Source organism: Diadema antillarum, unplaced genomic scaffold (assembly GCF_040938485.1).
Source record: "Diadema antillarum isolate AM-2024a unplaced genomic scaffold, OU_Dant_1.0 seq00000463_RagTag, whole genome shotgun sequence".
NCBI classification, from domain to species: Eukaryota; Metazoa; Echinodermata; class Echinoidea; order Diadematoida; family Diadematidae; genus Diadema; species Diadema antillarum.
Genome location: NW_027271434.1, coordinates 1337168 through 1457280, shown reverse-complemented (window position 1 = coordinate 1457280; position 120113 = coordinate 1337168). Strand labels below are relative to the sequence as shown.

Genomic DNA, 120113 nt, shown 5'->3' with positions numbered 1-120113 from the left:
CGTAGTTGAATCTGATTGAAACATAGCTAAAAAGATATTGATATACATTTACAAGACGAAATACAGATACACAAGAGACTAAAGCTAGGGATGCAGGAGGGAAAACAGATAGGAAGAAGGAAAAAGAGAAAGAAAAGAAAAGAGAAGAAAGAAAGAAAATATACATTAAGGAGAGGTAAAGAGAACCTAAAAATATATACACTTGTAATACTAAAACAAGCAAGGCAACATTGTACATACATGTACATGTATAATGCATTTTAGTAAATCAAGAGACATTTAGCAGCCCTCATTATAAACTACCTTATATGGATGAATACAACTTTTTGTTGAGTCTTATCTTAAACAATTTTGAGATGGTGCATTTCATATGTCTTTAGATCATGACAGTAAAGTACCTAGCTTTTCCTTCTGCTTAAATCAAAGGTCACATCGTGCAATGCAAAGCATCTCGTAATTTCAGCTCTCTGCTGATAACTTCGTCATTCTAATTTTGTCCACAATAAGATTGACGAAAAACTTTAATCCCTTACAGTAAGTTCTGATTTGGTATAAAACCAAATGAATGAATCCTATTTGAAAAAGTGAAAAGGAAGATATAATCTATGACAGACTGTAAAGACAATATTTTATAGTTTGATATTGAGACAACATTTAGGCGATACAATGGATATGATAAAGCATGTGGCGTGTCGTATATCACTTTTTATTGCTATATGTGAACAAAAGGAGCAGAATATAACTTGTTGTTCTCATTGCTGATATGATTGTAGTTTGGAATGAACTACAGAAAGACTCCCTCAATCCTGAGCCATGTGAAAAACGAAATTTTCTGACACAGTAACCTAAATAAATTACAGAAAATGTTTTTATTTTTTTTCTCTTGCATAAGTCTCTGTTTTGCTAAAAGCGATAGAATTATATAATATTTCAAATGCAAATCAATCTTTTAAAACATATCATAATGGCAGGTGAGGTCGAGGTCAACAAGGGTCGATTGAGACGCCTACATTTCGGGTTACTTTCTAAGATATGATAATTATTTGAATATCATAACACTCTCACTAATTACTGCCTGGTGATCTAAAGGTTTGTTAATATTCATAATTCAATTGGGTAAATTCTCTTCAAAGTCAATCTAAAAAGTGAATATAACTTCTAAGGGTAAGGACATCCTTAATGAAATAAAATGAAACAAGTTACTTTCATGGTTCTCAATATATGCGGGTATTGGTCGATATGATAGAACCTCAGAGACTAAAAATGACATTCTCGCTACTTTTTTCTTTTTGTTTACAGTCACCATGCAAGTAATTTCCATAGATTCAATTGTATTCTGTTTTCTTTTCTCTTAATGACAAACATTTTTTATATGCTCTCCTATATCAGTAATAAAATCTTGACGTTGGACAGGGAAGTTGTCTGCGCGCGGAATTATTAGGAGTCATGGGTTTTCTCGTCATTTTTTCAATATTCTTTTTTACATTTTTTTTTTCTTATAGGGCTCCTTCCATCCCCCCCCCGCCATAAAAAATGGGGGCTGCAGCTCATCATAATTCAAAGAATAGTATATTTTGACAGATCTGATGACATATACAATCATAGTGTACGTTTTGTTTTATTTGAATCTGTATCCATAACAAACATGTGTTACTGGAAATAAAATGTCATTTGAATTGAATTGAACAATAGAGTAAAAGAAATTCCTCGTTTTCAAAAAGAGAGAGACAATTCTTAAGGTGAAAATTTAGGGGAAAAATAATAAGTATATAACCATACTATCATAATCAAATATCATATCGCTCTTTGCCTTAGTAAGCAACCACGAGCTACCACATGCACACTTTTGGTTTGCTTGCACCGATTTGGCACGAGTCTTGACTCTAGATGGCGCTGTTCCCTTATCTATCTACACCATCTATCTATCTATGAAATAAAATGAAATGAAATAGAATAAAGTAAAATGAATATATCTATCTTTATCTATCTATCTAGCTAGCTATCTATCTATCCATCTATCCATCTATCCATCTATCCATCTATCCATCTATCCATCTATCCATCTATCCATCTATTCATCTGTAACTAACTATCTATCTATCTATCTATCTATCTATCTATCTATCTATCTGTGAATGAACAGTTCAATTTGCTTTCAAGTAATACATGTAGTAAGATTAGGCAAATGGTTGAATTGTACGTCTTCACCGTGTTTGAATTGAATGCTAAGACAGGGGGAATGACAATACCATAAACACAAAAATGTCGGTATCAATTCGAAGGGATATTTGACATTTTTTAGAATGCTTTTCATTTATGTATCTATCCATTTATCTGTCTATCTGTCGGTCTATCTATCTATCTATTTATTTGTCTACACTATCTATCTATGAAATAAAATGAAATGAAATAGAATAAAGTAAAATGAATATATCTATCTTTATTTCTTTACCTATTTTCTACCTATCTATCCATCTATCCACCTTTCCATCTCTATCTATCTATCTATCTATCTATCTATATAATATACATATAATATATATATATACATGTACATATATATATATTTATCTATCTATCTATCCATGTATCTATCTATACTATCTATAATCTATGAAATGAAATGAAATGAAATAAAATAAAATAAAATAAAATAAAATAAATATCTTTATTCATTTATTTATTCATCTATTTATTTATTTGCCTCTATCTATCTACCTATCTATCTATCTATCTATTTATCTATTTCCCCTATCTGTCTATCTTTCTCTATCTATCCATCCATCTATGTATGTATGTATGTAGTATGTATTTATATGTATGCATGTATGTATGTATGTATTTATATGTATGCATGTATGTATGTATGTATATCATATATATATGTGTGTTTCTATCTATCATTCAGTTTTGATCCGAGTTTGACTCCCGATTGCTGGAGGGCCATTATCTCCCTCTTACAAGAACTGTTTTTACTATGATATCTCGCCTGATTTAGGGCGTCCAGCTCTTTAAAGCAAACCTTCCCAAGCTCATTTTCTTTGTATTGATGTCGTACTGTAGCATCATGAATTGTGTAAGTATTATTATTGTTTTCTTCACAACAATGAAGACTGTACATTCTGCATTTACTGAATCAGCATGTACATTTGAGGTAGTCTTTCTTATCTAATGAACTAGGACAAACCAAACTGTAGAAGTGTAGTTAAAATGTGACATAAATCAAGAAAGTTGAGAAATGTTAAAACGGATGGTATAGTTTTGATTGAGTTTGGGCTTCAGATTTTAAGCTTTTTGTGAGATAACGAGAAAACACCTATGAAATATGAAAGAGCATACAATTCTAAGAAGACTCTAAAGTTTATTTGAGGAAAATCCGTTTTGAAATGGTTGAGATGTCCATTTTTTTTTTTTTGGGGGGGGGGTATATCAGCCATTTCAAAACCGTTTTCATCAAATAAACTTGGAATTCTTCTTAGAATAATTTTATCGTATACTCTTTTTTCGCTGGTGGGTCCTCATGATCCCCCCCCCCCCCAAAAAAAAGAAAAGAAAATGAAAGGTAAGATATCTGAAGCCCCATCTCTACCAAAACTATACAATCCCTTTACGCCTGTGAATAGAGGTGTTTCCAATTATCCAAACTGATAATGATATTGCTCAACAGCATTTATATTTTGTGTATGAAAAAAATATTGAAAAATCATAATTTTGGTCAACGATTTGGCAAATAAAATTTTCACCCTGCTAACTCATCATTAGCATGTTTAGTCATTGCAGCACACACACACACACACACACACAATCTTGGGCAAATTATTTTTTTTCTAGTTTATAATTTGAAAAAAGTAATGATAAACACTGATAAAGGAAAGTCGGTGAAAATGTGTACTTATTTCAATTTGAGACTTGTGAGGCCATGATCATCACCTCATCTAATTTCCATCTCACAGTGGATGTTACTATATATCACTATTTTTAATGAAAAAAAAACCCAATAAACAACTAAATGGTTTTACAACATTCTAATTTCTTGTCCATTTTATGTGTGTGTGTGTGTGTGTGAGTGTGAAATTAATCCATTCTGTTATTGTAAGTTTAGTCTGATTTATTCAAGCCAAAATTAAACATGGCCTCCAGCTGCACCAACAAATTCTTGACTTTACAACCACTCACCTTTGGTCTCTGAAACCAAGGAGCTTCAAAGCTCCTTGCTGAAACATATGACTTTTCCCAACCTTTCTCTGATCATGTTTCTTGTCATTCCAATTTTTTGTTTTGCTTTTGTTTTTTGTTTTTTTTTACAAATTCTCTATCTTAAAAGGAAATATATATATATATATATATATATATATATATATATATATATATATGATATAAATACCTAAATATATAAATAAATAAATAAATAAATAAATATATATATATATATATATATACATATATATATATATATATATATATATATATATATATATATATATATACATATATATGAAGGGTTTGTTTGCGAAAACCGATAAGTCCATTTTGTAAGATTTCCAAGTACGGTCTCTGTCATAAAGTACAAAATAATACCTTTTAAATGATATATTGGTCACTACATATACATGTATATTTTAAAAGTTATGGTCAAAAGAAGCAAAAAATTTCTTATTAATCTCTTTATTTTTCTTGACCTTTCATCGCAAATATCTCCATTTGGCAAATATGGACTTATCGGTTTTTGCAAACAAACTCTTCATATATATACTGTTATTTTTATTGTTATGCCATTTGTGTGTTAGGATGCGTGTGTGTGTTGGGGGCATGTATGAGATTGTACTACAAGTATTTTGTTGGATATGAGATGTTTTGGTAATATCAAACAACATTTTGATAGCATGATTCATGACAGGTAATGATGTAACTGTTTTATTTGGACAAAGCTTTGATAAAAGCCTTTGCTTTCCTGTCTCCTTATGCTTTCCAATTACCTTGTTTCTGTGTTTTGTGTAAACATTATTGTTATCATGCTTTTATATGTCTTACTGTTTGCAATGCTGTCTTTGTTGTTGTTGTTGTTGTCTGATTTACGGAAGTGTTAACAGAAGTGTTCAAATACAAATGCTTGGTTCATGCTTCACAGTGCTCTTCCAAAGGCTACACAGTGCATTCTTTGATGGAAGCGGTTAATCTCCCATAATCATTGGAGATGGTGAGAAGAATGGAGGGCAATACAGCTGTATGGAACCTTGTTATATCAAGCTGCTTGGAACTAATTATATTTGCCTTGGTATATTGTGTATCTCCTTAATTAAGAGATAAAAGCCAAAGAATATATAAAAAGAATCAGACCTTCAAAATAACCTAGTTACATACATGTAAGGTATTTCCCTATTATAAGTATGTCCGGACTCATTATCATAAGTTTCCATCCCAAATCAGGCATAGAAATACAACATATACCCATGTTTGCACACCCACATCCCCCACACTTACATACACAAACAAACACAAACACACACAAACACACACACACACACACACACACACACACACACACACACACACACACACAAGAGAATAGCTATAAGATAGCTCAGGTGTGAAAGGACTATATGAAGTTATTTTACATGAAACACATGCACACACATACAAAAACATGTTCATCAGTGAACATTAATTTGTTCAATTTTAATAAGCTGTACAAACTGAACATGCAAAATATACACAGAGCTAGACCGTGTGCCTTCCAAACATTGTGGGCATGATGCCTGCATGTTAAGAAGTCATTTTTGATGACTTTTGAATACTTGCAATGTCAGGAAACTCTAACATCAGCTTCTGCAATACAGCATTTACATGGGCTGACAGAATTTGAGGACACTGGCTTAGACATTGTTGGAGGGGAAAAAAATGATTCGAGCCAGACCTCATTCGAAAGATAACAACCTTCTTACAAGTTTTACAACTGTGAGGAAAATGGTCCTTTGCAAAGGGGTATCATAAATCAACTGAACTCCAAGAAACTGTGCACCAAAAAGACAGGTCTCATTCAAGCATATACAGTGGACACCTGTTCTAAGAACGCTGTTATAATAAACTCTCTTCATAACAAAGTAAGCTTCCTTGCTCGAAAGAGTTCAAAGTTTCTTTGTATTTCATTATTTCTTAAACCAGAATATAACAAAATGTCAATATACATGTACACCGTATAACAAAGTGATTTTACAGAAGCAAATTGAGTTTGTTACCACGAAAGTATACATGTACTGGTAAATTTGTGTACATTGTACTGTAATGCTGTACATATGCTGCTTTACTCAACTGGATATTTTTACACCAACATGTACCATATTGTCAGGCCGCTGTTCATAATGATATTGCTCAATTGGAGCAATATCACTTTTAAAACTACCCAAGAAACTTGATATCGATGACTGATCCCATGCTATTACCACCTGCTTTTGTTGCTAAAGAAACACATCCGATTGGAGATTTGGTCACAGGCGCATAAAACTGCATCCCAAATCTGGGAAATTGCGGGTGTGCAGCTGTTAATTAACAATTACCTAAACATTTTTCAATTTTGGAACAAAAAATAAGCTCCAAAGGAAGAGCAAGCTCAATATACATTGTACATACTGTATCATACACAAATACTGTAGGTGTCATTTTCCTGCAGTGTTATGAAAGGTTGGCATACAATGTACAGTTGAACCTCTCTTATCCGGCCTCCCTTTATCCGGATCTCTCTATCATACGAACGCAATTTCGCCGTGATTTTTAACAAAAATAATTACGGGAGGAAAGGGGGATTCCCAACTCCTTGGGAACTCCTACACAAACACACATGAATTACATGTACGTACTTGATACATTTCTTAATAATTATTTAGGTAAATCATCCCAAGAATTTATAAAAGAAAATGATTTCATTCTTGCAAACACGAACCTCTATTTTGGGGTCTGTTACTGAGTGTAATAATGAAAAGGTTGCAGTATACACATTACTACATGTGGTACCGTACTACAATGGGCTACATCAGTACATGTGTATGTATATGTTCATGTATAAAGCATTGAGTCTCCCTTATCTCGCCAAATCCCTTATCCGGATGAGCCCCGGTCCCGACTTGTCCGGACACGAGAGGTTCAACTGTATGTTTAAATACTGTACACTGGAAACAATGTGACATAACAGCTTATATGGTATCATACAGGATTGACATACCAATGAACATACCCTTCCCCCTATCAAGTAATAAATAAACTAGAAAAGCACTCAGAGAGCGCAGACCTCTGCCCATTTTCGTCCATACACATGCTAAAAATCTGATATATCTCAATCATGTAAGGAAGCCTTTCTGTTGTGTTGCAGAGTCTACCTCATCAGCAGCTTACTGCATGCCGCACCTCGAGCGCAAGCTCAGTGTGCATATGCACACCTCAAATAGGCCCAGCTTGAAGTCCCTTGTTTGTTGACCCTATTTGCCAATGATAATCCTTAAAAAAAAATCCATAAAAGTATCTTGGATCCAGGTGGTGGTCTAGATCAATACAAAAACATAATTGTGTATTCCTTGTGTCACTACCATGTTTTCCTGTGAGTTTCATCTAAATCCATTTAGAACTTTTTGAGATAATTTTGCAAAAAGTTATTTACATAATTTTTAAACCAACCAGCACTGGCAAAAATGTAACCTCCTTGACAGAGGTAATGAATAAATACCTTACAAGGTAATAAAGACAAATAGTAACATCCCTGTTAATAGATAAGAGTCACAATTTAACATCAGACAGTGAAGAAATTTAAACTAATTTGGCAAATAAATTCATCAGGCAGCTAAATTTGAGATCGATGACAACAATAACAATAATGCTTCTAAATGTTTATTTCTTGTGTTAACTTTTCAAATACTAAAAGCTAAAAATGAAACAAACACAAAAATAACCTTAGACAGAAAGCTTCAATGAGTTACATGACAAGTTTTGAAACACCATAAGCAGCCTATGCATATCATCTTGACTGACTCGTACAGTGTCATTACACATACAGTGTATATGATTCCTTTGACATTTTATATGAATACTCTGTCTTTATTCTTTTTAACTGCAACTCATGAAAACCACCCTTATTAGTCACTCAATATTTGACTCAGCTTCTTCCGTTGAGTCTTAATCATTTTTGGTCTCCCTTGCAGCAGCGTAGGAGTGATTACAAAAAATGGGATTCTGCTCTACCACTGAAGGGCACACCGTATCAGTGAGTACACTAATATGGCTGCTGTACAGCGTACACATCTAGTGGTTTCTTAGGTCTGTGCTACTTTACACAGAACGATGAGCTCTTCTATGCTCCCCTTGACACAAGACATCATGTCGTGTTTTACCCCGTCATTCTCAAGAAGAGTCAACAGCTGCTTAACCATCACTTGCACATCAGCAGTTTTGGGCTGGCCATCTCCCTGGTCCACCCGCTGAGCAGCAGAGATGCGCTTTGTAACCTCATCAGGGAATATGATCTCCACAGGGGTTGTGGCCGATGTGGCAGCCACTTTCTGGGTAGAATTCAGCATCAGATCTTTGGAAATGCCCTGATCTGTAGTGACCTCTAAGTGCATTGCTGTGTCAGGTATGACCTGATGCTCTGCTCCACAAACCACCACAGAAGCATCCTCTACGTTCACCTTATCTGAGGTCTTGTCCGATATCACTCCGCTTCTCACCATGGAGCGCTGGATAGACCTTATTTGAGTTTTGTCCACTTTGCGCAACCTGTTGTACATGGCTATTGCCACGGCAAGTTGCGCCTGGTGGTCCCTTTTGAGCTGCAAGTGGACTTGGCTGACCGTCAGGCCTGCCTTCAGTTTCTTCTTGATGTAGTGGCGGAGGCACTCTGGAATTGGAAGATGTTGGGTACCCGAATATGTGAGTGGATGTGAATGTGTCTTGAAGTAAGTGGCGCTGACAGCACCAGTTACCCTTGACTGCTTAACAACAATGCGCGCCGGACAAAACAAGTCCATCTTTGCAAGTCTTTCTTTAGCGGATTTTCTGCGTGACAAGTAGCAGATGTAGTGCTGGTGAGTTGAGGCCAGCATTTCCGTGTCTCCCCGCCGCTTTGTGAAACACACAAAGTTCTGCACTTCCTCTTTCAGCTTCCAGGCATAGAACTCCTCAAGGTTTGGAAACTGCAGATCAACCTTTTCCACTCGGGGTGTGTGTTTGAGTTCGAGGTGTAGCAGCATCTTCCGTTTGTTGGAACACTGATACGTACATCCATCCACCAAGCAGTTTTCCTTTTTCTTATGAATGTTCTTCAAATGACGGTGCAGGTTTGATGCATAGGAAAACTCCATGGAGCAGATGGAGCAGATGAAATGTTTCCCCTGGAACAAAAGGCAAAACAAGTTTTGAATAAACACAATTTTCCATCGGAACAAATTAAGAGCTCTTCAATATCAATACATTTGCTAAAAGTGGTGCTGCATTTCATTAATTTCACATAATTCCAAATGTGTTATGGTACACGTATTGAGGGATTGAAGGAACAATCAATTTTATTCCCTTGCAGAACCCTGTAACTGAATGCTAGTTTTGAATGGTACATATCGTATAAAAAAAAGAAGGAAATCAGAGAAAAGTTGAGGCAATACTGACATAATGCAAAGAAGCCAGGTGACAAAATTTCAAGCCATTCATTTGTCATGCATGTTGTCTTACGGACATATGATCAATAGCGCAATCAAGGTATGCAAATTCTAATGTGTAACAGGAAAAATGAAAAAAAAAATGGTGAAAATGTGTTTTCTGCTGGTATGCACTGAAGGTGCAAGTATACAAATTTTCATTTTATGTAAAAAAAAGTCTAAACTTCACATTAAAATGTGCGTAAAAAAATCAGTATTTTTATTATGGGTGTCAAATTTTAAAAAAGGAAGAAATATTTATTTAAAAATATCTTTAAAAATGAGAAATGTTTCTTTTTTTAAATCTGAAACTGCTTTAAAATATTTTGTAATATTAAATACCTCTTTCATTCACCACTGGCACTAGAGACATATCTTATCTGGCATAACACTTAGGGCCTACTACTAGGTCCTACCCATAGATGAATTAGAAACTACTGCCATATTTTAACTACTCGAAATGGATGCTCAATTTTGTAGGCATTAAACTTCATGCTGATGCAATCTTTACCAAGTCAAAACTCAAAAGGACGCATAGAAGCCCTACTGTATATTAAAGCTGTTATTTTTGTAAGGGTTTAATTTTTGCGAATTTCACGAATCACACTCACAGTCACAGTTGGATCATGAATTTAACAACACGCAAAAATGTCTCCATGCACGCGTGTGCGACGTGCTCTGGAAATAGTGCATAAAATTTATGTTTATACTTAGCATCTAAATCAATTTGCGAAAACAACATTGTGCGAAAATGGTCCAGGAGTCATGACCTCCTCTTTCACAAAAATAACTGTAGAGCTAGGCCTAACGACTCCGTTATGTAAGAATTACAGCGTATGTATACACTTTAATACAGTAACATTAGATCCTCTTTAGAACTATCCATAATTATCAATTTAGGCAGTAGGCTGCCTTTTGCTTTTGCTTTTTTAATTTAAAGATGGATTTCTAAAGTTTCTAAACTTACCTGTTTCCCATTTTTCTTGCCAGTTGCAGATTTCTTCATCTTTTTGCAGGCATTTCCCGAAATGTCCGAAGACTCAACAGGACATACAGGAGCTTCCATGTTAGAATCTAGATCTCGAATCACGTTGGTACTTGGAGAGGCCAGAGGGCCTACAGACAGATAAGACACGGCCCACGGCCCGGTAAACGAAGCGGAATACCGTATTTAAAGTTAGTTGCTGTACAGGCTATTTGCCTATACAGTTGTACAGTAGTACAGCCGTATCTCTAGCCAAAAGGTTAGCTGATGGTATGATGGCCCCTCGAATGGTACCCGGTGCGGTCTCAAGTCATCAATGCCGTGGAATGGCTCACCGACAGTGACACTAGGCTCAGAACGCTCAGGGCTCAGCCTCCCTCTCACTCGGGCGAAGGTTCAGTTCTCAGCCCCGAGTTCAGTTGTAGCATCGGAATCAGGGCCAGGATCAGCCAAAATTCGTAAAAGCAAGTGATGATAACGTTATCCGAATTTTTCAATTTGTCCGAACTTGTCTTCGAAGTGTGGAAAATGTTTGATTTGCTAGCTTGCCAGCAAAGCTAAGCCCAGCGCTTCAGGGATCCTATCCTGATGGCGGAGGAGGCTAGTGGAGGCGCGGCGGCGCTGGGGCGGGCGGCCCGCCGCCGCCCGCGACCCGCCGGTCCATACAACTCTACTTCGTAGACATTGTGCTGCCCTCACCCGGCAGACAATGCAGCTACCATAGATTTCGCTGCTGCTTAACTTTCCCCCGAAAGGGACGAGAAATAGTTAGGGATTGGGTGATCGTAGGTAGATCAGCGAAGGTCCTGAGATAGAAATCATGATCAAGACAAGTACATAAACACGCGTGTGTAATCGTGAGAGTGTGTCATGTCACTGTCTTTTATAAAGTCGAAATTGAGTTAATACAACCTCACGAGCTTATCGTTTTATTTACGCTCGAGACGATTCAAGATGATGGTAGCTTAAGATCTTCAGTAATTCTTGGAAGAGCAGCAACTGCAAGTTTTAAAGTCGAAGTGGCGAGGATGTGGACATATCGCCGCGCCGAAAGCAAATGCCAAATGTAGCTGGTGTCCCTAGCTGTAGGTGCCTACGACTGTATTGCCATTGCATTGCCACCCACACCATGCACACGTTACACGTAAGTCGTAGAAACCTAGCGCAACAACTAACGAAACGTTTAGCAAGTTATGTAAGATTAAATTTTACTTAGAGAATTTAATGATACGCTACATTAATCTTACAGCACTTTTCACTTATCAGTCAATAATGCACTTGTCAATTGTAGTCCCGGTCCCTGGGTACCCGGGGATGGCCGGGACTTGCATCCCATTTCAGTTCGGGAAACCCACTCACAAGGGGGGCCCCTCCTTATAAGTAACCCGTCCCCCTTATAAGTAACCCCCGGGGCACCCCTTATAAGGAGTCTCCGCGCTTTTTTGCAATGCAACGCGAAAATGAAAGGACTGCGGCAATTCGTTTGATTATGTCCATAAAGCTTCACAAGTTTCCTAGTTACTCACAAAATTTGAGCAAAATCGGTTTGAGGCATCATATCTAAAATCATGGATTTAAATGCGATGTCAAACGACCCATGCGAATGCTGAAATGCGAGCGATTACTGGCGCGAGTGTCGCCAGGCGCGGCGGCGCGGCAATGCTTGAGTGCAGACGTGGCGACTGGAGACTCCTTATAAGGGGTGCCCCGGGGGTTACTTATAAGGGGGACGGGGTTACTTATAAGGGGGACGGGTTACTTATAAGGAGGGGCCCCCCTTGTGAGTGGGTTTCCCGAACTGATTTGCAATTTTGGGATGTCACACCACCCGGCCAAGTCCCGGCCAAGTCTCCGACAGGTCGGGCAAAATTTTCACGGAAATCCCCCGCTAAGTCCCCGGCAGGCCGGGCAAAATTGAAGTTGAAATCCGCGGCCAATTCCCTGACAGTCCGGGCAATATTTGTGCAGAAATCCCCGGCCAAGTCCCCGACAAGCTGGGCGTATTTGCATAGAAGGCCCGGTCACACTGCCCAAAAGTCGCATAAGTTTGCATGAATCACGCAAGAAATTTGGTTGTGCGTGCTTGTCCGTTGAGAATTTTCGCTGATTTACGCGATGAAAATCACCGATGAATTAGGCAAGATTACGGAAATATCACAAAAAAATCACTAAACCACGCACTTTCAGCGCATAGGCACGCAAAGGCCCCAAATAGGGCGAATTCGTGGTTGTGCGCGATGACTGAGGTCCACGTACGGAAAATCACGCATACTCTGTGCTTTATCACAATGAATTGCCTATGAATCGCGCATGATTCGCACATGAACGTGATAGCAGCAACATTTTCGCAAACGATCACCGATATTCCACGCATCTTTCGTGCGTTTTTTGCGTAAGAACAGAGTAGTTTTCCACGCATATTTCACGCGTTTTTCGCGTAAGAACAACGCAAACCACGCAAAAATTATGTGAAACAGTGCAATACTGCCTAAACTTTTACGCGAAGCCGAGTTTTGAGCTGGAGACCTGGCCTTTGAGGACCTGTCACACTGCCCAAAAGTCGCGTTAACGCATGAATCATGTGAGAAATTCGAGCCTTATTTACGGGATACATGCGCGATTTGCGCATTTCATGAGTTTGTCTACAACGTGGAACCTTCGTAGTTGTCAGCCGATGTGCGCCGGATCGGCGCTTTACGCAATTCCGGGTTTTGAGGAGCTCAAAACTCGGCTTCGCATAAAAGTTTACGCGTTATTGCGCTGTTTTACGTAAGTTTTGCGTAGTTTGCGTGGTTCTTACGCGAACAATGCGTGAAATATGCGTGGAATATCAGCGATTGTTCGCGAAAATGTTGCCGCTATCGCGTTCAACGACTCTCCACTGACTATAAGCAGACATAAATAATGACGCATGTTTCGCGCTTGTAACACAATCTATGTATCAGAACACGCAAATAAGCGCATGTAATACTTACGAAATACTGATCGATGAATCACTAATGTATCACTCTTAGTATTACCACTCACATATGATTGGCGCTATATTTTTGCGTGATCTTTCCGTAGTTCTTGCGCAATTCATCGGTGATTTTTCATTGCGTAAATCAGCGAAAATGGTCAAATTCTCGACGGACAAGCACGCAAAACCAAATTTCTTACGTGATTTATGCGATTACGCAACTTTTGGGCAGTGTGACCGAGCCTGCATGGAACTGCGTAAAACTCCGATCCGGCGCACATCGGCGGACAATACGATCGAAGGTTCCACGTCAGATTCGCGAACTCCAATGGCACTCCTTACAGCAAAGGAGAGAAGTCCTGCGTCTTGTCCTCTTCTTCAAAATGCACCACAACCTAGTCGAATTCAGCACTGCACCCTACATCACACCAGTCCACAAAGCAACAAGACATGTTCATAGTCAAGGCTACCATCTGCCAATCTCCAAAAATGAGCTTCATAAGCAGTCCTTCTTCCCACGCACTGTGCGGTCTTGGAACTCACTGCCTCCTGACATCTTATCAGCCCCATCAGTGGAAGCCTTCCGGCTTAAGCTGATGGCAAGCTACGCAGTGTAGACTGACACTGCTAAAAGATTTTTACTTGCACCATGAGATAATTTATACAACTGCACTTCCGCACAAGCACAGCACGCACAGCATGAATCACGCCTGTAATAATCTTCAAGTATGAAGGACGCAGGACTACCAGAAGAAGAAGAAGAAAAATTCATGAAATGCGCAAATCGCGCATGTTTCACGCAAGGCACTATTTTCTTACGTGATTCATGCGTTTAGGCGACTTTTGGGCAATGATACCGAGTCCTCAGCGGGGAATTGCTAGTCAAGCGAAATAATTTATGGTCACATTACCGCACTGGAAATGGTACAAGTCATGGTCAACTCTCAAGCAAAATCTGGCTCAATCCAGGCCAAAATTCCCACCCCAAATCCCTGCCGTTTGGTTGAAGCGAATTTCCCCCGACAAGCCCCGGTTTATTCCCCACCCACCGGGGCAAAATAAGTGAATCTCCCCCGACAAAGCCCGGTCCATTCCCGACCCACTGGGGCAAAATGATTGAATTTCCCCCGACAACACCCCGGTCCTTCCCCGGCCCACCGGGGCAAATTAAGTGAATTTCCCCTAACAAAGCCCGGTCTATTCCCGACCCACCCGGGCGAAAAAATTGCTGAAATCCCCGCCCAACTTGGTTGCAAGTCCCGGCCATCCCCGGGTACCCATGGGCCGGGACTACAATTGACAAGTGCATAACTCCTTGACACTTGACTGTAGTATGACGGCACTACCGCTAGTGTGAGACTGAATTTACCGGTAAAGTTTAACGTTAAATTTACACACGTTACACTTTTTTTTAATAGGCCAACGTTAGAGCATCTAAATTACTTTCATGACTTTCGATGAGTTTTGCATTTCACCTGCTTTTTAATTGACCTCCAAACATGCACAAAGTCACCCTTGATAATTTATAAGAGTCTAGAGTTAGAGTAAAAATATATCCCGTTTGCGGCAGTTTAAGCATTGTTAAGGGTTTTTCCGACTTGTAAACAAATCAGGTAAATTATTTTCAACCATTTCATAGACAAGATTATTCATTAACGCAATTGTTTTCATAAAAGAAATTTACCATTGACCGACGCAGTTTTCATGATTTACCAGGGCAAAACCCGGCACAATTTTCGCCGATAAGGGCGATATGCGACGTAGTATTTCTGCTTGCGGCACGATGTACAATCCCTATGCAATACGCGCGTGCTCCGCGATCTTTAGCTGAACGCCTTCACATGTCTCGCGAACATTGCGTAAGCCCCAATTCCCATTTCCTATGCATTGGCCGCAAACAAGATCGCAATTCTGGCGGTGTCGTTGATGTCTTTCTCGTGTTTTTCTCTTTTTTTTTCAATGGTAACATTCACTTTCCGAAAAAATGGCGGCCCACATCGGCTCGCAAAAGTTCTATTTTACGTGAGGATATGTTTTCAAAATCCATGAACATCGAGAAAACGACAAAAAATCCAGTTTCTTGGACCATTGTTTCTTAACTTTTATGTTAAGAAGTACCGGAAATTTCATTTTGGATGCGATATGTTGTCATTTAGGTGAAAAAATTTCACTTTCGTCAGAGATCATGCCTATTTTAGCGGTTGGTTTTTGTTGATTGCTAGTGTGTTAGTATATGTGTAGTGTGCATGTAACAGTGCAATGCTGTGTTTAGCGGTATATTACCGTGTATGTTGTACCGGCCGCTTACTGCCGCAGTTACTCTATTCAGTATTGCATCTGAGTCTCTAGTAGATGTATTTAAAAGACCTGGAAAGTCCAGATAGAAATTAAGTTTTCACACTTTTAATGTTAACAAGTGTCAGAAAATCTTTGGAAAATTGCGATCGCTGCTGGAATTGCTTCTCTGTACACAAGCACAGTACGAATGCGTTCAGTGCATGCACTTACAAAGGCCGAGTTGATTTTGGTCTGAATGTAGCCACAGTGTTCCGCATATTCTATGGTGTCATTGGAAAGCTAAATTTTGTTTTTTCCTTTTCCTCGGTCAAGTCTTGCGTTAGCGGTTGTAGCTGCATATAGCGCCAGCGGTCTGCATGAGTGTATACTGCCACATACATGATGTATATCTTTCTCTATTTTTTCTTCCATTTTCAGGTAGAACATAGAATCTAGACCTATTCCTAAGTTTCTATTATTATTCTATTATTCTACATTGTGTTTTTTTTTAATTGTCTTTCTATATTTTTATTATAGTACATGTAATTGCTTTCCTCCCTTCTTTTCAAACATATCCATCTCTCTCTTGCTTTCCTTTATAATGTAAGTTTCTCTTCTTTCTTTCCTTCTGTCATCTTTTAGTTTACCTGTCTACTCTCTATTTTGCGAACCTTTTGTTTCATTTTGTCTAATTTGAACTTTTTGTTACAGTGTAGGCCTGTCTTTTCTTTCATTATTTTTTCCCCTTTTCGTAGCCTTTCCCTTTACATTCTTTCACCCCTGTCTTATAACCACATTTTTTGCAATCTTCTTTCATTCACACACACACACAGGCATACACACATGCTTTTTTTGTTTTTGTTTACCTTATTTTTTTCTCTTTTTTATATGAGCAATAATGCGCAAATTATTTAATTGCAAAATAATACAAATTTGATTATGACAACATAAAGTTCCACATTGTTAATATTACGAATGAAAAAGGAAAAGAAATGTATATAAAACAGAACACACAAAACCCTCACATAACATGACCAACCCCAATCCTCAAATCAGTCGGTACCATGACTCGGTATAAGCTGAGAGAAAGGCTGAAAAAGTATTATCTTTTTATAGGCACCATAGAAGAACTTGCCCTGGTCACTATGAGATAGCTACATTCAGATCAATCGCAGAGCTCGCTGCCGTGCTGCCATGAACATGTTTTGTACACCGTGCTGCACTGTCTGCTCCTATGCAACGCAGTTATCGCAGAGTGAGTACATGTGTAGCTGCGATCAACATTATTCCGAGAAGTAGAAGAGTGTCAAAATGCGAAAATTCCTTTCCTACTGGACTTGAATCTCTCTCAGATGCAAATATTTGAGGCCGTTGGGTATTTAGAGCGAGTTTGTGCATGTTTGGAGGTCAATTGACAAACAGGTTCGAAAGTACACTAGCGCCAACATTGACATTGTGTTACCTTCCGGATTCTCCTTTTAGAGTCTCTGAATAGATTGAACGAGACACTTGAACTAAACTGGACCAGTGAACACTGGACACTGAAACTGGAAGAAAATGTACAACAACTGGGGAAGTGGGCCACCGAGAGGCCAAATGATGGGACATGGACCTCCCGGACCACCTCAGATGGGAATGCGTCCCCAATTTCACCCAAATGCTCCAATGCCTGTAATGCAGCGTGGACCTGGTCCAGGACCTGGTCCAGGACCTGGTGGGCCAATGTTTCATGGTGGAAATCCTCATCAAATGATGGGCCCAAGAATGATGGGCCCAGGTGGTGGGCCCATGCCTGGGCATGGACCTGGCATGCCTGGGCATGGACCTGGCATGCCTCGGCCTGGTGGTAATGGAAATCCAGGTTACTGGGGTGGACGTCCACCCTTCCAGCATGGCCGTCCTCCTGGTCCCAGACCTGACAGAGCTCCTGGACCACCACCATTAGTGATGGCTGGAGATCCTGGACCACGTCCTCTACAACAGATGCAGAGGGATCCACAGGTATTAATATAAATTGCACATGACTAAATTAAAGGGTATAATGTCCTCTGTTGGATCATCTCTTCAGTAGTCTCTGATCAGTGCCTGAGACATCAATTCAATTCTCGTATTTTATAAGCAGCTTAGCTTCATCAGGTAGAAAAAATAACAGTGCTAGATTTGGGCCTCTTGATCGTAGACTGGAGGTATTTAACTTTTTTTTTGCCTTCCTTCAAGGAAACCAATGCCAAATATAAATGTGGATTGAGTGAAAGCAGTAGTATGATGTAATGTATTGAAACTACATGACAATATTAAAAAAATATGAAAATTCAACATATTTTCTCTCGTAGTAAAATGAAAGAGCATTTAACTTGCTTCTTTCAGAACTGAAGAGCTGGGGGGATGATGTTACCCTGAACGTAGTTTACAATGTACAGTCAACCTCGCCTAAGTCGAATCTATTGGGACCGGCGAAAACACTTCGACTTACGCGAAATTCGACTTCCGCGGAAGTCGAATTTTTCTTCGACTTGTATTTCCAGACGAATTTTCATAATGCAGTGTCTTATCATGTTTTTAGTGGCCGTGAAATTACAGTAGACGGTAGTATTATGTTGTAATTAGTATTTTTGTTTTGTTTACGTTTTAAAAAAGAATCCTGGAGCTCAATTATTGGACTGTGATAATCGAAATGCGTTGCACGTAATTTCTGCAAAACGAATGCGGGAGGTGGGGACGCCGTTATTTGTTCGGGGATGTTTTTACTTCGGTAAGAATTTGAATTACATATATATATTTTTTTTTTTCAATGAACTTTTCCGCACAATGCGTCATGATCTCATGGTCGTGATTTGCTTTTGAAAATGTCTTTACTGTCTCGACATAGCGCTTGACCTTCGCCAGATGTGTGCGATGTTCGCAAAATCTTCGTGAAACATCGAACAGACCCCGAAGCTTCTTCGGAGAATGTCTCCTGCATGTTTCCCGATATTCTCCGATAAATGTTTATAATGCAGCGTCTTTTTATGTCTTTATTGGCAGTTGAAATACAGGAGACGGTATAGCAATACGTATAGTATTTAGTGTTTTTTGTTTTGTTTTGAGTTTAAAAAAATCGAGAAACTTAAGTTATTGGACTGTAATAATCGAAATGCGTTTCATGTACGTCAAAGGGATCATTAGCTCACCTGAGCCAAAGGCTCAAGTGAGCTATTGCGATCGCCCTTCGTCCGTCGTGCGTCGTGCGTCGTGCGTCGTCCGTCGTCCGTCGTCCGTCGTCCGTCGTCCGTCGTGCGTCGTGCGTAAACTTTTTACATTTTCATCTTCTTCTTGAAAACCCCAAGACCGATTTTCATCAAACTTGGCAGGTAGCATCCCTAGGGGGTTAGGAACTCAATTTGTTAAAATGGGCACCATGCCCCACCCAGGGGGCCCCCAGGGGGGCCCAAACCCCCCAAAATTAAGGAATCTGTAAAAATCTTCTTCTCTAGAACCAGAAGTGATAGAGCTAAGTTAATACTATGAGTTAGTACATTGATAACTGTAGTTTCAAGTTTGTTCATGGCAAAATTAGGGGTGCCCCCCTTGGGACCCAGGGGAGGGGGGTGGGGAGGGGTTCTAATGGGGCCTAAATTGTACATTTTCATCTTCTTCTTGAGAACCCCATTACCCATTTTCACCAAACTTGGCAGGTAGCATCCCTAGGGGGTTAGGAACTCAATTTGTTAAAATGGGCACCATGCCCCACCCAGGGGGCCCCCAGGGGGCCCAAACGCCCCAAACTTAAGGAATCTGTAAAAATCTTCTTCTCCAGAACCAGAAGTGATAGAGCTAAGTTAATACTATGAGTTTGTACATTGATAACTGTAGTTTCAAGTTTGTTCATGGCAGAATCAGGGGTGCCCCCCTTGGGACCCAGGGGAGGGGGGTGAGGAGGGGTCCTAATGGGGCCTAAATTGTACATTTTTATCTTCTTCTTGAGAACCCCATGACCCATTTTCACCAAACTTGGCAGGTAGCATCCCTAGGGAGTTAGGATTTCAATTTCTTAAAATGGGCACCATTCCCCACCCAGGGGGCCCCCAGGGGGGCCCCAAACCCCCAAAATGAAGGAATCTTTAAAAATCTTCTCTAGAATCAGAAGTTATAGAGGTAAGATAATACTATGAGTGAGTACATTAATGACTGTATTTTCAAGTTTGTTCATAGGAGATCAAGGGGTGCCCCTCTTGGGGGCAGGGGGGGGGGTTGGTTGGGAAGGTCCAAATGGGGACCTGAATTGTACATTTTCATCTTCTTCCTGAAAACCTCATGGTGTATTTTCATCAAACTTGGCAGGTAGCATCCCTAGGGGGTCAGGATCTCAATTTATAAAAATGGGCACCATGCCCCACCCAGAGGGCCCCAGGGGGCCCCAATCCCCCCCCCCCCCCAAATTAAGGAATCTTAAAAAATTTGGGCCCTTATTGTACAGTTTCATCTTCTACTTGAGAATGCCTGGTCAAATTTTGGTAGAGCTGTGAATAATTTAGATTAGTGACTGCGTGAAAGGTGAACTTGCGATACTCAGGTGAGCGCTAGACCCGCGGGTCTCTTGTTCAACATTTATTTTAGCATCTTCCGTAGCTGAATGCTATTGCTATTTATTTTCGAACGTAAAAGCAAACATCCGGCATTTATTTTATCATCGTACGGAGTTGAATACTATTGTTATTCATTTCCGAACGTCAAAGCAAACATCAAACGTTAATTTCACCATCGAATGCATCTAAATGTTTTGTTACTGTTATTCATTTCAAAATTTGAAAGCAAACATCCGACAGTTATTTTAGCATCGTATGGAGCAGAATATTACTGCTATATTCATTTCCGAACGTAAAAACAATCATCTGACATTTATTTCAGCGTCTTCCGGAGCCGAATGTTATTGCTATATTTACTTTCGAAATTAAAAACAAGCATCCGACATTTATTACATCATGGTACAAATACGGAGTTGAATATTATTGTTATTCATCTCCGAACGTCAAAGTGACCATTCGACATTTACTTTTATGGAATAGCATCTTCCTGAGCTGAATGATATTGTTATTTTCTTTCGAATGTAAAAGCAAACATCCGGCAGTCATTTTATCATCGTACGGACTTGAATATTATTATTATTCATTTCCGATTGTCAAAGCAAACATTCGACATTCCTTTCAGCATCTTCCGGAGCCGATTTTTATCCTTATTCATTTCCAAACGCAAAATCAAATATCTGACATTAATTTCAGCACCGTACTTAGCTTAATCTTACCGTTATTCATTTCCAAAAGTATGAGCAAAGATCCGACATTCATTTCAGTATCATACGGAGTCGAATATTACCGTTATTCATTTCCAAAATTAAAAGCAAACATCTGACATTTATTTTAGCTTCTTACGGAGCCGATTGTTACCGCTGTTCATTTCCAAAAGTAATGGCAAACATCCGACTTTTTTCGCGGGCCACCAAAATCTTAATTTCTGAAATTTTGGTTTTTATGTTCTTCTCAGCTGGACATCAAGGATACAAGGGATATTAGGGTTAACTTGTATTCGACCCTTGGGAGTATTTTATTACAAAAGTAATGGGTTTTTTTTTTCCTTCGCTTGTTTATTGAAGAATGAAAGAATGCTTCACTCAATGTTTGAATGACGTGCGGGAAAAAAAAAAGCTTCGACTTATGCGATGAAAATTACATGTATTTACACAAATCTGGACTCGAAATTATCTTCGACATAGGCGAAATTCGACTTGTAAAACTTCGACTTGTGCAAGATTATTTTAAAGAAATAAGTAAAGAGAAAATCTGGACTTTTCTGGAGCTTTGACTTGGCCGAGTTTTCGACTTAGGCGAGGTCGACTTAGGCGAGGTTGACTGTATGTCTAACAAATCTGTTAAATGTACCTTTCATGAATAATGACATTTTTTTTTCTTTTATTGGCCATACATGCACATGACTTTATGAACTGGTGTAAAATCTAGCCTTTTAAAGCTATGATGACATCGAAATTTTAAAAAATTCAATAACTTTTGAATTGTTTACCTGATTTTCCTAAAACTTATGATGTTGTGTTTTACTGCAGCTGCAATACTGCTACTTTACGATGTATCTCTCGATCTACATTCATATATTTTTTTTTGTTTTGTTTCTTTGGGGGAAATGGGGGAGAGGGGTGGGTGGGTAATGTACAGGTACTAGTGTAAATATTTATGAATACTGCATCAAGATACAAATGTATTGATCATAATTGCATGGCAGGGATATTATTGTACACCTGTACTCTCTTTCAATAAAGTTGTCCACTGCAAGCCTAGGTTGCCCCATGATGCTGAAGTTGCCACAGTTTTCTTGCAATGACAGATCGCGTTATTAAGTCAATTTGTGTGTGAGTTGTACAGGACAGTGCTGTTATGATGACACTGCTTGATTGACCATTTCTGTTTACGGATACCAACCACAGTTTAACTGCAACTAGTGGCAAATACCTTTAGAGCAAAACTGCTGGTAAATCAAATGGCACATTTTCTTGCACAGTTTGTATGCCATGTTTAATGTTGTGTCTCATCCATTCATAGGATGAGGCGTTAAAGTTCAGGAGCCTTCAAGATAAGGCCAAAGAGTGGCAGGCCACTGCATCCGACCGGCAGATGGCTGAGGTGGAGCAGCAACGCCAGGCCATGGAGGAGCAGTGGAAGAACTACCACAGTCAGATGCAAGTGTACCAGCAGCAGTACCAGCAGTGGTACCTGTCACAGGAGGCTGCTTTGGTCAATGTCAAGTTGGTGAGCCTGAAAAGCCTTGTCTGCCATTACAAAAGCACAAGTGTCTTCATTATGTGATATTCAAGTGTTGTTTTTTGGAAGAGTCATATTGATATTCTGCGGTATCAGCTGCATTGTTAACAGGTGACCCTTATAAAGAGAGAGGTGGGATATGTAAATATAGGTTTAAAGTAGAGTCCCGGGATACAGGCATTGTGCCCTGACAGAAAGATCCATTGAACTTGCCTTTGCCATACTGGGGTAGTTATTCAATAGTGCCATAACATCGAATTTCATTTTCCCTTTCTTCAAATGTTATCTGATTTTAGGATATTTCTAGGAATAACAGAATCAGACATACTATGTTTTTGAATAAGGGGGGAAATTTTAATATCAAAATATGCTTTGGAAGTTTTACTGAATAGACCAACTGACCAACATAGTAAAATTTTATGCTTACGTGTAAATGAAAAAAAAAAGAGCAAAATCAGAGAGCATACCCTATGGTTTAATATCTTTCATGGCAACTACGAATGCACAGAATTCACATTGTAGATTCCAAATGCTCAAAATATTTATTAGGAATTGGTGAATTCCAACAGCTTTGTAATTGGGCAATTCCGCAGTTAGGTGGACATGACATGGATAAAAGAAATGTGCCTCTTTATCTTACTCTTTAATTTAGGTACCAACTAATGCCATGGATGTTCACCAATCATTAAGGTCTTTCAAATTCAGTACATTTTATTTTTCGTATTTATTGATTTCGCGAGATCTAAAACCATCATTTAAAATGTACATGTGGGACTGGGGATGCTGAAATTCACTTAAATGCAAATTACAGTGGGTTCCTTTGAAATTTTTTCCTCAAAGTTTTGCTAATGGGTAAAAGATGAATACATTTAAATACTCCAGAAGTCATGTGACATTTTGTCAATTACAAAAGGGTGAAATGACCTGCAGAATTACTCCGGACAAATGTAACGTTACTAACCATAACGTTACTAACCATGCTTTTGGGGGTCTAGCTAAAAAATAATTGGTCGAACTGCTAAAGAAATTTGTGTGAACATTTGTCATGATGCAATAATTAAAATTAATGCAACACTCTTCTTGAAGTGACTTGAATTTTTGCACACTTTTTGTTACAAGACATTGATTTTTTTGTCATGTCCTTTTTTCGTAACGTTACTAACCTGCCCTTTAAGTTGCCATAGCAATTCTAATATTTCATGGATTGTATTCATTCTTTTCTGTATCATAAACCTGGGAAGGATGAACATGTTTTTGACATAATTTTGACTTGAAATGAATAAATGGTAATTTAGTAGTAAAAACAAATATCTGAATTTGTTCAAATGTAACGTTACTAACCGCGGAATTGCCCAATTAGTTCCCCTAGGGAATTATTACCATAATTTGAAGAAAAAAAAATTATTAGTGTGTTGTTAGAAATTTTTGCAATTGTCCTATTTTGCCTGTGTCTTTAACGTTACACTTGTAAAACTAGAGATTGAATGTGTACATTTCCATCATCCATGTATTGAAGGTGGAGAGAGGCTCACTGAAACCAGTCAGGATATGAAAAAGGTGTCCCTGTCAGTCTTATTAGTATATAAACATTTATGGTTCAGTAAATACCCAGCTTAGATGTCTAAATGGACTTTGCGGTTTCAGACAGGATATTGAGTGATGAGTAGCCATCTTATAACTATCAAGTGGATGTCAACACTATATACATCATCATTATTATTGAATCCCAAAAAGAAAATGCATTAACCTACCATCAGTAGACATGGAAGAGATTTGTCGAAAATTATTTTTACAATTCTGTCAGATTGTAAAGTTCATTTTAATATTGTGCATTATTTCAAGAGATGATGTCCCACTTTCGCTGTTTTGTTTTTTCGTATTCAGGAGGATTTGCATGAAAAGAAGAAAAATTGTGAGAAACAGCTGACAGATTGGAAAACTCAGTTTGACCAGTGGGTGGAACAGCACAAGCAGCATCCAAACAAACAGCAATTTGACCAGTATCAGAATCAATGGAAATCATGGCAAACTCAAATGGAGAGCATGCTTAATACCTTGGACATGCAAATAAAGATCAAGGAACACTCGCTTCAAAAGGCGAAATCTGACAGTGTTCCAGCAACGCTAGCACCGGCACAGTTGCAGCCAGGAAACACGCCCCAAGTGACAGGAACCAGCTCTGGAGCACCAAGTGTGACGCAGGATGTGAGAACTACTACTGCACCTGGAGGGAATGCGGCTCAAGCACAACAAGGCCCTGCACTGAGTGGGCCTGGGATTGGACCAGGGATGGACACGCGACCAGTGGGTCCTGGGATGGCGGACTTTGGTCCTGGACCAAGGGGTCCAACTGGAACAGGGTCCGACCAGGGCATGAAAGGTCCAGGCTCGAGAGGGCGAGATGAACGTGGCAAAGATACAACTGAAGCGGGTCCTAAGAAGAGCAAAAATTTCTCCTTTCCATTTCCAGGGGATTTTCCCTTTCCTGATGACATGGATAGTTTTCCTTTCCCCCCAGATATGAAGCTTGATGATATGTTTTCTGCTGGTATGAGTTCTGATGATTTTCCATTCCCATTTCCAGATTTTCCCATGCCTCCAGATTTCATTAAGTCTGATGACTTCCCCTTTCCTGGTGATATGAAAACAGACATGTTTCCTGATATGTCAACCAAGGAGATGTTTGCATTTATGAGCAAGATGGAATCTAATCTTGAGAAGTCAGTCCAAGAGGAAATGGCCCAAACCTTTGGTGAAAACAAACCATCTCCTAGTGCTGCAGAGCCTAAACAAGCTGGCCTACCTCCAGTGCGTCCTCAGGGCCACACTGACTCCAATCAGAGAATAGGAGTAGAAAGAGAGCCAGGATTTAGTGGTACAAATGATGGGTCACGTAGTAAAGATGAAATTCAATCTGGCATGGGTAGAAGACCCCTAGATAGTGAAAGAGTACAAGTAGGTATGAATAGAGGTCCGGGGAATGTAAGTGCTAGTCCATCAGGTGTCGATGGAAGTCTACCTGGAATGAATAGAGGCCCTCCTGTTGTGGATGAAGGACCTTCAGGTATGAATAGACCTCCTACCGGAATGAACCCAGTTCCACCTGCCATGAACCCAGTTCAACCTGCAATGGATGGAGGATACCCAGGCATGGGTGGGGGTCCGCCCATCAATAGAGCACCACTTGGTATGACTTCAGATCCTGGTATGAGTAGGGGTCCACCTAGTATGGATAGGGGTCCACCTGGTATTAATAGGGGTCCACCTGGTATGGATAGGGGTCCTCCTGCTATGGATAGGGGTCCTCCTGCTATGGATAGGGGTCCACCTGCTATGAATAGGGGTCCACCTGGTATGGATAGGGGTCCGCCTGTTATGGATAGGGGTCTGCCTGGTATGAATAGGGGTCCGCCTGGTATGGATAGGGGTCCACCTGGTATGGATAGAGGTCCTCCTGGTATGGACAGTGGTCAAGCTAGTATGCAAAGGGGTCCACCTGGTATGGATAGTGGTCCAGCTAGTATGCAAAGGGGTCCTCTTGGTATGGATAGGGGTCCACCTGGTATGGATAGGGGTCCACCTGGTATGGATAGTGGTCCACCTGGTATGAATAGGGGTCCAGCTAGTATGCAAAGGGGTCCAACTGGCATGGATAGAGGTCCTCCTGGTATGGATAGTGGTCCAGCTAATATGCAAAGGGGTCCACCTGGTATGGATAGTGGTCCAGCTAGTATGCAAAGGGGTCCACCTGGTATGGATAGAGGTCCACCTGGTATGGATAGAGGTCCACCTGGTATGGATAGTGGTCCAGCTAGTATGCAAAGGGGTCCACCTGGTATGGATAGGGGTCCGCCTGGTATGGAGAGGGGTCCACCTGGTATGAATAGGGGTCCACCTGGTATGGATAGTGGTCCGCCTGGTATGAATAGGGGTCCGCCTGGTATGGATAGGGGTCCAACTGGCATGGAGAGAGGTCCTCCTGGTGTGGATAGTGGTCCAGCTAATATGCAAAGGGGTCCACCTGGTATGAATAGGGGTCCACCTGGTATGGATAGTGGTCCAGCTAGTATGCAAAGGGGTCCACCTGGTATGGATAGAGGTCCACCTGGTATGGATAGTGGTCCAGCTAATATGCAAAGAGGTCCACCTGGTGTGGATAGGGGTCCACCTGGTATGGATAGGGGTCCGCCTGGTATGAATAGGGGTCCGCCTGGTATGGATAGTGGTCCATCTGGTATGAATAGGGGTCCACCTGGTATGGACAGAGGTCCACCTGGTATGGAGAGGGGCCTTCCAGGTATTGAAAGGGGTCCACCTGGTATTGATAGGGGTCTACCCAGCAGAGGTGCTGTGACAGGTCCTCCTGGAGTTGACAACTTTCCACCAGGTGCGGAAGGGGATAAACTCAAAGCAGCTATTGCTCCACCTGGCATGGATGATCATCCTCCTGGTGAAGAAGCTCCTTACAAACCTCCATACTGTAGCCCTCCTAGAGACCTCCCACCTCCCGGGGTTGATATCGCTCCTCTTGGAATCGATGGCCAACATATATGCACAGCAGGTGGACATGGCCCTGCTCAAGATGAGCCCCTTCCACCAGGGATGGAGCCTCCTCAGTACAGTGTAAGAAGTGCTGCCAAGCCTGATGTTGCCCCACCAGGATTGGATCCCCCCAGTCCCCCAGGGGCAGAGCAAAATGCTCCAGACAGTGACATTTCAAAAGCAGAGAATGAACCGGATGATGCAGGGCTTAGTGAGTTTGAGCGCAAACAAAACCTACCTCTGTTTCCTCCGAGGCAAACCAAGGGATTGACACAACACTGTATTCCAGTAACAGCGATGGTTCAGGATTCACTTGGTTCGAGCTCGTTTGTGTCATCACGACAAACACTGATTGGCAATCCTCTTGCTGGCTTTGATACCCTGGAATCAGAGAAGGCTCGAAAGAAGCAGTTAGAGCAAGCAGAAGAGCATGAAAAGACTAAAGGTAATACAGCGAAAAATAAGTTTGCTACCAGTAATGCTTCTGCTGCCAAAGATAGTAAAGACTCTGTAAAGAAGGGCTTAATACAGATTAAGAATGAGCCGAAGTCCGAACCAACTGCTAAAAGTAGTCGTGATCCAAACAAGAAAATAAATATTATAGTGAAGTCACTCAAACAGTCAGATGAGGAAACTCAAGAAAGCGATACCCATCGACGGACTTTGCCCCCACCTCCAAACTCTTCCAGCAAAGGCCCAGCTCCTGCATCAATAGGTGAACTCTTCAAACGGAACTCCTCAGGCACTGTTGGGTTCAACAAGGAAACAAAGGCAACGCTTCGGAGTTATCGCAAAGCTGCAGAGGAAGATGAGGAGGATGAGGAACATAAGCATGAACCAAAGAAGGTATGAAAATTGTAATCAACTCATTTTATACAGCATATCAAATACCAAAGGCGTTGTTAACTAGGCAAATATTTGATCTTTCATGGAAAACAATTCAAAAATGGTGAACATGATATGGGATTTTGTGTGAAAATGTATCATGGTCAAGATGAAACTTATTTACATTTTGTCATTATGATTTTGAAATCTTTGTTTTTGTGTGTCCAAGCAAATTGAAACTGGTAATGTAGAGGAAAAACTACAGGGTCTTCTGATCTTGGAGGTTTTTTTTTCTTTATTATTATTATCATTAAAAGACAATGTATTGCAGCTTGGCCTTTTCGTTAGATGAGTTGGGCTGTTCAAGTCTCTGCTTAACTGGGTAGTCATGATATACAAGACAATGCAATCACATGCAATTACAGCCATTTTGCACATGCATTAAGTTAATGTTTTCATTTTGTCATTATTTTGGACAAACAATGGTAAAATTTAAGCTCTAAAAACAGCTGATCCAGCTCTGCTTGTTCAGTCTTTACTCAGCCAGTTCTCCTGTTCAAACACTTCCCTAAGTCACTCTGTTGAAATATCTTCCAGGATCTCAAAGATTCCAAAGTCAAGAAAGACAGCAAAGGCCGGGATGATTCGCTGCGGGCCTCAGCTCCATCTCCACCGAAAGGATACAGGTCAACTGACAAGAAAAAGAGGGACTCGCCATCTCCAGACAGACGTAGGCGCAGATCTGCCTCAAAGTCTCCAGACAGAAAGAGGAAGAACTCGAGATCACCTTCCAGAAGGAGAAGGGACTCGCGATCACCTGGCAGGAAGGGGTCAAGGTCACCGAGCAGAAGGCGGCATTCCCGCTCCCCTCCTGGGAACAAGTCCAAGCATTCTCGTTCTCCTCCTGGGAGGTCCAAGCATTCCCGCTCACCATCTCGAGGCAGGAGTAACAGGTCACCAGACAGGCGCAGATTAGGTTCCAGCCAGAAGGACCGGCCAGAGAGGTACCGAGACAAGTACAGCAGAGAGTCGCGGGGACGTGATCACCGGCCACGAGAGTCCAGTCAGCCCAACACGGAGGCATTTGAGAAATTACGAGAACTACTCTACGACACTTTGGTCCGTCAGCCAGATGACAAGCAGCCGGAAGTTCCTCTAGGGGAGAGGCGCTACATAGACGAGCGTCAGCGTGGAGAACCCTCCAGGGCTCCATACGTTGTGAGGAGAGAAAACTATTACCCCCAGGCTGAGAGACCAAGGATGCGTGTGCCCCCACCACCACCACCAGCACGCCCAGCCCCGCAGAGTAGTGATGTCCCCAGAGGCCAACCGTACAGCCTACCACGGGATCCTCCAAGGGATTCAACTGCTGAGCGATCTCTTGAAAAGTAAGTGCATAACAGTGCTCATGAGAACTTGGCTTCAGTGTGACGATATTCTATGTGACAGATTTTACAACAAATTTTACTTGTTGCTCATCACTTCGTCTACCTAAATCCTAGTAGTTGGAATGTGTTTTGGTTGAAATGCTGCCACTTCCTCTCATTAACATTCTAAAATTATGACTTAATCCATTGAATATGTAATAAATTCCTTTTCCTGCCATATAGCGACTTTCATAATGCATCCATATCATAGACTGTTGAATGTACATCCTTAACGGTCACTGTTTGGAAAGTTTTTTTTGTTTTTTTTTTACCCACCAAAAAGTCTAGTTTACCCCATTGGAAATGCCATTTTGTCTTCAGGTGTTGGAGAATGTGTCCACCTAATGTAGTGGTCCACTGTTTCTGGCCAGTATATGAGCTGCACAGATTATCTTTTATGATCCCAAAATCATTGATTTCATGCAGCTTCTTGCAATGATGAATCGTATTTCTGCTTCTTCAGTTTATCTTTTTATATTGTATTGCATTGAAAAATTAATGCCACCGAAGAAGCAGTGTTACGATACATTATGCATGTTACTGGCCATTTACTCTGAAAGGGATGTGTCCCTAGGGCCTGTTGCATAAATCTTTTTGCCTGAGAAAAAGTCAAGTTCATTTTAACAAAAATATTTGTGTGTGAAATCAATGGGAGAATCATACTAACCTGATTTTTTTTTATGTTCTTACTTGAGTTTTTCTCAGATTAAACATTTTATGCAACAAACCCCTGCTGGTATGATCGTGGAGGAAATTCAGGATCCCGATACAGACTCAATATGATGCTATTTTTTCTTTTTTCAGGCCAGTCACAGGAGTTCATTAAAACCAAAGTTCATTAGCAACAACTGGAGTCTAAACAAGTTATGTTTGCATCATTTGTTTGTCTGTCTGTCTGTCTGTGATACAGACCAGTGGAGAAAGAGCCGTCACCCGACAGAGACAGACTACCTCCGCTGGTATTTGAGTACGAGCATGAAGACTCATCACGGCCTCCCTTTGACATAGATGTGAGAGGTATGATGTACTTGCACTTTGCTCACACACACACACACACACACACACACACACTCTCTCTCTCTCTCTCTCTGTTGTGCGATATATGAGCTTTTAATTTAAAGTACAAGTGTAATTTTCTTCAGCGTACAGTCTGACCTCTCCTATCCAGACATGTCAGGACCGGCGCTCATCCGAATAAGGGATTTGGCCGGATATACAAATTTGTAGGAGACTCAAAGTTTAAAGGGATGGTACAGTATTGGTGGAGTTGAGGATTTGGCTTTTAACTTTTTGCAAGATACCAAGAAACCACTTATGAAATGGTGCAGAGCATGCCATTCTAAGAGGAATTCAAAGTTTATTTGATGAAAATCGGTTTTGGAATGGCTGAGACATCCATAAACAAAGTAAAACAAAGCTATCGTGATAAAATGCGGGTCCCACATTTTATTAGTATTGCTCTGTTTTGGGTATCTCAGCCATTTCATAACCAATTTTCATCAAATAAATGTTGAATTCCTCTTGGAATTACATGCTCTTTCATATTTCATAAGAGGTTTCTCATTATCTCAACTAAAAATGTTAAAAATCTGAAGTTAGGTCTAAACCAAAACTATACAAGCTCTTTAATACACGCAGCTGCCTACCCAATGGTGGCTACAGCATGTATCAATTTGCATTAACATGTCACATCCTCGTCAGCTGGTCTGCGTTAATAATTTTCTGATGATGTGCTCAATGAACGATCATATCGCCTGTACCATGCCCTGATTTAATGATAAGTTTTCTGTCTTTGCTCTTGCTGTGGTTTTGGGGTAGTGAATGTCTGAATGCATTTTATGTAGATGACAATTTGATGTGCATCTATGTTAATTACGTTGGGAATAAATCTTATGTAATTTGTGGGAGTTTGTGCAGGAATTTTGTCTGAGTTTGGAATCCCCTTGTCACCCATAATAATTTATTAGACTGAAAAAAAAAAAACATAACGGTGAGATTCTGTCTGGATAATTGAGAAATCCATGTAATGGGAGGCTGGATAGGAGAGGTTGGACTGTGGGAATATTGACAGTAGCTTTCATGGTGGGTATGGATGAAGAGAAATAGGAGCAGATGTCCTAGGTGGATACTGAGATGTTGGTGAGAATTTGTGAAGGTAATACCACTTCAAAACTCAGCCAATCATGCTAAGTTGCATTCCACTGAGTATGTCAAATTCATCACAGCCATTTCGATTGTAATGTGGAGATTAGTAAGACATAATTTCTTGTGAATAGAGTGTGAATTCTAGTATTTGTCGCATTTTTAAAATTAGCCATTGAGTTTATACCAATTCTTGAAAGATAATGACTGCTTGAAGACATTTTGAAGACAGCATTGGCGGCTCCCAGAAAATCTAATGAATTTCTATCTTCTGTGCTTATGAAACAAACAACATCTTGCACAGGAAGCAACATCTTTTTCATTAGAATATTTATTTCCCTGTGTCAGGAACTCATTTTTTAATGATATGTTGGTATTCAAAAGTGCAATAGGAATCATGATAGATATTCTTAGCGAAGTACAGTACTGCAAAATAAAAAATGTTCCTTTCCATTTTAATTTTGCACATTTCTCGAGAGCCAAAAATTTGCGAAAATGCATGCAAGAGTTCTTGTCACGCTTAGATGCATTGAATGCCAGTAGCAATTCGTGAAAATTTCATGCAGGGGAAAAGGCTGTTGCCTCCAATTTGCACAAGTTTCATGATGTGAAAATATCTTGCTTTACAGTGGTCAGTTGACCAGTCTGCTTGGATGTCGTAACCCAATGAAGTTTGGGAGCAGCATTTACATTTTTCTGACTGCTCCAAAGTTGGTCCATTTGCCAAGTCAGTCAGATGGATTTCTTCAATAGCGTTTGCCCACTTGTCTCTACAATTGCTTACAGAGCCCATTGCGAGTTTGCTCAGCAGTGCGGTGGTGGTCGATGTAGTGGACTATGAGCACGGACAGATCCGGCAACCCTCGATCCGGATTATGAATGGCGAAGAGCTGATGGAGGAGGATCAGAAAATCATGCTGTCCTCTATGGCTGCTGTGGTGGAGAATCTACCACCATTAAATGGTGAGATAATGGGTAGTGACCCCCGCTAAAAAAGCCCACTTTGTAGCAGTGCACACAGCTGCAGCTTGCCAAACTGTGTTTGTTATTAGTATGGAATGAGGGTTTAAGGAATGCCCCAGTCACATAGACATCCCGGATCACCCCGAACCACCCAGGATCTGATCCGGGGAGAGATCCGTGTTGACGCCGGGAAGCCAACACGGCAACTTTTGGAGGTCAAAAACATCCGGCGTCATCCGGGGATTGCCGTGTTGGCAGAGCAATCCGGGGTGGTCCGTGTGGCTGCCGTGTAGATGCCGTGTTGATCCGTGTAGATGCCGCGTTTGTCCGTGTAGACGCCGCGCTCTTCCGGCCTTATCCGTGTAGCTGCCGTGTTGATACCATGTGTACAGTCATACCAAAATCCCGCATCTCCCCGGATCTCCCCGGACGTCCCCGGATTTCCCCGGATCACCGTGTAGATCCTTGAGCATCCGTGTTTATATGTGACTGGGGCATAAAGTTTACGTGAAATTTGTGAGGGTGTGACAGTACTACAGTCCCACCGGAAAGAGCATTGTAGTACATTGCAGGAGATGGCACTAAAGTTTGATTCTTATTAGCAGTACTGTGGATTAAAAAGCAAATATATGGTGATGTGCAGTTTAAGGAATGCTTTTCATTGCCTCCTCTCGGACATCACTGCATACTGTAAAAGTGGTTTCTTTCGCGGTGGTTTTATTTTCGCGCTTTGAGGTTGAACCGCGAATTTAACATCACGCGAAAATGTTTTGAACTCGCCGATTGTTACAACGCTATTGCGCACATGCACACACAAAGTTTCCGCGCATTGAGTGTATTGAAAGTCAATTCACAGCGATACCGTGCAATATAGGTACAAGCATGTTATAAAGTACTCAAGAGACGATATTTCAGGTAAGCCTGCATTTAATTTTAATTTCTATTTAATAAATCAAAGAATAATTGCATTATAGTTTGGGTTTTCATGTGCAAAGTAAAACAGTTTTTGCCGACTGTGAAGTCACAGATTTTGCCGACCGCGAATTTAAACACGCGAAAAAGTCAGCACCGATGGGAACCGCGAAAGTATCTGTGCGCAAAAGAAACCACTTTTACAGTATGTACTAAACACAGGGAAAATCCTGCAAGCATGAGCATTTCTTTCTGTAAGGGTCTGATTATTTTATTCCTAAATTATGTCTGTTTCCTGTATCCTCAGATGAAGAAGATAATGTGTCACAGTTGCACCAAGATGAAGCTCCAACTGATCCGGTCCTACCGCCCACATCCCAGATGCCACCTCCTGAGCAGTATTCCCAGCCATCCCAACCCCCTGACGTATCTCAGTACGAAGCCCCGCTGGAAGTGCCCCAAACCCAGGATGAGTATTTTCATGACGAGCAATACCAGGACAGTTACCATCACCAGGACAGCTACCACCACCAGCCGCATGATACCATGCACATGCACCAGGGGCAGCAGCAGCAGGGGCAGCAGCAGCAGGGGCAGCAGCAGCAGGGGCACCAGCAGCAGGGGCAGCAGCAGCAGGGGCACCAGCCAATGTTTGGTGGTGGGCAGCAGCAGCCGAGCCAGTTCCAACAGCAGTTTCCACATCCACCATTCCAGGGTGCGGACCAGTCACAGCAGGAGGGGTCCTATATGCAGCATATGATGGCCCACCAACAAGCCCCTCCCCCTCCTCCCCCGCAGGAGAAGGCACCGGAGTCCTACCAACCCAAGCCACCGCCCCCGCCGCCACCGTCATCGGAGACAACTGCCTTCCCCTTGTGGTCTGCTGTACCCCCACCGCCGCCCCAGGAGAGCTACCAGCCCAGTCCGGGTAGAAGAAGCCTAAGCCCTGTTAGAGATCAGACTGGGGAGAGAGGAAAACGTGGTCATGATGACATGTATGTTCCTTGGTTGTCTGCATTGTTATTCTTTCATGACATGATTCCAGCATTCTAGTGCAAAAAAAAAAAAAAAATATCTACTTGACTTTCTTCTGTGTTATTAGTATTATCTAGATATGACAGCTTTAAAGGGATGGTATAGTTTTGGTTGAAATGGGGATTCGGGTTGTAACTTTTTTACGAGATAATTAGAAACCACTTACATGAGTTTATTGGATTAAAATCGGTTTTGAAATGGCTGAGATTCCAAAGACAAAGAGGTCCTAAGAAAAGATGGGACCCACCTATTAGGACCAATTTGTTCTTCTTTGTTTTTGGATAATTCTACCTTTTCAAAACCAATTTTCATCAGATAAACTTTAAATTCCTCTTAGAATTGTATGTTTTTTAGTATTTCATGAACTGGTTTGTAATTATCTTGTAAAAGTTAAAATCTGAATCCACAACTATACCATCCTTTTAAGCCCTTCATCTTGTCCACTCCAAGACCATTTATCAGAAGGGCCAAGAATTATTTCATCTTACATAAGTTCTCATGAGATTGAATAAGTCATTCTTGGCCAGATCTATGCAGGAACTTTGGACTATTTCATCTCCTTGTTAGTAAGGGTCATATATTAGTGTTTGTTATGTAAACTGCCTCAGTGCATTGTGATAGACTGATGAAAGAATTCTTGCCATGGCATATTACTGTAAAAACTCAAACAATTGTGGCACTACTTACTTTCTGTAACAATATGTTCTATCTCCAAACTACCATAGATTTGTATAGTTTGTCAGCAATTGTTGCATATAGGAAAAGATTTGTCTAGTTGATAAACTCTGCAAATGCATATCTGTTGTAAAGTGACAATGTTTTTGTCATATAAAAAAAAGGGACAAAGTATACGCAATTACAGCACATGAACTCTGTCCATGCCTGCTGCACAGTAACCCGGCACTGCCAGAAGCGCACAAGTAAACATTGAAAGTGTGACCCTGCTCAACCTCCACTTGTTGCACATTGGTGCGTAAGATCATTTCAACCATTGGCGAGTATACGAACCTGACCACTAGTGACAAAATGTTCACATTTGTGTGCATTAGGGAGAATTGTTTGTGTACACCCCATTTGGAAAGGTATTTGCGCCCTTTGCAACTTTATATTTCTCCAAGTTTGTATGCCCCGGGAAGGGTTGTGCAAGTTCCCACATTGTATTTAGTTGTGTGACTTTTGCTTCGCTGTCTTTCTTAACCTGCTTTTGTACTTTCATGTCAAGGTTCCGTGACTCTCCTCACAAGGACTTGTACAGTGACATGCCCCAACAACCCCAGCCGCCGCCCACCAAGGTCAAGAAGCGTGAAGTGGTGGCGGTAACGGACATCCTTGATCCACCCAACCGGGAGAAACGTCCCCCTAAGATCTGCGTGATCCTCCGAGGTCCGCCAGGAAGTGGCAAGTCCTACATAGCTAAACTCATCAAGGTACTGTGCTCGCAAGATTGTTGCAGTTTCTAATTTCCTCATGATTTTGTGCATTTCGTACTACTGGCTGTAGACTTCACTGGTTCACAGCCACTGTTCAGGAATTAACTCAAACCGATGTCTTTTCCACGCATACACTTATGACACTGATCTATTCATGTGCACAATCTGACAGCTTATGTACTAACTGAAAGAATTCAAAAGGAGGATCACTTTTGTTTCAATTAGGTTTGAAGTCATTATAATCAGATTCTGCTGTGGAATGCTGTTTGAAATAATTGGACAAAGTTTGTAAAGAGTGAAAGTCAAGTAGTTGTTTTTCTGTTCCTGTCATGATGTAACTTTGGATGTTTTTCAAATTTGCTACTTACATGTCATTCAGCAAGGCATTTGAATATGTGTACAGATTTAAGCTATGAGTAAATAAGTTAATGTCTTGATGTTATATGTTGACACAGCATTTCCAAGTACAGCCGCAGTGGCTGCAGCAATTCTATTGATTTAGTAGAGACTTATGTTTCGACTGTGCATTGGTCAATGTTTCAACTTCGATAACATTTGGCAATCATTGTGTGCATGTGTGTGTGTGTATAAATTTTTCAAATAAAAGAAACCTTTACACAAGTATAAACCTTCAATAGATACTGGTCTCTTACATAGCTTTGTGTCAGCAAATGAGTTTCTCATAATATTTGTGCGTCAACAGCGGGTTCAAGAATTGGATGTGCACCGGTAATTCTTAAGAGTTTGTTTTGCCATTCTCCATGCAGGAGAGAGAGATAGGCAACGGTGGTCCAAGCCCACGCATGCTGTGTCTGGATGACTATTTCATGAGTGAGAAGGAAGGAATGGAGAGGGATCCCGAGTCGGGCAAGATGGTCAAGAAACGGGTAAGAAGCAGATTGAGACACCCCTTTGCAGACTGGGCATTTATTTAGCAGAATCCAGTCAGGTGGACATGTTTCATTTCTCATACAGTTGAACCTCTCTTATCCGGCCTCCCTTTATCCGGATCTCTCTATTATACGGACGCAATCTCGCCGTGATTTTTTTTTTTCATACAATGTAATTACGGGAGGAAAGGGGGATTCCCAACTCCTTGAGAACTCCTACACAAACACACATGAATTACATATACTTGATACATTTCTTAATAATTATTTAGGTAAATCATCCCAAGAATTTATAAAAGAAAATGATTTCATTCTTGCAAACACGAACCTCTATTTTGGGGTCTGTTACTGAGTGTAACAATGAAAAGGTTGCAGTATACACATTACTACGTGTGGTACTACAATGGGCTACATCAGTACATGTGTATGTATGTATAAGTGTACTGCATGCTCTGATACCAGACACGTATGTTTGATACGCGGGATCTACGGGTAAGTAGAAGCCCCATCCAGATTTCAAATTTGGGGCAGCCTGATGACTCCTATTGAGACACATAGCGTGTAGATGTATAAAGCATTGAGTCTCCCGTATCCGGCCAAATCCCTTATCCGGATGAGCCCCGGTCCCGAATTGTCCGGATACGAGAGGTTCAACTGTATATGTTTTGAGGTCTCTTTAAAGGTGGGCGGAAAAACAGTTATTACTTGTAGCTAGGCCAATTCTTCCCCATGGAAAAATTAAGTGATATCATGGGTAAGGGACAGATAATGTTGGTCTCCAAGGGGGATATGATGAAATGATTCCACCATAGTATCTGATGGTTAGAGCCTTGCTAGACTAAGACAGAACCATTGGAGCATGGACCGTGATTATGTCTTATCGAACTAGAATGACTATGAAGGTGATCGAACCAAAATTGTGCAGTCTCAAACATGGAAGGCTGCACTTATGTGAATTATGTGTTTATAAGCATATTTCTTCATACTGTTTCTTGGCTGTTGGTTGCTTTTTTTTATCTATCTATTTGTTTTGTTGTTGATTTTTTTTTTTTGGGGGGTGGGGGGAGGTGTCCAGATTGTCATTCTTGCATGCACCAGGTAATGGAACAGCAGACATAACATTTTAAATTTGTCTGTGACATTGTGAGAGTTGGCTTGTCTGTCTTTCTGTCAGTGTGAGATTATACACCAGCTAATTTGATATCTTGGATCAGATACGTAGGTAGGTCTGCCACGTCAAATAACTCAGTCGAAGAATCTTGAGGGAGAGGAAAATATGTCAGCATTATGATGACATTTTCAAAGTACGTTACGCACAATAATTTTAATCAGACACAATAAATCTCTCCCCTTTGATGCCATAAAATTGAAAAAGGCTCACCTCGTTGAGTTTGTTTTGTTTGTTGTGAACCGGATAGTAGCATGAGTCTCATTCTCTCCCCTCTCGGTGAAATAGTACCAGGAGTACGAGTATGAGGAGGGTATGGAGGCCATCTACCACGTCAGCCTGCTCAAGACCTTCAAGAAGACCATCGAGGACGGCTTCTTTGACTTCATCATCGTGGACGCCATCAACGACAAGACATCAAAGATTGAGCCCTTCTGGACCTACGCCAGAATGAAGGGTTTTGAGGTATGCCTGCATTGACATATCAGTGTATGAAAAATGACCTAATATTGATAATGATGATGATGATATGATAATAATAATAGTGAACTCTTTTAGAGTGCTCATCCTACCTAGAAAAGATACTTATGGTGCTGTGGAAAACAAAAAATGCACAGGATACCACAATTTTCAATATTGTATCATGGAACATGAGAACATACCTGAAACATAGTTATAAAATAATAATGTATGTAAATATTGATGTAGATTGAAGACATAGGCTTTAAGGTTCAATTTAAAAACCTGAGTAGATGGTGCTTGTCGTAGAGATACAGGGATGTTATTCCAGTCTTGGGGCTCATGTAGGAAAAAGCTTGATCTTGCTGATTATGTGTCATCAGAGGTATCTGTTGGATTTTGTGAGTTACCTAAACCTATCCACCTTTTCAATTTATGCATTTGTTTGTAAGGAATATCTAGCTCTTCATAGTTCTATCATAAGCTGCTACTGTGTTTTACTGTAAATGATGTCATGAGAAACAATTGACATAAACCTAAACAAAGCATTTACTGATTTAGCATGTACAATATAAAATTTGTAACTGTAAACATATGTGCATATACAGAATGGTTTCTGAATTATTGTTGAAATGCTTGTATGTGTATGCTTGAATGTACACTTACAGATTCGGCACACTTGTACCCACATCTGTGTCTGCTTTCTGCCCTAGGTATACATTGCAGAGTTGCTGGTGGAGCTGGGAGTTTGTGTGCAACGTGACATCCACGGGAGAGGAGAGATGGATATCAGAAGAGTAAGGAAATTATTTGATTTCTGTGCTACAGCAGTTCTTTATCTAACATACTTGTAATACAGTGCACTCCCATTATAACGAACATGGGTGTAACAAAATTTTGGTTACAACGAAGTAAAAAGTCAGGCCATAGCATTATCCACGCTATGTGTGTTTTTATTGTTTATTTGTTTGGATATAATGAAATTTAGATATAACGAAAGAAAAGTGCCGGTCCCGAGGACTTTGTTATAATGGGAGTCCACTGTACCAGCTTATAGATTAGGGTCTTGTGGTATAAAGAGTTTGATTTTGAAGGTATTATTTACTATAAGCAAAAACTAAGCTGTAGTGCTTCAAAATAGTTCTAAGATGTGAGTAAAGGATTGAAACAACCCATGTAAAAATGCTAATCTGTATAATCAATGTTAAGTATTGTTAAATTCACAAAATGTAAACAGTAGTTGTAATTAATTTTTTTTTATTCATGTTCCATATTCCACATTTCATACAAGTTTTATATTCCATTTGATTTTAAAAAAGAAATGTTTTAACACAATGGTCAGTTTGAAACAAAATTGCACAAATGTATAAGGACGTATAATTGACGTGTAATATGAGAAACCCACTAAAAAGCAAAGCTTGCAGGATGTAGGTTCCAAAACTATAATATAGGCTTTTAGTACAGTATGTCAATGTCAAAAATGACGTAACATGCAAAAATGCAAGATGTCTAGAATATTATAGAATTTATGGAATGCACAAAGTATTGTATAATGTTCATGATTAAACTTATGATATCAATACTAAGAAAAGTAGCAAGTTGATCAAACAAATGAAGCCATCCGAGCGAGGCATCGTTTTGAGTATGCATAATTTTTGTCAATTGATCACGGCAACGTAATCAAACGTAAAATTTTAGAAAATTGGCTTTCAGATTTTGCTTAAAGGAACTTAAAGGACAAGTTCACCTTCATAAACATAAGGATTGAGAGAATGTAGCAATATTAGTAGAACACATCATTGAAAGTTTGAGGAAAATCAGACAATCCGTTCAAAAGTTATGAATTTTTGAAGTTTTTGTGCAGTAACCGCTGGATGAGAAGACTACTCCAGTGTATGAATAACTTAGATGTCACATGCGTACAACAATATAAGGAAAATATAAAGAGAATTTCACAAAATACCATCTTTTGAAAAAAGTACACATTCCCCTGACTCGTTACCGACAAATGTTATGGGTAATATTATTCCCCCTGCCTTTAGAAAGAGGCAAGTCAAGAGCTCTTTTATTATGCGAAAAAAGTGAAAATATGTTGAATTTTCTTTTACATTTTCTTTATACTGTTGTACGCATATGACTCACAAGCTGTAGTAGTCTCCTCATCCAGCGGTTCCAACACAAAAATTTTAAAAATTCATAACTTTTGCATCGATTGTCCAATTTTCCTCAAACTTTCACTGATGTGTTCTACTAATATTGTTGCATTCTCTCAATCCTTATGTTTATGAAGGTGAACTTGTCCTTTAAAAGAACTTGATTACAACCGAACAGAAAATATAACTCATTCCAGAAAGAAGTAATTGTCGTAAGGGCTAAAACTGTACGAACGGGGCAAAAATGATAGGATTCACTTTGTCTTGTAAGGTAAGTATGTTTCTTGTAGGGTAAATTGTTTCTAGAATAAACCGTCTACAGTTTTGGTTTATTGAGAAATAATGATATCTCCTTATATTTTAGGCTTTATTGCGACATTTTTATATGGTACCATGTTTTGTGATACAACCGACCTACACATGTGCATCAAATGTGATAACTTGAACATTTTTTAAATCACTGCTCGCAATGGTGAACAATAGAGTAAGGAAGAGCTCAATATTGGGCATGCAGCTAAAACCTCCTCCAGACTGGTCAGTATCATAGAATATTGATTTGTATCAGGCACATATACAGGTGATGAGATATACCATATACTGGTTTATTGCCAGACCTGCTCTTTCTCATCACACTCAGTGTGACATCTTTGAGAGGAATGATGATACCCTTCACCTCTTTGCGTACCACAAAATGTTGCCTGTGTAGGGGCACATATTGCACTTTTCCTGTATCTCTGTCGTATTCTCCTTGATATATACTCCTTAAGCAGTGTTAATACAACGTAGGCTTTCACCTCATTTTTAACCTGTTGAGAACGGGCTGATTTTGCTACAACACACATTTCCCATAGAGGCCTGCCCAAGTATTCTTGGGACTAGTCTTCAACGGGTTAAAGAACCACTCATTCTCTCACAGACATCAACTGAAGCAGAAAATTGCCTACCCTTTAATAATCCATGTACCTCGCTAGTAGTTGTGTGATACCATACTCACAAACCCATGGTATCACCCCTCATGAGCTTCTCATTATTGACTTGGTGTACCTCTGTCTCTGTCAAATGTAGATCATCGAGCACTGGGAGTTCGCCCCAAGGAAATACACCAAGCTGGATGTGGTGGCGCTCTTGCAGGATGCGGCTATTCCGGAGGTCAGTGACCCTTCTCGATTGGTACTGCACAATCCATGTCAAGTCTAAGAATATGTCTGTTCTGTTGATATATTTCTATTTCAAAAGTTATTATTTCGACTTTGTTGTAGTTGGTCGGACAGAAAAAAAAAGAGGAAAATCTGTTAATGAGGCTAATGCTTCATTGAAATTATTCAAGACTGTATGGTCCTGTATGTACTCATAAAGGTACATTCGTGAAGCACATTGACTTGAAGTGATTTTGTTGATTTGTTTCTTGAAGAAAAGACGGGAATCCATTATTCTTTACTAAGTCTAAATTGTGTAAACTGTTACTCTTGAACTTTCTCGTTGCCTCATAAAAAGACACACTCATTTGAAATATTTATTTGGTAAATAAAGATTAATATCCTTTTGTTGGAAAGTATACTAATGTTTTTTTAAATATGTTTATGTTCTTGCGTAATAACAAAGGACTGCAGATAGGACAAATCATATTTAAGGTATGAAATTGAAACCAACCAATGCAATGGAAACAAAAATCACATTTTTGATAAGGAAAGCACAGTGACACCAGGCAGACACATAGCAAGAGTAGAAATCTACCCTTACTTGCATCTTTGAGATATCAAGGGCCAGAGTTTTAGCAGGATTGGAGAAATTTATGCAATATTTGATTTTCTGACGCAGCTCATCCACATCTTTCAAATGGTTACAATGTAACCGAAGTGACTAGATTTGGTCCTGTTCTTGCTCTGCTCCAATTCTTCATGACATGTTTAGATACACTAGCATGCTCAAGGTATTCTTTCATGAAGAAGGGGGGGGGGGGGGAATGGAGAACACACGCCCTTCCCTCTGTATAACTACCGGTATTTAATTGAAAAGACCAGGATACGATGCAATGAGGAATAACATGCAGTGTATTATTTTTTGGCAGGTTGAGATGGAGGATGAAACTGGTCCCAGCATGATGGAGCAGCTAATAAATCAGGAGCAAGAAGCAATGGAAGAACTGGAAGAGGATGAAGAGGTAAGTGAAGGTCAGGAGGTCAAAGGTCAGAGGGCCACCTTCTGAGTGTACTGCACATGTTCCTAGACATCCCCTGCCTCTGTTGAGAGCCCTCTTTTGAGCCGTTTGTGCCAAGGTTTCCAACAATGTGCAAAGCATAGAGGAGCGTAGAGTTTAGTAACATTGAGAGAAATCTGCTTTATGCATCATGTTTCATTTTGGAAGTTATGAGAGGTAAGAGAAAAAAATTGGCATTGGCGTTAGGAACAAATGATATTCCATGCTAGACCAAATCACTGTTATGACTACAGGTTTTGTTTCTAGAACTAGTGTGCTAGACTTCACAGTCTTCATAATTAGTATTTGGCGCCAACTGCAGAGCACGGTCGAGCTCTTTTCAGATGTCTTGGTGGGATGATCAACAGTGTCACATCCAAAAGAGTGATAGAAGTGTAAAAGTCTCTTGTGTAAGACAGTGGCCTGTATGCCAATCCTCGGAGGAACTCTATTTTACCTATGACTCCGCTGTCCTCCATAGATTTTGCTTCAGGCAAAAATTACGAATTGATGCAGTTTGATTTCATATGGAATGTGGTTCGTACCAAATTTGAAACTGTGTGATAGTGCTGTGATGAGGTTTGCGTTCCTTTGGGGATGACGTGAGTGACAGACTTCTGGTGAGGAAGCATTTTAGTGCAAACTTCATACTAAGAGTGAGATAGATTTAGAGATGTCTTCATCAGTACAGTGTCAGATAGCTACTCACAGAAGTACTAACATGAAGGGTAACTGTGCAAGCCTCTATGGCTGCTAGTATGGTTACTCTAGACCTAAGACACCTCTTTCTAATTCATATATATTTATATTTGTGGTAGATTTGATAGTGGTGGATGAGTTTTTTGTTCTTGTGTTCAGCTTCATATTTGATGACAATTGGGGGTTTTTTTTTTTGTAATGTAAAGTCTGGAAGCAAGCTGCAGTCTTTGAAAACTAAATCAATTTTTTTTTTAATGTTGTCATGCAGCCTTTGAGAATATGACATATCTTCTAGTAGTTGTGAGTTATGTATAAATTGTATGAATGTTTTGTATCTTAATGCATTGACATTTCAGTAGGCCTTCAAAAAGGTCCATAGTACAAAGCTACCATGCCTCTGATTGTACAGGAAATTCCTGCAAATTCAGATATATCTTTTCATGTTCTGAGAAAAGTAGTAGCATACATATAAAGGTTTGCCTGAGTTGGGAACTACCAGTGATTTTATTTGTTGAGATGCACGCAACACACAAGAATCTTTCTGCTTGCACTTAGCTGTTGCCAGCTGTGATATCAGAGAAGGGGAGAGGGGCATAGTAGCCTAGACTACAGTTTATTCCTGCGAGTTCTATTTCACCACAGTGATTGCTGATTCAGGTGTTGAAAAGCTTTGATTGTGGAGTTCAGATCTTGAGCACCTATACTTAGGCACCAAACCTCCTGAAGTAGGGCGGTATTCAGAAAAATAGAGCCATATCACAGGCCTTTTTTCATGCACATGAATCACTTCATAGCCATTGTTTAACGTAATTGAAATAATGTATTTTTGAGCCTCTCAAGTCAATGAACTGAACAGTTGATGGGTGCAAGATTTCTGCAGGATCTGCCTATCGTTAGCAAAATGTGTTTATTTGTTGTTTTTTTTACAAAATTGATTACAGGGCCTACCTTAAATATCCCATATTTGTTTTTGTTCTTATTGATAGTGAAGTCTTAGATAGGCACTTTCATGTGATTAGCACTAAAGAACATTGACTAATTTATTAAGGACTAGATTTGAAAGTAAAATTTATGCTTGTCAAAAGTGGCCTTGCTAAAAGATGGTCATGCGTTTAGGTAAACATTGCCTTGGTGAACACTGGACTGGCTTTTCTGCTACAGAGAGGATCACAAGAAATGGTTTGAATGTTCTTTTCTGAGAAATTTTCTGTCCTTTTTAAGCTTGCATAATTCTTGTTTCTATTACATTGTATGGGTCTTTAAATTACATTCTAAATATGTGGTTGATTGTATGTAGTATTTATAAAGTAAATTTGTAGACACTTGCTAAACTTTGTAGGAATTTAGCTTTAACGCAACCATTATGTAATGATATATGCCTAGCTATCCATTAATCCTAATGAATACTGTGTAGAGATAATTGTGTTGATGCTTGAAATTAATTGTGATGTACACACTGATAAACTCAATATCATTAGGCTATCTACTTTCTGTTGATGATGTATAATTTGTGTTTTAACCATAATATTACTTTTAGGATATTTAGGATCGGATGTTATGACTAGATTCTAGTTTTTGTAATAGTCAATTCTCTGCCATGAGATTAGCGGGTTAGTCCAGAGCAAGCTTTTTCAACAAGTTGCTAGAATTCTACTGGAAGATAATCTGATAAGTTTTACTGTGACATAGTGTATAAACCTAAAAGGAGAGTGAAACTAAGTCCTGATGTGTTTGTTCCACCATCAGTTTGCGTTAATCAGTGTCTGTTTTATCAATCTTCTGGGCTGTTTGCTCTTATTCAAAATGTATCATAGGCATATGACTATCTAACTGTTGTATCTAAGTCTAAATGTGTGAATTTAAACTCTGTATTACTGAATGTAAGGCTGTATATTGCCTTCGCAAACAATTAGGAGACATGACTGCAAAGGTCTATATTACTCAAACATTTAACTAGCATTGTATATAGCATGGTTACTAACAATGACTGATATCACTGGTAGATGCAAACAAAATTTAAAGTTTACTGTCTGATGCAATGGTACCTAGAATCATTGCTAGTTTGTGCTATGGAAGTTTTACAGAAAAACTGCTGTTTTTCATTCATCCTCTGCAAATTTTTTTATTTTTTTGTTTTGTTTTGTTTTGTTTTTGTATGTTTATTTTTAAAGCAAACTGAGGAAGAATTCCAGAATTATTTGCAGAGACTAAGTATCACTACAAACATGGAAAAGTTGTGCTATAGGACAGGAGGTGTATACTTTACCTATCAGTGATTGACTTCAATGATATATTTCCTCCTGGGGCTATGGAAACGATGCATTAGATTAGCAATTATACTTATTATTACCATTCTTATATAGTGCATCGTACCTTTGGCAAGGGTCTCTATGCACCTTAGATTACTATTTCATATCCCCTTTGTATTTCTCTTGCTTTTGTTGGTATTTTTATTGCAACTAATTTACAAATATCCCTTTATCAATGTAAATAAACCTGAATTGTTCAGTGTTTCAGTTGCAGCCAGTATAGAAATTGTGGGCATACATACTGGTTGATATGACTGACAGCTGTCTAGCAATCAGGAGGTTGTTGGTTTGAGTCAAACTGGAGTATGTATGCCTGTGATATTTTTATTTATTTTTTTTTTTTTATGGCTTCTACTAAAACACTGAATTATCTTTGTTTATTTACACTGATGAATGGCAGTTTGTCAATCAGTTGCAATAAAGACAACTCAATGCAAGAATCTTATTAATTTGAATAGTTGGTACTTTTATTGTATATTTTGTTTATGTTTAATTTTGTGGTATTAGTAATCAGGCCAGGTTAAAAAAATGAGATAGAGTTTCAACAAAGAGCTTTCCTATGATCTTTGAGGAAAGAAATTTCCCCCATGATCACTCAGGGCATTGATCGTACAAGCCAATAATTCGCTGTAGAATTGATTTGCTGAATGAGTGACGTGTTGTAAGATAGTGAAAGTTTATCTGGGTGTGGTCAAATATGAGCTTGTATCGAAAACTCATTGAAAGTAGAATTGCAAATACTTGTTGGGCATTTCAGCCTCTAAGGAATATTGTTTCAGGTATGAAACAAAAGCTGTAATTATGGTGTGTACAGGGTCATGTCAATAGCCTCTGGATGGACACATGAGGATGCTAATATTATATCCTGGCTGTATGGATTTCCTTTATAACGATATGAATGTACTGCATGCCGCTTGCTTGTTAGGTGTGGCAGATTATTTGGGCCAAGTGTCACAAGGAGTTGAGTGGGGCAGGTTCTTATTTCACCTATGAGAGAACAACCTCTCTTCCAGATGGAAGAAAACACTTGAAAGCTATTTATAGCACCTGTGTTTTGTTCAATCACGCTCGAGAGTGAGAGAGAAATATGGCCTTCTTAAAGGGACTTTGTGATATATACCCGGTATTAGAATAGAGCAGTGCGTGCAGTATATTTTACAAAATCCGAGCACCTTAAGATTGCGGTTATGCATGCACAGTGAGTCAGGTTACTCAACTTTGCAAGGCATCAAAAGGGTGACGCGACACAGACATGCCCTGAGCTAAAGTTAGCTCCCACGCTGCGCTGCGCTGTGCAGATAAATGGAACAGAGCGACACTATGACTTACATTGAGGGTGAATGTTTCTGAACAGGTAAAACAAATGAGGAAATGATGCGTATGAATACAAAGTTCACGTCCTCAATTACATTAATATTCTAAATCTTGAAAACCTAACCAGAATAACGTGTTGATGCATTCTCTACATGTAGATAAGTTATAGTTAGTCTTGTAAATGATTGCAGCATTCTTTTTTTGAAGCACCTGAAATATATACCTCTTTCTAGTCCCATTTGGCTTATTGTTACATCACTAAAAGGTAGATTTCAGGTGCTTCTGCATTGTATTCATGTTCATAATACCACAACCCTGCAATCAATCTCCTTTAATGCCATTTGCCTTCAAGAGATTTTGATATGATGTGTATTCACTGATTTTGAATGACTCCTAATCAAGATAATTTGTTAACATAATGATTACATGCGCTGACAATGTATTCTGTTATTGATGTTTGACTGTGCCTCTTACCTGTAATTGATATTTGTTGAAGATTGTGCATAGGGTTTAATGTAGTTTTAATTGTAATATATGATTGTTTTTATTAAATTCTTATTTCTAATTGTTTTTATAAACGTTTAGTGCTTTATTTGGCATCCCTGTTAGTTTTGCAAGCACTGTTTTCCTGTAGCCATCACATGCCCAGTCAGTTCAGAAAGGATTAGTGCAAGTATGCAACGGAAAAACAAAGTTCTGACACATTCATTAATCAGGGCTCTACAAATAGGATATCTTCCAGCTGCCCAAATGGCTGGAAGACAAGGGCCTTTTACCTTTAACAGCCAGGCTCCCATTCATGGTACTTGCCCAGTAACAAGTTTTCATTTCCATGGGCACAAAGGCAAATGGGTTTGAAGCTCCCTTCTTACTGCCTGCTCTTTATGCAGTACATATGGGTCCTTTAGAAAATACTTTGTATGAATATCATGGATAGATGTAACGCAGTGAATTAAACGAACTTCATTCGATGTTACCTTTTGTTAAGTGGTTGATTGAATCACTAGTAGTATCTCAAAAGCCCTGATAATGACATGTTTGGTATTAAGTATCATTCAAAACATAGTCTAACATTCCTCCAATCTGATGCCAGTGTGCTTCAGAGAATATATACATACATTTAGCCATAGCATGGAAATATAAATGGGCATAACTTTTCTGAGATTATTTTTGTGAGTTATTAAACGTAGGATTTTTCTGTGTGTTTGTTATGGGAGATATCAATTATTTTTCTTCTCCAATTTTTCATTTTTACAGCTACGCTTTACCAAGAGCAAATGGGACAGCGCGACTGAAGAAAAGCTTGGTGAGTCTCTTCGCTTCATTTCCTTTTCCTCTATACTGTAAAGTAAAAGTCAAAGTTTTTGCACATTTCGTGTGACCAGAAACTTGCACAAAAATAAAAGCATGCAAATATTTTTGTCTGTTATACATGTAACACTGATGTCTTGATTCTGTGGAATCAAAGTTATGTGAAATTCATCTTACCTGGCTGAGCACAAAAAAAAAAAGATAAATAAAAATTATCCGCGCATAAATTTCCACATAGCATGCAAGGAACTTTGCTTAAGTGCCACTATGTTCTGCTTTAAAAATTTGATGTGCTTCACCTGTCTGTCTGGCCGTAATAGATTTTGGGTTGAGGTAACTTCAGAACTGTTTGAGGTAGCCAAATGAAACTTGGCATATGTATGATAATCTTGGTACGGTGCTGTCACTTGAGGAAAGCTTGGGCCATATTGCTTCTAGGTACCAGTCACGGCTTTGCATGTACTGTTCTAGGGGTCTAGGGCAATTACCCCCTGGGCAATTATCCCAGACCCTTCACCTGACCCTAGCCCTAATCCTAATCCTGAACCTAATCCGAACCCTAACCCAAACTCTAACCCTAAACCTCACCCTAACCCTAATCTTGACTCTAACCTTATCACTAACTAGTATTTAGCCAGGGGGTAATTGCCCTGCTACGTGTACTAGGTACGATGACTGAGATTGGCCCTAACACAACAACATCTCACATTTTACAACATTCAGTTTGTGCTGCTAGTAGAACTTTTAGGGGATGAAAGATCCTCTGATCTCGATATGTCCTCTCTCTCAGTGCAACTAAAGAAACAAAAACAGCAACAATGTCCCGTGTATGCCCCTTGTATTCTAGTGATAAAGAAAGAAGGAAATGCTAGAGTTTATTAGTGCCGTATATTTCATATGAATAGTTTATATTACTAAAAAAAAAATCAAGTGGGTAATTACACAATTGAACAGAATTACATTAAAGGGTGTGTACAGTTCTGGTCAAGGTGAAGATTTTACTTTTAACGTTTTGCGAGATATTCAGAAACTACTCTATGAGATGTCAAAGAGCATACAGTTCTAAGGGGTATCAAAAGTTTATTCGATGAAAATTGGTTTTGAAATGGCTGAGATATCCAAAAACAAGGTGAAACAAAGCACTTTTTGGGATATCTCAGCCATTTGAAAACCAATTCTCATCAAATAAACGTTGAATCCTTCTTAAAATTACATGCTCTTTCATATTTCATAAGAGGCTTTTCATTATCTCACTTCAACCAGTACTGTACAGTCCCTTTAAATGCAAAAACGACAAAATTTGAGTTTTGCTCTTCTGTGAAGAATCAGTTTATTGGGGTGGAGTTGACTTAATCCTATATCTTGTGTGATTGATGATTATGAAAAAAAAAAGTGTAAGGTGCACTTCACGAAAGGGTATGAAATACAACTCAAGTAATTTGAAGTACCGTATCCTGAGGAGAAGTATAGGCTGTTGTTCCCTATGTGGGACATGTTCTGCATTTTGATATCAGGTCTAAGCATTAAAATACAGCTGATACAGCAATTACAACATTGACATTACTTACTTACCAGTTGAAATGGGACATTTTTCCTTTCTTGTTTTCCCTTGTGTTTCATTGATATTACACTGTAGTGTGAAAAACACATAGAACTTTGTGAGGCCAATTTTCGAGCCACTTTTTCCCCTCTATTTTGGAAGTGGAAGCTTATTTTGTTACATATCAGCCTCCTGTAACCAAGTGACTTCTCTCCAAAATTCACTGTCTGATTACTGCACAGCGTTATTCAATGAGCTGCGGGAGGGGGTAGGAGGTGGCCTCGGATAGCAACCATGCACGTACAGTGTAAACAAACTGAAATGTATATCACCAGTTGTGAGTGAGATGTATGACTTGAACTTTTGCCTGGGAGTAGGACTGCTTTGGACAGTTATTTATTGTTGGAAAAAGTAATTATTACAATTACACCTATTTTAGTCTTATGGGACTGCTGGCTATAGTTATCTGGGGTAGGCCTATCTCATAATCATTATGGGTGGTCCTTTTGAAAAAGGAACAAAACAGCCACCACTGGCAGACAGACAGACAGACACAAACACAGACGTCAGATTGATGAGGTTGATAATGTTGAGTGTTTGTCATATTCGGTGTACGCTTCCACAGTGGTATTCATGCGTGTATACATACCACCAACAAGATGTTTGGTCCCATAGGAGCGGGGTGTCATGCGATATTGTGATATGATAACCTTCTGGTGCCTTTGATCATGGTCACTGAGAGCTGATTCACACTTCAACAAGTTTTGCCTAGTGTCCTACCCAGTGATACCATTAATGGCACAGCAACGAAATTTAGGACTTGGTCAAGATTGGTGTACCTTTTTAAAACCTGTAAAGTCGCCCTATGAGGCAGTATACCTCTTGACTTATCCTTGAAATTCATTAAAACTACCCACATCCAAGTTTTGAAATTAGCCTGCTCTGCTAAGCGCTGCTGATGTCCATCATATCTCATTTGGAGATATGTGCATTTGATATAAACCAAAGATTAATTTAAAAATGGAACATGTATTTGATGACAAAGTGGGAGCTGTAACAAAATTAATTAATCCTCAGAAATTAACAACAGAGTCATAAATGGATCAGGATGTTACAGTTACTCTCACTGTGTTTTGCCCGTCATATATACAATCATGTTGGGAAATGGGACATGGTTTAAATGTGATGGGCCAGGTAGAAGGGTGGTCATGAATGCTGTTTTATTTGTGTTTATGCTTTGTTTCTGTGTGTACTGCTATTGTTGTTGTAGTTTGTGTTGTGCTGTATTGATTTGTTACGAAAGCAACACAAAAGACATGCATAAAATATGCATAATGGATAGATCCATTGAGAAGTGATGAAATCATTTTATCTTTATATTATGAAACAGCATCTCGCATACAAAGTGCTATAAATACACATTTTCTATGTGCTCAGAACTGGCAAAGGGTATTGCTGGGGCATATGAAAGTGTAAGACGCGAATGCATCTTTTATGTGTAACTGTATATTCGGTACTGTGTATATTTGTAACCCTTGTGCAGCTTGTAGTCTTGTATCATTTGTATATCAGCTTGTGCAGTGATTAATGAATTATTGAAATACGCATAGCTGCATGAAATGCATATCATTTGTTTTTTAGCTGTGATACTGTAAATGTGCATGTGTGTGTGCGAGTGTGTGTCTGTGCGTGCATGAGTTAGTGTTCATGTCAAGGACACCAACTCCAGGAACGAGGTATTCTTATTCTGTTGTTCTCATAATGTATGATATTAGCATTTGTCCCACATTTTGTGTGGAAGGTAAGGTTGAAGAAGGCCTGAGAAATGTGCCTATGATTTGTCTACAGCTCCTAATTTACCCTGTGTTGTGTGTATGTATTTGTGTTGATGGTTGATAGTTTTTCATTCAACAAATCAAGCAGTATGTATCAACTTTGTCAGTGCAAGACAATGCGTAAATGATTTCACAAAGCTTATCTGGTAATAGTCAATTCTATTCATGCTGTATCTATCACACAAATTTTACGGTATACAATATTTGCTGTAAGAGTAAGATATTTTGCAGTGTGAAAGTATTAGATGATTACAGAAAAAGTTTCTGGCCATGTTAATCTGTCAACTGCAGTAAAGTACATTTCTGGAAAATTTAGGGAAATATATACAGCTGTAACTATACACAGCCCAGTCGCTGTATAAATCGCGTGCTTTGCACGGCGTCTGGTCGTGCTAGAAATATATAGATATATTGTGAGCACAATGTTATTGTAAATTTCTCAAGAACAGTGATAAAAGGTGGTTATGATATGGTTTCTTAGAGGTAGTTACCATGCAAACATTTTAGTTTTATAGAAAAAAGGAAGATTGAATGTTATCTAGAAGGTTTGATATTAAAAGAGGAACATGACTTGAACTTTCCACATGACAGCAGACATATGATGTTATTTGAGCTTAACCTTTGACCCCAAAGTTTTATCTTCTATCTGCCATCAATTCTCCTTTCCAGATGCCCTGGACGGTATCAAGAAGTACAAGAAGAAGGAGCACTACCAGAGTATGGAGGACTACATGTCAGGGGGAGACATGTTTGACGTGGTCACAAGACCGGCGCTTCCTGGTCAAAAGCGGGTAAGTTGAGTTCTGTTCTTTTCTCTAAAGTCGCCTGTTAGTCTTTCAAGTAGGCCATCATAGCATCAGTGAAGATGTATAGGGATTATTCATTATTGGTGTGTCACACAAGGTAAGATTACTCTCTGCAGTTTTCTGTCTGTGAAATGCAGTTTAATCAATTTATTTTGTCAGAATGTAAGATCATTTTCTTTTTTTGGGGGGGGGGGTGGTAGGGTTTAGCAGTCTTCTGAACATTTAATGTGAGAATGAGATCATATGTAAAATTTGCATAGGTACAACTGTATGTGTGCAAGAGGTAAGTATGTTTTCTTTTTTTTTTATTCAATGGGCTTATATCTTAAAATGTATTGAACTGCTGTAGGCTCTGCCTCCTCGTCCATTCAATTTATTGATGGAAAACAAGATAGCTGCCCTCAAAATCCTTCAGTATACTGTATTTTGTGCGTGTGTATGTGTGCAAGCGCTTCCAATAATCCCCCCATCTTCTTTTCCCGTAGTGACTTGTCAAACTGATTATGGAAGAAATGTGTGAAAAATGAAAGGGATACAGTTGCATGAAAATTATTGTACTAGAGCTGTACCAGTATGGTTAATCAATAGTGTGATTGTATAGCAGTGTAGTAGAAGTGCAGCTTTTATTCTTAGCATAAGAGTACAGGTAAGTATGCTATCTACCAGGCAAATGTATATCATAAATACTTGGTAATAAGTACTTGGTAATAAATGTCTTGTAATCAAGCAGATACATTTACTGCAAAATTTTTCATGTATGCCTGTTTATTTGTTATTGTTATCAATTATTCCAGGTAACACAGTATCCACTGCTATGCATACTATTAAGTTCTAGATAAGTCAGTAAGCCTTATGCTTCCAGCTACTTGTGGTTACTGTAGAAACATACATGATGCATCAACCAGCGACAATGACAAAATCTTTGTGATGTTTTTAAGTTTCTCTGCTGGCACTAGTCTGTAAAATCTATTGCTGAGAAACTGTTTGTAGCTGAATTTTCTGGAAAAATTCAGCTACAAATATGTAACAATATCACTACTTGTGATTTTCAGTGTTCAGCAATTTATGTCATGCTTGTTAGAGCTGTGTGCACAGGAGTGGTGGAGAATGTGATGTTTAGGTACTAGATGGCCTAAGCCGTTTGATTGCCCAGTTGAATCTTGTATCGTGATACCGAGCTAAATGGCGCTGCGCGAGCCACATCATTGTAGAAGTAGCACAAATGAGTTTTGCATCAGCGGAAGTTCAGAAGGAAAAGGGGGAAGCGTATGCATCAGCTAGCATCCAAACACCTTGCGGAGGATGTTTTGGCAGCGACGATGAAAGACGGTAACACAGACTCTCTGTTATGGTACCAGGGCGTAACTCGGCCCCTGAATTTTATATTATTCATTGATCATGCTGATAGCTAAACAGCACAAGGTATGATATATATAATTGTCAAAATTTATGTAGATGAAGATCTTGTTGAAATAGTTTGGAGAAGTTCTTCATCACTGTCAGGTTTGATAAATAATGTTCTCCTTTAATTTAAAGAAACTTAAAGGGATTTTATAGTTTGGTTGAGACCTAATTTCAGGTTTTTTAACTTTTTTTGGTGAGATAATGAAAAACCTCTTATGAAAGAGCATGTAATTCCATGAGGAATTCAACGTTTATTTGATGAAAATTGGTTTTGAATGGCTGAGATATCCAAATAAGAGCGATTCTAATAAAGTGTGGGACTCACACTTTATTATGATCACTTTGTTTTACTTTGTTTTAAGATGTTTCAGTCATTCCAAACCCGATTTATATATCAAATAAACTTTGAATTCCTCTTAAAATGGTATGCTCTGTACTATATCATAAGTGTTTTCTTGGTATCTCGCAAAAAGTTAAAAGCCCAATTCTCATCTCCACCAATACTGTACCATCCCTTTAAGCAGATGAAAGAGTCAGATAGGCATATCATTATACCATGTGTGTTGACATGTATGTGATGTTGTGCATATTTCGATGTTTCACTTTCCTTTTGTGTGGAAAAGTGTCCGATATATTTGGATACTGGTATCTTAAAATGAGTGCCAATGGAATTCATATACTTCTCTTATATTAAGTGGATATTGACTTCCATGCCTATGTGTAATTCAGTTTGTAAGACAGTAATCGGTGATCGGAAGCACATTTTCATCTATGATTTGTAAGGTGTTACAAGTGTTAAGAATTTGTGGGTAATGTTAGGGTTAGTTTTTGTACTCCGCATGCCACTTTAGTTGTCATTGTAAAAGCAGATTATTTGCTGTGGGTTATTTGCCAAGGGTCGTAGGGGGTCTGTAGATTTTGTGAATGCACAGATTATTGTAATGTTCCCACTGCGGTATTTGACGTGCTAATCAATCATTGGATACATTCACAGAGTAGTATTTCAAACATGGAGATTTGGACACTGTGATATATCCAAAATCAGAATCAACAACAGTTATGTTGTATTGATCAGTCTAAGTTAAATGGAAAAGATCTTTCCCTCCAGTTGAGTTGTATTGCAGTGTTAGAATGGGCTAACAGCAGTGGTAAAGTAAACAATGCTTACAGGATATTCCCTTGAGGTGATATGTGTTCATTCAAACCCACCATTGCAAAGTTCACTGCATAATGTATGAGATAAGACAAAATTATTAGTGTGTTGTAAATTGTTAGGATGAAAAGCAAGACGGGCATTGATAGGGGCCGTGCATCCTCCACAGAGACTCCATCCCCAAGCACCTTCTAATCTGGAGATTCTCCCGCCTGAAACCCCTAGCAAACGGGAGACTCCAAGTTGATGTGTGTGAAGCGCAAAGTTCCTAGGGTTCTAGATGCTCTCTGGTGCTATCTAAGGCTTATTTTTTCAACATACGATAGCAATAAGTAAGAAATCCTTTCCAACGGGAGACACAGAGCCAGGGCGGGAGAAATCAAATCTCAAACGGGAGAACGGGAGATTTTGCAAAAATGGGTTTTCAGCGGGAGATCTCCCGTCGAAAACGGGAGAGTTGGAGTCTCTGCCTCCATACCCATCAGGACCCCGCCATTGTACTCACAAATGTTTCCCTTTTAAGAATTAGATCTTTTGCTTTACCACAGCATAAAAGGCATGATAATAGGTATTTACAATGTCATGAAATCCCATAGCAACTGGCAAAATTGCCGAGTGCGTAATGATTTTTGTCGATAATATTCACTTATTGCTAAAGATGGCTTTCTATGTAATAGGACTCAGACATTTATTCATTTCCTTTTAAACTAAAGACCTTATATATACATGTACTTGCCTCTGATGCTGGTACAGGTCTGTATATGTACTATGTGCATAATAATCCCATATTTAATTGTAATAAAGAAAGAAAAGAAGAAAGGAAGGTATATTGTGTAATTATGGTACATTCAGATTTACTTTGGGTGGGAGTGTTGATAAGAAAGGCAATGTACTCATTGTGTTTCTTCCCTCCTCTCTCTCTCTCTCTTCCTCACTCCCTCTCCCCCCCCCCCCCAAATATTCCAATCATTTAACAGGTGCGCTGGGCAGACATCGAGGAACGCAGAGACCAGGAGCGTAAGCGTGCGCTCGGATTCGTCATCGGGCAGACCGCGACCGACTGGGCCAAGATCACCGACGACAATTACGCAGACAAGGCCCTCAATCGCACCAAGTACATCTAACCAACGACATTTACAAAAAAAAAGTTCATCCATGCTCAGGTAAGAATATGTGCAATGACATGGATTTGTTATGTTAACAGGTTTCTGGTAAGGGAACCTGCTGAGAATAGATATTTTTTGTCTATTTTTTCCTACGTAGTACTTCAATTATCAGTAGCGGATCCAGAGGGGGGCGCACCAGGCAGGCACCCCCTCTTTATTTGTTGCTAAAAGAAAAGAAATAAAAAGAAAAAAAAGACATGAAACCCATAAGTAGCACCAGAAATATTGTTTGCGCCCCCCCCTTTACGAAATTAATGGACCCGCCCCTGATTATCTTTATTCATCTCTAAATCTCAAGCTACCAGACCACTCTATAAATTGCCCTCAAATTTGTTGCAGTAATTTAGTGTTATCCATGGGCTTCAAATCATAAGGTGACATCATTTTGTCATTATACTTACAAATTTGATAGAATGGTCTGTTATCTGTGGACAACATTTACAGTTCAACTGATCCATTTCTCCCCGTTTTTTGAAGGGATGGTACAGTATTGGTGGAGATGAGAATTGGGCTTTCAAGTTTTTGCGAGATACCAAGAAAACACTAGGAAATAGTACAGAGCATACCATTTTAAGAGGAATTCAAAGTTTATTTGATGAAAATCGGGTTTGGAATGACTGAAACATCCAAAAACAAAGTAAAACAAAGCGATCGTAATAAAATGTGGGTCCCACACTTTATTATAATTGCTCTGTTTTGGATATCGCGGCCATTTCAAAGCCAATTTTCATCAAATAAACGTTGAATTCCTCATGGAATTACATGCTCTTTCATATTTCATAAGAGGTTTCTCATTATCTCACCAAAAAATGTTAGAAACCTGATATTAGGTCTCAACCACAACTATACGATCCCTTTAAGACCTTCACTTCAGTTTTACTAGTCTGAAAACTGTAATATTTGTGGAAATCTTACAATTCCATGCCACCAAACTATTCTCTCTAGCTTTGCTTTCAAAAATTATGTTTAAAAAAAATATTGCTTTGTGTTCACATATGCATGGAGTAAGTAGTTATATACCCTAATAACAGACAAAGAGTATCATTTTAAGCCTACATTTTGTGATAATCTAAATGATTCAAACAATAAGTGCCTTTTTCATAATTAGATACACCATTGCTTTAGTCTCACATTTTCATGAATGTATCAATTGTCAAGGACTTCAACAATTTTTTTTTTCTGCAGTGCCTGCTTTACCTTTCCATTATTTAAAGAATTCATAGCAATTTTAGTAGTCATGTGTTCAGGACAGTTTACACAGGTATTCTCACAATACCATTATGTTCGCAGAGCTTCCTAAACAATTATTTTTTTCCTCCAGTCATTACCTCTCGCATGTATGATGTTGAAATACAAACACAAGCTACTTTCCATGTCATGTACGCTGAGTACACTCAACTCCTTGTAAAGTCGATGGCGCATATTGTCGTTAGGGTGACAAGACCTTTTATATCAAATTTTGTTGAAAATTAATGGATTTATGGTCTGACAATCAGTTGAGTGATGCCCTGTCCAAATCCTAGCTGTCTTACCCCAAAATGGCACCACCAAGGCATGTCAAAGGAAAGGCTATTCCATTTGATAATAGTGCTTTAGCTGCCATGTTTTTTAAACTCTCCTGAACATAATAAATTGTGTAACTTTGAGGTCTTGTTGCCCCAGTGATGATATGTCAAATAATCGGCTGAATCAAAAGTATGAAGTCCTAATTAACATTCATATCCTTACCTATGTTATTAATCTGTGTAATTATGCAGAAGTCCCATATCGCTTTAGTCTACCAGTTTTTGTCTCAGTCCTGTTAAGATCAACTTACAGGGAGTTGACTGTATTTCAGTTGTTGACAGTACATTGATTGTATACTGCATAGGCAATGTCTATATACAGTGCATTTCTGTATTGTGGTTCATACTTTGTAATGTTGTTCAATTTGTGAATATCAGTCAACATGTGGCATTCACAAATAATGAAACCATTAGGAAATATATGGCATATTTGGTATTTTTTAGTAGCAGTGCTCTATTGTAAAGGATATATATGTACAGTAGTCACATATTGATGCAGAATGCAGATGCATGACTGTAGGTTAGAGGTAGATATATCAGCTATAGTATCTCACTGTCTAATTACATTGAGCACATAAGATAAGAGTAGGCTCAAGTGTAGATTGTCTGCCCAAGAAATAACTATGTAGGACTACATCCCTGTAGGACATTATGGTATGTTTAGTGTTTGTAACTTTGTTGGTACAGTATAGATTGTTGCATTAAAAGGGTACAACTGTTTTGTTGAATAGACTTAACTTCACCTAAGAACCCATAGAGATAACACTTGTCATATGATATATTATAAACATGCACAAAGACTTTACCCACTAATCCCCATAATACTAAAAAAAAATGGAAATTTTTGTGTGACATGAAACTAGCGTGAAAGTGAAACGTGCACATTTGTATGTTGTTATTTACATATAATGTAATATCATTTCCTATCATTGACAGCAAGGTAGGCATATTATAGGGGTATTACAGTACTGTTACAGTATGTTTCTTGTCATTTTCTATACCTTGCTAATCCTGTAGCTTGAATTAATTTGCTGTTGTAATGTGGACCTTCAGTCAACCTTGCCTAAGTTGACCTCACATAAGTCAAATAATTGCCTAAGTCTAAGGTTTTTTCCAAGTCCTCTTCTCTTTATATTTTATTGATTTTAAACCCTGATAAATCAAATTTTCTCTACGTTGAAGGTATTTCTTCAGTCCAAATAGATTTGACTAAGGCAAGGTGGACTGTATTTCCTTTTACTGTAGGATGTGCTGCCAAAGTCCTTAACTGCCTTGACAGAGTTGAGCTGTTTGACGATTCACAAAATTAAAAACATGCAAAATTCACCTTTCAAGGTCTTCCACAAAACATTACTCACATTAAAATTTCCACTTTTACAATATATGTGATGTTTATAATGCCTGCAGATGAATTAATACAGGAGATCTTTTACACTTAATGTACATACAGCTGTACATAATTTGTCTATCAAAACTTATTTTGGCCTGGATACTTGCTGTAAAAACTCATCTAAACATGCTGAATGATATACATGGAATAGATATACTAATATAGCTTAATACACCTTTTTAAATAATCAATAAGCCCAGAGCAGCATAATCCACATTATAAAAGTTTCTATACCAGTGAATCATAGAATGCTACAAATAGATGCATCAGTATTTTCCCTCATATGCCAATCAATCCAAATGAATTTCAGGCCAGATGAAGATGATGTTATACAAAAGTAGTTTTCTTTGTTGATTTAGTCAAAATTTGTTCTCATCACCATTCTCACTTCAGATCTGTCGGTCATCACCAGGCGTGCCATCTTGGTGTCCATCCTCAGCATGGGGGGAAGGGGGAGGCATATCGTCCACATCTCTGGCGCGTGTGTCGCATTCGTATCACCATCCAACTGGAGGATAACTGCTTGCTCCGAGTAGGAAACCAACATCATCTCATGACAACACTTGACTGTCTGGGTCCTCTGATGAGAAGACGCCAGGAGATGTTGCTACCCTTCTGTGCATGCCTGTCAACTTTCTGATCCCATGCAGCTCATTTCTGTGCTTGAAGGTTATACAAACTGTGCGAGAGGTTTGCTGAATATCCTAGGTAGATCAGTTTACCACATGAACTGTAAATATGGATCAACTCGATCAAATTTGTATGTTCTTCGATAATTAAAAAGTATCAAGAAAATGTCTCTCAACAATCAAAAGGTACTGAGAGAATGTCTTTTCAGTCAACCTTATTCTTACTTAACAATCTGGATATCAATTTGTATGCAAATTGAGAATCATTCTGGATGGAGGTCTTGTGAGATTTATGTAAACATTGTAAAGTATTAACTTTCTTTTTTGCTTTAAATCTCAGAAGTAGTAAGAAGTGTTGTAGTGCAAGTCTGTATATATGCCTTTGTTATCAGCTCCGTGTAATGCAAGTAATCGTAGGGTATTGTATTGTAATTGGTAATGTGTATGGCTTTGAGGCAGTAATGGACCGTAAGACATTGAATCTTATGTATGCTGTTGTAATCACAGCAAACTCCCTTGTCCATGGATTACCCAACAAATACCAATGAAGAAAGCAGTCACAAATGAGCCATCAACGGCCTAATCAGTGCACGTTGCAAAAGGAGGAATAATTTGGCAGAAATGTGCACTTTCTGCACACAAATGTGGCCATTCTGTGTGGATTGAGAAAGTGGAATGAGTAGGTTTCACTGTAGAGGTTGGGGTGGGGAGGGGAGTTAACTAAAACAAACTCAATAAAAGATAATTACAATGTATAATCTTTATAAGTTCTCTTTAATTACTGTAAAAGTGGAAATTTTGGCGGTGTTGAAATTTTCGTGCATTTCGCGCAATCAGAAACTAGCGCGTAAATAAAAGCACGCGAATATATTTGCTTGCCATATGTTCCTGTGGGTGATGTCTTGATTCCGCGGAATTAAAAACACGTGAAACTCTTCTTACCCGGCCAAGCGCAAAAAATTAATTGTGCGAAAATATCCACTTTTACAGTAGTGGATTAGACTTGACAAGAAGGAAAGTTCTACTCTGGCGACTGTACATGTCATTATATTTTTGAAGTTAAATCCTTACCACTCATTTATGAGGAGGCATTTGAGCCTTTGTCAATGGACTATATTAACTCACATATATTACACACCTACTTACATTGTATTTTGAAGTACATGTGAATGTATTATGCAGTGGCATATTTCCTTGTGTGTAGAAATGCTTTTTAAAATCTTTGTTCACTCTGCTGATTCTTTCCCACATTTTGAAAAAAACAACAACAACAACACAGGAGTCAATTCCTGTGGCAGTCTCAGCTATGCTTTCCTGAAAATCCTCTCGGCTAAAATTTGACAATGTCCTGGCAGATGATGTGTTGGTCGGCATAACATGTTAGGAGTGGCTTTAAACTACCAATGGTTTTATTCTAGAGAGGATATAGGACTACATATTGGATGATACAAATCATAACATGAAGGTGTGTCCACGTGTATTCATTTATACAGAATAGTTATGCAGGGTGTATTTACATCTCTTAACACACACACACACACACAGGAAAGTGTGATCCTGATTTCAGTGTTATTATATCCACTGCTTGAAATAATGAAAACTTACTAGGGTAAAGATTTTTTTTTTTTTCAAATGCTGATATTTTACACTGTGACACTTAACACCATGGCATGACACTCAACGAAACTTCTGTGCTTCTCATTCACATTATTCTATGTACACTGTATATCTTATTTGGGTGCATAGCCTAGGTGGGCAACTCCCTCTTACTGTAAGTGTTATATGACATAAAGATAATGACAATGAATGTGTGTGAATGTGTAAAAATCACTTTTAAAGGCAAAGTCTGTGAATTTGACATATGAAATGAGACCCACATTGCGTACGCATGCACTTTGAGTATGCATGACATGTACGTCACAGTGAATTTTCACTCTGTGGGTGGACTTGATAGGAGAAGTATGTATTATTCTGTAGAACGTGATCCAGGCAGAAAAGAGTGTGTTTTGTTTCTTGTCATACCTGGAACACTCTCTCTGATTATTTATTTGCTCCCACTGGTGCACAGTGTGTCTGTTATTACCACTCCCACACCATCCTACCATCTCAACATAGAGGATGCTGAAGTCTTAAACTCCGTAGCGAGTACAAATTATGTGTGCATCTCACTTTAGTAAATTCATGTTTCATTTCCTGTAGCTTTAGCACACTTTTGCTTTTGCTTTTGTGAATGAGAGGACGTTGAAAAGATTCTGAGAAACATTTAACAGTTCATCACCCTGTTGATTTCAATATGCTATAGCAAACACTTGCACGTGCACTAAAATTCAAAACTTTTATCAGACTGTTGATTTCTAGATGCTGGAGCAAAACTTGCACAGCACAAAAATGTAAAACTTTTATCAGGCTGTTGATTTCTAGGTGTTATAGCAAAAAATTAAAAGTGCACAAAAATTCAAAAGCTTTCCTCAGACTGTTGATTTCTGGATGCTAGCCAAACGCAAAAATTTGCACTTGTACAATGCTCAAGACGTTCATCAGACTCCAGTGAAGTAATTTACCATGCACATGCCTTTATTTCTCTTTTCCCCCCACTGTGCATCATATTCAAAGAGAAGAAAAATGCAATCTTGATTGATTGATCGTTGAGATCTTTGTGCTTAAAAAAAAAAATGTAAATATGATTATGTTTGATTGATCAATGCTGAATATATTCATTGTAGTTGTGATAACAGGGAATAGAATGTGTATAAGTCTCTGTCCATTAAAAGCAGACATAAGAGTTCTTAAATTTGTTGTATTTTGTATGCTTGGAAGATCAGAGAGTTTACTAGACTTAACTTGTTTATTTTTCTAAAACCCTTGTGTGGCTTGCTAGTATAGTAAGTTAAAAATGTGGCGCAGACTGTAAAATGCCACGAGATGTTAGTTGGTAGGTTTTTTTTCTTCAGTCACCTTTCACAATTTGTCATACAATACCACTTATATGAGTACCAGGTATGTAAATATCGTCAAAATGCGCTGAAAATGCATTTTACCTTAACCTGTTCCATACTGAATTCTGAAATGCCCATAGACTTAATACGCGGGCCACGAGGTTCCTATATGGGACGGGTTAAAAAAAGAAAAAAAAAAAGATGAAATTTGTGTATCTTACTGATTCCTTGTGATTTCATGTAAAACTTGGCTTCTTGATACTTATTGTAGTTGATATTCATGCTGTTAGATTGCATTGAGATGACAAGAAATCTTGCAGCCTGTATCATACAGTCATTTCTACTGGACATCATGTGTAAGTTTTATGTTAACCCTTACTTTGCTTTGTTCGCTGTTTGCAGTAGAAGTCTTGAAACCAGTTGTCAATGAATTGAATAGAGATTACATATCCCCCTGATCCATATCGTGTCACCATGGCCTTCCTGTTGGGCTATAAGGCACATTGCTACACCTGGGTGTACTAGTAAACTCTTCAACTAGGTCAAGTTTGGAGAGATTCCTGAATGCTGATGAAAAAGTTTGGCAAGTCCAGCTGAGTGCCTTGGCACGTAAAGGGTTAAAAGAACTCAAGTCCAGGCGAGTTTCCTATGAGAAGGATTGAGCCAAATGGGCCGAACAGAAGAGCGAAGTGTTTGGACATCTATCTTGTTGGGAGTTCTTACAGGTTTGCTTGATGAGAAATGATGAATAGAGGCAAAGAAATTCCAGAGACACCTTTCAGTTTCAGCCAGGCAAAGGTTTGGTCTGTAAGTTCAAAAGAATGCTTTGTGTATACATTGTAGTAGGCATACAAGTTGTAGATTTTGAAAGAGCCATATTCTGGTTATTTGCTCTGTAAGTACTCTTTAAGGAACGGGATAAGATTACCGGTATTTTGTCATTCATGATAGAGTTTCTCTTTTCAGACATAATTATTGTGTAACCCTCTTTAATTTTTCCTCGGTTGCCTGTTAAAAAAAAAAGAAAAGAATTTGCTTGTAAAAGTGGCTGTCCATGTAATGCCTGTAATATGCAAAATAAAAGTGGAATTGTGTCAAATGAAGTCTCCTTCGTTGTTCATACTGCAGGCGAACCCCATTCTAGCGAGACAGTCGGGGTTGCAAGATTTTGTAGTTTTAACGAAATCTCTTTAAAACTGACAAAATAAGTGAGGGAAATAATGGCATGTTAACCGGTAAAATCCTCTCGTTCGTATGAAATTTCGTATTCATGGTTGTTATAGCAGGGTTCCCCTCCGTAAGGATCATTCCTTGTGCGTTATAGATATTAGATTTTTAAATCACACGAAAGACATGAAAGAAAAAGAAAATACTGCATGCACTTGCATTATTCTAGAAATATAAGAGATATCCATTGCATAGTCAGTGAGTGAACCTCAAACGATCTCATTTGAGACTAAATCATTGCACAACTTTAACGAATTAAGATTAGGAATAGTCATACATGTATATTGTAGAACATATTGCTTGCATTCCTGTAGTTATATATGTCATGTTCAGCTCTACTCGAAAACGACCGTTTTGTGTTTTGTTTTTTTCACTGCGTGTTTTATGTCGTTGGGAGGATTTGTGTGTTTTTGACAAATTGATTTTAAGATTAGATTAATCGTGGCCCTTCTGGAGCTGTGTATGCTAGGATACAACTGTTACGTTAGTAGTGCATCAATGCATTGATCTTCACGGACGTGACATGATGGTCGGTTTGCGCTGGCTGATACGCAGGTCTTGCCCTTTGCGCGGACCGTCCGACCGAACAATTTACCAAATGTGTCAGATTTAAACATTCTTTAGGGCACATTTATTGACCAAGCACAATGTGCGCTGGTACCTTCTTCGTATAGATGGCCAAACAAGAATTAGTTTTGACCACCAAGATTTTCATGTGGCGACTCCTTCATACCATCTTCCTCGTCGCGTATTGTCGCGAACTTAATTTGATCGACTTGTGTATATTGAGCGAGCTAGACATAGTTCCAAATTTAAACGCAGGTTCAAGATCTCAATCTTTCGGTGGCCCGAATAATGCTGTACACATCACGTTCTGCGCCTTCTCCTCCCACTACTTACTCGAGCTGGTAGTTGTCGCGCCGTCGAAAATCCGCCGGGTCTGACAGCGTCATAAAACCTCATAATTCAATAGCGCAGCGCCCGCGGGCGATGGCTGCGGAGAGAGACGCAAATATTTAAAGAATCAATTATAGTTGACTTGATCATCCCGTCCCATCCGCGGGGCCTCCGTAGACCAACCCAGATCTGATTGCCAGTGATTTGGGTTACAAACCTCACCGACAACTCCAATTGGGCTGACTCCCATCAAAGATGCTTGCTAGCTGCAGCATCGATACTCTGTTTGTCACTCTCTATTAGCCACCACTTTTAAGATATGATTTTTAATAACGTCCTTTCTTTCTTTTTTCCCTTTCTTCTCGCAGCGGATATCAAAGAGAAAAGCGATACTGGGGTGTCAACAAAACGTCGCGATCATAATTGTGTCCATTTTCGCAGCGAGGAAAACTCCAAGCGGTCTTGGATCGCCGCGAGAGATTGGTTTTTTGGTGGTGATAAATATCTGGATATGGAGTCGTGCGAGTCATGTGTAAGTGATCTTGATGAGAAGAAGGTCATGTTAATGTCAAGGTCACAGGGTTGATATCGGATCGTAGCCAGAGCTGCAGTGTCCCTCATTCTGCAAGAGGCCCCCAGAAAAAGAAAGAAAGAAAGAAAAAAAAAAATCTTTGCACGTCCCGCCAAGAGATTGAAAAAGCGCCCTTGATTTGGAGAATTACGCTGTATATTCACCTATTAAGATGCATGTCGCACGCAAGGTATGAACACTCCCGGTTAGCTTTTTTTTGAATCTCCCTAATGAGTTCAATGTCTCAATATTGACAGCCAGATAAAGGATAGAGGTAAAGAAGGGCGAGGGATGAAAACTGTCTTCATTTTGTTGTGATTGGGGGGGGGGGGGGGGCAGCCAAGGAGAATGGGCGTGGTCACGTCGTTTTTTACTGAACTGCCACTTATTGAAAGGCAAAAATGATAATAAAAAAGAAATGAAAAATGGAAATTACTCTTCAGAACGAAACATTTATTCATTCGAAATGGAGTGTATCATAAGTGTTAATAAATGTCCGAGCGTAACTGTAAAGCGTGTTATTTATACGTTGTAGACCTACTATTTTTTCTGTGTTTACTCAGCCGAACTTGATTGAGATTAATATACAGGGATGACTCCAGCCTACACGCTCCTTTGCACTTATGTTTGAACTCGTTAAGAAGAAAAGAGTGTAAAAACAGATCAATTAAAATGTCTTCATCAAGTTTTATTAGCAGCCTTCGTCATGCGGGTATTTTACCCGTCACTGAATTACCTTCAATTTATGATCGGATACAATAATTATATTATGTGGCTTTCCAAAGCGATGCTGAAATTGCATCTTTCTGTGTTTCCCGCAAAGTAGTCTGGAATTGGCCTTCGACGGGTGATTTGATACATTTCTGTTTACCTACTGGTATGCAGGATATATGCCTGTAGTCGTGCATTTTACGGGGATGGAAACCCGTTTTCTTGTTATCCTTCATTTTATTGTGCATTTCAAAGACACACTGAAAGAAATACACAGACAAACAAAACACATGCAAGCATACGTACGCACAGTCACGTATACAAAGACACACACATTCGTGCGCGCGCGCAAACACAAACACACACATACGAGGTTATGATAGGGTTTTTTCCCCATTTCTAATGGTATTTTGCGTCCAATGAGAGGCAAATACATTATTGACCGCTAACTGGTTCTAATCCCCGGATGTCTTTTTTCTTTTTAACCCCAGTGTCTATCGATAGGCTGTTGAGTTCACTTAACGAAAAGATCCACCCCAAAAGTAAATAAACTTCAAAGGAAAGAGAAAAATATTCCCAACAGAACGATACAAAAGTGACAAATTTTGAAATTTCACATTTTTCGGAAGACATTTCTTGACCAGTCGTTATGAATATTTAAATCAGCAAGTTGACGATGTCATGCTCTCACAATTTCTTATTCATTTTATATCTACAGAAATGACAAAAATCTCTTATTTCAGCTGTATGAATATAAGATAAATAAATGAGCAAATGTTAACTGTGGTATATCTTGGTATATGAACACGCTTTTACTTGTATCAGCTAAAAATGATTGTTTTTTCTTCAAAATTTGGGATGTGAAATACATGATAAATTGTTAGGGCATGGCATCATCAAATAGCTCATTTGAATATTCATAAGGAATGGTCAAGAAATTGTTCCAAAAAAAATGAAATTTCAACTTCATATCTTCCTTATTTCTTATCCGATTTTTTTTTTGTTGTTGTATCTTTCACTAGGGAATATTTTTCTCTTTTGAAGATAATTTATTTTTTGGGTTGATTTCTTCTTTGAATCCTATCATTGACGGCCTGGATCAGCTTTTCCAACATGACTGATGGTTATCCTGCGATAGACAAACGTGTATATGGGTTGCATTGGACATTGTGTGAGGGAAATAGAGATGTCAAGATGCGCGACTAAAAACTGGTCTTACCCTTCTCCCTGTTAGTTAAGTGTACAGATATTTTATTTGCTCTAATTCAATCAAACCTCATTGTAATTTATCTGTGTCATCCCAAAGTTTCCTAAATGTTATGTCATTATAGTGAGGTCTTTCGTACCGCAGTTGTGGAGACGCCCGCCTGTAGCATTTTGTTTGGATTTTATCAACAACTTTCCTGATTTTAATGAACAGACAGCTTGCTTTGCCATGCAATATCACTTTGTATGGAATGTAGTCTTGTCAACAGCGGCATAAAGCACATACAAATTCATTGCGTTATCTGTCTACCGCCCCCGTCTACTATGTCGTCCCAATGTGTACTTGCTTGAAAAATTATGGCTCTATATACTTTGATTTAGGCCTTTTTCGGTACAGTTCCTGATAGCTGAATTAAAGTTTTATTGTTCCGTATGTTTCGTACTGAGTCGGAAACACAATAATAGTCGAGCAAGATAATATAAGTTCTTTCCATGGCCATTATGATCTGTACGTCAGCCCGAGAGATGCAAATATTGAAGGCAATATTGGGTTGTACCACAATTTATAGCACAAATTACACCGTCAGGGCTTGTCTCAGAAGTCCAGTCGTTCACTATCTTTCCATTTTGAATTCAACGAAAAATTGTTATAATCAATCGCGCTTTCCTGGGGATGGATCTTAAGCCGTCGTTCCCGCGATTGCTTAGAAGCATGTCTTGTTTCCCTAGCGGCCATAGATACGCGTAAAACTAATCATGTGAAAAACAATAACAAAAAAAAAATGTTATATAAGCTTTTACATGCATGAAATTAAATCATAATCCCTATGATGGTCGCATTCCCGTTTACTGTCCAGATGGAGATGTAACGTGAAGATTAACAGATCCTCTCCATGGTCAGATAACTTAGATAAACTAATATTGACATATGCCTCTATTATAACACACATTTGACAAAATATTGAGTGTCAAAGAAAACAGAATTTTCAGTTTTAAATTTTCTTGAATGTAGTGTAAATGATTCGAAAAGTGAATATGGTATAATGTTAAGATTGAGCATCAACTATCTTATGGTATACCTGGACTTTGTTAGACAAATCAGTGAAAAGGTCTTTGGGCGAAAAATCATCATCTTTATACCTTTGCTAATTAGCACAATTTGTGACGTGTGAGATATGAGATATAGGTACTACAACTTTCTTGTATAAGCCCTGTATTTCGTCCTACTTAGTATATGATTGGCATTTTCACTGTTCTGTTTTACTAATACACTACATGAAAGTCAATGTTTAACACGAACCAGAGTTCCCATGATTGTAAGAACACCTATCGTACTCTCTCTCTCTCTCGCTCTTTTCGTTCATATATCTTTATGTGCGATTTTTTCATGCATTAAATTGCTCACAAACTTGAATATTATGTATGCGTGACGTTTAAAGCATTCTATTGCATGTTCCAACGTTTGAATTATCAGCTTAAAAAAAAAAGTTTAGATTATCTGAAACACGGATGGAAGTTAAAATCGTTGAAGAGATGGCATTGTGGCAGATGCGTATTGTGGACGGTTCCGCTAAACATCTCCGCACTGAAAACGATATAAAAAAGAAAAGAAAAAAGAAATGAGTTACATCGGTCATGAAAGCATGCAGCTCGTGTGTAACTCATTGTCATGCATGGATCACATAAATTCGACTGTTTGTTCACAAAAGTCATTCGGACCGAGCAGGGGACCCGTCGCGACTGCTCGGGGTGTCAGGATAAACAGTGCGCGTGGGTCCGAAGCGTTGTAAATTACGTCGTCAACCCTTGCCATGCAGCGCCTGCAATCAAGGAGGTGTCGATTTTATGCTCGCCACTGGGGGCGCGCAGGATTGGGTGCACACGGGGGCGACTTGCCGTTTTTAACCTCTTGGCAGCCTCATCATTGGTAGAGTTTAGGGAAGATTGTATGAGGTCTTGACAATAATATACACTTGTTGTATAGCCTTGATAATGACTATTCAGGAAATCGCTTTGACTGTTTTCACTCCAACTTTACGTCGGAGCTGCACATAGTTGATGTTTTTGAGCATTTAGATAGGGAGAAGAAATTAAATTTGTCTTTTTTTTAATTTATACTTAAATTAGCTATGTTTCTCGGGCTGTGACATGTGTCTCATTATTTTTTATCAACACCATCTAAGCGCATAGTATTCAAATGTCTTGTAAACATCGCCGAAACATTCAAAGAGCCATTCCACTTCTGATAGTTATGTGTGTATGAAATTTCATATTTTAGCTGTGTAAAGAGTGTGTAGTCATGCAGGATATGATAATGGCGGATGTTTCTCACTTTCTCGGATTTCCATCTTTAGGAGGAGAGAGTGTGAGGGAGAGAGAGAGACAGAAAGCAGTAGCCTTTATTGGAGATGTAGACCCTACATTAACTCGATACATTAATGCACTTGAAATGTTACACAAAAGTTGCAGAGAAAACAAACCTCGCAATAATCGAGAAAGAGACTCAACTTGGGATTCTAAGATCGTTTCCAGCAGGATTTTAATCATGATTTCTCATCGATGTCATTCATAAAGCTGACACAAAGGATGAAACAAAGCAACAAGAACATTATCATCAACAACAAAAACACTTCATTAATGCTTGTCTAATCCGGCGTCTGTATGTATGCAGCCCTCGAACCCCCCCCCCCCCCCTTTCTGCAACCCCACAGAATAGCTTTCGTCATTGTCTTGTCATGCCCCACTTGAGCGAGTTTCAGCCCAGTTAACTCGTCGATGACTCTGCGTCGGGCTGTCTTCTTCCGCACGCATGTCTCGTTTCACTCCTCCAGACCTCACACGCTCCGAGCAGAACATTAAGTAAATATTTTAGGAATCGGAAATGTACACCGAAATGGCTTCCTACGAATTGATGAGAAAAGTACGGGCACTCACTGACGTACCAGCGGAAAATTGCCTTTTTGTTTTGGCGCGAGTGGTACAGTCGCCTTTCGGTGAGGCTATTATTATTTTTTTTTATTACAGTTTCGGATTCATTCGCTTCTATTCTCCCAGCACAGTTGGGCGAAGTGAAGAATCGTAAACTTTATAGGGAGACATTATAACAGTGTCATGTGTATGAGGGCACGAAACCATGCAATGATAGGGCAATGGTGGCGATGCTATTAGAGGTATAAATAAAACTCTATTGTATAGATTCTTGTTTGATTAAGCAGCAGTCTCGTACATACGTCAATTTCTTCTTAAAAGTCTATTTATATCCATTCGTTTGTATTGACATAAGGTACATATTGGTAAAGAACCCATCAAAACTGGCTTCTGATGATATTGTCGGATCATCACGAAGAAAATAATGTCAATTGCAGTTCCTCGATGAATTGTACACTTTATCGACTTTACAGTATATTTACGACAGCTGTTTATAGCTAGTTTCCAAAGGACGTGGCGGTAATGAAGCGTAGATCTAAGGGTATTGGTCGCACTTATTTCTCAAAATTATGTTTTGGTCGAGGATTCATCTTAACCTGATTTCTAGAGACGCCCCAGATAAAATGCTGAGTACTTTCCATGATAGATTTTCTATAGTACATGTAACGCGACGATTTTTTTAACGCTGACAAGCACGTAAGCACCGAACACAAAAGATCAATTCAATGACGAACTACATGTACTGTCATTGTTGTATTGTGTTTATATATCTATTTTTTGCCTTTTGAATTGGAGGGGCTTGAGGAACATTAACATTTGCACATTAAAATTTGATGTTCGGCATGACACATTGGACTGGATTATCGCCGAGGCTTTTATGGATAAAGGGAGCACATAGATTGGAAATACTCGGTCAAATAGTTTTTTTTTTTTTTTTTTTTTTAATACCAGCTATTGACCCTTACACAAAGTAATGTGTTGAAATGATGTACCACCACCTCATTTTCTTTTAGCAACAATCAATTCGAAATTAGAGTAAATGGAATTTAAGTATAATGAGATCATAGACATCTTGTCGACATCTCACTTTTATTTGTGGTCTTCAGAGAGTTTTTGCAGTCTTGCCTCACTAAATTGTTCTGGATATCAACCATAATCAAGCATTTTCAGAGGAGAAGTAAGAGAAATAAATGACCAGATTATCTCAGTATAAGAATTACTTTCCCCAAACTCTCCTTGAGTTGCAAGAAGATATGATATTATGTACTGAAATCAGTTGCACATGGGATATGGCGTATACTCTTCATGACTGAATGTTTTGTCGACCGTCAGGTGATTCACAAACTGGAAGATGAGAATTCAAGGAGATATTGCAGCATTCCAGTTCAGTTTAAAGAAGTTGAGGTCAAAAGTTCACAATATTTATCCGTCTTAATCACACTTGTTGCGTGTTACCACATTAACTGGGATGTTTTGTTGTGTAGGGAGATACCTGAGATGCGTTTCTTGCCGACTCTTCGTATTTACAATAAATTCACAAGAAGTGATATTCACTACAATGCGCCATCCAGTTTTATGTCATCTACAAAACCACTCTAATCAAAATGGCAAGTACAGGACGCGCTTCGTGTCTAATACAATCCTAGAACAGATTGACGTCTATTTCTTTGCGGGAAACATTAGCCCTCGATATGCGCATTCACCATTCAGAATGCAGCTTGTACGTCATGCGATTGTTCCTACACTTAAAGGACAAGTTCACCTTCATAAACATAAGGATTGAGAGAATGCAACAATATTAGTAGAACACATCAGTGAAAGTTTGAGGAAAATTGGACAATCGATGCAAAAGTTATGAATTTTTAAATTTTTTTGTGTTGGAACCGCTGGATGAGGAGACTACTACAGATTGTGAGTCATATGCGTACAACAGTATAAAGAAAATGTAAAAGAAAATTCAACATATTTTCACTTTTTTCGCATAATAAAAGAGCTCTTGACTTGCCTCTTTCTAAAGGCAGGGGGAATAATATTGCCCATAACATTTGTCGGTAACGAGTCAGGGGAATGTGTACTTTTTTCAAAAGATGGAATTTTGTGAAATTCTCTTTATATTCCTATACTATAATACTCGAAGTTGTTGTTGTTGTCGCGGCCTTATGTATTTCCTGTTTTATTTCGGCGTTGCTGGTTTCTCTATCTCCTCCCGAGCCGTCGGCTCCGGGCAGTTGCGACCGGTGCCGTCGGCCGCAGGAGAGTATCCTACATCGAATGGCGCGGGTTTCGTTCCCTCTCCGCCTCCGTGTCGACGTCGAGGACGAAAAAGAAAAATTAATTAGCAACATGCATAATGCATTTTTGTGCGTGACGAAAGAGCCGAGCGTTTCAATATTCACCGATCCTGCGCTGGCCTCCTGCTTTCTCGATCTTACATCTTTTAGCTTGCAGAGACACTGGGGGATACTAAAGATGATGGTGCAGCGAAATCTCTGACATCTTCCGGCGGACGCGCACGCACACACACAATGTACCTCGCAGAACTCTATACACACTCTACACTGTGTGTATATTTCGGTGATGTACCTTTGCCTCCGCCTGTTACGTGTACTGAATGTATTGACGATGGTTACACGAATCTGTGTGTGCGTGATATGGACTACAAGGGCATTTACGTACAGTTCGCCATTATTGGCGTCCCCAAATGAAAACAACGAACGTTGGTTATGTAATTGTATTTTGCACAACTGCAGAATACTATATGCAGCTCAGGTACGTCATTTAGTTTGCTCGCCGTTTGCTCTCAAGTCCGGTGTCATTGTACGCAGACTGTTTAGGACGCGGCTAAATATATTTGCCGATCGTACCCTTATAATCATCAGATTACACGCGCAGCTGTGTCCATTCGTTTACTGCAGAGCTGCTGTAATCATACATATTCATAAGATGAGCGGACGTAGAGGAAAACCTCGCTTTGCCGACCGCCTATTTTTAAAATTGCAAGTGGAAATAGAATGCGTGGTTCTATGGTCTATCAAACCAAGTTTTGGTGACAAAAAAAAAGAGGGAGCAAATGAAGACGAATGCAGTGATGTATATATTCTTCTTTCTTCCATAACATGGGAAAAATATTAAAGAAAAAAAATACGAGGTCGTGAGAACCTACTCCCACGGGTGCCTATTAAACCTGATGACTATGATCTCCCCCTCCCCAAATAATAACAACGATGATAATAATAATAATAATAATGATAATGATAATGATAATAATGATATAATAATAACAATAATAGGAGCAATAATTGTAGGCCTAATATTAATTATGATAATGTACAATCTGAAGCAGATGTAGTTCTATATTAATATGATATATCAAGCCAAGTTTTGGTGATTAAAAACAAAAAGGAGGGAGCAAAATTATGAAGACGAAAATATCTTATTTTTCTCTCATAACGTGGGGAAAAGAAACATGAAAAAAAAAACACAAAACAAACCAAGGCCTTGAGACCAGCCGTGGATTCCCGCGGGTGCCCGCGTGGATGCAAGAGCAGGGGGTAATCAAAGTCATAGTGTTAATATCTTCCCATTTCGACGGGAACAACCTGTGGGCAGAACTTTCGGGGAATCTCATTTGCGTTTTTGGTAATTTTTCCCTGAATGTTTTTGTTTTTTGCCCTGCGGAGGTGGAAATGTGTGTGTGCGTGAGGGGGGAGGGGTGAGGGGCAACAAGACAACTGTCGGACTTCAACGGGTGCAAATAACCCCTCGGAACTCAAGTTCTATAATAAAAGCAAGTAGTGGCGGGAATGATCCCTACCAATGGACCGGATCGCCTGGCATATACTTCAAAAATGTATTATAAAATTTCTGGGAAGGGTGGTCATTTAGAAGACAGCACAATTAACGAAAGAATGAGAAGACTTTTCTTTTTATTTCTTCAATAAAAATGTGCAAAATCGTATTATGAGAGAAAAAAATAAAACCCCTCAGACCCGTGGATTTCCACGGGTGCTGCTAGTTTCCTTATATTGTTGTACGCAAGTTATTCATACACTGCAGTAGTCTTCTCATCCAGCGGTTGCTGCACAAAAATTTTAAAAATTCATAACTTTTGAACGGATTGTCCGATTTTCCTCAAACTTTCAATGATGTGTTCTACTAATATTGCTACATTCTCTCAATCCTTATGTTTATAAAGGTGAACTTGTCCTTTAACTGTTACATGGTGTGACACTGAAAAAGATTCATTGTAACGAATCGACGGTGGGACACCTCGGAGTGTTATCACTATTACACTAACAATTTTGCCTTCTGATCAGTAGACTAAAAACAAAACTCGAGTGGAATTTGAAATGAATGAATTGTTGAGCTTTAAAAAAAAGTCTTTTCGTTTATCATATCCGTGGAAATGTCCCGTTTTGTCTCATAAAATTACACAACAGTACGGCCTATACATGTACAGTGTATACATAGTGAACTATTGATTACTTTTATCACCGACTTATTCGATGTAAGTTTCCCCCTACAGCAGAATTACAATATTGGTTTCAATACTGTAGCCTATTAGACTCTAATACAAGGTTAAAGTAAGGGGTTGACATGATTACATGGCTTGCGCGGCGTTGTTTTCTCAAGACAAGGTGTCTCCCAGACAGTGATCATTATTGTTCGCGGCCTGCAGTGCTTCTTACGGAGATATTGGCATTCCTATTTGGTAACTTTTGTCCGTTAGTGCATATAAAGTTACGTGTGAACGTTTCCCTATATACCTACCACAGACGTCTGTCATTAATTTTGAGCGCCTTCCATACTGTCTGTATTGCGTTGAATCCAATGTGGCGCCATTTACAAAATGCATTGAATATTATCAAATCACACCGTCCGTAGGAAAGGTCCGTTCAGGTACCCGGATGTCGCTAATTGACGCCACCTACGTTTGCAAAAGTGTTCTTTTCGTCGTCGCTAATGTCCATGTTATTGTTGTCAATGAGAGACAAAGGGGCAGGTGTACAATACCGCGTCTCACAGACCAGCGTGTCGTCAGTGCGGGCGAGTCCGTTGTTGCTCGAGTCGTCGCTGTCCGTATGCACGTGATGCTGCTCTCCTTGTCCGTCCTTCGCCTCGTGCTGATCGCCGTGCTGCTGCAGACGCTTGAATTGCTGCGTGTGGCGCCATTTCATCCGCCGATTTTGAAACCATACTTTCACCTTGAATGAGAAGTGAAGTAATTATGATAAGAAAAAAAAAAATCAAACCACCAATCTGCATTTTAGATGTTCGAATGTACATTTAGTTGTTATAGCAAACTACATGTACTCACACAAGTAATTTCATAGAGTGGAATCGAGTTACGAAAGGTCAGTACAATGTAGGAACCCCACGTATAGTTACATGATTGGATGAGCGCTGTGGAATGTTACTGTTTACTTATGCCAGCGTCATATTTTCTCAGTCTTATACGGACAATAACGCTTATTTTCCCTCAGCGCGTTATGTCAGCAACATCCTCATGTAAATGAAATCGATAGAGATTTTTTGTATAAAGCATTGGCTTTTATCTTGTTTCACAAGGTCACTATATCGAAACTTTGTTTGAGCTGCATTATTAAAGTGCCACATGTTAAGCGAAGATGGACTATCCCTTCCAATAGAATAATGTTGGGTGCTGTCATACGGACCTGTGCATCGGAGAGGCCGAGTGCCGATGCCAACTGGCGCCTCTCTGGCTTGTTGACGTATTTCTGTAGCTCAAATCGCTTCTCCAGACCTTTCCTCTGCAGGCTCGTGAAGACGGCTCTCGACCATGATCTCTTACGTTTGTGTCCCCCGCCGCCGCCGCCTCCACTGCATCCTCCTCCTCCTCCTCCTCCTCCTCCAGCTCCTCCAGTACCTACCAACCCGCCGGGTCCACCAACTGCAACTTTGCCGTCGAGTCCGGAATCTGGCAACATGGCAGATCGGGACGAAGTGACGGCGACGGCTTGGTGGTAGGATCGGGGTAGAGTAGGATGGGACGGCGGTAATGTCGACTGCAGCGGAAAGCAGTGCTGGATCGGCGCGTCGGGAATACGAGGCCAAGGGAGAGTGCCTGGATGCGGCCCATACCCATCTGCTCTCCGACAGAAAATTGATAGTAGAAACACAAAAAAAAAATGAGACTTCACAAGAGTTTGTCTGAAAATAATTAAGAACAAATGCAAATGGACCTTGTTTGGGTGTGTTTCTCTTTTGTATGTCTTCTTGTGTATTGGGGTATAGATTGAGGTTACCATTATGTATATCGCAGTAGTAAATTCCTGGTCATGTGTAAACAAATACACACGTTGCTTGTGAATTGTATTTATTCATCTGAAGTGACCAGTAAACGCCTAAACATGCATCATGATGCATTAATAGACAAAACTTTTTTTTACATTTTTGACTTAACAGCTACAAAGGTTCATGATAGATTCGACACTAAGTATGTAGTCATGTTACCGAATGCTATACATCACGAGGAAAAAAAAAACAGCAACGAAGAAAACACCTCCCACAAAAGTATTTTGAAAAAGGGAAGGTGTGGGGGATATGAGGACAGTTACCTGAAATTGAACCTTAACTGAACATTAAATGTCTGTGAGCTCTAGAAAATCGCTGTACGTGTAACCAAATCTGTTCGTCAAAACAGAAACGATGTGATCAGCGTGAATCTTGAGTCTAGCTAAGTGGGACAGGCAGAGTATCCGTAAGCAGAAAAACACGATAAAATCGGGTCTAGCGTTTCTCTTCAATCCAACTTTTTTATTTCTTTTCTTTATAGTTTGAGACAATCTTATCAGCACGGGCTCACATCCTTGTGCTTTGGCATAATACATTGTATACTCCAGTTGGTTTACTGCTGATGAGAGGTATCTCTTTCTGGTCTCTTTGTTACCCTCCCCCCCCCCCCCCCTCCCTCGTTCAATCGTAGGAGATAAAAGACAACAGCTGAAAAGCAAAAGGTTTCAACTCAATAGACTTCATACTGGGTTAACGCCCTTTTGTTTCTCACTTCACAATGTTTTTTCAGCCCCCTCTGGACCACATCTCAAAATTTCATTGGCTTCGTATGTACACACAGATTACCCGTGGTAGTGAAAGGGTTAATGAATTGATATAGTTCCCACGGTATATCACAACGAGTCGCTTTTCCTATATATCACTTCCGGGGATAAAACTGTTAGCCCAGTATAACCAAGACGTGAAGAGCGATCGAAAAATCCACATAATACGAAGTACCTGTTTAAGATGTCATTCCCGAAACTAAGCGACACTCAACAATCATCTTGAACTGAAAGGAACTTCACCCATGAGCCCTAGTTCACTCAAGCATTAAGTGTAGCCGACGAAAAGCATGTGACGTTTATATTGTTTCTGCCCTTCACCATGCCGATAATGAGCTATTAGTTGATGATTAATATCTGCTGATTTATTTCTGTAGCCAAACGGTGGCTCATTGATATTAATCGTAAATGTCGCTTCTTGGCATGTGATAGCTAGCAGTGCTGAACTGGCTTTGTTATCTTAATTTTGAAGCTTGTTTTTGTGATAGTTTCGATGACGGACCGACTCGAGACGAAAGGTTGTTAAACAATAGCTGGATGCGAGATCGCAAACATAGATCAACCTCGACGGTTTTTTTTTTCTTCTTTCTTTTTTCTTTTTTATCGTGGCTTCTTTTCGTCCCGGTCTTCGCGACTCCCGATTCCATCTCGCTCGGGATGTGAAAGTCGACACCGGTAAGGGTCGCGAAATGGGCCACGATTTAAAAACACGGGGAGACGCGTGAAATCGCTCAGCACGAGCGGGCAATCTCTCGCAACCCCGGCCCGCTGGCTGGAGCCTAGCCGTTCCCTCAGGGAGTATCGGGCGCGCGTGTTTAGACCCACTTCGTCTAATTAAACGTCTTCGGGTATTTAAACAATCCAGATCTAAATGAAACAGTACATCAACAGCGTCAGCCGCGGAACACATTCCTTGGCGCTGATCCCTGTCGCATTTCTGTCACCGCCCGATTCGCTCGTTTTTTATTTCGCCACGGTGACATCGGAAATTGCAGCTTTAGTTGGGCAATTATTCTGTCAAATCCCGACGAAACAAAAATGAACTCCCTCCCCTCTGTTTGATGACTTACGCTGAGCGTGTCTTCTGAACTCGATGAGCTATTCCATGGAGCTTCTATATCATGGTTATTCCACGCGATTACTTTATAATTTATTGTAGTAGTCCCGTAAATGTCAAATACTACAGTAAAGTATATAGGACGCGTCTATTTAGGGCGTACATGTTTACAATCTATATAATGCTTCTCGTAAGAACGTACCGATATCACCGCTATTATCAGCTTCTAATCTGAAAAGACATGTTCGATTATGTTTTGTAAATCAAGACATCGTTGTGCTTCCCTCCACTCCACCCACGCAACATAAGCACGCCAATGTCACATGGCAAATCGTTCGTGGAACTCAAAAGATTATCACATGACGCGGAAAAAAATAGTGACGAAGTACGAGGTATTTCATTGTTTGAATTAGATGAACCTTATTCAGTGCACTTGTTGATTAGAGTTGATTAGAGTATGCTGTTCCCTTGTTCCTCGTGCCTGGAATACCCGTTCACTTAAGTGGGTTTGAAATCGTATCGTTCGTTTGGATTGCTCATCGCTTGGACTTAATTAGTCGTCGATGTCGATCTCCTCAAATATGATTGTTGACTGAGACGTGCCAGTAGGGGCGCGAGGTCGACACGATTTGCAACCGGGAGCATTCCACAGGGTTCGAGTGATGAAACTCGCGCTCTTATTGGACGCGCGACCTTTCGGGCATCAATGAATCTTGACCCCTCGCTGGGATAAGTTTCCACCTGATATGCAGCCCCCACCCTCCCTCCTTCCTTCACCCCACCCCCCCCCCTTTAATAACGGGCCGACATGAGGCCAATGGCTGGCTGTGTGTGTGTGTGTGTGTGTGTGTGTGTGTGTGTGTGTGTGTGTGTGTGTGTGCTGGCGTGCGCGCGCGTCTCAGAGAAGGTCAGTGTTGGGTGTCATGTCCAATACCATTGTCTGTAATATACCCCTTCATGGCGCTATTGATAGCTGGACAGTACTGTGTCCAAATAATACCCTTGTACGTCAGTCCAAGGAGGTGCTTGTATCTCCCAGGTCAATTCATTTTATACGGTCCAGTTATAATTAGGAACGCGTCCTATACAGCTATGAATCGTCTTGACAGAGCCAACACAATGACGTGTAATGTTGATAATGGATAAAATCGTGTCTACTTCCAATTATAATTAAGAACGCGTCATATACAGCTATGAATTGTCTTAACAGAACCAACACAATGACGTGTAATGTTGATGATGGATAAAATCGTGTCTTCTTCTTTGCGTCCATAAGCCTTGCATCATTTGCGTTCGTGGTGGTGTTTTCTCTCTTTTCTATCTTTGTTTCTCTCCTTTTTTTTTTTTTTTTTTTTTGGTCGTGTAAGGGGTAGATGTTTGTAGTATGTTCTATTCTTTGTGTATTGTTTGATTCGTCTGTATTGGTCGATTCGCTGCCATAGACTCTGGAGGAGGGAATGGAATGTCCCAACCTGGTTGATGGAAGTAACGGAAGCAAGACACACGAAACGCAGAACTTTTCACGGTAGTCATTTCTTTAAATCGCAAGACGCAAAAATTATGCAGTACCACAAAAAAGGAGCAAACGTTAATAACTGCACTTCTTCATTCCAATATTGTGTCCTTCAAATGCAGTGCATCCTGAAATTGATCATCAATAGTAGTGGAAAATGATCAGATGTGTCGTAGCTATTTTGTGATGGAATAGTGTTGGTCCCAAATCAAGTTGCGATTCACTGTCTGTTGATGCTGCATCGTCGTGAGAGCCCTGTATACAATGTATTTAATCCCCAAAGTATTTATTCCCCATTCAGCATGTTACGGCCATTAGATATCAACCGAGGGTGACGGATCTAGAGATTTGATTCATGGTTATAAAGCTCGAATGATGAGGATGATGAAAGCAGAGAATGTCGATATGATCCCGGCCTCTTCTAGAACAACAGAGAAAGATAGATACATACATACACACATACACAGATAGAGAGAGGGAGAGAGAGAGAGAGAGAGAGAGAGAGAGAGAGAGAGAGAGGCACAGATACATAATCAGAATGGGGGGTGTTCTTGTGCTATCCATTAATCACGCTTTTGTTTTGTTATGGTTTTTTCGCGAGGAGTTCGGACGGTGAGGTATGCATGAGGTGATAGTGATCACATAGTGACGAAGGTATATTTTTGGAAATTGCCTCGGGGCGCGTCATTATTATTTATGCGCCAATAGCACGGGTGCGGACAGAATGGAGGTAATTGGTCGAAACAAATATTGTGCTGGGGTTGAAAACTTCAAACTGTTCCCTTTCTTGGGAGTTTCCTAATGATCACGTGACTATAGTTCTCACGTTTAAATCTCGATGCAGTCGAGTTCTCCTCATCTATAATGGAGGCAGTTTGACAGCAGGCGGGTCAAAGTTAACGATTCCGGCTGAGTGTAAGCGTTTGCCATGGAAGTAATTTTGTTTCTCAATAGAATCTAAACTTCGTCTCCCTTTGAAGATGATTTGGTTGTAATTATTCGCAACGCAGTTAATGGATATTTCCTCAAAGATTATACATCTTCTATATGGACCAGTGTTATGACTACCACCTTTCTCCTTTGTAAATAAACGGAAAGATCAGGCGTTTGAAAAGGTCTATTAATCAGTAGCAAGTATTCACATGAAACATGCTAAAACGATCTCATCGCAACTTCCTACGGGGTAGGAAAGGTTATATCGACTTTTAATAGCTGCTTACATAATTGTTCTTTCTTTCACGAACATTTTGCATATTGCCTTTTTAAGAGCAAGACGTCTTTATGGTTCAAAGATGACGCAAATTGTTTTGTGAAGTCTTTTAAAGCATTTATGTGTCTCTTGTACATGTATATATTCTCGGAGCCGACGGCTGGCTGAATAGCAAGCAAAAGACTATAATGGATAGTGATTTGACGTCTAGCACACGGAGTGGATGTCATGCGATCATCGTATATGTTTAGAGGTTTAGAAGTCATCAGAAGTTACTCGAATCGGTACCAAATCTGAACCCGCTGCGAGCCTCATTGATTACCTGTCCGCAGGCTTGTGTTTTATGTGAAATTTATGCACATTTTTTACTCAATGGCGCAGGAAGGGTTAAATAATTATATTAAAAAAAGTTTGAACTTCCCTAAATAAGCACGAAGTTGACTACTGCTTGCGCTGCTCATCCTTTCAAATAGCAGAAGTTGGCTACAAAAGTATCGTAAACCACACAGCGTGATGCCGTGTTCAGTCGTGCAACGTATTAAAGAAGAGATGCTTCTTGTTATTAAGGGGGTGGCGCCATTGTTTCGGTTAGTGTTCTCTAGTCGGTGCGCTCCCTTTCGGTTGGCATTGCATTAAATACTGGTGATCTAGTTTGGTGAACGTTATATTGATGTAACAGTACGGGTTTTCAATACCGGCCATTTCGATAATGATGCCATTGTCCGGTAATGAAAATTAACGCATCGGAGAGATTCAGCAAGCCGAGATAATATCTGCTTACAACATTAACTGTCATTGCCTTTATGCGTTACCATGGCCTGCAACTTTAACGACGGAAAGAAGAGGTCAAAGAGATATTACATAGAGTCATAATGCTCGTACAATGTCTACCAACATGGCTCGGGTGATATTATGTGTATCACGGTCACCTGTATGAACTTATTACCGCTTTGTTGACGACGTACCACTTAACAGTCAGCCAAAGCGCTATTTTCAATCCTAGATTTGACCCCGAATGTCAATTTCTTAAAACAACTTGTGCTGTTGATCACCCATCAGTGAGCACTCGTCAGAAATACGATCTGACAGTACTGACAATGAAAAGTACAGAGTGCAAGCTGATAACACAATTCATTGTGCTAAGTCATTTTTTTTTTGCTCCCACCCACCCCCCCCCCTTTCACTTTCCCTTTACTTGTCATTTCTTTCTTTCTTGGGATAGGGCGTTACAGTCCTTTGTTATGCAGCGCGACCGTGGGGACCGGTAAGAAAAATCTACTGAATGTGGCATCTACGTGAGAATGTGCGCATATTAGGGATCGGATGTCGGGTGAAATGTTATCTCATGAAGGAGGTGGCGCGTAAAAAGGCTCGTGAGCACTAAAAGTCAATAATAAGGGGAAAAGAAAGGAAGAAAAAAAGATCAGAGAGAGGAAAAACGGAGTTCTCTATTGCTCCGGTATATCGGCTAATAAACACCAAAATATTTTTTGCCTCTGCTCTGATTACGCGATGTACGTGCGCTATTTCTACTCTAAGGTCAGAGCATGTTCCTTAAGGTATACTTTGTCGTTTAACATCCTACTCGAACATGAAGAAAAGGCAAGGCATCGATGTTTCTCCTCAACTGTAGACGGAATTTCGCGCCGAAATATACGTGTTAGCGTTTTAAATTGTTATATTATCACCAACAGTCAAGAAGACAAAGAAAATGATGGGATATGGGTATAGCAGACTGACCGTCTTAGCCATTATCACTTTGCATGTCGCGTGTCAAGTATTCGCAGTATTCATTGAAATCCAAATTTCTGTAGAACGTAAATGTTTCTTTCACGCTTCTTTCTTATTTCTTGGAGTGAGATTGAAATCATGAAATCAAAGAGCTCTATTGCCTCTTTGGTCGTGTACAGTGTCGATATAAACAAATATATCCATTTCATTTTCAAGTCTTAATACCTAACAGTTTAAAGCGTGAATTCAGCCTGTCAAAGCCAGTTCTATCGCTTTCTGATTCTTAGGATATGTTATGCTAAATAACGATTTCGGTCTGTTCTTAGAAGAGATTTCATGGGTGCTTTCCGAAGTATGACAATGTTATCCAATGAATTTACCCACTTTTCTGTTCTTCTTGCCTTTGCAGCACTTTTACCAGAACAATGACAAAATGACGCATCCTCAAAGACTGATCTCTGCCCACTGATTGGTTGTGGCAGCCTGCACCACATAGCGAGGAGGTCGTTTTCGCGCCCATTCAAAGTCGCTACTCCCGAAATCACTATATTTTAAACAACGCGATCTATCGTCTCCCAGACAGTCATTTGAGAGATTTTAAATGGAATCTCAAACGAGGAAGAGATATGGGCACGTGACGAGAACCACTCCATGATATTTATTTTGTACTATAATCTGTACATGATTTCACGAAAAGAGACAATCTCCATAGTCACAATAAAATATAGCGGGAGCAAAGGTTTTTTTTTTCAGCTTTCCTGTCATGAAAAGACCGTACGTCGCGAGAATGATCTTAATAATGGACAAAAACCGAAAAAAAAAATCCGCCGATAATATCCATGAAGTTTTTAGTGTCCATGCTTACAACTGATTTGAGGCACGTACCAAGTTGCTCAGATCAAAACGGGTGACATTCTTCAGCGGAAAATAAAAGACGATTGTAATCTCTCGCTTGCCAGCTTAACTCGCCCAATCTCGTCGGGTTATCTTGATTAATTTGTTATTTCGTGGATGTTGTAGCTTTTTTGACAATTCTTGGAATAACAGCACGGACAAATATCTGTAAAAGACCTACTAAACGATAAGATTACGCCTGTGAATTATAATCTTTAACATCCGTATACACTGTTTGATTTCCTACTTTGTCGACTTCTTCCTACATGTATCTGTTTGCTTTAGCATCCCACCATTATTGATGGCAGTTTTACATTTTATGACTTTATTATGACTAAGGAGTGTAATGGTGTGTCCTTATCAGACTGTTTCATTCTCCATTTCAGTTTTTATTATAGTATGTTGACACATTGTAGAAGTAGCATGTGCACTTTCACCAATGTTCATATTATAGTTTGTTATATTGGCAGTGAACAAACAATTCAAATCCGTGTTTACTCATTTTTGTAGATAAATCCGCACTCCTATACGCTGTATGTATTCAGTGATAGACATATTACTATGCTTGTACTTGTAAAGTTCATATTACCAGGATAGAATATTGGATGCCAATAAAACGATATCGGATATATCAACATTGAAGCAGAGATACTGTAGTTCCTTAATTCACAAACACATCCTGATCATAAAATCATCATAATGAGAACGATAGAAGCAGACAGTACTTAAACACGTCCTGATCATAAAACGTCATCGGGCCTGTTCCGTATTTACCAGTAAACATCATTAATTATTGGCGCTCATATCCAGATGATTAGATCAAATTTTCAAGAGAGAATGAATTATAAAATCGCATAATATTTCCCCATGCAGGAAAACGTTCGTTATCAGCACCACACGCATTTATGTCAATACACATCGTGTTGTTGTTATCGGGGTTATTTTTTGTCTTCTTCATCTTATACGTCATAATCGTGACGTGGTATTTGATTCATTTTGCGTGCTTCAATATAATGTCTTATTTATTGAAAGCACCCTCGTTACTTACAGTGATTTTTAAGCGCGTTGAAAATGAAACAAAGAAAATAATATGAGTAGTACATGCGATTGCGATCGATATCACTGATTGCGAAAATATGATACAGTCATGTACCTTCAAATTTCCTTTCTCATGTCCCGTATCCTGAAACTTCTACCTTGTGTTTGTTTGATTTTAACCATCTGCATTCACATCAACTTAAACATGGTGTCACCTTTCACTTCAAAGACATTAACCCTCAAGTGCAGAGACGAAATTTGCTATGAGTTTCAAACTTGACGCAAAGTGTAACCATTGCAGCTTTAATGGATGACTCACGCGATAGACATTTCTTGAACATTCCATTCAGCGTCATGGTGTAAACACTGGGGGTAGAAATGTAACTTGTTTGTGTCAAGACGAGAGACTTCCAAGAAGATGATTGTAAATTATAAGCATAAAGCGTTCAAATTCTTGCTGCTCATCTATAGTACAGATGACCAGGACAGTGATTGGCGTACATTGTTCTCGTACATTGATTTTATTAAGCCATTACTAAGATAGAGATTAAAATGCAAATAAAAGGGCTTTTAAAATAGAGATGTAATGAAATCATGCTCTTCAATAGTTTTGCATAGCAAATCGAGATGGTTTCACATGATTTGCGTTGAGTATTCGTCGGTATCTCTGTCGTGGGGTGTTATACTGTAATTGGCGGGGAAAGACCGGAAGGTCAATGTGGTTCTTATACGATTTACTATCATGTATAAATGAAATACTGCGATCATGATTATCTTGACAGTTTCACAAAGTGTGGTATAGTTGTCTTTGGAGGTAGCCGCACTCGATACACACTGCCAAAAGTCCTTGTTTAGACCTACCGTGATATTCTTGGCAGTGCGCTCTGCTCGCCGCCCATGCTATCTTCTCGCCGGCAAACTCCGGCGACGCGTCCCATCTGATGCCGGGCGACGGGACCGAGTGGGCGTGCGGCCAGCAGCTCTCTGCACTGCCCCTGCACTTGGGGTTTGCGTCACTCAATCGGGGTTTCCCCGGTTGTGGCGTGAAGAAGACCCTTCGACTGGCGGTGCTTCGACACGGTGTGTCGTCATACCACAGTGCGGCTGCATGACGCGGAGCTGTGTTGTCTGTTATCGAAACAGCAAAATCATAAAAATCATTATTTGCACACTGATGTAACTATTTTGACATGTATGTCAGAATTCATGCATCGAGTGCGAATATAACCATAAAATACGGATAAAAAGAGACAAATGACGTTTGGGTAAGCAGCCCTTGACTTCCTGCTTATCAAAAGCGGGAAAACGCATAATTTCGTGGTGAACTGTACGTTTGAAAATGCATGAGAATATGATATGGTGTATAAGGCGTAAATTTAACATCAGCTATGGAAAAGAGGTTTCAGCCTGTATTTGCTCAGTTTAATATTTCATGGTGCATGGCTAGTTTAGGGAAGTATATAGGCCTACATCCTGATCCATGCATGATGTGATTGCAGTGGGTTGGACTAACAAAGAAGGCTTTAGAAATCATGGCGAGCTACCAAAACAGAACAAAACAAAAATAACAACGAGAGGAACGGTGTCCAGAAACTAGTGGACGTAGATTGTTGGCAAAATGATGCTTTCCAACAAGTCTTAACAATCAGGAGCTGCGTCTCATGCATTCGGAGCAAAATTGCAATTTTATGACAGTATTTGCGAACAAGGCGACAACAGACCAGCAACCCTGAACATATGATACACAAAGTGATACCATAGCAAAGCCGACATGATCAATGATTGTATAAGAAACACTTCTGGGTATCATACATTGAATTCTGAAACTAAAGCATAATTAGACCTGGGGGAAATCAGAAAAGGAGGGTTATCTGTAGGAGAGGGTACCCGCGCATTGGACTGCTTTATGTTTCGTCTAAAACTAAATAGGCAAAACATTGTCAAACATCTACGTTTACTGGTAATTATATTGGCTAGAAACATTGGAGAGTCGTGTGGTGTAATACACAAACTCACACACACACACACATATTATGACGCAAGAATTTATGGTATAAAATGTATGTCATCCTGGTATACTCCTATACCTATATCCCTCTCCAAACTCGTGTAAGTTACAGTCTTTGTGAGAGGAAGGAGAATGAAAACTATCAGGAAAAATTTACCGAGATACGGGGAACAGAACTGACACAATAAAAAAGATCAGCGTAATGGAACTTAAACAATGTATTCAAAGACTTATATAAATGTAGACCACTGCAGGCTATATATATCGAAAAATGACAACCAACGACCACTCCGATATAAGAACTGGTGACGTCTTTACCACATGACTTTGTCTTCGTTATACTCAGTACTCATTTAATTTTCGTCTGTATTTCATTTCATTTCATTTCATTTATTTCCACAACTTGTACAACAGTTACTAGTAAAAAAAGAATGAACAATACAGGACAACATGTCAATCATATGCAATACAGGGTGTGGAGGAGGAAGCAAAGGCCATTGACCTGTCAAGGCTTCTCCCTAGTAAGAGATAACAATTATGACACAATACAAAAAAAAAGAATAAAACAAAAAATATTGATATTTATACTATATAGCATCAATGATAAGGGGATTATTAGGAAAGCACTATTGCACGTATATCCGATGTACATGTGTGTATCATAGTTTCGTCGCCGTCATTCTTATCACATTAACACTGAACTGCTGAAAGTGTATCTAAGATTTTGCATTATGCGACAAGACATAAGAAGTATACAGAATTATCATTACAAATCCGAGGAAAATCGGGTTTCTGCGTCTTTATGTCCAACAAACCATATAGTGTGCTCTATGCGACATAACATTCATTTCATGACCAAGACGGCTGCATTGGGGAAAAGATTTTACGCCATACTTGCTGACTTCCTTTCGTTGTCACTGAAACTTTCATAGATTTAATGATTTCGCACCATTTTGCTGACATTGCGTGATGAATTCTCTGATATCATTCAAGAATATAATATGCATGTGTCTCCTGAGGAATTCATATTGCGCTAATATTTTGTTGTAGGAAATCGTGGTAACGGAGCCATCGTAAATTTACTGCACATTCGACTCCCGCTCATGCAAATTTTCCTATAGTGCATGTGCAAGGACAGAATTGATGATTGATAGGGTGTTATAGTATTGGTTGAGGTTAGAGGATTCAGCTTTTAACTTTTTGTGAGATACGCGTAGAAGCCTATTTAGAAACCACTTAATGAAATGTTAAAGAGCATACCAGTTAAGAAGGAATTCATAGTTTATTTGAGCAAAATCGGTTTTGAAATGGCTGAGATATCCAAAACAAAGCGATACTAATAAAAGGTGGGCCTCACCGTATAGCATCAATTTGTTTAGATATCTCGGCTATTTTAAAACCAAATTTCATCAAATAAACTTTGAATTCCTCTATAGACGCTCTTTCATATTTGCTTAGAGGTTTCTTACAATCTCGCAAAGAAAAGTTGGAAACCTGAAGTCCCACCTCAACCAAAACTATACCACCCCTTTAAGACTAAAACCTTCTTATAGGGAGGAGCATTTTTATCATCAATCAATAACGTTGTTACACATGGAAAGCGAGAGAAATAGTAGAGGCAGACTTTTTTTTTGTAAACTAGTACACTGTACATGACTTGTTATTAGCTGAAGTGGAGGAAAATTGGTGTTGCGGTAGACGATGATATCGATAAAATGATTGTACTCACGTGTCCATAAATGTTAATATTTTGTCTGTTACTATAGCGACATAATGGCCCGAATTCACGAAGGTGGTACAAATGAAACCATGGTTTAAACCATGGACAAAAACCATGGAGCGCCAAGTGTCGCTCGGAATATTTCGTTACGAAATTAATCATTTCGTCAACAAAATGACCGTTTCGTTCACGAAATTATCATTTCCTGGAGAAATGTTCATTTAGTTACAAAATGTCATTTCGTTACAAAAAAAAATATCATTTCATCGACGAAATGACTGATTTCGTAACGAAATATTCCATGCAACACTTGGCGCTCCATGGTTTTTGTCCATGGTTTCAACCATGGTTTCATTTGTACCACCTTCGTGAATTCGGGCCAATGACGTCATGAGAGTTGACAAGTAGGCACATGTATATAGGGTAAGTTGACCAACATACTGGCTAGGTTACAGTTATAATCGCCAATGTGTGTGCTTGTGATATGCTGCATTTAGGATACCGATTATCTCCTGGCGTACACCGTCAGCGTACTTTGAGTGGGCGTTCGAACTGAGAACCTATATGTTGTAGGCCTATAGCATCTTGGTGAGCCACTGTGATGTGTCCGTTGTATTGCAAGCACGCCAAACTATTTCTAGTGTGTCCTATGATTCGTGGTAGGAAACCTTACTATATACAATGTCATTGGGCGTTGAGAGATATACATGTATCTAGTTGCTTGTGATTTCTCTATTCGATGCTGAAATGGAATGCCGTGTGTTTTTTTTTTTTTTTTTCGTAAGTTCATGCCTCGAGAATGCAACGGTTTATCGTATCTTTACAATCAACTGTTGGGCATAAAAACTAGAAGCGGGCGTTAAAGGTAGGGAATCTCATTTGCACGCCTTAAATGAAGAGTTGTATAAAGACAGTGGTATGTTGAAGAGAATATCATTTTAGAAACTCCCACAAAGTATTGAAAGTGGAAGGTAACATTTAGTACAGTTTTTTGACGGTTAGATTTTGAATTGAATTGTTTTCGGGGCTCACCGTAAATTCCAGTACATTACTAGGCTACCTTTGCAGACCCATGTATTGCATGTGTGTCCATCATGTATATTTTGTTAACAAAGTTCATCAACACTTACAAACATTTCTATATACATTCTTACCACACACTCTATATGTTATTACATCAGCTCTTGTACTTTTAGATTTGTGTTTATAGATCACAAATACAGAAGAATGCAACAAAAAGGCTTAAGTGTGGCTGACACACAGAACTACTGAGTAGTTGAGTTTTGTGCATTATTCAAATTTTAGATAACTGTTGACTTCCAAATTTCTAAGCAGTGGCCTAAGCAAGTCCCCTGAGGTTCATATTTAATGTTTTGCTGCATTTTGGGAGGTCTGTAAAAGGTATCCCCTACCTTTAAAAAGGAAATAAATTCACTCTGACGAGTACTCTGTACTGGTATATTGAACTGTCACAGGAAATATGGCTCTGCTTTTGGCTAGAATTCGAGACACTGATCATAAATGTTCTGTTAATTGATCATGAAATTCAACGGTCGTTCTCCTTGACGAACTGTCACTCAATGCGGGTATTCGTGTTCAGAAAGAAACTACTCCAACCCAGAACCAACAAAATAAAAGTGACGGATATTAGTATTAATGACGGGTGGCATTTAGCCAGCCTTCGTCAAAAGATGTTTGTTCCATCTTTCAGCCAAAACTGCGGGTAGTTGAAACTGCGAATATCCTGGTCAAATACTTACAAATTCATTTACCATGCACTTGACTTGGTCAGGTGAAGGCCATTTTTATTCCTGTAAACAATTATTATTAGTGTTGATATAGACTTTGTGATGAGGGAAGGTTAACGAAGTATTGACTGTCGAGTGTGAAGGATATCTACCCGCCTTTCCAAATTTGAGGACTTCATAAATGACAAATAGGTATCAAACCAGCATATCTTAAGCTGAAGCTGTAACTATGGACGAATTGACTTGCGAGCTTATATACGGAAGTTCCGTTTCTCTAGAGTTCTTGTTCCTTTCTTAACTGCAACCGTGTAATAAAGCTGTCTGAAACTTTAAAACTTTTTTTTTTTAATTGTTGATGCCAAACTCTGAGTACTGAGTGATCGCTGCGCATAATTATTGTTGACCACATCAGGTCTTTTCGCGCTGAAATCTTTTTGCGAGAATACAATATGATGTGGTTGACCCTTCAAGAAAACTCTTTGACGTACCCGCAAAAGACCAATCTTGAGCGTATAGTGCTTGCAGTGTAATACATTAACTGATGTTTATTTCAATCATCTTGTTGGCAACAACTTGCATCAAAGTACCTATGCTAAATCTTACACGGAAGTATCCACCCAGTTCGATTTGAAAAATATGTAGTTCACTAGAGCTCCTCCGTCTTCGTCAGCCACCTTGCCATACCTAAACTGAACACATCAGAATTGAACTGAACACATGAAATAGCATAGGGCGTGCCCTGAAAGGTGTCATAATTATGATTAGGAGTTTTTATGCCTCCGCCACGAAGTGGTGCCGGAGGCATTATGTTTTCGGGTTGTCCGTCCGTCCGTCCGTCCTTCCGTCCGTCCGTCCGTCCTTCCGTCCGTCCGTCCGTCTTTCCGTCCGTCCGTAATGAATTTTGTGGACAAGGTAACTATCAAAAGCTGTTGAGGTATCCTGATGAAACTTGACATGTATGTGTATTAGGGGGTGAAGTTGTGCCTATCAACTTTTGAGTGCACTAGCTCAAGGTCAAAGGTCAAAAGGTCAAGGTCAAATACATAAAATTTCACTATTTCCACCATATCTATGCAATGCCTGAAGATATTTTCTTGAAACTTAGTGTATACATGTATTACCCAATTTAGATTCTCTGGTGAAAGTTTGGGTCATGAGGTCAAAGGTCAAAGGTCAAAAGGTCGAGTAAAAGTATTAAAACTTCTTTTTTTTCTCTGTAAATTGGAAAATTGTTCAAGGTATCTTCATGGAACATAGTATATATACATGTACTGACTGGCAGTGATTATCTAGAGAATGTAGGGTTCATGGGGTCAAAGGTCAGGGGTCAAAGGTCAAGTGCAACACTTCAAAATGTTACTATTTCCCTCATGTTCATGCAATGCCAGCAGGATTAGTATTTTTTTTTTTACACTTGGTGTATGCATGTGTAACCTAATAGAAATTCTCTGGAGAGTTTTTTTTTCTTTTTCTTTTTTTATTGCCTCAAAGGTCAAAAGGTCAAAGATCAAGTGAAAGTGCTGAACTAACTTTTTCCTCCATATCTCGGAAGTGGCTCAATTTATCGTGAAACCTACTGCATATCTATGCATGTTCTACCTGAAAGTGATTATCTTATGAATTTTAGGGTCTAAGGCCAGATGAACATGGTAACAATTTACTATTCAGTACAGAAATTGCACTTTTTCTCCATACCGGTACCATGAAAATTACTCAATGCATAAATGTATGAATGGGTCAAAGTCAAGTTAAAGTCCTTAACCCTAAAAAGACTGGGGGGGGGCCTAAAAGGCCCCCCCCCCCCTCGACATTTCGCGCGATTACTCTGCAACGCGCAATGCTCTCGCCGCGATGCTCTATGACTTTTTTCTTTCGAGTTTCCCGCACATTTTGACACCAAATTTGTGACGCCCGGGGGTACGGTTCTGAAGTTACATAACTTTTTGTACATGCACGTGAGGCCGAAAATGGCTAAAAAATGTGATTTTGTGTACAAAGTCAATAGAAATTGAGTTTTTTCACATGGTTCATATAAATATGCTTATTTTTACTCTCAATGGCTAAAATTAATTTGTTTTAGGAGTATTATGCTTCAAAGAGTGTCTGCCACAAATTTTGCTCAAAAAAACAAGAAAAACAAAAGGTCGAAAAAACAAAGAAATACATAAGAAATTCATAAAACAATAAAATAAATAAGAAATTAATTTTGATACCAATTTTTTTTTCAAGTGCATTTGCTAAGAATGCCACAAAGAATAATTAGACCAAAAATGAGCACTTTTCGAGCTTTATTTACTGATTTAGATCAAAGAGTATGATTTCTTGCATAAATTAGCATAATTAATCAAAATAAAATAAAAGAAGACAATTATTTCTATATGTCATCACTTCCGCTTGCAATAGGTTGATTCGAAACCTCATAAAGCGAAACCTGAATAATATGTTGAAATCGATAATGACATGACTATAAAAAACACTTTACAACGTATATAATACTTGGTTCTGCGGTCATTTCACTTTTATACATAGCTGAACAGTTTCCACCATTCGCTTGCACTGTCGTTTAAATGGATAAAATAGTTTTGGTTGAGATAGTGATTCAAATTTTAACTTTTTGCAAGATGATATAGAAAACACTTATATGAAATACTTGAGCATCAAATCCTAGAGGACGTAAAAGTTTACCGTGTATTTGATGAAAATCGGTTTTGACATGGCTGAGATATCCATAAACAAAGTAAAACGAAGAGGTCCTAATAAAAGGTGGGTCCCATCTTTTACTAGGACCACTTTTTCTTGCTTTGTTTTTGGATATCTCAGCCATTTCAAAACCGATTTTCATCAAATAAACTTTTAATTTCCCATAGAATTTATTATGCTCTTTGATATTCATATGAGTGGATCCTTTTCATCTCACAAAAAGTTAAAATCTGAGTCCCCATCTCAACCAAAATAATATACCATCCCTTTAGTTTCTCTCTCCCTTTGCTACTGTGATGAACAGTGCAGTACTATTTTCTGTTTTTATACGAGGTTGGACAAGGTTGAGTTGCCGCTTTAGGTAGTCAATCTGTGCCGTTAGTGTGTGCATGCAATCTGCATCATCATGCCATGTGAAATCGGCATTCTTAATGTCAGATTTCAGTTGGCCTTAATACCTACGTATTGAGCTAGATAATTGATCTTGCTTCTTTTAACCCCTTTTCTATATGAATGGAATTACATTGGCAAGCACTTTCAACTGTTAGTATAGGTAAAACATGTCGCATAAAAAGTACAGAAGATTTTTTTTCCGTTGCCTTTGAGGTTGCCATGAAATGAACGAAGTGAAGGAAGCATATACATGAAAAGAAATGTGAATGCTGTAGTCAAAATTATTGTATTGGTTGGGGTACTTTTTTTTTCTTTGCGTGTGTGCCTGGATGGCCTTGTGGAATACCGCAACAAAACGGAATACACGTGTACCTGAAGCAAAGTCAATGTACTTGAGGTTTATACGGATCGACGTAATTGCTTCCATGTACAGTGGTGTTAGGATTAGTTGTACTTACGCAAGTAAAAGTGAAAGGCTTACAATATTCTATCAAATCAAGACGACGCACAAGAAAATGGAAAGATTGCTGTGAAATAGATTGGAAAACGCATTCTGATGACTGTGTGCAACGAGTCACGTGCATGTAAATGTAGGCCTACATCTTCCGTATTGAGATTAGAGCATTATGACAGGTGAATGATCATGTGACCCCCAAATTGCCCCGAATTCCCAAGTTGATTATTTCAATATTAGATACCAATACTTATAATGATTTGCGTGCACTGTGATTATCAATCAATTTCCTACATCAAGGGAGAAACACACGTGTTTTTACCTGAGTAAGCCACACTTGGTTTCGGTGCCGATTTCTTGGCGCCAATAGCAAGTATGGTATCGATACCAAACTTGAGGTGTTTCTGAGGCGATCCAGTCGTACGCACGATGTTGTCTTCTTCGCCACTGCAACTCATCCCGGCATTCGAGCGTTTGGCACCGTTGTCCCCAAACTCCACGGCAGGGGTTTCGGGGCCGAGTTCGGCCAGCACCCTGCACTCGTCGACGTCATAGTCGTCCAACTTCTTCTCCTCCTCCTCCTCCTCCTCCTCCTCCTCCTTGGCACTTCGTTCCGCTCGCACGCATCTCCCTTGCGTTACCATGGTAACACGCGATTTCGAGTTTTCGTCGTACAGACAGTGATGTGGTTTGATATCCGGTCTGGCAGAGAGATATGTGATGTCGTACGTCTGGTAAAAAGAAGCGGGAAATCCGGCTATAGTTAGATTGGAACTCCGCAACGACATCACAGGCGGCTGCTTTGACCACTCCAATCTGTTCAAGTTGTCTCGTTCCCAAAAAAGTCGCTCACGTTTCACTGCAGGCATACTTAGTCTCTGTAGCTTTGTATCCGTTAAAGACATAGCGATGACAACATTCCACGTTCGGCTATAATTATCTTTCTGTATCTGTCAGGTGGAGCACAGAGTTGTGTGATTTTTATGACGAAATATGCAAGTTTCAAGTTTGAGTAACGGCGTGATTTGCTCAGAGTAGTAACACATCCTCATTTCATCGTTGTATAGAATTTACCAGCGAATTATCCCTTCTCGTTTCATGCTGAATCGTTCGAGAAATCCACACACGTTTCCTACAAGACTGACAATCAAAAGCTCCTCACTCACGTAAGACTTAAGAGTGCTCTCTTCCATGAGATGACCTTACTTTTCACTGTGTGATATCGCAGCGAATGACTCCAGATAACCTGTCGAATCACCTTCACGCTCATTAATTTTCCATCGGGGACTATCAATGACGAGTCTCGTACAGTCAATTTAAGTCGCAAAACAAGTCAATAAAAAACTCCCCGTCGTTCAGATGTTAATGGAAGGTTTTGATATTCCGTATTTTCAATTTCTATCTCCCACTGTACAGATCGAAGCCTGCTTGAAGGTGAATCAAGATTCGGCTGCACATGGTTGAAGTAGCACTGTACGCGGGAGGACTGGACCCGTCCGACGAAGCTTCCTCGCGTCCCCCCTCCCTATCGGGTGCACGCGGTGGTCTGGTGGTTCCTTGTCGAACTGAAGCGAAAGCGATCCCGGACGGTGCAACACCTAGTTTGGTTTGTGGTGTTTATACAGAAACACCCAATACCTCACAAGCATCTCCCGACTCGCCATCAACTCCTCGCGTGGGCCAAAGATCAACACTCCCGACTCCAACGCACTCCCTTACTTGATTCTCTGCATCCGCACACCACACGGCGAAGGAACGACCGAAATCAAAAGCCCCTCTCACATGGCTCTACGTAGCAGGAGAAGAAGCGCGATTGTATTACCGTTATGCCGGTATATATCATTTCATGACGGAAACACGAACGACATACGACACTTAAATTACTTCTCTCGCAGATTAGATATACATCATAAAACGGGCGAAAGTGCTATCGCCGCACGTAAAAGCGCCCGAGCCGAGTGTAAACACTCATTTTTGACTGGTAGAGACACCAGCGATAAAGTAAGCTGATATCATCATTATGGCAAAGGGACTTCTATTACAAGAGTGAAAGAATAGCAGAGAAGCGCTTTCAGAATGCCTCTCCTTCAGTTTTCTGCCCGTAAATAATCGCGAAGAATTGTTGACAAGTTGTTGATGGGTGCAGATAATACGCGGATTATTTCCTGCTCAATGGAGTCAATGACTTCCTGGAACTCAATGCGATATTTTGCCCATCGAAAGTGATTGGGCGCTTTAGTAGTTGGATGTATTACCGATCTAACATGAGAGCGAAAGTAAAGGTGTTAATATGTATAGACGTATTTTTTTTAAATCGCATATCACCTAACGAGTTCATGCTTTCGAATGCAGTTTATCATTATTATGCACGACAGATGCTGGATGAGCCCAAACGCAGTTATATTCACCGAGACCGAAGCAGAATGGCTAATGTATACGTATTACGTACGCATAATGGTGTGAAGGTGCCTAATTGAGCATGTAGGCCGACTTGGTCTAGGGCAATTGCCCCCTTGGCAATTACCCACCCCCAGACCCTTTCCCTGACCCTAACTCTAATCCTAACCCTAATCCTAACCCTAAACGTATCCCTAATCCTAATCTTTATTCTAACCTTATCACCATGATCACTAACCAGTATTTAGCCGGGGGTATTATTGTCTGGGGGCGGGGGGGGGGGGGGGGGGGTAATTGCCCTGATATGCTTATAATCACATCGCTTTCTTTTGTGCAATACAATCTCGCGTTATCTGTGATATATAATATGATGATTTTGATCCCCCCCCCCCAAAAAAAAAAAAAAAAAAAAGAGAGATTTTAATGCATTATTAATAGCGTCCAACAACTTTAAATGGTTGCACCAAATTTTCAGCGCTCCACCCATCTTCTTCATGGTTTCGGACTATCCTGAAGAAACCCCGAAGAAGACGCGCGGCGCGTTGAAAATTTCGTGTTAAAAGTTGTTGGACACTAATTATGCATTACTATTTCTTCTTTTCATCTTTATACATTTATTATGAGATAAAACGAGTGCAGATTAGTTCATTAGCATTATACATGTATACCAATGGTAGAAATTGCATTCGACCTTATGCATGGACAAGAGTAGTCATTGCAGGATATATTATGTCACACTAAAAACAGCGATTCGTACTATGTTCGTTCGTCTCATATTACACATCCGACATTTCATATAATTTACACTCTTTACACACTTCTGAACTACATGAATGCAGAAAATACCACTGGGCTAGAGCGAATGATAATAGCTAAATAAAGGAATGCTCTACTATATCTTTTGGGAGGGAAAATTTCGTACCTTCTAGTCAATGGATTAACTTTAAATCTGCAAAATTTTGGCGAATATAATTATATACGGCGTAGAAATTTATCATTCCATGTTAAAATGTATCAAAACTGGACTCTCTCCTTCAACTTCAAAAAATAAAAAGTTATGGGATATTCCGGTCTAACATGACTTAAGCGTCGCAGTTTAAGTCTTAATCACACATTGTGTAAATTAGGTATAAGGCAATTATGTTGTCCCGTTATGATTTCTTTTCTAGTTCTAATCAATAGTTTGTACCGAAAATTGTATTCCACTTCTTTAAATCAGCAAGTACAACACTTTTCTTCAAAATTACCGTTGCTAACTCGTTTCTCCTTTTAGAACAACACACGTTGCGCAAGATTTCAATTTTTCTTTTGAATTCATGACAAAATAAAATGGACATGAACTTTAGTTCAGTTTTATGCGCAAGCAAAGAGATGATAGGTGAGACCATAACTTGAATAGCATTATCTGTTCTATGAGTTGCATTATTTTTGACGCTGACAAATCTCACCACTGCTGGGGGGGGGGGGGGGGGGAACATGTGAGACTTCTAAATTCCAGTATACTCGCGTAGTTTTTGACCAATTTTTGATGAATCTTTCACTGTTTATTCGATTTTCGATTTTATTTCGTAATTTTAATTGCTATATTCGTGTGTATTTTCACTCCATTTTTTTTTTTTTTTTGCCATGATGTGTAGCATCAGCTGTTATGTAGGAGGGGTTTTTCCCCATCTGTAGTACGATATTCCCAAAGGTTATAGAACCTTTTAGATGACGTTATTTTTCGTTCTCTCTGCTCGTGTCGTACGATGAGCAAGATTGATAGTACTGGTTATATCAGTTTCATATCATGAGTATAGATTTGTTGTTTGCTCCATTTAGCTTGCCACTGCCTATAACCAGTAACTTTTTTGCTTTCTGCGTCAAAGATTTTTCTTCTAATTGCCATCGGATTGTAACTTTTATTACCGTTACATTCCAAGAAATTCATTTTTTAATTGAGTTGTTTTTGTTAATCCATTCTCTATTGCCCCATTCATGTTTAAATGTTAAGCTACGATGTTACGTTATCATACAAATACATAACCATGTAAAAAGCGTGTGATATTTCTGTTTATACGTACTGCTCTGTGATCAGTCATTATTCTATTTTCATTTTAATTCCAGTCCTCATCGTTTCCATTTATTCATTCATTCATGTTGCATTTTCATTTCCAAACAATATACTTGTACATGGGTAATACAAACGTCAAAATGATGGTATATTCTTGTGACATATAATGTCACATAATCAGTAGAAATACATCTTGTTTCATTAAGGACTTAGTGGAAATGAAAATTGAGGGGCTGGATGCTAAAAAGTGAACTTGTTTAGTGCAGTCGCCTCACGTATACTTACGTTTTATACAAAGCTTACAAAACTACAATACATCTACCGAACATATTAATCAGTGCAAGAATCACTTATCATTATATCGATGATAACATTCGTGTTTATTATGGTTTTGTTATTATACAACGCTTTCACAAGTCCGAAGAAAGACTAACCATCTTTTCAATTTCTGGTATATTTCTTTCATTTAGAGTCTTTTTCTATCCGCTCACTTCACCCTTACCACTCTTTACCCAAGTGATATTGTGCACGTTCATCCCCGCCATTACGTAACGTTTTCATAACCCTGAAGGAAGCGTTTAGTATTTCCAATTCTGTTCATCGGTGATGAGATGAAAACAGATTTCAATAGTGCAGGTCGTATTGGTTTCACATTGCTCTCATAAAGTTTGTGCTCACGAGCCAATAACTTACTCTTGTTTCCAAAGCTGTAAATCACTCGACAGAATTATTTCGCCATTACACTGAGTTATTGTCGTGAAAATATACCTTTCATTTTTGTCATTTTTGTGGTGATCACGCCTAGGGCCCCTATATTGCTGTTTCTTTCAGTTGATTTGTATTCTAACTATTCGTTTGTTCTATGACCCATCATAATGTCTATAGTGTTTTCTTTAGGTATCTTTGACGATTTTGTTATCCCGTTATCTGAGCAAATTCCTGCCGCGATTTGTGAAAAAAAACCACAACAGCAACACATTATGCCATAGGAGTATCGATTCTGTGACCAAGCATGTATTTTTGTATATCAGGTCTTTAAAAAAAAAAAGAGTTTGCTGTTCAGAAGAGATTAATGATTTCAGTAGCGAATGCGCTCGTGTTTCTTCTGTGAAACATGCCCTGCATTATATATGATATTTCTATAGAGATTTACGTTCCAATTGTTGCTCGTCTCTCTATTATGAAAGAAGTTTGTCCCACTAATTCGTTCCAGCAGTTTCATTGCCGTGTTATCCTTAACCGTTGTGTTTTTATGATCTGTGTAATGATGTAACTGGATAATACTGCCCATATCGGTGTCGAATTATCTTTCAGGAGTTACGTGTCTTACGCTGACTTAATTGTCACTCCTTCTTTGCAACGGTCCTTCGTCGTGTTCTTGGCCAAGAAACTACCGTTATTAATCTCTTGTTGAGATCATAAAGGTAGTATCCATTCATTCTGTTATATATCATTGGCGGCTTTAATTGGTTTAATGGGTTTGCTTTGTTTTGCTTTTCTTTTATGTGATAATATTATGTAGACCTCACATGGCCACCAATCATTTAGGGTGTTTTTTTTGTGTTGTATATCAACCATTGTATATCATTGTATCATTATTTTGTGAATAATACATATACCGGTATGCCCATCGTGTTTCTATCTGTGTTTGACTGTTTAGTGCAGTGCGTCACGCGCGCTGCAATCAAAATACATACGTTGTATATTTTTATTGTGATTGGTCAACAGTGATTCATACAAGGTGGTGATTGGGTCGCTGTTACTTTTGTTAACGTTTGCACTTAATGGGCATTGTAATGATGGCACGGTAATGATGAGAAATGCTAAGCTTTAAATGTATCTTAATTTCATAACTTTGGTTTCAAGCATTCAGGAGACTAGTTTCCCCTGGAAGTAAGAGAAGAATAGTATGCTTTCTATGTTTGTACCAGAGATGCCAGCTGTTACTTTTTGCAGTATTTTGTACTCTTTTTTTTTTTGGGGGGGGGGGGCAAAAATACTGCCGATTTCATGGAAAATGGTGTTTTTCCCCAAATTGTATACTAGTAACTTCACATGTCTAATTACTGCAAGAAAAGTGAAGGCCTTTTCAGCCCGCAGAATGCTGTTTGCGAGGTTGGCATCCATGGTGTACATTGAACCGAAGTACAGCTGTACCAATACGTATGCGGGTACATTCTGTTAATTGATACTCAATGATTAGACGTGTTGAAGCAAAAGTTCAACGAAGTCTTGACGAATCGGTTATGAATTATAGTCCAAAATTTGAGGCGATTTTTTTTTTTTACTGTTTATTTTGGGGTTTTTTTTCAATGTGTGTGGATTGACTCTATGACATAGACAAGAACTACTGATACACAGTTTGTGCGGTTTTTCATGGCCAATTCTTTATTCTTGTAGAATGTGAGTTTCTTCAATTAGAATTTCATGGAATTGCTCCTTGAAAGAAAGAAATTGATATTTGACGGGCTGGTATATAGTTCTCAGCATGCTTTCGTTTCCCGCTCTTTTCCATTACGATATATATACCCGCTTATAAAACTCGTAAACTAATTTGCATCTAATGACCCGGATACGAGATCATAGTACAATGCTTTCGATCCATATAAGTCTATTTGTTTGTCGGTAATTTTTTATACTTAATTCTAAAGACCGTATAGTGCCGTATATTTTATGAAGCGGTAAAAGCTACTGGTGGTGTCGCGAACCCAGATTTGTCAAACTTTTCTGTCTGTGTGTTCCTTTTTCCAACCGAATTTATTCGTAAACTATACAAACGTCGATATTGCCATTATTTATACAACTTCCTTGTGGTTTATTTAGCAGTAATCAACATAGCCATGTAGATAATATGCGTGAGGGAAAGTTTATTCTCGCTCTGAGTTCATTGTGAGAAAAATTGACACTTGCTTTTTATTTTTGTTGTCCACACCAGGTTCAAGTTAGAAGTCTGCAGTGCGGATGCGAGATCGGATTCTAAGTCTACAACACAGGAGACACGAATCTTTAGCACCGGACACTTAAGTGTGGCTTTCAAGGACCAGCGAAACAAACACAATAACAAATACTTTTTTTCTCCATTTTTTTTTATTTAATTCGATTTTGTTCGTTGCAATACATACAAGTTCAAAGTTTAAATATACAAAATGAATACACGAAACATATTCTCTCTTGTCAAGGAATACACTTGAATGATTCTACTTGAATGTTCCAAAATACAAAATTTAAAAAACATATTCAAATGTACAATAAAACTAAATATACAAAACACAATATCTCCTGTCACTAAACAAATGTGAATGAAATATTTTGTATGAAGTACACAAACATTCAAATACATGTATAAACAAACAAACACACACACCCTCACACACACACACATGCAAACTAACAAATAAACACATACACATTTTTTATGCACTTTTTATATACGTGTTTTTCTATCAAACTTCATTCGTCCGGCCGGGCAATGTGCAGAAACGAATGAATTCAAGCCCACAGTGATTGATTCCCGACCATAGATATTCATAAATTAGGCAACGTAAAAAAAAAAAGAAAAAAAAAGACGTGAATTACTCCCTGAAATAGCTTGTAGTATTTGCAGTTACCGTGGCAACAACTTTCAACATTCACTACTGATTGGTTGTCGCAGTGACCGCATTCATTGCAACTTAGTATTCCTGATAGAACCATCATGAATGAACCGGGACTGTATTGCATTGTTGGCGTGAATATTTGATTGCTGAAAACGATATTAAATCTTGAGCCGCACCCGGCCGCTGATGACGCTGTGGCTCTTATCAGTACAATATTATTTTGTAATGTTCATTTTTTTTTTTTCATCGGGAAACCCGTAGGAATAGATGAAGTCTGGCATTGGATACACTGCATGGAGCCATGTTGATTCCCAAGATGGTGGCATAGTGAAAGTGAATTTCTCGTAATTAAAGGAGAATCTAATACCAATATATTATATATATGAGTGTGTGTGTGTGTGTGTGTGTGTGTGTGTATGTGTGTGTATGTGTGTGTATGTGTGTGTATGTGTATGTGTGTAAAATTATATATCCCCATACATAACGTTAGATTCAGCGAATGCAAGAGTTTTATACATCAATGAAGTCTTAGCAAAGTCAGATGAAGAATGTTCTGACGAAGCATTACGGTATCTAAAAACTGCTTTGAAAACTGTACATGTTGCTCACTAAGTTGATTTCTCTTTTGTCAGTAGTTTTCGTACTGAAAACCTTTTGGGGGCGATCATTAATCTTGAATTGAAATACTAGTATATGCCAGAAGATGATGTCATACTATTTAAAGAGAACAATGAAGAAAACAGTAGTTCATCTTTGCTTCATTAACCTAAATTCAGTTCAAGTCTGTTTGTACTCAAAACATCTTCCCAGCTCTCTCAAATTGCTCTCTTATATATTTTTTTCAATATCCATTTCTGATATCTGACATTATTCCGCCATGTGCTTCTCGCCTCCTTGATTTGAGGTCCTTTTCTTTATTTATCGTTATGCCCAGTAGTTATGTCGACGTGAAATAAATTTTGCTGCCCTTCTTGCTACCCCCTTTTTACGTAATAAAGTGATTTAAATCAATGTATCGAAATCCTGTATTATACTGTACGTCTCAACACGGGAGGTGGAACAGAGACATCCATGCTGGAACATGTGCTTTTTAGCGGGCTTTATTTCACTTATATACCTATAATACAGCAGGTTTCATTTCACTTTCCTACATTTTATTACATATATTACAAACATTCATTGTATGTAGTTGTTACGGGTAACATGCCTTTGTGATTTATAATGCCTTTTATCCCTTTCAATAAAAAGCGGAAATAAAAGGAGGGGGACAAAAATAATGAATAAATGGGGCGGTGGAACAGATCAGACGGCAAAATTTCCGCATCTGTGAATTCGGCTTAAAGACCCAAGTACGCAGTGCAAGAGGCAAAGTTGCTTATGGTTTTTGTTACAATGATGTGTTTTAAAAGAATTGGGTTAAATTAGGTTTCGTGCGGTTCAATACGGATTGACCAGTTTAACTCACGCCTTTTGGACTAACGACATAGACGTGAACTCATACACCAAACTCGTAGAAGACTTTTTATATTTAAGTACCGACACGGGTGTATGCATGTTGGGATTTGTACGATTTTTGTTTATTTGTTTACGGAAATAAGTCGTATCAATGCTTGATATTGATGAAATGACATTATGCTGAAAATGATGTTTGCACATTCCTTGAATGTAAAAGAAAAGCGACAACAGCATTTGCGTGTTTATATATATATATATATATATATATATATATATATATATAATAATAATAATAATAAAAATGTGTGTGTGTGTGTGTGTGTGTGTGTGCGCGCGCGTGCGTATGTAATTTCGGAAACTGCATTCGAGCTTAAAAACAATGAAATGGAGTCAGCGAGAAATTTTAAATGAAACGCAAGAGTAAAACATTAACAGAAACAATTCTTTTCAACCAATCAATATATATCCGGTACTATAAAGGGCTTACAGGGTTTTACTGCTGTTGTGTTACATTCAAATAATATAAATTTGTCATTGTATACTAGCGGAAAAAGACCCGGGATGCAGGGCCTTCTACATTATAAACCGTTTTTGTATAAATCAAATTTGGATTTTTTTAATGAAATAAGTTATTTGCCCTGTTGCTGTTACAACACTCATTTCCTCGTATAATGCAGACTTAATACTTTAACCGTTCATTGTTTCAATATCGTGTAACTCTTTATGATATCACATATGATTAGTTGTATACAGTGTAAGTTTGCATGATATTATTTGCATTTAATAGAATGCGCGAGAAAGATGTAAAAACAAACTTGTTTTGAATACTCTTGAGATAATCTTTCAATTATGCATTTTTTTTTTCTGACAGTATATAGGCTGTTCTTACCTGCATGAAGCATAACAGGAAAATGTTCTTCCTTCGCAAACCTTTTTTTCTCTTTTCCCCTTTTGAATAAATTGTATTTTTCATAATAATGCACTTTTTATGCAACAGCCATAGCGCGCAGTAATGGATTCGTCGTTCAACTTTTTTTTTTCATAATACAGGTTATATTGTCATCCGGTTCCCAAGGTAGAATGAATGTCATATATTGTTTGCAGGTGAATATGCATTGAATATTAAATGCAACAGAGGTTCATATTCCGTTTCCTAGTTTCTACTCCATTAACAGTATTTCAAACATTAAAGAAAGAGAGGGAGGGGGGGGGGTAGGTAGGTGCAGGTATTCAAAGTTTGATAATTAACAATGGATGGCCTCGAACTTACTGATATTGATTAGGCTATTTATACGTACGTTTAAACGTCAAACGTGGATCAACCACTCAGCAGATATACAATATGTCTTAACATTATATGTTCTGCAGAGTGAAACACCGTGATTAGACAGGGGCGGATCCAGGAATAAATTCCGTAAAGGGGGAGGGGGGAGGAGGCACAAAGCAGTTTATATTTCTGGTCACTTCCGGGTTTAATCAACTGACAAGCAAAAAGAAGGGGAAAAAAAAAGCTTAAGCGCAATTTTCTGGTGCCATCTTGACTAACAATGATTATCGTGCCTAGCAAATTTATTTTTCATTTTCTTTTTATTTCTTTTATTTTTAAAAAGAAAACAAAACTATAGGGGACCCACCCGGTGCACCTCCCTCCCCTGGATCTGCTACTGCTATGGAAATAATTGGTGTTGGTCTTGACGTTTAGAAAGTCATTTCAAGCACTTAAAGGGGACTTAAACTCTTACACTTGATTATACTGGTATTTCATGGTAAAAAAAAAAGAGGTATGAAACTGGAAAGTGAATTTTCATCATTTAGAATGGAATAATGATCATCAAAACGCGGTTATAACATTAATTTTGGCAACTCTCCATTTCTATTATAGAATTTGATTAACCAATTTTCATTGCCCAACTTTTGATGACAAACGGAAGCAAGTCTGCAAATTATACCAAATCTAATATCTAAATCACAAGAAAATTTGGTGCGGATGAGGGGTGGGGTGGGGGGGGGGGGGGGAGTCACCGGGGGACCAAAAACAAAATCTTATGAACAAAACTTATGGAAAGATGTCCAATTAATCTTGTCCCAAATTTCACTGTAAATAGTTTGAAGTATATAGTCATAATAATGTCCAATTAATCTTGTCCCAAATTTCACTGTAAATAGTTTGAAGTATATAGTCATAATACCCTTCATACATGATTGCTTCATTTCAAAAAGTTGTGACGCCAGTATTCATCGACCGATTGTTCTATCGTGCACTATACCTACTGATTCGCTGTATCCTTCTCCGGATCCTTCTTTGTTTTTCACTGTTTGTTTGTTTGTTTGTTTGTTTGCTTGTTTTTACTTATTGCGATTAAGTGGAAAGTAAATCAATATGAAGGTTTAGGTTTCCTCGGAGAATCGTGTAGGGAACTCGAGTATAGTATAATGCTTTCATTCTTTGATAGGCCTACTGACAAAAAGTTCGTAATATATGAGTTGAAACTAGTTATTGACATGCGCATCTTCTGATGCTTCAATTCAATTCAATTCAATAGAACATTTATTTCCAGATCAATTCGTGTATAAACAGCAGTAACAATTCAGTAATGACAAACTGGAGGTGACAACTCAGTAAGCACAGCTTGAAGTGAGTGCACCTTTAACATTTGAAAATGTAGTTGAATCTGATTGAAACATAGCTAAAAAGACATTTTTGTTTAAAATACACATATTTACAAGACGAAGTACAGATACACAAGAGACTAAAGCTAGGGATGCAGGAGGGAAAACAGATAGGAAGAAGGAAAAAAAGAAAGAAAAGAAAAGAGAAGAAAGAAAAAAATACATTAAGGAGAGGTAAAGAGAACCTAAAACACACACTTGTAATACTATAACAAACAAGGCAACATTGTACATACATGTACATGTATTTCATTTTAGTATAATCAAGAGAAATTTAGCAGCCCTCACTATAGACTACCTTATATGGATGAATACAACTTTCTCTTGAGTCTTATCTTAAACAATACTGAACAATACTTGAACAATACTGTGCCAAAATAAATCTAAAAGAGTTGAATATGGTGGAAATATATCGAGAGTTTCAGTTTCTCAGTCATATCTAACCTTGGTGTTGAAGATGTGTAGCGGGATATTGCACAAAAAAAAAAAAGAATCGTTGAAATCCTTAAAGCTAATTTACGGAGAAATTGCTAAGGAGGCCTTGAGTCTAAATTATTCATATTGTACAGGGCCTACAGTGTAAATATTTCTAACTCGGTACATATCAAAGAGAGCCCTAACTTCTATATTCTTTGGTACATACAAGTACATGTATATGTACTACTACTTGTATAGTAAGTACAGTCTGAAGTCATAATCAAAGAGTATAGAAGCTACTTAATCATGGTATTATACTCTAGTATACTCTTTGGTCATAAATCGACGGAACATCTCACGTCTTCGCCGCCCAATGTAGGTGAGGGCGCTATTCATGATTCTACGAGTATGTGTATTCGTCTACACCGTGGTAAAAAATAAAAATGACGACGAGACGCGTACTGTCACAGGACGACCAGAATCTCACTTTTGAGACAAGTGAGGAAGTCGATGTAACGCCGACTTTTGATTCTCTGAATCTGAAAGAAGATCTTCTTCGAGGCATCTATGCCTATGGTAAGATTTTCTAAATTTTATAGCTTTGCACATCGTGCACATGTGTATGAAATGTTAGCGTGAGAATATCGCATTAAAATATATGAAGGAGAATTGGCATGATATTACCGGTCAGCTTCTGTGCGTCCTACCTACGTAACGTTGCGTTTTACGTGTGCATATTACCTGGGGAGTGTTTCACAAAGCCGGTACCCCACAAAGCTGTTCTTAAAGTTAAGAAGGACTTAAGTGCGACTGACTGGTGATCAGTTCTTGTGCACATTGAGATTCTGATAAGTATAGCACACAAGAACTGATCACCAGTCGTACTTATTAAGTCCTTCTTAACTGTTAAAGCCCAAACAAAGTTCTGGTAAAATTTAATTTTTACGCCTGCAAAAGTTGTCAAATTTCGCTCCCAAATGTGAACGTATGCTTAGGAAATGTGCAGGATAACGATGTTATAACAAGATATTCGATGGGTAACAACGAAAATGCAAAATATTAACCAAAAAGGTTCAGTCTCAGTACTTTCCCGAATGGGGTCAGGCTAAACTCGGATTCGGGGATAGACATCTAACTCGGCTTCGCTTTGATGGCGGGATGAGTTGTAATGGTTGTCCCTCTGAATCCACTGATTGTACAGTGTTGTCCTATGGGAGCGGCCTGTATAAACTAGCGCTTCGTGTTCTGGCTACTCGCAGTAATGGTCCGAGTTGTTACAACGTGCGCATCAAAAACCTCTTTTGCGCGCATGCAAAATTAGTGTGCGCCTATCAAGCACCTCTAAAACAATCAAAGGCGCTTGATAAACAACAACAAAAACTCCAAAGACTGCGCGTCTCAGCAACTGAGGACCGCGCGCTGTCATTTTTGTTTTGTTTGTACAGGATTACGTGAGCACGCACTTTCCTGTCCATTCAGTTAGGCCTCATTGGTGTATGCAGTGGCCAGTAGAATGTGGCGATCACGAACTGCGTGTGAATTGTCTGAAGTAGGGTCGAATTTTTCCCGAGACCGAGTTAGTCTGGAGCCTTCTGGAATAAAAGTCGGTTTTCCTACTGTTATTATTTTTCTCAAAATACTCCAAACCGACTCATCATTCCGGCAAACCGCGTCAGCCAGGTAAGTTTCTTAGTGGACTCTTTCGATATATTGCAAGAAAAAATGAAATGGTGCTAGACGGGTTCTCAAGAACTTACCGAAACTTAGTTTTCACTTTAAGAACAGCTTTGTGAAACACCCCCCTATTTACTGGCCCTGATCTGATTGTGAATGGACAGCTGGTACTCAAATCCCAAATCATACTTAAGTCCATTAATACAGTTCCGTTTGCCCTTACAATCGCTCTTGTCTTTACAGACTTGGTCTATGGTGTTATGTAATCATCAATGAGTAATACTCGGTGAATTTAGAGACAACAGAGTGTAAAAGTGTCATCATTTTCCGTAATTTAGGACGAGATCTAACAGTTAGGCCCTAATTTAATTTAAACATGTCGGTAGAGTAACGTCAATTACGGTATGGTCGCCACTTGCTTGTAATTCCTATGCACTTCCGGGTGGGTGAACTAATATCGGCACTGAATTACTGTAGTTTGCTGCCCAATAGCCTGCCACATATTATTAGCGTGTGTGTTTATACACACACTTCAATGAAGGATGCATCGTCCGTCACTGCATTTGAAAACCTCCCTTAGTCTGCAACCTGAAATCCATTCTAAATCAAAAACATTCTCGCATTAAAAATGGTTTGAACACCTCTTACATATGGTAAAATATATTTTGATTACAATTATTTGAGTTTTTACGGAGGAAAAAGGTGAATTACGAATGTATTTTGAGAGTGATGAAAATCCGAGCTGATCTCCGATCGCGGTGCGCGTTACATGCAATGTGAATGTCTGGCGACCTTACCGCAATGGCGACCATACGGTAATTGACGTTGGAACACTTGAAAATTTACAATAGCTTTCACTTTGTTGCAAATGTTGGGATCTTTAGTTGCGTGTGGATATTGATGACTTGATCTCAATTGGAGGCAGCAAAAAAAAAAGACGTAGAAAAACATGCTTTCACGTAAGTTTAAATTTCCCAACATATTAAAGAATAAAAAAGCCTTTTTTTTTCTTTTAGTAGAACCTAGATTCTAGATCTATGTAGACACAGATCCAGACCTATGTGTAGATGTTGGAACCGAACCCCATGTTTTCACTCCTGAATATGAGATATAACATGCATCATTGTTATAGTTTCTATTCCTTTTTCCTCGACCATATTCCAGGCTTTGAGAAGCCTTCAGCCATTCAGCAGAGAGCCATCAAGCCAGTTGTGAAGGGTAGAGATGTCATTGCACAGTAAGTTTTCCACCTTTCTAATAAATCATACACTGTACACTTCACCCAGACTTGAAATCTTTATAACCTTGCTTTCATTTAAAGTATACATTTAAATGTGTGAGCATTCTCTAATATAGAATTTCGGTTGTTGAGGAGGGTTGAAAGAGGGCTGTCGACAGCATGATAGATTATTCTGCTTAGTGTTGTCATGCCTGAGAATCCTACAATGGGTTAGCATTTGAGTCTCGACAGTAAATCCATACCCTCTTTATTTTGTCTTCATAAAAATGCTGATATAGGTCATTGCAAAATCATGCAATATGTGTTCTGCATAAAAATCTTCCAAATGATGTGTTTTTGTCAGTTTGTTCTGTCAGTGCTCTTACGACAATTAAGTGCCGACTGCTAGTGCCAGCCTCATCTGTACACAGAACAATAAAAAACACCATATTCCCTGCCTGGGAGCATTTATGATATTCCATGAACAGCAAACCAAATGATCAGTTAGCAGTGGCAGTAAGTCATCCCATTCTGTGATGTGTCGTTCATATTCATCTGCCATGTAACTGAATTCTGCACCAATGTCACTCTTGGTAGCAATATTTCATGCTTTATTTCTGTTTGATCTTCAATAGAGCTCAGTCTGGTACAGGAAAGACGGCCACATTTTCCATCTCAATTCTTCAATGCCTCGACATCCAGGTTTGTTCACGAGCTGTCCCCGAGTTCTGTCAGAATTGATGGGTACAATAATTGATGCTTGAACAGTGAACAGCAATACACGTTAATCACAATGATATTTTGACCAGGCTTCTTCTGTAATGAATTAATGAGTGTGATTTGATGTTGTTGCTGCTGTTTTGGGGTGTTTAGTAAATGTAACTTCAACTTTACCTGTCCAATCCAAATTGAGAGTAGATCAGTAATGGTGGTAACCCTTATGACAAAAATATGTCAGAGGGAATATACAGAAGAGACAGGTTTGATATATTCGTTAGAAGAGAGTTCCTTAGTGTAAGCAGATCCTATCACATTCATTCACTAATTATGTCTCATTTACACAATCTCTCTACCTTACAGCTTTTGAGATTACCATAGTAATTTGAAGAGAATGAACTTAAATTCTTGCCTTGAGTAACTTTTCATGAAACTTTTACGCTTTGTATTGTGTGTAGTGTTTGGTGATGCACTTGAGTCATATTCACAGACTCTAGATATAGCTGTCTTAAAGGGACTGTTTACCATTGGGAGCAGTGATTTATAAGAAAAAATGTTCGAGATATTACATTTAATGCATTAGTTATGTGTAGATCAGTTGTATCACAAAACATCCTGCCATATAAAAATTTTGCAATAAAGCCTAAAATATAAGGAGATATCACTATTTTTCTTAATAAACCATAACTGTAGATGGTTTAGTCTAGAAACATTTTTATTACGATTATTGTTCTCATTTTGTATATTTAACAATACTTACATTGATTATATTGATTCAAATTTTTACATTGGTTGTTTCTATACCTGACTGACCTTTTAGAACTATTTTGAAGCACTAATACTGGGTTTTTGTTTTATCTGCAAATGGTAAATAATGCCTTTAATGAAACCTTTTTTGACATTCACATTGTAGGTTCGAGAAACCCAAGCACTGATCCTGTCACCTACGAGAGAATTGGCAGGTCAAATACAGAAGGTAAGAGTTGTGTGTTGCTGCTTCACACATGATATCACAAGAATCGAGAGTTGACTTTTTGTAAGTTGCTTAGAAAATAATTCATTTAAACCAGAGTGACATTCTGTGCTGCAAGAAGTGTGGGTATGTGAATTGTAACCTGACTGCACTAGTGATGGAAATATTGGACTTATGTATTCTGATTTCATTCACTAACTGAGTACAGGGATCAGTTGATGTGTCATTGAATATAAAAAAGGAAGGAAATCTAGATGCTTTATACTTACAGTCAAGTCTGGTAATTGATCAGACTTCACTTAATGTAATTTTGTCTTAGACCGTACAGTTTACCTATGCTTGTGCTGTTATTCAGGCACAGTGTTCATCTCTGTATGAGTAACTATTACAAAGAGTAGTCCATCCTTTCACTGGGAGAATCGAATGTCACTTTTATATCTAATTCAGAAAAAGTTCAAGAAAAAAACTTTTCATGTATTTCACCTTTAAGATAATTGCTTTGCGACGAGGAAATGTTATGGGGTTGTTCCAAAGATGTAGACAAACAGAGGGAAAATGCTTACACCCTCTTCCTAATGATTTTCTGCAGGTCATCCTAGCTCTTGGTGATTACATGAGTGTCCAGTGCCATTCTTGCATCGGTGGCACCAATGTCGGAGAGGACATCAGGAAGCTGGACTTTGGGCAGCATGTCGTCTCTGGAACGCCTGGAAGGGTTTTTGGTAAGTGAGCTCAACACTGTCTTAGTTGCATTCTGCTCAGATCCTGAAGGTATTTTTCAAGTAATGTTTGATAAGTCTGCAGATTTCAGGCTCATATTAACTGATTCACCTTGAGCAATTATTGTTACATTATTATTTTTTTTAAATTAAGGCACCAATACCGCTTAAACAATTCATTTGTGTGCAGTGACATGATAGAGGTGTACTGACAAACCACAGTTGTGTTTTGTTCTCTCTTTTTTTTTCCCCATTGGGCAAGATATAGGGAAGAAGTCAGAGAATCCATGTTACTCTAAAAAGTTGTGTTACCTTTCTGCAGACATGATTAGAAGAAGAAATCTGAGGGCATGCATGAATAATCAAGGAGTGTTATCGCTAAACAAACATTTTTCTTTGTACTGCATGCATGACGTGGAAAAGAAATCTGGGAACGTACATCCCTGATGGAAGAGTTCACTGCTGAATGACAGTTTTGTGTATTTTGCTGTTGATGTGATGAGTGGAAGAAATCATAGGGTGCATAGGAAACAATTAAAGAGTGCTACCACACTGAACAACGTTTTGGTTTCTTTACAGACATGTTTGGTTTCTCTACTGAAGCCATGGTAAGGACAAGAAATGTGAAGATGTGTAATCGTGATTAAAATGTCCGTACTAAGCACAATTGTTGTTTGTTCCTGGCAGACATGATCAGGAGAAGGAATCTGAGGACACGCTCCATCAAGATGCTTGTTCTTGATGAGGCAGATGAGATGCTGAACAAAGGTTTGTAGGCCATGAAAAGTTAGTGCAACATATTTCCTGATACACAGAGCACTCCCGTTAGAACGAAAATAGTTGTAACAACAATCTTGTTACAACAATGTAAAAATTCAGGCTCCAACGTTATCATCTGTATATCTTTATATACTTAATTGTTTGGTTATAACGAATTTCCAATATATCAAAAGTAAACTGGCAGTCCCAATGACAGGAGTTGTCTGTACAAGCAATTCAAGTATCTAGTTGATCTTTGCTATCTCAACATGATTGTCAATACTGAGCATCAAATGTCAGTGTCCCTTCAATTTGCTTTCGTGTAAAGGCTGCATTCTCTGTTGACTTGCTGTGTTGGAAAAAGCTGTTAACCAGCATTTCTTCGTAAACATGACATCCCCCTGTCCATGATGCTGCATTATATGAACTTGACTCCAAGATTGATGGAAACTAGTATCTGATATTTCTTGCAGCTCAGATTCATTGAAAAAAAGAAAGAAATGTTGATATGCCAAGTTCAGTTTTTGCCAGAATCTTGAAAATATATACATTTGTATGCCTCTCTGCTTCCGGACGAACAAATTGCTCATTTATGACATTTCATTCTTTGACTGCAAAGCAGCTGTCATGAGAAAATCATGCTAATGCCAGAACAATGTGATGCAAAGTAGTCTGCCAACATAGCTGTGAACAATATTGATTCACTTCTCTATGGAGTCAAAGAATTAGAATGTCACCATTAGATTCTGAAACTTTGAGATTTCAAAATTCAAATATTGACAGGCATTAATCATCTCCCTCTTTTTCTCCCAGGGTTCAAGGAGCAGATCTATGATGTCTATCGCTACCTCCCGCCGGCCACTCAGGTTGTTCTCTTCAGTGCCACCCTGCCACACGAGATCCTCGAGATGACCAATAAGTTCATGACGGAACCGATCCGAATCCTTGTCAAACGGTCAGTCGGCAGTGCGTGTTCGTCTGTCATAGCATCAGTCACCACAACATCAATTACCACTCTCTCAAGATTTCACAGATTTTGAAAATATGATAATGTGCACTTATGAGAAAAGACAAAAATTCTGGTGTAATAGAAGAGCTAGCTCATACTTTTTGTCATCATTGACCTCTTGTCAGATCTTTGTTTAGTGAAGGAAGTCCTCCTTCAGCAGATACTTGTGTTCTGTACAATCTGTTATTCTTTTGTCTCATATCAAAAGCTAAGTTGATAACATTGTTAGTATTTTACAGTTGTATGTATGTTTCAATAATGATTTTTTTTTTTCAATTTTTTTTTTTTTACATTTTGCTGTTGACAAAGATAGGGGACAAGGGATTTTTTTTTTTTTTTAAAGACAGTCAGTTACATAATTCCTGCATACATTTTTGGGACATAATAATTTTGGGACATAATATGTGTGTATGATTGGTGTCTGAAAAACAAAAAATAATTATTTCTCTGTGTACAATCTCCACAGTGATGAGTTGACGCTGGAGGGAATCAAGCAATTCTTTGTGGCAGTCGAGAGGGAGGAGTGGAAGTTTGACACGTTATGTGACCTTTACGACACACTCACCATCACACAGGCTGTCATCTTCTGTAACACAAAGAGGAAGGTAAGAGGCTACTCTGTTATTTCTTTTTCCAGTAAGATTTATCAACTTCAGTTGACTTCAACTTCCAGCTCACTGCTGCCCCTCAATTGTCACTATTTGCCTGCCTTTCTTACACTCTCCCCATGTTACATCCCTCCTCATCTCTCCTCTTTCTAGGCTCTTCTTCTGCCAAGAAATGAGGACTACTCACACATGGTGTTACTGCAAGCCTCTATCCCTCAAGATTTATCAGTCGTTAAAGGCCATATTACCTCATCAAGTAGTAATCAGTACGTTCATTCCACCTTCGCTGTCAAATAATGGAAATGCAACTACTGGTTCTTTGAGGAAGTGAACATCCTTTATGATTATTGTCAATGTTTTAAGAAGAAGGAAAAGAAAGAAAATGACATGATATGAAAATGACATATGAATTTGTTATCAGTGAATGTAGGAAAAGATGAGACCTGGGATGAATGGACAAGCCAAGAACATAATTTCTTGGTCTCCCTTTGATTGAGGTTTAAAAAATATGAGCTATTGTCAGTGCTGATTTGCATAATTAAACGTGCATCCACTGGCATATAAAAGATCTCTGTATTTGGTTGTATGGGTCATCTGGTTCATGATAGCAGCCTGCATTTGCTGATTGGGGATGTCAAATTTGAAATGGGATTATATAAAAAATGGCATTAACTCATTGAGCATGCATGGTCGATTCATGGGCACAACATATATCTGAAGTTGATTGGTTTTTTTTCACTCCAGCATAAGAATTGCATTGAGAGCAAATGACAATTCTATCAATCTGAATAAGATGGTGCTATTCATCCATGCTACAGTGAAAGGTTGTGTGTGGTTAAATGTTCAAATCACGATGCCAGTGATAATATGAATGAATTAAATTAATGGCAGTTATGACTTGAAAGAAGAACATTTATGGAAATTGAATAGGTTCCCCAGGGCTGGCAAAATATGAGTAGATGTATGCTGATGTTGTCTGATACATGTCAAATCCTAAGTGGGATCTTTGTGCCAAGTTTGAGTATTTGTATTATGTATACCAGTGGGAGGGGAAATTCAGTATTTTTAGGAGACAATGTTGGTAAATATTCTTGAATCTTCTTGAAATCCATCCCTGCAAACAGGTGGACTGGCTGACAGAGAAGATGCGAGAGGCAAACTTCACCGTGTCCTCCATGCACGGAGACATGCCCCAGAAGGAGCGAGAAGCCATCATGAAGGAGTTTAGGTCCGGTGCGAGGTGAGACACCTGTCAGGAATATATGATAGTACAGGGCAGCCTCGTTGTAATGAGCTGCCGAGGACGTCTGAAATTTCCCCGTTGTATTGGGTGTCTTGTTATATCAGGTATAAAAACAAAAGAATCTAAAAGGATTGGGACGTTATATCAGTTATCTCCGTATATCAGATGTTGTTATAACGAGGTTCTGTTGTATCGAGTTCATTACTTGCAGTTGTGAGGCAATACAGTGGAACCAAGTTTTAAAGAGGTTAGATGTAACAAAACCCTCTTATATTTTGGTACCCTGATAGAGTTGGAAACCTGAGACAGCAAGATAATTGTCATGATTTTTAGGTCCACGTTTTAAAAGAGGTTCCACTGTCTTAATTTTTGAGACATTCTGTATTTTTATAGGGACACAGATTACTGTCTTTATGGAAGAATTTGCCTATGGGGACATGTGTACTGTGTGAATAGTGAAATCAGTGAAACAAGAGCAAGTGTTCACTGCATGTGAAGTGATGTTGGATAGATAGTAATGGCCATTTAAAATGATCATCTAAGATGGTGATTTAAAAAAAAAAAAAACACCTCAAAGTAGATATCAAATAGGCACATTTTAAGATTAGTGGCAGTCTTAGAGCATCTTCATTTCATGATATTGTTATCATGAAATAATATTTTTGAACAGACTTAATTTGATGTTTGCAAGGAGCCTATGGAAATTTGGTTATTTTTGTAAATGTTTGTGAGCCTTGAATATCATTTGTGTTACCATGATTACCATTTCACTCTAGCCGTGTCCTCATCACCACCGATGTGTGGGCCCGTGGCCTGGACGTACAGCAGGTCTCTCTGGTCATCAACTATGACTTACCAAACAACCGTGAGCTCTACATTCACAGGTATCCACCTCTGACTCTCCGTCGTGCAATTGAAAGTGTTTCACGGGAATGTGTGTGCTAGCTGTAGCAAGGAGACATTGTCTTTGAAGAATTCTTTCTCTGTTAGATAGGCAAATATGGCTCTATTTTTCTGCATGGGTATAAAGAAATAAACTTTTTTGCTTGAAGGATGTGTACTGATGCATTCCCCTTTGTAAAGTATTGTATATGCAAGGTTTTCTTTTATCTGTAACACCCTCATCAATGTTTTGTTTTCGTTTGTTCCTTTTTTGTGTGCTTATCTTAAGTGGAGGTAGCCTACAAATTTTATAGGGCAGAAAATGGACAATGTTAAGAGGATATTAATAAAACAGATATATGGACAATAAAGAAATGAAATGAAAATGAAATACAATTATTTCATTGTTTCTGTGTCTGTGTTTTGAAAATACATAGCATCTTTCTGATGCACTATTTGCCACTCTCTTTGCAAGGGCATGGCTGAATATGATTCCAGTTATTATTTGGCACAAGTGCTGATGTCTGTGTCTGACATTTGCTACTCTGTTTTGTGCTTCCAGGATTGGTCGCTCGGGAAGATACGGCCGCAAGGGTGTCGCCATCAACTTTGTGAAGAGCGACGACATCCGCATCTTGAGGGACATAGAGCAGTATTACAGCACACAAATTGATGAGATGCCCATGAATGGTGAGTTCATGTGTCCATCATACCCACTTTTCCCCCTCCACAAGATAGAAGTTGAATACCGTATCCTGCCAAATTATGACTAGAGAATATGAAAGCAAATAAGAAAGCAAATTACATTTGCCTTTTTGGACTTTTTTCATAACTTCATATTTACACCATATAAGAGACTCTGGTCAAATGCTTGACCATGCGGCTCAGATTTTTCAAACTGGGAAAATCATTTAATAGTATGGTTATTTGAATACAAGGAAATCTAGATGTATAAAGAAGTCGCCAGGACTGTCGCTTTTAACTTGTTATATCTGGTCCCTTGTAAACATACTAAAAAGAGACCCAGCTAAATGCTCTAATGAAAAATGGGGACTGTCAAAATCACCTCATTAAATGCGGTATGTTGTTGTAATTAAAGGACAAGTCCACCTTCATATACGTAAGGATTGAGAGAATGCAGCAATACTAGTAGAAGACATCATTGAAAGTTTGAGGAAAATTGGACAATCCGTTCAAAAGTTACGAATATTTTAAGTATCTGCGCAGTCACTGCTGGAAGAGAAGACTACTACAGTGTATGATGTCACATGCGTACAACTATATAAGGAAAATAAAAAGAGAATTTCACAAAACTTGACTTTTTGAATAAAGTGCACATTTCTTCAACTTGCTACTGACATATGTTAAGGGTAATATCATTCCCCCTGCCTTCTGAAAGAGAGAAGTCGAGTGGTCTTTTGTTATGCGAGAAAAATGGAAATATGTTGAATTTTCTTTATTCTTCCTTTATATCATTGTACTCATGTGACATCACAAGCTATAGTAGTCTTTTCATTCAGCCGTGACTGAGCAGAAACTTCAAAAATTCATAACTTTTGAACGGATTGTCCGATTTTGCTCAAACTCTCACTGATGTGTTCTACTAATATTGCTGCATTCACTCAACCCACATGTCTATGAAGGTGAACTTGTACTTTAAGCTTGCAGCTGGGTTCCCTGTATTTCAAACTTAACTCCTATCCTCTTACTGCACAATGAAACTTTGTATGTATTGACCACAGGGTGCATTTTCGATGATGAATTGCACACTTTGTTTTACTGCTTATTAATGAAGTTTACATGTGCTCTTTGCTATTCCAGTTGCTGACTTGATCTAAGCTCTGAAATCTGGCCTGGCTGCCCCCGTGGTCTGTTTGGGACCTGAAGAGGGATTCTTGCAAGCCAGTCTGTTGGTGCTTATGGGCTTCGTCAACACTATTTGCTGGAGATGAGGGCCCCTTCATAAAAGATGTTAGGATAGCAACTCTTGCTGGAATGGCAACTTCTCCTGTAGCAACAGCGAATCAGGAAGTTGGATTCTTGTCGTTACCATGACAATTGCCATTTCAGCAAGAGTTGCTATCATATCAACTTTTTATGAATTGAAGCCCAGAATTGCGGAGATGACTTTAAAACCGTCAGACTGGTTTTACTTGTTCTCCTGCCTCCACAACCATTGCTTCAAAAGGGCAGTTGTCTATGAGTCTACAACTGGATTGCCACTATGACCCTGTTTTAACTCCACCATTGATAGGAACAGTTGTGATACAGTGCACTCCCGTTATAACGAAATGCTCGGGACCGGCAGTTTTCTTTCGTTATAACGAAATTTCGTTATAACCGAACAAATACAATATATATATGAAAACAAAAAAACCACGTATATATCATATTCTGTTTGCTGAATACTCATCATACACTGGAAAGCTATGTGAAATGTGATGGGATAACTGTATCACAATAATAAACGCAAGTTCCCCTCAGAAACTGTGCGTGACACAAAGAGTGAACACACAGTGGTGTGAAGCGTTCACCCATGCAGAGAAGCTGTAAATGCTTGTTCCGCTACGAATTTTCGAAAGCAATTCGCATTTCGTTATAACGGAGCACATTTCTTTTGTTTTTCTTTGTCTGTGGCGCTCGGAAAAGACTTCGTTATAACGGAAATTTCGCTATAACCGTGTTCTTTGTAAGCGAATTTTTTACCATAGACTTTAATGGTGATAATTTTGGGACCAGAAGATTTACTTCGTTATAACGAAATTTCGTTATAACCGTGTTCGTTATAACGGGAGTGCACTGTATATCGATGTCAATCACTTCATATCATATGCATCTTTCAACTAAATAATTTTCAGCAGCAACAGATATGTTTCCTGAAGTTTCTTCATGCTTGGTAGAATCTAACTGTGTGTATGATTTTCTTGATCATATAGAATGAAGTTTTTAAGGAAATTGTAATACACTGTACATTCCAGCGCTTAGAGTAGAACACTGTCCCATACTTCAGTCATTAAGGGCTAGGTACACTGAACCAACAGAGGGCCTCCTACTCAATGTGCTGTACAACCTTATTGCATGTCGAAAAACCTGCTGCTATTGACCCTCCCCTAAAGTTTTGATTCTTCCGTTTGTGCTGAAGATAAATGAGAGTCAACCTATTCAAAAGTCATCCGAGTTGATGTACGTGATGTAGATGGAGACTTGAGCTATACTGATGTAGTTCTATTTTTAGACCAGTTGATAAATTGTCATCGATCATGTGGCAATATTATCAACGTTAATTAAAGTAGCAGATTATTGAAATTTCTTCATATTGGTGTTCATGAGCACTTTATAGCTGGTAATAGCTGAAAGTTGTAGATGCTTCTCTGTCACAGTAAATACAGTTAACCTCTCGTGATACAACTTGTTCTCATGTCAAAGTTTGTGAAGTCACTGATGCACCAAGACCCTTGTTTATCTTTTTTTTTCTTTTCTTTTCTGGGTTTTTCAAGGAGGATGAATATGTGTAGTAACAAATCTTATAGAACAATTTTCATATATTTGTACTTAGTCATAGATTTGATTCATGTGAGGTTAATTGTATTTATTGGTGAGATGTGTTATATTGGGATAAGCCAATATCCTTGTATATTCCTGTAAATACTTGTAATGTTTCCTTCAGTTTTTAGATGTATTGTTGTACTCATTTATGTTGAGGATTTTTTTATGGGGGGGGGGGGCAGGGGAGGTA

The 120113-nt window shown here is 38.9% G+C and overlaps 3 protein-coding genes across 3 annotated transcripts; 2 read left to right on the top strand and 1 right to left on the bottom strand.

Moving 5' to 3' along the window:
- Positions 1 to 8104: 8104 nt before the first annotated feature.
- Positions 8105 to 11135, bottom strand: LOC139733221 (uncharacterized). The gene is made up of 2 exons (XM_071644059.1): positions 10642 to 11135; positions 8105 to 9374 (listed from the first exon to the last, which is right to left on the bottom strand). The coding sequence occupies exons 1-2, from the start codon at positions 10738 to 10740 to the stop codon at positions 8298 to 8300; spliced, it is 1176 nt and encodes a 391-aa protein (XP_071500160.1). The 5' UTR covers positions 10741 to 11135; the 3' UTR covers positions 8105 to 8297.
- A 6153-nt stretch (positions 11136 to 17288) lies between these two features.
- LOC139733244 (uncharacterized) lies at positions 17289 to 60868 on the top strand. The gene is made up of 17 exons (XM_071644084.1): positions 17289 to 17896; positions 22483 to 22689; positions 24586 to 28089; positions 28666 to 29456; positions 30406 to 30512; positions 32424 to 32600; positions 33820 to 34507; positions 35770 to 35974; positions 36745 to 36864; positions 38324 to 38500; positions 39208 to 39291; positions 41713 to 41796; positions 42716 to 42808; positions 48424 to 48472; positions 52522 to 52643; positions 56193 to 56378; positions 59730 to 60868. The coding sequence occupies exons 1-16, from the start codon at positions 17453 to 17455 to the stop codon at positions 56337 to 56339; spliced, it is 6999 nt and encodes a 2332-aa protein (XP_071500185.1). The 5' UTR covers positions 17289 to 17452; the 3' UTR covers positions 56340 to 56378; positions 59730 to 60868.
- Positions 60869 to 107014: 46146 nt separating this feature from the next.
- Positions 107015 to 118235, top strand: LOC139733233 (eukaryotic initiation factor 4A-III-like; the record flags this gene model as incomplete). The annotated part of the gene is made up of 12 exons (XM_071644071.1): positions 107015 to 107150; positions 109413 to 109485; positions 110103 to 110169; positions 111098 to 111160; positions 111747 to 111879; positions 112564 to 112644; positions 113449 to 113590; positions 114111 to 114249; positions 115377 to 115492; positions 116272 to 116379; positions 116940 to 117067; positions 118199 to 118235. Coding segments are annotated over 12 exons (1203 nt in total), but the record flags the coding sequence as incomplete, so codon positions are not given.
- Between the last annotated feature and the right edge of the window lie 1878 nt (positions 118236 to 120113).

Excerpts from the sequence above, each read along its gene's own strand:
- LOC139733221 (XM_071644059.1), bottom strand. The coding sequence starts at position 10,740 with ATGGAAGCTCCTGTATGTCCTGTTGAGTCTTCGGACATTTCGGGAAAT. Across the intron at positions 9,375-10,641 it reads GCAAGAAAAATGGGAAACAG|GGGAAACATTTCATCTGCTC; the intron begins GTAAGTTTAGAA and ends CTTTTGTTCCAG.
- LOC139733244 (XM_071644084.1), top strand. The coding sequence starts at position 17,453 with ATGTACAACAACTGGGGAAGTGGGCCACCGAGAGGCCAAATGATGGGA. Across the intron at positions 34,508-35,769 it reads AAACGTGGTCATGATGACAT|GTTCCGTGACTCTCCTCACA; the intron begins GTATGTTCCTTG and ends TTTCATGTCAAG. Across the intron at positions 41,797-42,715 it reads AGGATGCGGCTATTCCGGAG|GTTGAGATGGAGGATGAAAC; the intron begins GTCAGTGACCCT and ends ATTTTTTGGCAG.